This window comes from Acipenser ruthenus, chromosome 1, assembly GCF_902713425.1.
Source record: "Acipenser ruthenus chromosome 1, fAciRut3.2 maternal haplotype, whole genome shotgun sequence".
Lineage (NCBI taxonomy): Eukaryota > Metazoa > Chordata > Actinopteri > Acipenseriformes > Acipenseridae > Acipenser > Acipenser ruthenus.
In genome coordinates, this window is record NC_081189.1 from 25,105,029 (window position 1) to 25,249,207 (window position 144,179).

General features: G+C 38.4%; 1 protein-coding gene across 3 annotated transcripts; it reads right to left on the minus strand.

Annotated features, from left to right (window-relative positions):
* Nucleotides 1-13,410: 13,410 nt before the first annotated feature.
* LOC117426607 (protein Largen-like) lies at nucleotides 13,411-107,718 on the minus strand. Of its 3 annotated transcripts, XM_059022544.1 has the most exons (4): nucleotides 106,324-106,462; nucleotides 58,231-59,147; nucleotides 46,476-47,330; nucleotides 13,411-14,526 (listed from the first exon to the last, which is right to left on the minus strand). In XM_059022544.1, the coding sequence occupies exons 2-3, from the start codon at nucleotides 58,279-58,281 to the stop codon at nucleotides 46,605-46,607; spliced, it is 777 nt and encodes a 258-aa protein (XP_058878527.1). In that variant the 5' UTR covers nucleotides 58,282-59,147; nucleotides 106,324-106,462; the 3' UTR covers nucleotides 13,411-14,526; nucleotides 46,476-46,604. The 3 variants fall into 3 exon arrangements, with proteins under 3 accessions (XP_058878527.1, XP_034780605.2, XP_034780608.2); XM_034924714.2 differs by lacking the exon at nucleotides 58,231-59,147 and having other exon boundaries at nucleotides 106,324-107,718; XM_034924717.2 differs by lacking the exons at nucleotides 58,231-59,147; nucleotides 106,324-106,462 and adding an exon at nucleotides 58,141-58,229.
* Between the last annotated feature and the right edge of the window lie 36,461 nt (nucleotides 107,719-144,179).

A 144,179-nucleotide genomic window follows, 5' to 3' on the forward strand; every position in this document is an offset into this window, starting at 1 on the left:
CATGCTTCACTGTTGCCTGCAGACACTCATTCGTGTACCGCTCTCCAGCCCTTCGGCGAACAAACTGCCTTCTGCTACAGCCAAATATTTCAAATTTTGACTCATCAGTCCAGAGCACCTGCTGCCATTTTTCTGCACCCCAGTTCCTGTGTTTTCGTGCATAGTTGAGTCGCTTGGCCTTGTTTCCACGTCGGAGGTATGGCTTTTTGGCCGCAAGTCTTCCATGAAGGCCACTTCTGACCAGACTTCTCCGGACAGTAGATGGGTGTACCATGGGTCCCACTGTTTTCAGCCAATTCTGAGCTGATGGCACTGCTGGACATCTTCCGATGTCTTTCATCTGCTGCAGTAAGTTTCCTTGGCCGACCACTGCGTCTACAGTCCTCAACGTTGCCCGTTTCTTTGTGCTTCTTCAAAAGAGCTTGGACAGCACATCTGGAAACCTCTGTCTGCCTTGAAATTTCTGCCTGGGAGAGACCTTGCTGATGCAGTATAACTACCTTGTGTCTTGTTGCTGTGCTCGGTCTTGCCATGGTGTATGACTTTTGACAGTAAACTGTCTTCAGCAACCTCACCTTGTTAGCTGAGTTTGGCTGTTCCTCACCCAGTTTTATTCCTCCTACACAGCTGTTTCTGTTTCAGTTAATGATTGTGTTTCAACGTACATATTGAATTGATGATCATTAGCACCTGTTTGGTATAATGGTTTAATCATACACCTGACTATATGCCTACAAAATCCCTGACTTTGTGCAAGTGTACCTAGAAGAATTGATGCTGTTTTGAAGGCAAAGGGTGGTCACACCAAATATGGATTTGATTTAGATTTTTCTTCTGTTCACTCACTTTGCATTTAGTTAATTGATAAATATAATCTATTAACATGTCTATTTTTGAAAGCATTCTTACTTTACAGCATTTTTTCACACCTGCCTAAAACTTTTGCACAGTACTGATATATATATATATATATATATATATATATATATATATATATATATATATATATATATATATAATTTCAGCACTTAATTGTTATGTTGGAATTTATGTTACTAGCTTTCCATGTGAAGAAGTGAAGCCATCTCCTACACCAGCCCCACTGCACCCGTGGGCATGTTTGGACACATGTTTCTTGTTGTGGTGGATGCTCAATCAAAGTGGTCCCACGTCATTCCCATGAAAACAACTACTTCAACTAAGGCCATAGATGCTCTCCGTAATGTGTTCACAATATGTGGATTGCCAGAGCAGATTGTGTCTGACAATGGCACACAGTTCACATCTGATGAATTCAAGACCTTTTTGAAAAGCAATGGGATAAAGTAAATGCCCACTTCACCTTATCACCCCTCCTCTAATGGAGAAGCTGAACGCTTTGTCCAGACATTCAAGACAGCCATTTCGAAGGGGAGGAGGGATACAGATTGGCAAATGAAGCTGAAGAACTTTCTGTTAATGTATCGGAATACCCCACATTCTACTCCTGGCATATCACCTGCTGAGCTAATGCTTGGACGAAGACTGCGTACTAGAATTGACTTACTGCATCCTGACTTGAAAGGAAACATTGTCTCAAAACAACTGGATCAGAAAATGGCACATGACTCAAGTAAACCAGCTTGTGAGTTTGATATGGATCAGGCTGTCTGGGTCAGAAACTACAGTGGAAAACCAAAGTGGCTCCTGGGAAGGAGCATCAAGCGACGAGGACCACTGACTTATGAAGTTGAGACCTCCAGGGGAATCTGGAAGCGACACACTGACCAGATTAGAAAAGCAAAGAACGAAGAACCAAATTTCCAGGAATCTTCAAATATTCAGGAAGACTTCTTGGAGATGTCATCTACTCCAGTTGCAAGAGAGCCCCATTCTGATTCTACCCCAGAACCAGAAATGAAGCAACCTTCAAAAGCCAGCACTCCTTCAAAGGCCAAGACGAAACCACAAACCTCCTGACCGATTTGATCCTGACTAAAGGGGGAGGAGATATAATATATTGCTGTATCAAGTACTGAATTTAAATGGTTTGCTATAGTTTAGTTCTAATTCAGTAAGCAGAAACAATACCTAAATTTGGCCAGTAGGTGGTGCTAAACCAGATACTTACCTGTTTTGCAGTAAGTGAAAATAAAACAGTTGGACATTTCCAGTTGAATTGTGCAAGTCGGTGTGCTGCGTGGGTATTGTAAAATAATAGTAAATAAAGAATTAGAAGGTTTAAAGAAACACTTCAAGTTTAATTGACACTTCTAACCCTGGTGCTGAGACAAGATTATAACATTTAACTGCGGTGAATGCACCAACAGTTTTAACACAACCTTGTAAATGCTTACAGTTTTTTTTTACCTAAATATTTCAATTCCTTATAAAAAGCCTTTGAAAACATTTACCTTAGAGACGACATACAATATATAATAAAACATATTGCAAGCAAGCTTTCATTGTATCAAACCATAAGACTTATGTTTACATGTTATGGACTGTAACAGGCCACCTTGGAGCATTTAATGTGGGAGTTTGGAAGAAAGGTGGGCAGTGACAGCTATTTTTTTATCTAGATTCAAATCATATTTTTATAATACAGCTTATATATTCTGTTTTGTTTTTATTCTTTTTTTTTAATGCTTACTGTTGTTCAGTAATATGTATTGTTTTTGCCTTTGTAAAGCACTTTGTGGCGACCTGTTGCAAAAGGCGCTATATATAAAAATAAAATTGATTGATTGATTGATTTATGTTTGGGGTGCGGAAACAAACATATTGCTGACCACATTATTGTTTATAATGCAATGCTCTTTTTTAATACTTTTGACTTTGTAAATGATCTGCTCGTAGCGGCTGATCAGATAATACTGCGGACATCAGCACAGTCTTACCTCCTGACTAGACAGCTTTCCTTATAGCTGAATAGTAAGAAGTTCATCATTAAATAGTGAGTTTTGGCACAGAAAAAAAATATATATAGAAATGCAGCCTCAGTAAGCTGGCCTGTTGTGCAGTATATGACTATTACAAAAGGAAATGATGCATTTAAAAAACAATTACTCTCCAATTTCAGCGTGCCACATCTTTCTTGATATACTCAGCAAGATGCAACAACTGAGGCTTGACAAGGGGGGGGCAGCTGGAGTACAAGGATAGGTGACAACAGATAAATGGCTGTTCATTATTTTTTTTAAATGACAGCACTACTGCATGTTAACAAGCCCCGGGGAATCCTACCATCAAGACTCATTGTGAAATGGAAGACAAATGACCAGACACAGTAGCAAACTGCATAATGAAAGTATCAGATCTGGATGAAACTCCATCTCAAGAGAAAAAAATGTAAAAATCTTTTAGCTGGTTCCTTTTTGGACAATGCAATGCTTATGCACATTTCCATTTATTTAATGGTGGATCAATGGGACCGTTTCCATTATGTGTTCTAATTTTACTTGAGACATTGTGCTCGAGACAAATGAAAAATAGCCCTATACATTTCGGGTTTATTTTCGGCCACAAACCTGATCCTCTCCAGCTGTTCTCTCAAACATGCACGCGCATCGCCACTTCACATGTAAATAATCACACATGGAAACTCCCCCCCATGTAAATTAAATTAAATAAATACAGTGTTGTAATGTGTGAGGGTTTACATATTGGCGTAAATGTGACTTCTGTATTATGTGTGTGACTTCTGTATTAAGCCATCCTCAAACTGGACGTAGCGAGCACAAAATGCTACAATACATTAATATCAATGGGACACCAGTTGCCCCAATCTCTTTGGAACTGACCAGCCAGGAACCAGAAATGCACGTCTTTCATGTGGAAATGGAGGAGGAGTTCATTATTGTCGCACTTGACTCTTCAGGCAATGGAAATCTGCTTGCCTTGATTACTTTTCATCCATTGTAAGGAAAACTTTAGGAATATTTGTGAGCCCAATATGGTACAGTGGTTTAGGGCATTATCTCACCTGCTAATCACCAATTCACATATTAAATCAATTGATTGGTGTTACCCTAAATGAGGTCATGTTGGGTTACACACTAACACGTGGGGAGGTTATTTGGCTGGTGTAAAGCCTGGCAGGGCCCTGAGTTAAGACAATATTTTGGTTTCAACAAAGGGCAGGGATAAAAAAAAAAAATGTGGACAAGTTACACATGAAGAGTGTCTATTGACAGACCTGAAAGACAACACCATAGATGCTGAGAATACAGTGCAGTGTTATCTTATCTTGTAAGGATATTGTCTGCGTGTTCTGTTACAGGTTCTTGTAATTTTGTTTTGCACATGACAGGAACAAAATATTCCTCGTGTAGACAGTGGCTTTCTCAAAATACTACTGTTGAACAAAACACTGAACAAAAAAAAACACTCCTTCATGACATTTTTCAATTATGAAAACTGTACTGTGGTCCAAGCCTTTCTTGTACAAGGAACTGGTTTGACACTAACCCAGGCTGGTAGTGATCCAAAATAATTTCAATCTGGTAGTTTTTACTTTATGGTGTTCTGAGCTCCATAAAGACAGATGTTCACATAAAGAAAAACACTATCACAGCTGGCACTCTCTTAATTTCCTGGCACTCATTCTTAAAGTGTAGTCCCTTTTGGGCAGAGCTGAAGCATTTTGTTAATCTAGCTTGCAATGAAAAAGACTGGGCACAGACCAGAGACCAATAGGGCAATATTAAATTGATTAATTATGTGTATTTGTAACTATAGGACTGGGTGCAACTGCAAATAGAATATTAACCACTGCAAATAGAATATTAACCACTATGCAAAAAAGTCAGGCTCCTATGCATTTGTAGTTATAGAGTTGCTTTTTTATCTCCTCTTACTCACAGGGGACAGAATCCGTAAGGCCAGTGCTTCCCACAACACTGCCTATTTCACACTCCCCCCCTTTAACCTCAGCGATCGGCTGCAGTCAATCCATGAGATCTGGGTCACAGCACCAATGTTAGAAGGTTTGCATATATGAATATATTCTTCTAAAAATTCTGCACTGATATGCATATTTTTTTAAACACATGATGGCATTTTGATCTGTTGGCACGTAGTAGGCTGTGCCATGTAATCTGCTTTGACAGGTTATCACGCTGCAAATTAAATGAACTATGCAGCCAGCAAAGCTGCTGCAGTACTATTTCTGTGATGGCTTCTGAAATGAAGAATTGTATTTGAATTATTAAAATGTTTTAATCTTTTTGTAGTTATTAAATATGTATTCAGTGCTGACAGCACAGTGACGATGGACTAAATATAATCAATGTCTGTTATGGAGTGTTTGGAGTCTGCATTTCTAACTTTGAGAAAAAACAAAATGATACTAAACTGCACATTCGGGTTAATTATTACTTTTCCAGCAGCTTTACTAACGAGCTACATTTTAAAGATCAGAAGTAGATCATAGTTTCATCTACTTGACTCTGGTAAATTAATAACAATATATTTGGTATATCTAGAAGGCAAACATCTATAGTCTACCTATCTTCCGCCCACTGGAGCAGAGCACATGTGGTGTCTTTGATCCCCCCCTATGAATATTGTGAGTGAACCCCCGTTACGTATTACAAGTCTGTGCTACAGGCAATATGGTTTGAGTGTGGTTTGGTGACAGTTCCCCCGCATGTAAACTAATCAACATGGGCTGGGGGTAAGATGCCGCTGAGCTGCCTATTCCTCCTTAGGAAGTTATCTTTCCTCCATTGTAAATAGTGTGTGGTTATTGTTTAACTATTGTGTATTTAAAGTCGTGTGTGTATGCAGAGAAGCCTGTATGCACAAGGGTATTGGAAAGAAAACTTGTGCATACATCAGATGGGGGTGATTGACCAATTGGCCTCTAAACTCACAAATTAAGGACTGCTCCAATGTATACGCATGACTGACACTCATTCAAGGTAGTAAGCTGTAAGAAAATGTTGTGTTATAAGCTGTTTCAAGCTGATATAAGTACTACAAGATGGGATAATAAAAGTGTTGTGTGTAAACGCAATAGATACACTGGTGCTACACACAACGGGGTGTTCAAATATTCAGCATGAGATGAAGCCAAGGCCATTAAATAGCCTAGGCATGCAGATTTTGGACCATATTTGACACCCTGGCGTGGCAGCCACACCCTCCCCAACTCCTCCCAAACTGAATTGATTGTCAAGTGAATCAGGCAGAGTGGTCCCAATTTACAATACATTTCATGTGAAATACTGTGGCAATGACAGCCTGTATTATTAACAACATCTTAATACAGACTCGTTGAAACAAAGTCTTTGCGAGTACACTTGCAAGAAAAGGAACTTTTTTAAAATATATATATGGCTGTAACAGGGACAGAGTACTGTCACTGACTTCTCGGACACATGTGTCTGCAGGAACGAGACCAGGTGCTTCGTCTGTGACGTGCTACCAGCTGTGTTTTATTTATAGGGAATCGCAGCTAAGGATCGGACGATATTTTTACAAATGAGTCCCATTAATGTTCTCCATTAGCAAACCCCTTTGTGGGTCCCCTTTTCTGTGATATTTCTAATCTGTGCATTTCGAAGGCACTAATTGGTGCCGTGAACAATGTTACTAGACTTTCAATTGATTTAATTTTCATTCAGGCTAGTTTAAATGGATAACAAACCAGAAACAGTAGTCGCGATCATCATGTTTCATTAACAGCGACCACTGAGGAAGACCCAGACAGATTTACAGTAACTGATGAAGGGCAGAGATTGACTGAGTCACAGAGCAGCAAGGCCCTGGCAATCAAACCTCCAGATGATTTAGGCATGGAAATTCCAGCTCAGGTATGCCTGAGGAAGTTCTCATCTCGTGAGCTGGGAATTGTCAGATGATATCAGGGGAAACTTACTTCAATCCATCCATTTAAGAGAACTTTTTTCCTGTCTGGCAGGTCCAACTGCATGGGAAAGAGTTTGTCAACTGAACAGTCCAGATGAGCAGCAGACACATACCTGTAAATTGTTCAAAAGTACTTTGAATGATTTAGCTATAATTAATCACACAGAAACAGACGAAGGAAACAGGCACTAAATCAACAGAGATGTACTGCCCCTCTAATGTGTCTTTCTCTCACCTGTGGTGGAAAGAGAAATGTTAAGATAAACACAATTTATAATGCTATACATTGGAAAAAAAAACAATCCTGTCTAAAAGCATAACATCATGCATGTGTTACTTTCTCAGCATTATCACATCCCAGATTATAATCATCGGATATCTCAATAGTAAAAAGGAAGCTTTCAGATTGGAGGTCAACTATGCTGAGAAAATGATAGTAAAATAGCATGGTATTGAAGTGGGAACAATTCACAGCAAGTGTAACCCTTTCATTTTGATCTTACGTATGTCCCCAGTTCACAGCCTACCTTTGTGATGGTGGTCCACTATGAAAGGTGCTATATAAAAATAAATATATTATATTATTATTATATGTAAACTAGAGGTTTTTTTTATTTATCTGTCCCCATAAAGGTCACCATGCATGAATGGGTTACAAAGGCATCTTTGTACAATACATCCGGAATAGCTGAAATATTTAACATAATCAAAAAATGCTGAATAGAAATGTAATTACAGGCATCAAGGTCAGATTACCAATCTAAGAAAGTCAAACAGAAGAAACTAAATTGTGGGAGTTGAGGGTTGTACAATTGAAGGGGGTCTCTTTTTGTATTCAGGCTTGAGAGTGCAATGACAGTACAGCATACTCATAAGACTTTGTCTTCATTCTGGAAAAGCAATAATGTTATCTGAGTGTTTTTTTTTTTTTTTTTTAGATTTTAGTATGCACAGACTCTACTAATGGAAAACCATTAATAATTTGAATTAAAAAAAACAATCCGGTAAGTGGTTTGTCTGATAAAACTATACTCCAATGGGATAAGTCACTGCTGTTTTTTTTTTTTTTTTTTTTAAGCATTTCACAGTAACATGCTGTCCACCTGGATTGGATGAACCACCTATTTTTAGGGGTAAACCAGGATATCCAAATATAGGTGGTTGTTGATACGAACCAGAGCAATTCCTGCAGTGCTGCCAAATGCTTAGAAAATCAATCTGGCTTAAGCTGGCAGGGTATAGGATGATGTAAGCAGCCTCAAAGTATGTCCTGATATTTAATTTCATACCTGTTTAGCATATAATTATGTGTGTGCTGTACCTGTTTCTTGTTGTTTCAGTTTATTTAGTCTTTATTTTTTTGCAGTAATAGTTTGTATACATAGAAAATAATGATTAAATAAAAAAGAAAATAAAAAATCAAGGGAAAAAGTAATAAAAATAGATTTCCCTTTCAAGCTACATCTGAAGTCAGTAGTGCTGATGAAGATGAGCTGACACTGCACTAAGTAACATGCCTAGAGAGAACAGAGGCATGGATCATAATGGCAGCTATATCAAAGTCCCAGAAAGATTGAATCTTGGCAACGCTGTACAGGTGGTAAAAAGCAACTTTTTATCATATTACTTCTGGTAGTCCAGGGACCTAACAGAATTTAACAGAGCTCTCAGGTCTTTGACAAATGATCCGAGTTACAAAATAGCACAAGCGTAAGTGAAAAAAAAAAAAGACCTAACCTTTTCCCAGCAGTTTGAGCCAATCAAATGCAAATCACTTTTCTCATAATGGTTGGAGGACATTCAGTTCTGGATTTTCACAAAATGTTGCATGCAAAATTAATTTTATGCAAACTTGCAGACTCTCAAGACACACGATATCCCAATCCTAAATGTAATTCAAAACGCTGTATGAGAGGACAATCCCATTTCACAATTAAAATGCTTCTTTCAATTTTAATTTGCAATACCAAAAATTCTAGAGATTTGGCACACCAATGACACCATACAATTGTCCATTTTCTTCCTATATTTTTACAGCTTGTGGGGTTTTCACATGTTTGTGCTTAAAGGACCTTGAGGAAAATATTATTTTCATGAAAAAGATCCACTAGTGCTGCTCTTTTTTATTTCAACAAACTTTAAAGTTACACATTAGTAGGTGTCATTGTATGGTAATTAAGCAGGGACTATGCTAATATTTTGGATGTCACACATTTTAAGAACTGTACCATTAAATTAAATGTACATTGTAACATTTTTGAATGATATCACAGAAACATTCCAATTTTACTTACATAAATCGTGGCCATACAAATTTATAGCAGATTTAACTGGAGCGCTCTACTGGGATAAAGTTGTGCCATTAGGCTATTGTTACTAATTCAGCTGAAGTTTAATGTTTTAGCTAATCATTGTTTTGTGCCACTACATTTCCCCACTCAATAATGTGATCATCAGTATGAACAGCTTCACTGTAAAATGAATTTCAAGTTAAAACTAAACTATGTTTGGTGGCTTGGTGGTCCAGTGGTTAAAGAAAAGGGCTTAACACCAGGAGGTTCAAGGTTCAAATCCCAGCTCAGCCACTGACTTCACTGTGTGTGACCCAGAGCAAGTCACTTACTGTAAGTGACTGCAGCAAACAGTTGTAATGCATAGTTCACCCCCTAGTCTCCGTAAGTCGCTTTGGATGAAAGTGTCTACTAAATGACTAATTAATAATAATATGTCTGGTAAAAGATAGATGATTCTTAACTCTAAATCAATTCAGTTTTTAAAGAGCGGTTATAACTACTATATGTATAATACGAGAAGTACCTTTTTTGTAGTAAAATACTTCAACAGCGGGGTGCTATGATCTCAAGAACAGTGAGCAAAAGCAGTATTGATTGTGCTACACGGAGAATTCAGGTAGTTGGTGATATTTCAGTGTTTTTAACAACTACAAATAGAGGTTTGTATGTCTCAACTATTGTCATTTATATTAATAAAATAAGTATGTTATAAACATTATTTAGAAAAGTCTGTTGTAAAATTCCTCAGAAAATCCCATGGAATGATGTTAATTGTACTAAACTAGCACTGGCCTACCACCTCCAGGCGTTCCACACTAGGAACACGCATTTCCAAAATCTAAAATAGTACAATGACGGTATGATGACATCAACATTCTGGAACAAGAACGATCCATTCTGCATTTACAAGTCATTTTAAACATGGCCAATGTAGCCAAAGTCTGACAACACTTCATTCCTGCTTATGAGGGAATTGAAGCTACATTTACTGTAATACATCAAGCCAATGTCTTAAATCAAATAAAAAGTATTCATTTATAAAATCAGTATAGGAATAAGAAACCATTCAGAAAATCCGAAATTATAATGCTTTACCACTGTATCTAGCACACAACTTTAGACAACATTTCTACTCCTTTAAGTTTTCTTAAAATGTTTTCTTGTTGATTAATTATGTATAGTGGCTATTGTTTATTCCTCTGTGGTTTTTCTCTCCATTGTCCAGTAAAACAGATTTAGAATCTTTTCAAGGCAGGTAACCAGGCAACAGACAGTAAGCCAGAGTAGTATCAAAAGCAGAAGTAAGATTTAAATATTGAAACAGTAAATTAAGACCAAAGATCAGGCTATTCGGTTTGATTATTATTTAAAAATTAAACTGAAGTATATTTGTATGTGATGTGTTTTACATGATGTTGTGTGTGGTTGAATAACTTATTTGTTAGCATTGTGAGGTACAGTAATCTTCAGCACGTGTCAGTACACGTGACAGAGGCTCTTGAGAATGCCAGGAGAGGATACATAAAGAGCAGAACTAACTGCATCAAAAGCCAGCATGGTGCAGGTATTGGGAAATGGAGTTCAGTCTATGTAATAGAGAGTGAAGTGATCAGAATCCAGGAAAGGGAACTGGGCTATTAAAGAAGACCACTATACCTCCATACAGACTAGGCATTGCAAGTACTCTCAGATTTAAGGATGCAGAAACACTAAATTTGATTTATTATTTTGTTTTGTTCAAAGGAATGATGATTTACTCTTTATTTTCTACCATAAAATTCAGCTTGGTATGGGTATGAAACATCAGAATGTTCTTAAAGAGTACAGTAAGTAGCTTCACATGTCTTTTTCTTTTACATTTCTTACTATGTTATGGTATTTGCAATCATTCTGAGCGTTTCTGTTTTAAAATGTCACCAGGATGTGACTAATGAAACAGACAATAATTCACCTAAATAACAAGAAAGATACATTAGTAAAGACAACATTGCTATTTCACATCAATGCCACGCTGCTCTTGATGGTAGACACAATGATTCAGGAATACCCATTCTATTCTATAATTGTGCATTAAACTTAAACCATTACAGAATGGGTCAACCCATTTTAGGAATTCTCATTTGGTTAATTGAAGATATTGATTTTTTTTCAAATGAAAAAACCTGATGACAAAATACATGTTATCCTTTCCTGAACAAACCAGTGTGTATATGGGTTGTATATTATTAATAATGACACATTACATAAATACAAAGTCCAATGTTTTCCCGCATTTCTAAGTTAATGTTTGTTCTATGCCTGTGGCAGGATGGCTTGCAGTGGTGAGGTGTGGTGACGTCACAGACCAGGAAGTAACTGAACCAAAACAATGGATGGGCGGGTGAAGCTGAATGCTACGGCACTCAGCGTGTTTAATAAATCAAATAAACAAAACAAAAGATTTAAACCATAACAAAACACTAAACAAAAAGGCACAAGGGCCAAACAAACCAGACAGACAAACAAGTAAGTGTTGTGCTGGCTAATCCAGCACGTTTTAGCAATTGTTATTTTAAAGTCTGTCTCCTCTCTATCTCCCCGTACCTCCTCTCTGTACACCCAACCTTGCAGCACGGACAGCTGCAGGTTCTTATACTCTGGCCGAGGGGTTAACTAGCTGTTAATTATCTTATTACCCCTCGGCCACAGTCTGCACGCATTTGGCAAGGATGCGTGACTGTCAGCTAGTTAAATAATCAGTAGATGATCAGCCACTCATCCTCACAGGTTTTTAAATTATAAATAATAAGAAATACGCGGCACTGTTATCCGTGCCGCAAACAATAATACAAATAATAATACAAATAATAATAAATAGGGGTGGGACACTCCGCCACAATGCCTAAAATAGATTGATATTATTTAATAAAGCTGCCATAAACTTTTTTCCTTATGAACAATGTGTACAGCAATTCTGGCACTAGCATGAATAGATTATATACTATATAAAGTTGTGACTGCAATTCCAACCAAATCATTGAATGTTCTGTTAAAAGAGTAATTGAGAAAGGGTAATGAGTTTAACAGAATCCTGTTAATTCATTTTATTCAATTAAAAACATTGGAAACATTTGACTAAGGAAACACACAACATTTTTTTTTAATAGTCCACCATCATTTTATTACTTGCATGAAGAATGTAATTTCATTCTGTGACTTTGAATTGTTTTGATAACAGAAACAAAGATGAATGTTAATTTCACATTCGTGAAACAGAAAGCATTTCCTAGTAAATAAAATTATAATAATAAAAGGAATCAAATCCGAGACATCCCCTTCCAGATTAAAAAATAACAATGGGCCTTTAAATTGTAAAGAGCTCTGAACAGCATGAATTGTGCTAAAAAAAAATAAAAAAAAAGCTGTTTCATGATCATTTGTGCAACACCAATAATTTCTCAAATTTTCCAGATGCATGACAAGTTCATTCATTTTAGGATGAGTATGTTAAATAATCCACTGACTAAACTCTACATAAGTCCATATTTCAAGGTGCATGTTTTTAAAATATGATTAATTATTAGTAATCAGTTTACAAAACAATAATTCTGCTGCTCCCTGTTTAGGTTTTGTTTTGAACAATGTCTGCTGTGTCACATTCTTAAAGTTAAAGATTGTATACATGTAATACATTATTTTTACACATGGAATGTGTATGAACATTCAATCACAGAGTGACAAAACTGCAGAACACCAATTATTTCCCAAACCTTCCCTTTCATATGGAGTAATGGGATGCAGCATTATGTATATTCTTACCATTGGTATTCAGTAATAACATAACACAGATGGTATTACAGGTACTGTAATGAAAAATGCACGTGAAAAATGAAATCTATATGAATTCATTAATCAGAAGCAGGATTTGAAACGGTTGAAGATTCAGAATATGCTTTAATTGAACAGGGACTACACTTTTTGTAACCATCTTTCTAACATTGTATTCCAGCTCTGTAGTAACAAAATATCTGTTTATATTTGAAAATTCTATAATTATAAAAAAAAACTCTAAATATATAGTTGAACAAGTAGAAATATATTTTAATCATTCTAAAGTGTTTACATTGTTTAAAGCTTTAGTGCCAGACATATGCAAGTTATCAATATATGAATATAAATGAATACAGTTTAAGATTTACGTTTCTAATAATGAATTGAACATTCGTACAAACAACATACAAATTAAAAAAAAAAAATACAGATTAAAAAGTGCTTTTTTTTGCTATTTTGCTACAACTGACCCTGAATACTCAGGGTTCTCAATTCTAAAAGCTTTCAGAAACCTGTTACAGATGTTGAACAATATTGCCGTAACCTTGACAAGCAAATTGCAAGAGCAGTGGAACTCCAGCTTTGATTCCCCTTGGCAATAAACTGTTTGTACAGTAACATTTGAATGCCAGAATAAATATTTATTTTAGGTATTTGCATTGTATTTTTATTTTTTTAACTTATGCTACTTTTCTGATTTCTTGGTGGAGAAATAACAGTTTTCCTAGGGGCAAGAAGCCCTGCTGTGACAAAGAGAGCAACATATTTTTCTTCAGTTATTGGGCCCCTGCAAGATACAACTTGCAAAGCTTCATAGGGCTATCTGTGCAAATGACTGCACACCTCATTACCCTGAATGGAAGTGACAGTGCAAATATTAGATGCAATTCCCAGGCAGCTGTAACAGCTATGCTTCATTGATTTGTTTCCTACTGTATAGGCAAGAAAACCTCCAATAATAATGTCAATATTCATTGTTTTCATTTCTCTATGGCTTAAACAAATGATGAACACATTTTTTCCAAATGCTCTCTAAATGCCATTCCACAATGCTTGGTATGCCAAAGCTGTATGTTTTAGTAATAACTGGAAACGTTTTTATTTTTTCCCCTTTCCCGTCTGGGATTTTTGAGTGCTCCAAACTGTTGTTTCTACATTTATTTGATATTTTTTGTATGGGCAGCTTTAATACATTGTGAGATTAGGGAATCATGGTCTAATTGCTTTTCTCGAGCTCCTCAAGCTGTTGGTCTGACGTCAATTATTTTGAAGTGAAAACACAGGAGATTTAGTCCTCGTGTTGTTAGTAATTTCAGAGCAAACTGAACTTCTGATTTTAGTATTTGTCAGGGCTAAGCTTATGGCTGCAGGATCTAAAATGAATTGATGCAGATTACTCCAGTATTAGTTGTGCTCTGGCTCTGAGGGATTTCCGTTGCTTGGAAGAGGTCACAGGATTGGTTGCTAAATCAAAACAGGCTTGGTGAAGCAACAATACGATGGAGCATCAAGCTGATCAAAATGAACTGACATGTCTCCAAATGCTGATTTGCCTTCTAGCCAGAAGGAGCTGCAGGGAGACAAGAAAAGCACAGTAGAGTTAGAAATTTGAGTATGTGGAATGCATTCCATATGATCATAAAAACAATCTAGCGCAGCACTTCTGATTTTTTTGTTTTGAAACACCAATTTTCAACATATAGTACTGGCATGTGTAATAACTGTATATTTATATCTAAAGTATTAAATGTACCACAAGCTTTTTCTTTAGGTAGAACAATTTACTTACTAAGTGAAACACCTACAGTCACAGCTTTGCACAGTGCCGGAGGTAGGATTTACTGGGCCTTGGTGAAAGACTGTGAAGTGCCCCCCCCCCCCCCAAATGTTCAAACAAAACACATTCTCACGTTATTTTAAGATGACTGTGAACAAGACAGCAATCAATCAAGTAACAGTATATCCAAACATTTTCAAGTCAATTATGTAACAAGATTAATCAATTTGATTAATTACTCGATTTAGTTAATATTGAAACATATTAATAGCTTCAAATTAGTCACAACATGCATTAATCATAGGCATCAATTGGATTTTTGAAGTAATGTTATCCAGTACAAAACAAAAGTTAGTATGAAAACGTTTCTATACCGAGCATCAAAAGATCACTATTATAACACATTTATTAAAAAAAAATAATAATAAGGTTGTGGCAAAGTGCCCGCCCCTGTGTGCATTTGTGTGTTCTGTGTATGTATGTTGCGTGTGTATGTTAATGTTGGTGTATAGATTGGTACACGGGATATAAGCGGTCTGTGTTTCACGTGTGTGTAAATTGTATATTTGTATTTAGGCACGGGATTGCACATCACTTCACGTGCTGGTTAAATGTAATACGTGAGCACGGGGTTGCACAGAATTAATTCACGTGCTGGGATTCAAGTGAATAATTAATTAGTAATTGAATCCCAGCACAATAGTATATATAGACGCACATTTTCACTCAGTCGGGGTTGGTGTTCGGTGAGTGGAGAACGGGAGAGAGAGAGAAGGAGAAAATAAAACAAAGTAAGAACGTAAATTAGTTGTATCTGCTCACCGTGTTTTGTTCGTCTGTCTGTGCACTGTTTAGTTCGTTTCGTTTGTCTATTTATTTTGGCGTGTAGTGCCGTGTCCTGTTTTGTGTACCGTTTAAAACCTTTTTATTTGTTAATAAACGCTGAGTGCAGCCATTGCACTCAGCTCATCACAACCACTGTCTCTGTATTCCTTCCTGCTTCCGGTCTGACGCCACCCACTCTGGCCGTCTTTGTGACACGTGGTGTCATCGTGGGATAGCCGCGCCTCCAAGCGTCAGACCAGGAGGGGTCTGGAAAAAAAAAAAAAAAAAAAAAAAAAAGGTCAATGGCAGAAGACGCCATCAAACTGCGGGGCTGGTTCCTAGAAAATGCTGGGCTGGAGGCCCAGTCTCTGCCCATAATCGTCCGGGCCCTGTGGATGATGGACAGTGAGAGATGGGAGGCCTATCAGGAGGAACACACCCCAAACACCTTGGAGGAAGGTGTGGAGTTTCTCCTCAGCTACCTGGAGGCAACGATAAAAGGAACAGCAGCCCAGGTAGCAGGCCCACCAGCAGAGGGTGAATGCCTGCTGTCCCCATCTCCACCAGCAGAGGGTGAGTACCTGCTGTCCCCATCTCCACCAGCAGAGGGTGAATGCCTGCTGGTTTTGCCTCCACAGCCCAAATGGGAGGAGCCTGAGCGTCCACAGCCCAAATGGGAGGAGCCTGAGCGTCCACAGCCCAAGCGGGAGGAGCCTGAGCGTCCACAGCCCAAGCGGGAGGAGCCTGAACGTCCTACGCCTGAGTGGGAGGAGCCCGAACGTCCTACGCCTGAGTGGGAGGAGCCCGAACGTCCTACGCCTGAGTGGGAGGAGCCCGAACGTCCTACGCCTGAGTGGGGGGAGCCCGAACGTCCACAGCCCAACAGGGAGGAGTCGGGGCGTCCACAGCCCAACAGGGAGGAGTCGGGGCGTCCACAGCCCAACAGGGAGGAGTCGGGGCGTCCACAGCCCAACAGGGAGGAGTCGGGGCGTCCACAGCCCAAAGGGAGGCAAGTCGGGGCTTCCACAGCCCTGGGACCCAAGCCACCAGCAGAGGGAAAATGCCTGCTGGTTCAGCCCCAGGAGCCAGAAGGGGAGGAGTTACAGGCTCAACCCCCTGAAAATTTTTGGGGGGGAGAAGGGCAGGATGCTGGTGTCCCCCAGCAGCCTCTCGCTATGCTGCTGAAGGCAGCACGGCGTGCACATGCCCAGCCGCCACAGCAGAGGGAGCCAGCACCGCCAGGAGCAGAGGAGCTGGAGCTGCCTCTGCCTCCACCACCTCCAGGAGCAGAGGAGCAGGAGCTGCCTCTGCCTCCACCACCTCCAGGAGCAGAGGAGCAGGAGCTGCCTCTGCCTCCGCCACCACCACCGCAAGGAGCAGAGGAGCAGGAGCTGCCTCTGCCTCCACCACCTCCAGGAGCAGAGGAGCAGGAGCTGCCTCTGCCTCCGCCACCACCACCGCAAGGAGCAGAGGAGCAGGAGCTGCCTCTGCCTCCACCACCTCCAGGAGCAGAGGAGCAGGAGCTGCCTCTGCCTCCGCCACCACCACCGCCAGGAGCAGAGGAGCTGGAGCTGCCTCTGCCTCCGCCACCGCCCGGAGCAGAGGAGCAGGAGCTGCCTCTGCTGCCCGTACCTCCGCAGGGAGTACGGTGGCCGGAGCCCCAGAAAGGGGAGCTGCCGGCCACGAAGGGGGACGAGGTCTGGAGACCACTTTCCCCAGCAGCAGTTTCGCTGCAGGAGTTCTTGTGGCCGGAGCCCCACAGGAGGGAGCTGCCGGCTACGAAGAAGGGGGAGGTCGGGGGACCACCTGCCCCCGCAGCTTTTTCGCTGCAGGACAGGACCAACAGGCTGTCAGCCGTGCCACTACCGGCAGGGGTGCTGACAGCATGGCCAGCCATGGGCCCACTGGAGCCTCCCTTCCCAGCCCGAGACTTTGTCCTGGACTGCTGGATTTTTAAGGGGGGAGGTGGCCGTTGAGGCCATGTGTGCTGCGCACAAGGGGGGGTATATGTGGCAAAGTGCCCGCCCCTGTGTGCATTTGTGTGTTCTGTGTATGTATGTTGCGTGTGTATGTTAATGTTGGTGTATAGATTGGTACACGGGATATAAGCGGTCTGTGTTTCACGTGTGTGTAAATTGTATATTTGTATTTAGGCACGGGATTGCACATCACTTCACGTGCTGGTTAAATGTAATACGTGAGCACGGGGTTGCACAGAATTAATTCACGTGCTGGGATTCAAGTGAATAATTAATTAGTAATTGAATCCCAGCACAATAGTATATATAGACGCACATTTTCACTCAGTCGGGGTTGGTGTTCGGTGAGTGGAGAACGGGAGAGAGAGAGAAGGAGAAAATAAAACAAAGTAAGAACGTAAATTAGTTGTATCTGCTCACCGTGTTTTGTTCGTCTGTCTGTGCACTGTTTAGTTCGTTTCGTTTGTCTATTTATTTTGGCGTGTAGTGCCGTGTCCTGTTTTGTGTACCGTTTAAAACCTTTTTATTTGTTAATAAACGCTGAGTGCAGCCATTGCACTCAGCTCATCACAACCACTGTCTCTGTATTCCTTCCTGCTTCCGGTCTGACGCCACCCACTCTGGCCGTCTTTGTGACAAAGGTATATAAATGATAGACATTGACAAAATGTTTTTGGTTTATTTTTAATCACTTGATCATTCATCCTTGACCATGACACGCTTGAGTGACTATGACTGAAGCATATGCACTTAATCACCTAATTAGTGAGACAGTTGATTGGACACTGGCTATGGAGTGATTTCAGCTGTTTAATTGCTAGCTTGAATAAAAGCAATAAAGTAAATCACAGAAAAAAAAACAATATGCCACAATACATCTATCAATCAGCATGTTGGAGGCTGGACTAGGGCAGCGTGCTGTGGCTCGTCGTCTTGGGTGCTCACAGCCAGCAATTTCAAACCTGGCGAGATGGTATAACCAGACACATTCTGTCAATGACAGGTCACAAACTGGGAGACCAAGAGTCACAACATCTGCCCAAGATCGACAGATCATTTTGCAGCATCTTCATGATGTCAGTTGTTAATCAGCACAATAAAATGTCACTGCACCTGCTCTAAAACAGAGTTTTAATGTACATAGCAAAATACTTATTGTTTTACCAGTCAAATTAAAGTTTCAGTCAGCCGATCACAGAACTATTATGGGATGTAAATGCGTGTTCCACAGGCGACTACATCTAAGCGATCGGCAGATTGGAATCAGAGCTAATTATTAGTAAAATCCATAATCTGTAATCAGCATTTTACTGTAATTATCACCTATTATTATGATGATTATGATTATTATATCTTAGAAATTAATAGTACACCAGAGAGCTCAGCTTCCACATTATGGGAAAACCTTAAAGCTTACATACGAGGCCAGATAATTTCCTATACTGTTCAGGCAAATAAATCCCACACAGAAAAACTTGCAAAGCTTAGTGATCAAATTCTACAGGTTGACAAGCAATATGCCATCTCTCCCACACCAGAATTATACAAAGTACATCTTGTGTTAAATACTGAGTTCAATCTCCTCTCCGCAAGACAAGCAGAACAACTGCTGATTAAATTACAGCATGTTGTTTATGAACATGGTGACAAAATAAATGCCTTCTTTGAGAAATTAGATATCCTGTCTATTAATTTGCAAACTAAAGAACGCCTACAGCAGCTTCTCACAGCCGAAGAAATCACACAAGCAATTCAGGCTATGCAGAGTGGCAAGGCACCAGGCCCAGATGGGTTCCCTGTTGAATTCTATAAAAAGTTCAGTCTTTTCTGAATGCTTTTCCTATTGTTCCTTACCCCCACATTCTATCAAGTCTCTATATCACTATTACTTAAATAGGATAAAGACCCTCTCCACTGTGGATCATATTGCCCTATGTCTCTCTTAGATGTAGATGTTAAGATATTTGCTAAGGCTCTTGCTCACCACCTTGAATCCACTCTTCCATCTATCATTTCCCAAGACCAGACAGGTTTTATACAGGGCAGACATTCTTTTTTCAATCTTCTGGATTCAGCCTTTCAGATCTGGCATAATCAAGGAGTTCAGGGATTTATATATTGATGACACTTATGCATCCTTTGAACAGCTTTCAAGAAGCTTCAGTTGGCCTCACTCACATTTCTTTCGATACCTTTAGAGTTGTAATTTTGTTCAAAAAAGAATTGCTGGATTTCCTCAGCTGCCACCTACAGTAAGTCTCCTGTTGACCAATTTAATCCGGATTGCAGGGGCATTGTATCAGTCGTATAAAGTTCTACCCTTTCCCTTCATTGCCCCTCGATTACTATACTAAAAACCCTCTGGGAGCAAGATTTAGGTTCTAAATTCTCAAACAGTGTATGGGATTCTATTCTTTATCATGTACATTCCCAAAATTCTCCACCATCTCCACTTTTCCAAGACAAAATTGGCTAGAATCTATCTGGGTATGGACCCAGCCTGTGACAGATGCAAGCAAGAACCAGCCTCTAATCACATGTATTGGACCTGTCCCAGGCTGACCTCATTCTGGGCATACATCTTTTCCACCTTATCCCAAGTGCTTGAAGTCACTCTAGATGCTGACCCCCTTATGGCACTTCTCGGCATGTCCCCAGATAATGCCGCTTTAACCAAGTAGCAGTCAGACATTCTGTCTTTTTCAAATTTATTGGCAAGACGGCTAATCTTATTGAACTAGAAGAAGGCTGCCCCACCCTCCCTAATGCAATGGATTACAGATATGACATATTTCCTTAAACTGGAGAAGATTAAGTTCACACTTAGGGGTAGTACAGAGAAATGTAACAAAGTATGGCAACCTTTCCTTTCTTATATTAAACATCTCAGACGGACTCCTGTCCCTTAGTCTTTTCATGGCTCAGCAACCAACTTCCTCTTTTACTTTAATTAATTATTTTAATTAAAAAAGTGTCCTTTTCCTTTGTAAACCTTTTTTGTTCTGCTTTAACCCTTTGCAGTCCTATATCGCAATTTTTCCTTTCCTGTCATCAAAAAGACATGTTGGTTTCCTATGTTGGTTGAAGCTTTTCTGATTCATATTTTGTATAGAAAGCCTACATGGCTCATTCATAATATATTATATTAAAAACCACCAAGCCACAGGAAAAAAAGGCTTCCGTGTGTCATAAACAGATTGTTTATGGACACATTAAAACCAATCTCATTATGCAATATTGATTATACTTCCCAGTAAATCAAGCAGCATCAAATGGGATTAGACACACTGATAAACAGTGATGCATGTATCACTAAAGAACATTCAGAATAATACATTTTACATTTTAAAATACAGGTGTAGACAAACTACTATGAATTGCATTAATTGTTGTTTAAACATGTTCCTTATTCAACACAATCTAGTGAGCCATACAATTCTCTTGTGCAGCACAGCTGCATAAACGTCAGATTAAGTTATTCCAGTAATGCTGTTACAATTCACTCTGTTGGGTTTTGATGGATTAGTTCCAGTCATTAACCCTTTAAGCTTCAGAGTCACTTCCTACTGGTCTGGTGAATGCTGTATAGAAAGTGTATCCTGTTTCACTCCTGTGCCGGAACTCGATTAAATAGACCTAACAGGATTTTGAAACAGTTCACCTAAGGCTCTTCAAGTACAAGTGTGTAATACTCTGTCTATATATATATATATATATATATATATATATATATATATATATATATATATATTATTTGTGGCAGGAAGGTGGTACAGCAAGGGAAATACATCATTAGCAAAGGGCAACAGTGGGCGGAAGCGCATACTCCAGGATCGTGATATCCGTGCATTAATTCGAAGTGCAAGGCAAAACAGACAAGCAACTGCAGATCAATTGACTGCAAATTTCAACCTGGAGAGCGAGAAGCCAGTTTAATCAAAAACCGTCCGCCGAGAACTCCACAGAGCGGGATACCATAGTGGCCCAATGAGTGTCAGCTCATTGCTACCACCCCTGCGCCGCCCAATGGGAATTCCCGTTCACGGTCGGCAGACCCAACGGTATTTCGAAATACTGAAAGAAACTAAAATTCACTGCCAAATGTTTAGTCTTCAAAAATATTGAAAAATACTTCTGGTCGAAATGTCTGACAGAGTTTTAGTGTCTCTCAGTATTTCTACATTTAGCACTATTGAGTGTTTAATAGTTATGGATGAGACTATATGTAAAACATTTATATTTTGTTTAATGGGAGATATACAGTGTACACTGTGACTTTTTACACACCCCACTTTAGTTCTCCTTAGTTAAAGTACAACAAATGGTCAATATTTATTATCATAAGCCCCTGAAAGACTATACAGAAGCTAAGCCTGGTGAGAACATACTTTTAAATAGTTAAGAAATATCATATACATAATCTCAAACATTATACAAGTTTTTTTTAACATTGTGAACTAATGTTTTTTTTTTTTTAATGGCTTGGAAATTTCCTGCATCCGACTGGCAGCTGACATTCCAATCCTGTGTGGTTAAAAAACTACAACCCCTTTCTCGGATCTTGTTTTAAAATCTCAATCATAAGCACAATAACACACTTCACGACGTCGGTTGTACTGATACAACCTGCTTCTCAGGTGGTTAAAAGTATCGGTAGGCCCAACAACTTCTGTGTTATTGCTTACATAACCCATACGGAATTACTCCTAATTTGGAATGCAAAACATGAATCCCTATTTTAGTATTAGCCTGCACCTTCAAAACAAGTTAATTGGAGATCGCTAAGAGAATATGGACATGCCTAATACAACCCATTTGCCCAACACAGAAAGCTCTCATAAGAAAACATTAAGAATCTGTCAGTGTTTACAGATTATTCTCAAAGGCAAGTGTTATTAGACGTCAGACAGCCGTGTTTGGGTGATAACATTTGCTGTGAATATAGTACTGTGCCATTTTATCTAGATCCATACTTGAGCTCTGAAAAAGCTTGTCATAGGCACTACAGCTCTCTATGACAGATTAATTTTACAATGGCTGGGTCATTTATAACCTTAATCACAAAACCTCAAACTCTATAAATCATAAAAAGCAGCAATATTAAAAAGGAAAGATTTGTTTCAGGATTAAAACAAAACCACCTAACATATAAGGCATGTACATTGCAAACTGTTGCCATAGTGTATATGAAAGGTGATGCAATCCCACATTTTATTTTCGTATTAAGTGTTTTGATTTTAAGAAGGACTTTGTCTGAAAATCGCATGAGAAAAATATCAATATGAATATGTTTTAATCAGTATGAAAAATCATGTTTAAAAAAAATGTGCTTCCTCAGTAATTACAGAGCTTGATAATTTATAACATCCTACTGCTGCACTTACAGTTCATTTGCATTGGAGAATGTAAACAAATGTGACTTCCAATAAGGGAAGGAATTTAATTGAATTGTACAAATTCAAAATGATTGTGGGTCACTGCAGCTTTAAAGAATTAGCAATGAAATGACATTCATGTTCGCTCTATCTATGCATGCATGTATGTTTCTATTCACATATGTATGAATGGAGAATCAGACCCCCCGGTTTTTTTTCATTCGACCCTTAAGGCTGACTCACTTATTTTCACTGGGGCCATATCAATGTCCTGTTTGTTTGGTTTGCTTGCACCATCCTGATTACTATTTACCAATACATAAATCACCCAAAATAAGTAAAAACAAAAGGAACAGTTATGGCCTACAAATCAAATATCCAATTACAACATGGCCCCTTAAAACTTGAGTCTGACACCCCTGCATTAGTTCAAAAATATTCATATCTATGCATTAGAGGTATCTAGTTTGTTGGAATATAACAAAACACAACACACACTTTTGTTGCAAGGACTTAACTAAACTAAACATAAGCTTACATGTTATTATTTCTGTGTACTCATTAGCAGGAAATATGTGGCAACTGTAAATTAGGGAAGCTATTTCAGCCATATACTGTACCCAGGAACTGTTTCTTTAGGTTTGGAATTAAACAGGTCGATTTTGAATCAGACTTTCAAAGTTTAATTTCAAATAACATGTTTGTTGCATTCCTGAATTCCTATTACTGACATGCTCTACATTGCACCAGGTGTTTCTGCGGGCTGTCATATTTTATAATGACGGTTTCTGTCTGGACTGTCAGTCCTTTACACTCCATATCCCCCAAACTAATTAGGTCATAGAGGTCACGGACACACATAAAAACTAAGGGGTTCATTTGATCAAACATATGCCGGGATAAGGCCACGGCTGGATTTGAGTGCATTTCATTGTACCAGGGAATCGCCCTGGATTTCATTTTTTAGGGTAATTCTGGGATAACCACACATAGGTGTCTCATAGAATTCAGGGTACTCTAAAGAAAATCCATCTATGGTTTATGCATGTTGCAACCAGGGGTGTGCCCAAATATGAGCACACGTGAGTATTCGTAACGAGTATGGCCCTTTTTTTTCGAGTATCAGTAATACATGAGTAATTTTGCAAATGTTATTCAGAGAAAAAAATATATGTAAACAATGCATTGAATCCGTTCCTTGTTCTAATCAATCTCAAATCTAGAGATAGAGAGCCAATCCAGGGGGAAGGAGGGCCCAATAATACAGCAGTCTTTGAGCAGCACGTCCTCCATTAGGAGCCGTCTAAAATGACCTGCATTTTCTGAAAGCGTACAAAACGTGTGCTGGGAGGTACTTAGTGTACCTTTTTGTATATAACAAATTATGATACTTTTACAGAGCTTAAAATGTCCACATGCCTTCCTGAAACAGTTATACAGAGAACAGAGATGTCTCTTGTCAGAGTTCATGATATTTTACTTTTGGTTGAGAAAAAGGATCCTGTTGGATCATGTTTCATTCACACAGTGCACAGGGAGGAAAGAACTGAAAAGGCAATGGAGAGTCAACATGCTTTGTGTTTTTTTAGTGTACTGTATTTATTTAAAATATTTCTTACGCATATCAAGTTCCTTTCTGATAAAATGTGTTTATCAATAAAACATAAGTGTATATCATGGGTGATAATTTGAATGGCAAATGTTATACAGTACCACTTACCATTAACCCTTTGCGGTTCTATGTCGGACCAGGTCTGACATTACAATTATTCCTTTCCGGTCCGACATCATCAAAAAGATGTCAAGCACAGGTCTCTAGTCGTTTTTTCTCTGGAAAAAGCTGAGAAAACCTTTCAATGGCTGAGTGAGACCGATAGGAGCCGAGAGAAGCCAAAAAAATAAATAAATAAATAAGGTGCGGATCTGAGCAATACACATAGACCCTGCACCACAGAGATAACATGGACATAAACAAACAAGGTATCTGCTTCCGCATCCAGCCCTCAGAGAATATCACAGACATTTGCAGAGCTTTTTGAGATGTTACAGTAATAAAATAATGACTTGGATCGCATTATTGAGGAGTTTGGTGATAAAAAGAGTGATCAGGAGATGATTTATCAGTATGCACGACTATGAAGAGGTATGTGCAAATTACAGCGAACAAGAGGTGGGGCGGGACTGGAGATGCAGTACTGAGTGTCCTGTTGATATGCAGTGCCTTTTAAACCTGTTTTACTGTGAAAAAAATACTTTTAAATAGCGCATGTAAAATAAACAGCGTGTGTCTGATGCACCTGAGATGAGCTGAATAAATGGTTAAATGAAAATACTGTTAATTGTTTAATGACGGAATTTTTTTTGTATTTGTTATACTATATTATAATACTCAGATTCATTGCGGAATCAGATTATGAAACTTATATTTTAACTCTTTTTTTTTTTTTTTTTTGTAGTTGCAAAAATATAACCTCTTGTACTAACTAGCAGGCCCGCCACCAGTCCCCCAAAAAACATGCACAATATTCTTGTTTAACAGACAGACTCAACCTTTTTTTATTCAAAAACTTCCAGCTTCACCTTTTCACTTCATAAGATGCATTTTTAAGAGGTTTAGCGAATCAGCATTACCTGAATGCCTGTATGTTTGAGCACAGTATAGGGTACAATAAAACAGTCACACATTCACATTCAATATAAGTAGGCTTGCTACTATTCGACATCCTATATAATTTGATAGTAAAAAAAAGTTTTGCTCAACAAGTATTCAAATGAACCATTAGGACTTTGAAGCGATCAAAACCCTTTTTTTTATGAACATCACTGTCTGGTCACTTTCTGGATGGAAATCAGGGTCATTTTAAGCCCTTTCAGTTTTAGCACCACCCACTTCTAATGACGTCATCCGAGTAAAATCGGAAATCGAGTACGATTACGGGTATGAGTAATGGGTTCTCTGCACACCCCTAGTTGCAACCATTGTGCACACTTTTAGAGGAGAGCACACGATTGTGTTAACTTAAATACTTAAAGGTGCATTACTATCAAGTGCAATTCATTTTTATATTATATTTGTTACCAAAAAGAGTAAAGAAAAAAAAACACACATCTTTGGTGCATTAATAATTGAAACAATGAGGTCCTGTATTATAGCATTTTTCTCCAACAAAAATCGAAATCTGAGAAGCGCTTCTGGGCAAGACAGTAGAATGTATTAAATTAAACCAGAATGGCAAATGTGCATTAATACTTCAAAAGTAAAACTTCATTCTTATGGTTAGCTCATCTTCCTTTATCTACAACATAAATAAAGAAGCACCGATTGAATTCTCACCACAGACTCTGTTGAGATTGTCAGCACTAGTTTACTTTATTCTTCAAAAATGTCCATGAAAGCCTGGAGACATAAAGGTATCAAGCACATGAACCAATTTTACTGTGATAGATAATTATGAAAGAGAGCAACATCCATTGTTCTAAACCCCTGGGGAGCAGAAAAGGGCGTGTGAAACTTTCTAGGGGGGGCGTGGTGAGTGTTTAAAAATATAGTAATTGTAGCAATAATTTAAAAAAATAAATAAAATAAAAATAAAATTCGAACTTTAAATGTGAATTTTACATTCCGGTACTTATTTAGTCTGGAAAACCATGCTTAACAATACATAAAATGGATCGTTTTGTGGTGCATCATCGAGTAAAAAAGTAAAAGTTCAAAAATATGAAGAAAGTTACTTAAAATTGGATTTACCTTTGTTGTAACTGCAAAGGTCATTTGTTCTGTTATGTTTGGGGAAAGCTCTGTTATGCAGGTTGGTGCCATTCCATTGTCAAATAACACAGTGAGTCGCCAAATTTCACAACTCACCATTGACGTGAAAGATCAAGTGTTGAACTACATCAAGATGAGCTAATTCTATGCCATACAACTTGACCAGACAACCGATATCGCTGGAGCTGCACAGCTGCTTGAGGATGAGGGATGGATGTCTCTTGTGTTTGCTGCAGAGAGTTGTGTGTTATTATTATTTATTTCTTTGCAGACCCCTTATCCAGGGCGACTTACAATTTATACAGATATCACATTATTTTTACACACAATTACCCATTTATACAGTTGGGTTTTTACTGGAGCAATCTAGGTAAAGTACCTTGCTCAAGGGTACAACAGCAGTGTCCCCCACTGGGGATTGAACCCACAACCCTCCGGTCAAGAGTCCAGAGCCCTAACCATTACTCCACACTGCTGCCCTAACACTGCTGTGTTGTTTGTCTTTGCTGATGATGGCTGTCTGTGTTTGCTTGTGTTGCCTTTCCCCTTCCACTGCTTGTAAGGGGGTGGGAGGAAATGCAGAGTTAGGGTTAAAACCCCTAACATCGCATTTCCCTACTTTTGTCGTTTTAATATCAACCCTAACTGATGCATTAAAGTTTTTGCAAAGAATGTATAGCTAGAAAGCCTGTATATTCTATTATAGAGCACAAAAAGTAAAAATGGCTATATGTGTAAACTTGATTAAACACGTCACAGGTGTATATATGTTAAACACTGACACAAGTTTATATACAGTGCCGTGAAAAAGTATTTGCCCCCTGTCTGATTTTCTGCATTTTTGAATATTTTTGACACTGAATGTTATCAGATCTTCAACCAAAACCTAATATTAGATAAAAGGGACCCTGACAGAAATTTGATACATATTTCATTTATTTATTAAAGAAAGTTATGCAACACCCAATGCCCCCGTGTGAAAAAATAATTTCCCCCTTAGACTCAATAACTGGTTACGCCATCTTTAGCAGCAATAACTGCAACCAAACGCTTCCTGTAGTTATTGATTAGTCTCTCACAGCGCCGTGGAGGAATTTTGGCCCACTCCTCTGTGCAGAACTGCCTCAACTCAGTGACATTTGTCCATTTTCAAGCATGAACGACTCTTTTCAGGTCCTGCCACAACATCTTAATGGGGTTTAGGTCTGGATTTTGACTAGGCCATTCCAAAACTTTAAATTTCTTGTTCTTCAACCATTCTGATGTAGACTTGCTTGTGTGTTTCTGATCATTGTCTTGCTGTATGACCCAGCTGCACTTCAGCTTCAGCTCACGGACGGATGGCCTGACATTCTCCTGTAGAATTCTCTGATACAGAGCAGAATTCATGGTTCCTTCAGTGATGGCAAGGCGTTCAGGTCCTGATGCAGCAAAGCATCCCCAACTATGACACTACCACCACCATGCTTGACCATTGGTATGAGGTTCTTACTGTGGAATGCAGTGTTTGGTTTTTGCCAGACATAACAGGGCCCATGTCTGCCAAAAAGTTCCTCTTTTGACTCATCTGTCCATAGAACATTGTTGCAGAACTCTTGAGGATCATCCAGGTGCTTTTTGGCATACTTGAGATGAGCATGGGATAAGGATGGCCACTCCTGGGAAGATTCACTACTGTCCCAAACTTTCTCCAATTGGACAATGTGGCTCTGACTGTGGTTCGGTGGAGCCCCAGAGCTAGAAATGGCTTTGTAACCCTTTCCAGACTGATAGGCATCAACAACTTTTTTCTGGAGGTCTTCAGGAATTTCTTTTGTTCGTGGCATGATGTGCCTCTAGAACCTGTGTGCTGACAACTTCACTCTGATGGTAAGGGCCAAAGTTAGTCAGACTTATACTGGGCAGGGCTGGCCCAAATCAGGTCTGGTTGTTAACCAAAGTACTCAAACAGCTGACCCTAATTATCTCTTTAATTGTGTTGAGTTAACTAGGGGGGGGGAATAACATTTTCACACCTGAAGATTGCATGTTTGATTATCTTGCACACCAAACAAATGAAAGAAGCACCAAACTTTGGTGTCATTTTTTCTCTCAGACTCCCTCTATATACTACTACAACCCACAAAAAAATCTGACCAAATACAATGTGAAAAATGTGCAAAAATGCAGAAAATCAGACAGGGGGCAAATACTTTTTCATGGCACTGTATATACACATGATTCGTTTTTCTTCACCTATTCACACAAAGTGTTTAGCTTTTCAATACTTCAATTTGTTTAAATTATAATCACTATATAGTTTAATTTGTGCTTAGAAAATAAACATCAGTACGTGTTCATTATCTGTTGCCTGCAGGCATTTCATTTTTAATTTTTTTACAGTGTAAGTAGTTCTCTAGATACAGTTTAAACACATGTATTTGTGGTATTCATAAGAGTAGGTAAAGACGGACACTCCATACACTCCTACATTCTCATAACTCTTAATAAAGTATATTGTAACCATGTTTCATCACAATCAGAAAACTAGTTCTCTAGATACAGTTTAAACACATTATATTTGTGATATTCATAAGAGTAGGTAAAGACAGACAGACAGACTCCATGCACCACCATATTTTGATATTCTTAATAAAGTATATTGTAACCACGTTTCATCACACTCAGATAAGTAGTTCTCTAGATACAGTTCCCAGTGTTTCACAATCCAGTCCTGGGGATACACTAACGGTCCAGGTTTTTGATCCAACCAGCACATAATTTGTTTTAAAACCTGCACTGCTTTACATTCCATTTAAAACAATCACACGTTCGGGGACCTATATAGACTGTGAGAATTATTAATTGTGCTGCGTGCACTACCAGTCTACTATTTTCTTCCCTTTTTGAATATATTCAGCAAGTAAAGGTAGACAATCAGCTCAGTGTTTGAATCTGGAAATCTAATTCACGAAATGCGAGACATTAAAAAAAAAAAATATATATGTATAGTATCGATCCTCATTGAACAGAAATGAGAGCTACATACAGGTTGTTTTAAATTCACTGGGTGGCTTGCTCGCAGCTCTAGAAATGCTGACTCCACCCACTCATCACCCATTGGCCCATCTGGATCTACTCCATCGGTGACGTCACATGCATTCTCACACACACACACACAGAAACTGACAGGGAAGTTTCTGGAGATTAGCGTGAGACAGAGGTCGGCACTAGCCGGCGAAAGACACACTAACTCAAACGCAGCAGCGCACAAAACAGGTACACATTATGAGTAACATATAGAGTCCCAACCCCTTCCTTCATACTCGCAAAAAAAGATCGCGAAAAAAGAATTGGCCTCTCGAAAAAATAACTTAAAATCTATATTTTTAAACATTTTATAATGTTTAGTTTTTTTAAAGACAGATGGCAGACCATCGGGTGTCCAAACGAGTGCTACCGACCCACTGTTGTGTCTGTCTGCAGCTCAACTGCTGACTTGTAACATTTGAAAATAAAAGATGGTGGCCTTGCAAAAAAATAATTTTCCCTGATGACAAAAGAATAGGATCTGCCACATTCTTTTTTCATACCAGACGTCTATCCAAAAAACTGAAAATCCCATTGAAAACAATGTGGGATCAAAATGTGAATAACTTTTGAATGGATTGGAACGCTACTGTCCACATCAAGAGATCTACCACAGGGGACAGTGCACATCGAATTCAAAAGGTATTAAAGGCAAAAATTAACATAGAATCCACGGTGAAACCCTAATAGAATCTACATATATTCAAGGTTTCAAGGCACAAAGGGTCATTTTGTTTCGTACATAAAGAAGTTAAACATTTTTTTTTAATTTTTATTTTTCTTCAAAGTCTTGACTGGCTGCTCATTTTGGACATCACCCAAGCCATACAATTCCTCAAATGTCAATGTCACAATTATTTCCTTATTACGCTTATTATAAAACTGTTTCCTGTTCACTGAAGGCTATCAAAGAGATCTGAGATGCTATAATACCCAAGGAAAATCTGGTGAACTAAAACACTTAATTTGAATAGTGAAAGACTTATCTCTGAATAATAAGAGCAAACGCTTTTCCTACAGGACAGGGTACTAATTGAAATACATTTTTACTTGTTTAAAGTGGAAAATGTAAGTCAATGTCTGAAATCTAATTCCATGATAGTGCAGCTATATCTGCAGTAAAGACCTCTAGTATATTTAGTTCTTATCTTTATAAGTGGTGTCATTATGATTTTTTACAGATCTAAAGACTAGACTGAAGAGACTTGTTCTTTGTATGTCTGATATATACTAAAACTAGATATTAATGTTCTATAGAAAAAACATGTGCATGCTCAAATACATGGTATCTCATCTGTAAATTAAGACGTGTACATAACTATAAAATGCCAGCCATATTAGGTTACGGTTAATGGTTAAGGGCACATTCTTGTCTAAAGCGTAGCAATGCAAATAAGAATTCAATAAACTATTTTACATCTTTTTTGATCACGCTATCATAAAGTGGGAAAGGAAATGTATTCTTAGAACTTGAAATCAAATCATGTATGTAAAGCTGCTGCTAATTCTGTCCACGTCACTCTGTATTTATTCTTATGTTGAATATAACAACATAAGCACGTTATACAAGTGCCATGTTTTGCATGCTACATTTTTTAAATGTCTTTATGTGCAGAATAATGTTTAAATGATTGTATTTTTGACATTGTTTCTTTGAAATTGTTCAAAATGATGACTGTTACACCTATTCACAAAACAAAGACCAAAGCAAATTGTTAATTGATCAATTGTTCTTGAAAAGGCATAGTTAATGTGTTTAATTAATTTTCTTTTTGCCCATGTTGCTTGTTGATCAACAGTCTTTGAATACAATCTAATCTGAGCCATTCACAGTTGCTTGGTTTGCATGCATGAATAAAAACAAGTCTCATCTTTTTGCTATATATGAGGATATATTTAAATGTGTCTGGCAGCATGATTATGGTTCAGCTGAGGACATAACATCAGAAAAACTGCAAGCCTTTGTTATTCTGGGCAGTGTGTTACAACATAAAGAAACAAAAGAGCAATTAACTATCAAATCACCAAACTGTTTCTGAAATGAACAAAAACTGAAAAGTAACTGATAAAACATGAATTATTTCAATCTAAGTTTTACAGGGTATATGTTTTTGCAACTTTGGCTTTTATAGCTGCAGTATTTATTTGTTTTTTATGTTGCATATTGTCACAGAGATATTTAAGGTCCTCAAGCCTGGTCGGATGTGGAAAATATACAAAATAGGAACAGGTGTCCAGACAGGCTCTTTGTCTAATTTTGTGATAGAAATACCACCTGACTGGTGTGGCAGTCTGGAGACATGGAAGTATCAGGTTAAGAGCATTACAATGGCTCATGGGGTACCGAAAATGATATATTTGTGTGAACAGATTGAAATGGATAAGTACAGGACTTTTCATAACTATCCTGCGTGAGAGCCAGATAGGTTTGGGCTAAGGGTAATATATTCTAGCAAGATGCGGGCCTCTCCAAGATAAATAGATTGTGGTTGTGACAGATGTCAGAAAAGAAAAGGCAGTTAAGAAGGAAGATTACACAGCCTGTTTTCCTAAATGGTACCATGCTTACACCAGAATTAGCCCAGGAGAGCCAATCCATGACCCAGACGTAAAAGAAGTAGTGAGGGCAACTTGTTTCAAATGCAAAAATCACGTAGAGTGGGCAGCCACTGAAAGCCCAGAATGTATATAGAATGTAGAATGTGGAGAATACAGAGGAAGTGAATTACAGGGGCTAACCGGAAAGGATTCAGCATACTTGCAACTCGAAATACTGGATGCCCAGGACAGTTCTGCTACCTGCCGTGGAGAAGAAGGGATCTGAAGCAAGAGGTTCACCCTGACTGAACCCCAGTCAGAGAAGACAGAAAAATGATGGGGTCCCACTTAACCGAGAAGGGCCTGCTTGCTTTCAAAATATTATTTATTTATTTATTTATTTCTTAGCAGACACCCTTATCCAGGGCAACTTACAATTGTTACAAGATATCACATTATACATTATTTCACATTATACAGATATCACATTATCTTACATACAATTAGCCATTTATACAGTTGGGTTTTTACTGGAGCAATCTAGGTAAAGTACCTTGCTCAAGGGTACAACAGCAGTGTCCCCCACTGGGGATTGAACCCACAACCCTCCGGTCAAGAGTCCAGAGCCCTAACCACTACTCCACACTGCTGCCCTAAAATAACAGTTTTGTATGAGCCTGACCACACACTGAACTTTTTTTATAACTAAACAGGGGCCTTTGTGCTTTCAACTAACAGTTTTTTCTGAGAATAACAACACATTGAACTTTTTGTGAACTACTAAAATAAATTGTGTTCAGAGATTATCATCTAACAAACTTTCCGTTAACTGAAAACCATGGTGTTGCTTGAAACTGCAGTATCACAAGCTGACTGCTGCAGTCTGGTGATGTCCTTCTGAAGAATTATCAGAGTGTATTTCTGCTAAATGACCGAAGTTCAGGATCCAGTCAAAATGTTTAAATAAGAAGTTAGCTTGCTAAAATGATTATTCGTGTTAAAATATTAAAGAAAACCTCATATAAAAGCAAGCTAATGCATTATATTAATTTTTTACCTAATGTAGTATATGCATTTTAACTTAAAAGCAATATATATCTATATATATATATATTTTAAATGAACTCGCACCACTCACGGTTCTTTGCCCCTTTAAAGCACAGACCCAACACAGGAATGGAGTTTTGACGTGCTGACGCGCTATTTTTAATTAACAAACAAATCAAAAGCACAAAATAAACACCTAGCTCTATACGAGCACTAACTAGACACACAGGAACCTAACTAACACAGGACAGCTAGGCCGTTTACCTGTAACACAAAAAAAAAACTTCAAAGAAACCACACAGGTTTACACTGCACACACACTTTTCTGTCGAATGCTCAGAAGCAGAGCACCTCTTCTGCCTCCTTCTACTCATGCAGAAATAAATACTGGAGTCAGACTCTCCTACATTGTTCTTAATCTCCGATCTCAACCTGAGCTTGTGATTTGATGAGCCCAGCCTTTGCAGTTGAATCCTGAATTAGAAACTCTGCATGAAAACTCTCTCACCCTTTGACATCACCTGCCCGCTCGGAATTAATTATTAATCAAAAAAAGAGGCTAAGCAAAATTCTCTGGCTGAAAAATATATGTCTTATATATGTATCTACTAAGCAATCACTATTAGCTAGATGGGTGGATAAGATCATTTTTGTATGCATGAATAACACAGTAGTGTTTTAAAAAAGCTTTTTATAGAATTGAGTTCTCAAAGATAGGACTATTGTTTTAAATGTACCATTTTTAAATCGAGGGCCTGGACTTTTGATGAACATAATCTCTCTGAAGGAGTGTGGCAATGTGCCCCGCCCCTGTGTGTATTCTTCTGTTCTGTATTGTATGTTGCGTGTGGTGTGTTAATGTTGGTGAATAGAGATGGCTGCACGGGATATAAATGGGTGTGTGCAGCACGAGTTATTCAAAATGTATAATTGTATTTGGGCACGGGATTGCACATCACTTCACGTGCATTTAAAGTATATAATATGTGAGCACGAGGTTGCACATAATTAATTCACGTGCTGGGATTCAAGTGAATAATTAATTAGTAATTGAATCCCAGCACAACAGTATATATAGATGCACGTTTTACTCACTCGAGGTTGTGTGTTCGAGAGTGGAGAGCGGGAGAGAAAGAGGAGAAATGTAAATAACAAAAACAACAAATGCTACTCGTGCGAGAGGGCTCGCACGATACTTGTTTGGTTCGTCCACATCGTTTGTTTGTCTGTCTGTCTGTCTGTCTATCTATTTACTTTGGCCAACGCGCCGTTTTTGTTTGTGCAGTCAGTGTTCTCTGTTTTGTTAAACCGTTTTATTTTACAATACACCGGCACAAGCAAGCATCTCATTTCATCTTTCATTTCATCTGTCCTGTGTGTTATTCATTTCCTGGATCTGACGGCACCACTCAGCCAGCCGTGTGACAAGGAGGTATATATATATATATATATATATATATATATATATATATAGATATAGATATAGATATAGATATATATATAGATATAAAATTCACTTAACCCACCAGGATAATTGTCAGTCCTCTACCCTTATGAGGCACAAATGTGACAATATCAAACAATTAAAATATGAAGCACCTTGCCGCAAGTCATCTGGAAAGATTGTATACGTGATATTACATGGACAAAAAACCCAAGCTACATTTATGACTAGGACACTAAATTGCAACGAACTTTGCTTACTTGTTTTTCTATAGCCAGAGAAGCTTGCCAGAGCTAAAGTACTCTGAGCAGTTTCCAGGTGCTTCGAAAGACATGCTTGGGGCTGTACAGCTGGATTTTAAGTTTGAAAAGGTGATTTTCTCACCATATCGCTTGCCATATCTTATTGTCTTGACAGTGGGGAGTGAATCAGGAGTTTCTAAGATTCATGTAAACCGATCCAATGATAGCCTATTCAAGCACGTTTTTCCCATCAGATTTAAAGAGCAAATATAAACCAGTATCATTTCACAAGAGAAAACTGCCATCTTTCACGTAATTATCCAAAGCCATGTGGTTATAATCAGATGTTCAGCTCAGTGTCAGTATGCAGTAAGTGAGACAGACCTAATCAATAGCAGTATATTCTGATTTACATTATCCATTCATTGTGAATGATGTACTGCTTACTTATAGTGTTTTTTTCTGATGTCTGTGCTGGGAATAAAGGGGAAATACACTTTGATTACCTACTTGTATTGAGCTCACACAGGGTATTGTTTATGTACTGTGAGTAGGGCTATAACGAAAGGTACATTTTGACCTTCAAAGATTCTGAACACATTACCGAATGAAAGTTTGAACCTTCAATAGTACTAATTTGAATAATTTACTGGTGACCATTGCCACAGCTATTATTATTATTATTATTATTATTATTATTATTATTATTATTATTATTATTATTATTATTATTTATTTCTTAACAGATGCCCTTACCCAGGGTGATTTACAGTTGTAAACAAAAAATACATTTCAAGAATCACAGTACAAGTATTAATACAATTAAGAGCAAGATAAAATACAATGACTTCAATTCTAGTAAGTAAATTAATAGTTGATATTTCATTGAAAATCTTATTACCTTACAGGTAATCCATATACATGTAATAAAACGTTCACATGTAGTTCGAAAATATGTCATATAGAACAGTAATCATGTTTTTCTAATTTAAATAAAAATAAAAATACACACTGTTTATGTACATGTAATTGATGCTACTTGCCATACTCATACATATACAGTAGTGTCGGACAATAATGCAATCTCAGCTGTTGAACACAGATCGTATGTTACTGTAACCCCCGGCTGGGATCTTCATATACAGCTCTTGCTAATTTATTTAACCCAAAAAGTAGCGGCACAACCTTTATAAAATAATGATTAATTAATACTTACACTTTATTATCCTGATGTATCTTTATAACATTTATTCCCCTGGTCATACCCAAGTCTGTTGAAATGAAATGCTTATTTAATTTTCTCCAAAATGAAACATAACTCAATGAAATACTTCAGACTGGGTGAACATCTTTTTACAAACTAGATCAACTTCTACCTTCTAACTTATACTGTCTTCTACCTTTCCAAAACCTGTTTCTTGGACACTGTAGGGGTGACCTTTCAACTGTGTTTTTTTTTTTAAGGTGCAATGCTGTAGCCTACTCAGAAACAACCATTCACAATGTGAATATCTCAATATTATTATTGAGGGGAAAAAATGTTTTTTTTTAACATTTATTTGCCACATTGATGTGCATTTTTCATAAAGACACTGGTTAAAGAAGAACATTGACGCCGGACGCCCACAGAGAAATAGGGACATGATATATTTTAGACACCACCTGTTTTATATGACTGGTGTGAAAGACTCCAGAACCCAGTTATTCAAAAAGATTCATGTTAAACTCGCTTTGATGGGAAGTGCTTGCTGTAAAAGGACATGTACGCCTCACACAGACAGTTCAGTGCTGCTTACTCCATCAGTGCAGAGCTAATGTTACCCACAAACGTAGGCCTATCATATTGGGTCACGGATGATAATATGGTTCTCAATAATCATTTTTCAACGCAATAAAATAATCGGAGGGACGACTGTGCTCAGATTTCGAAATTAAAATGTGCGTTAAAAGTTAGTGTATATTTTATGTTTTATACTTATTCTACCACACCACTTTTCTTACAATGTCTTGTACACTAGGTATACAGTACATATTTTATTGAAGCGATACAGCCGCTACCCCCACAGTGCTTTAACATAATACCCTCCTCCAATGCACTGCAGTGGCGCCATAAAGAGGTGGTACATATAACGATCAGGTAGTGGATTTGAATTTTGTTTAAGTAATATTCATTATACAAATCAAAAGATAAAATTGTGCATGTCTGTGATATTTAATGTGTGATTTATACTATTCACACATTGCCAAATGGTATCTTTTAGCAGAGAAAAAAAAGAAAAGAAACATCTGACAGTGTGTGAATGCTGCCTGATCAACCTTCGAAGGTTTAGAACTACCTTCGAATTCCTGGCAAGCGAACAGACCTTCAAACCTCTGAACACAGCCCTATATGTGAGCATATGAACTTCTTCACTGTAACTCACGAACAGGGAAACCACACAGACCAAGAAAATGGGAAGGGTTGAATAATGATACTGGAACACAGTATTCTGTTCCTCACAGGAACAGATAATAAAAAATGGTGCCTCTGTCTCTTAATTCAAGAGACCCTTAATGAGCAGGTTTTTCCTTTATACTTAAGATTTCAGAGAAAAGGTACACAATGGGGGAGTTTCCATGTGTGTTCTCAAGACATTGTGCTAATACATTTCGGGTTTCCATGGTCTCAGTTTATTTCACTCGAGAAGACCCTCTTTTCACCCGATGTCATGCAAATGAAGGGGAAAGGAGGAGGTTGATATGCAAATTAGCTGTCTGTTTTCGCAGACAGCTTGGGAAAATGCCGTTTCCATGCACAGAGAACAGGTACAGGAGAGAATCTCACCTGGAAATCCATGGTTGTCAGGTGACATCTTGTTTGAGTGAAACTTTAAAGCACAGTGTTAAGCTCATGTACTAAAGCCGTGATTTGTAAATGCCTCGTGCCTGGTTGTTTACAATATCTTTTACTGCTCTTGCCCAAATTGTTTTTCAAATATTCATTGGTGGGGTGGCATATCGTTAGTAGTGAAAAATATTTCAACTGATTTATCACACGACTTATTAATTAAAGAAAAAAGAAAATAATTAACCCGAGGTATATAATGAAACTGTCCAACTCAGCTATTGCAGATCACCATGGCTGAAAACCAGCAGAGACGTAGGATTATAGAGATCTATGCCAGACACCTTCCACGTATACTCCCAAGGCTGTCTGGATTGGGAGCAGTGGTGCAGGTTTCCATGTGAAAATGGGTGTGTATTTCCTGTGTTTTACGTGATGCGTAAATGAGATTTACCCTATCCCTCTCTGTGGCCGCTATTTTCGGCCACAAACCTGATCCTCTCAAGCTGTTCTGCCAAACGTGCACATGCATCACCACTTCACGTTTAAATAACCCCCACTGTAGCTAAATTGTTAGGAACCAAATGAAGGAGCAAAAAAAAAAAAATGAAACATTTAAGGGCCTCAGTCACGTTCAAGTAGATTTTATAATGAATTACAAACTTACAGTCAATAAAATGTATATCAATATTGATAGCAAAACAAACTACCACATTGAAATCAGAAGATGTAAGAATGCAGCTGAGGACTACTGTATAAGGCAGTGTTGCTTTAAGATTACAAGGGTTAATGTGAATTATTTCAAAACATTGCATTATCTTGCCTGCCTCCTTCGAACAGGAATAGATTTACTGCATTATTGATGCTGGAAATGACCTGCTCCTTGGGGTGAAACTACAAATCAGTCTCCACATCTTAAATAGTCTTATACAGCATCATTTGGCCATGATTTTACCAGGCAGACACAGCCAATTGAATTTAATTATTTTTTGCCAAGACAGCACATAGAGTAAATATGCATTTCATTTCATGTTTTTGTCTCCGTTTTTTAATGTTTGCGATCATTCTGAGAGGCTCTTGTCTAATGCATCAATATGGAGTCTTAGTAATTCTTGTGGGGCAATATGCCACTTTTACTGAAATGATCTTACACACCAGAAGCGACACTGATCAAGAAATCTCAAATGTTACTATGTTATGTTTTATAAACCGCATTGTATGTATATGCATTAACATATTTACTCTGTATTAAAATGGATGTATACACTTTGTAACTGTTCATTGTAATTTTCAAGCACAAAGGTATAGAAACAAAGATATATAGAAAAATGAAGCAAACATTTTGTTTTATACAGGTTTCCATGTACCAGAAATGTTGTACAGAAATTGAAAATATTTAATGTTCATATACACAAGAATTATCAATGGCACAAACCACTGCCACGTCCCTTCGCAAATAAATATTAATAAACATGCAAATCACACACCACAAGTATATCCAGTTGCTTGGCAATGCACTCCATGATATTCATCATATTCATATTTTTGTAATTCATCAATTATACATTTAAACATTTAATGACAACTATAGTAAAAAGGCCTTCAAAATATAGCTCAGAGTAATGCAAATGTAAGTGAATTTTAAAAAGCCTAATAAAACAGAATTTTGAGGCTCTTATATATATATATTACAGGATAAACAAGTGGTTCTATCTGGAGGTTTCAGCTCAAGTCCCCTTTACAATTTCCTCTCTACTGAATGATACCACAGTTGCAATAAAAGGCAGAATAATCTGATTTACAAATATATTTTTTTCTGTTTATTTAATATAGCATTCATACCACAACAGTTTGGGAGTGACAAACTGCTGGTTAAGGACAGAATACCAAACAGTAATTCTTAAAATGCACAGAATCAAAAGACAGTATTTGGGAATCTCGTCAGAAACACACAAAATGTGTACAGGTGGATGATCATTTTGGAACTATAAGACTGTAACCTTTGAGCTGCTAAACAAACATTGTTTTATGCACAGTGGTCTAGAGATAATATATAAAACGGTTACAAAAATCAATTCCAGAGCATTATTTTCTTTTCTTTTCATTTTAATTTTTGCATTTCTGAGTTGTCCTGCCAGGGCCTGATTATGTTTGAAGGGGGCCCGGGGCTGTTATAGTTTTTGGGCCCCTCTTTGGATATTCAGTTCCTTCCCTTTACTGTTTTACCACTGCCCATGCCATGTCAATCACTCTATTGATCGGAGTAGCATGGCTGTAGGAGCAGGGACTGCCTGATCACATGACTTGACCCTTTGTTTGTTTTAACTTTGATTCAGCTTTACAATTGGTAAATGACATTTAAAAACCAGAACTGGAATAACCAAGGTAAAGGCAGTCGCTGCTCCTACAGCCACGTTATTCCGATCCATCCAGTCACACACTACTTATTTATTTTATATATTGCATTCTAAATGATATCTTTTTCAGGGGACCCATCAACATCCGAGGCCCCGGGCTGCAGCCCCTAAAGCTAAACCAATGTAATTGTATCTCACATTAAATACTGTAATGTAGAGAAGAAAGCAGTCAGTCTGCATATCATATTGTATGTTGAAAGCATATTTACTGATCAACTTACCATTCACAGCAATTTGAAACTGCACTAAAATGGTATAGGATGTGCATTTTCTTTTCTTTTTTTTTTTTTTTTTAAATATCAGTATAATTATTATATTATCAAAAGTATATATGACCTATAATAGACGTATAGATGGAAGTTAATTACTTATTAATTTGCAGGATAGATTATTAAAGGTTTAATAATCATGGGACAGAGCATTTATAGAATGCAATACATGAAAAATCTATTTTGAAGTTATTTAAACAAAGTTGTTGTTAAAAAAATTTAATGTAAAGGACGTATTTACTAATGCTAATGGCTATTCATTCATAGGATACATTTTAACTTACTTATTTCATAGCAGATGCCCTTACCAATATCAGCTGAGCTCTTATGGGAAATATTATCAAACTGGTGACAGATTCAGGAGTGCATTTGGTTTGTTTAATATGGTGGACAGTGAAAAAGATCAGTCTGGATTCTGAAGCGCTGAAATCAGTTTCCAAAGTAGCCAAACAGGGCTTAACCCTTCCACTCTTGGTGCTAGAAATTGTTCATATATGAACGATGATGTAATGGTGACGTTATACTCCCATTTTAAGCTGTTTTAAACAACCATTGGTTGTTTAAGAAATGACTGACATCTCCAAAGCCTCCAACAACCAATCAGGGATGGTTTTATATACTTTCAAAAAAAAGTAATGTTAGATAGACAGGAAGCTAGACGAGTGATGTTTTTTTTTTCTGTTGGGAGAGTTGGCGATCACAAGTACAAGCTTACCAGAAATCATACTAAATCGTCCAAAATGTTTATAAACCAAAAATAAATTAACAAAATATTAACTGTAGTGAAATACTCATAGGATAAACATCACAGATGCTATCCAATCAAAATGCACTTCACTAAAGCCAGGCCAATAGAGAGACCTTTTATTATGAGGTGCAGCATTTCACTATTTTGGGTTTGGGTTTCCATATATATACCATACTTTTAAAGCGCAGCATTACCGGAGATCATACTAAATATTTTTAGTACAGATTTTTTTTTTCAGAAGATGTTGATCAGTTGACAGATCTATCTGATGGCGAACTTCTTCACATTACACACCCGTCAAACAATTTGGAGTAAAATCAAAACCAGACACAGTATATAAATATATATATATTTAATTTAGAGTGACCACTAATACATTTTATTTATTTTACTCCCAGTTTGAAATGTCCAATTATGTTTTTTCTCCTCACCGTAGCAGGTCCTCACACAGCACAAGCCTGAAGCCAGAATCGCTTTTACGATGAGCAATCCAGAGCAGAGATGGGCGGGCTACTGATCTCGGAGAACAGAGACCGGCCCTGATTTTAACCACTCTGAATATGCTCGGTGTCTGGCCAGTAGGGTTTGCTGTTGTGCGATGAGGAGAAATGGTCCCTGCTGGTTTCCTATCCCCCCACCTCTGGAAACGTGTGCTAAATTTAAGAACACAAAGTTTTTTTTTTTTTTGTTTTTTTTTCTGGTAGTTTTTTTTTAATGGCATGTATTAAATGTGTATCCAGTTCATTTCCTTTTTTTTTTTTTTTTTTTAGTCAGTACTCACCAGATGGTAAAAGTGCATCAAGGACATTTACATTAAACAGGATATTTAGAGTATTTACGTATTTTTTTTACTTAAGCAGAAGGTTTAAAGTCAAAAAGGACTTTCCTCTAGTAAGGACTTTAGTGTTCAATTTGTACTTAAAGCACCACTTAATGACCAGCTGGGGCTTGACTGATAAGTTTAATGCCTATTGGTATGTATTTAAAATCAGTGTCCAAAATGGGTAAAACATGTGCTTCATGGTCTTTGTTTGCTGCCAGCATTTAGCTGTTTCTGTAAGGATGAATATATTCTTTGATGCAATCAGCGGAGGATTAAGTACAAAAACTATTTTATCCCTTCCATGAACGATTTAGATAAACAGTATAATAAAAAGGCTGCTTCACTGCTGACCAGCTATGGTCATTAATGCTATGATGGAAATTAATACCCCAGAGACAATGATTGATGATAGCCACTAATCATTGCAGGACAGGTTGTTTTACTGTGCAACCAACCTAAAACAACTTTATATATTTATCTGAGATAGGGATGGAGAGATTTAGCTGTAATTCTCATGAGCTACTTCTCTACTAAAAACCTAGACATAAAAACAAACAAGAAATAAAACCCTATTCACACTAATAGGCTCTACAGTAAATAGATTTTGAACAGTAATTTTAATAGCCAGAGTCTTATTAAAGACTTTTCCCTGCATTCATTTTCTCCAGAGGAGTTTTACATTTTTTTGTGACAATAATGCAAACGTTCACCACTGATGGTTGTATAAAACTAGAAATGTGAGCTTGTATGAACAAAAACATAGCATCCCCGTGCCAGAAATTCACTTAGGGGTAGGTGTACCAAGATGGGCCGGACGCAGCACAAACATAACGCAATTTGCATTTTTTGTTGCGACACTGAAAGTGAAAATGTTGTCGTATGCACTACCGTAAAAATAATTTTATCGGTCACACTGGTGTAAAAGTCGCGCCCCACTTTTTGAGACTTCAATTTTAAGAAGACACCTTTTTGTGTTTAAAATATTTTTTTTACAATTTATTTTATTCCTACATGCTCAACACCAATAAATAAAGAAAGATACACAGGTTTAGTTTCGAAATAACCCTTGTTTGCAACATTCTATACCATTACAATTTTACAGTGTTGATTTCATTTTTAGTTAAACTGCTAGAAACTATTTGTTTTTCAAAATTTAAAAAGTAATAATTAACAGAGCATGAATTCAAGTTATACATCGCACATCAAATTTGTATTAAACTACCGGTATTTTATTTTGGCTTATCAGGTTCAAAAACATATCTTCTTTACTTTACTGAACATTTCTTCCCAAAACCATACTTAGACAAAACTTCCCGCTACATTGGCTTTTACAGATGTGTTGTATTAATTCACATTTAAAAGAAAAGTATTAAACAGTGCTGCTTCATCAATTAAAATGCAAAAAAAAAAAACAATAAACTAAACAGTGCACCATCTAATAACCAGTAAACAAAACATTTTAGTGTTGCTTACGGTGCAGTACAATTGCGTTCATGTTTTATCAGCATTGCGATTAACATGTATTTTGGCAAATTCAACAAAGCGCAATTTCATTTTTTTTCTTACTGTCCTACCTTATTCAGTCTCAAAGTCCCCTGCATTATTATAGCATTGTAGTTACAACAAACATAATCCCAAAGGCGGGTTCAGTTTGAATGTTGACAAATCAATGGCTTGGGAGGGTTGGAATAAGGAAATTCATAGAGACTGACTGTGGCAATGTGCCCCGCCCCTGTGTGCATTTCTGTGTTGTATGTTGCGTGTGGTGTGTTAATGTTGGTGTATAGAGATGGCTGCACGGGATATAAATGGGTGTGTGTAGCACGAGTTATTTAAAATGTATAATTGTATTTAGGCACAGGGATTGCACTTCACGTGTATTTAATAATATGTGAGCATGGGGTTGCATAGAATTAGTTCACGTGCTGGGATTCAAGTGAATAATTAATTGGTAATTGAATCCCAGCACAATTGTATATATAGATGCACATTTCATTCACTCAGGGTTGTGTGTTCAGGGCGAAGGAACGGGAGAGAGTGAGGAAAGAAAAATCAATAATAATAATAATAAGCAATTGCTTCGTGGTGCTGGAGGACCAGCACGGTACGTGTTTGTTTAGTGTTCGTCCCTGTTTGTTAGTGTCTGTTCGTTGTGTTTGTCTATTTATTTTGGCCACAAGTGCCGTATTTTGTTTTTGTTCAGCATTTTATTTTCTGTGTATCATTAAACGCACTGAGCGTCGCAGCATCTCAGTTTCACTCACCAGAGTACTGCCTGTCTGCGTGTGTGGTTCTTTCTGGCCTGACGTCACCCCTACAGCCAGCATGTTCACACTGACTAACACAGCTATTGTGATAACACTAAGTCAAACCGTATAGCTGTGACGTTTTCAAGAGGAGGTCAGTCAAGAGTCTGGAAGCTTGTGTTTAATATTCAAAATGACTATAAGAAATTAAACTTTTAATTTGAACAGTGGTTTTGTGTTTCTACCTAGCAACATGACCTGAATGCCGTAGATCCTAAACAAATAAATCAGGTTTTTGACAATTAAGTTTGTGTGAGACATACCCGTGGCTTTAGTAATCCCATTGTGGCACTGGTACAGTAGTATTACACAGTAGTGTGTGTAATATTAATATTACACACACACCGGCGCATATGTCTCACCAGTGTATTAGTCGCTCCCCGATTTTAAGGGCCCTGCAAAAATGCTTTGAAAATCGGCTTATTCACTGTTTTTACGATAAGAGAAAATACGTTAATGAAGACAGCAGCAATGTAGTAATTTCAATATTTGTTGCGTCTTCTTAGTGAGATATCTAGCATTATACATTGCGAGAGTCGTGCAACATTGTTCAAATAATTAGCAGGAGCTGAGTTGTGGTTTGCTGCAACGTCATCTGTACAATGCATTCTGTTCCGTCTTCATTTTACCTCTTCTAATACTGTTTTATATATATATATATATATATAAACCTACCCCTTAATCTCTATGCTACATTATCTGATATGCTGTATTGATACATTGGCTTAATTGTGAGTGACAGAATTACTAGTAACTAACGGCTATTTTGCAGTGTAGTCAACTTGAAATCTAGTCTTACAGTGCAGCAGCGGTGCCAAATTGAAAAGTGTGAACCACTTCTACTAGAAATGTAGCTACTGACTAAATATTTACCAAGACTACAATACACTCAAAAACACTCCAACACATATCCATATAAACTTTAATTACATTTGGAGAGTGGTTATCCAGAGGTCGGGCACACTAATTATGCTGTATACCCCTGTCAAGAAGAATATACCTAGTTAGATAATTAGCATGGCTTCAAATACTGCAAACATTTTCTACAGTTTGAAGGAAATCAACTACCCCTTTTTCAGAAATTAAATTTACATCATTTTATATAAATATAAAAGGAAATATATGGCTACCAACTTTTAAATCAAATTAAATCAGATGTTGTATTATGTTTTTATCTACCCCGAAATCAATCAGCACACTTTTACATTTGAGGCAATAACATACTTCAGTTTGGAGGTAATCCATTCAGTTTTTTATAGAGATACAGTGTTATAACAAGCACAGCCAGCAAGTCAGCCATTTTGAATTGGATGTCAAGGACAAAGTCAACCAACGAATTCCCCAAGGATGTACAGTGTACCTGTATTTTTTTAAGTTTGTGATACAGAAAGTCCTACATTACTATAGTAGTAGGGATCAGTAAACAGTCAATTAGCCTGTGTGTCATTACTGAATGCTTGTATTTGTTTTTATGTTTGGGTTACTAAAAAAATGTTTTGCATTATTGTACATAAACCAAACCAAAATGCATAACCAATTATACTATTTATTTCAAAAGTTTCATACTTCCAATAAACTGCTCCAATGCTAAAACATATTGGATGGACAGTAGCAATTTACAAGGAATGTTACTAAGATGGAGTATATGATTAAAAATTACAATAAACAAATAACATGTTTCTTTTTTTTCTAATGGTGATTTATTTAAGTTTCAGCTTTGTAAGCTGTGTCTGCTCTGTGCCTAACAAGTGTGACAGCCATTCACTGTGCTGTGGTTCCTAAGCAATCATGGAATCTATACAGGCACTGTATATCATTCAGATATACTTAAAATCTAAATATTGGCATCCCATCCTCTATAACATGAGGATTGTACTTGTTTTTCAGCAATTTGCGGTCCATATTTACACTCACCTGTGGACCTTTTTTTTTTTTTTTTTTTTTTTTTTGTTTGTTATCCAAATCCCAAACTTATCAAATTGTAATTCTTAAATCAACTGTGAAGCAGCTGCTTGTATACAAAAAAAACAAACGACTAATACACAAGTAAAATAATTGTGCACTTACCATGTTTTTATCTTCTCACCATTTTTTTGTTTTAAGATCACTGGGAGTAAGTGTTTGCCTTTTATTCCTGGAGTAGAAAGTGCTCATTACATTTTTTTTAAATAGTAATCATTTTTCTAGTGGTATACATCAAACGGTTGTGGTTGTTGATTTTCTCAGGATTGTTTTTTGGGGTTTAGGGGCAGTCGGTGGAGGCACAGGGGGAAAGCTATGACTGGTACTGATACATGCCCCACCATTTTCTAAAGGGGATAAAGGAGGGGGCTGTAGGGGACAGTGATGAGGTGATTTTAATTTTGTGTGAATGGGTCCAGGGTGTAAGTGCACATCCCGGTTTTTGATATCATATCGCACATCGCAGTCTGGACAGTAACCGTGATATTGTACTTTTTCACTAAATCTGACCCGCTCTCTAGTCGCCTGCGGGCATCTGTCTTTGTCAGGTCTATGCAGAGGCGGTGATGTGGGCACTTTGTCTAGAATATTTTTGGAAATACAACAGACATCCCCATTCGGCACCTTTGTTTGTGTCCCTGGTAAAACTCCATTCCGAAGAAGGGTCCCGTTAAGTTTCAAAGGTATCCCCACGGGCAGAGTCTTACTGGAGTCACATCTGACAGGAGTCAACCGCGGTGGTGGAGGAGGTGGTTTTGGTTTCTTTAGCACTGTAAGGACAGCTGGAGGTGGCTTTATAATTTGTCCTTTTGAGTGCAATTTGACCTTTTCCAAGCTGGAGGCAGTGGTGGTGGTAGTGGTGCTGCTGGAGCTGCTGTTGAGCGTATCTGTCTTGGAGCTGTCAGTCATTTCTTCCTCCAGCTTCAGGTCACAGGTAAGTGAATCTATCTGGTCAACAACCTGAACAGAAAAGAGAAATGTCATCAGTGTCTGACAGGCAATGAGGAAGCTAGTACAGTACTCCACAGTGCTAAACAGCTGGAAAGCCATTACTCTGCCTGCAGGCATAGCTTAAGACCTTACTGCTACAGCTCTAAGTTCTAAGTTGGTACTTATTCAGGTTTCATTGTGATTCTCAGATGGAGGAATAAGTGATGAGGATCTAATGTCTCAGAGAAGTTTTATTGAAACCAGTGCTAAAAGCGATCATTTGGAACAAATACTGTCAAAAATAAATCCCACATAACATTTTTCTGTTTCCATAAAATAAGTGATCTGGTCCCATTCCTCCCCTGCATGTCCTGTAAAAGCTTTTCCATTTAGAACTGCAAAGTGCACTTTGGCATCATCATTATTATAGCTTGAAGATCTAAACTGCCCTGGGTGGCCATTTCTCCTGTGCTCCAGATATACAACACAAAATGCATTACATAAAAAACAGGCACCATTGGATTCATCTGTGATTTTAGTACAGCAAATTCCAACCAGTGACTATTCAGTCCCTTTATTACCTGTATTTCTCTGTGAAACATATAGCATTAGGAAATGGGTAAAATATGCCGAGAACCTACCAGTTTTTGAGTCCCTGGTGACCCAAATTATGTTTTTGTCATATTTTTTATCTTTCCACATTTTCTAGTACTTCATATATAACTAATGGGAGTTCTTCCCCATAACTTCAAAAACGTTCAATCAAAAAGGTAAATAAAAATGTCAAATAGATAAATGTTTCTGCTTGTGCCTTAGCAGTGTACAACTTGACTACTTTCTTAAATGTTTTACCTTAAAAATAACGACAGTCCATATGCTTTCAGTAAAAGGAAGCCATTATATCTTACGCATACACATACAGGTAGTGGACAAAAACATGGAAACACCAGTGTAAAGTCACTTAATAGGGCATTGGGCCACTATGGTATCCCGCTATGTGGAGTTATCGGTGGACCGTTTTTGATGAAACTGGCTGCTCGCGCCCCAGGTTGAAATTTGCAGTCAATTGATCTGCAGTTGCTCGCCTGTTTTGCCTTGCACTTCGAATTAATGCACAGATATCACAATCCTGGAGTATGCGCTTCCGCCCAGTGTTGCCCTTTGCTGATGATGTCTTTCCCTCGGCGATCCATGCCGACATCACCTTAGACACCGTTGCTCGTGAAACATCAGCAAATTGAGCTGTCTTGGTCACTGGAGCTCCTGCCAAAAGCGCCCCAACAATCACCCCTCTTTCAAAGTCACTGAGGTCTCCTCTTGCAGCCATAATTATAGGCAAACAGGCATGTAGAGCATTTGTATACATGACCCTAAGCATGCTGGGATGTTATCTGATTAATTAACGCATGAGCCACAACTGTGTGGAAGCCCTTGCTTTCAATACACTTGGTGTCCCTCATTTACCCAGGTGTTTCCATTCTTTTGTCCACTACTTGTATATGTATTGCCGTATGTGATTTATTGGTTGCTAATTAAAGTAGTTTACGCAGCCTTACTTAAAGATCACTAAAACATTTATTTTGTATTTATTTTTCTAAGTAGCTTTTCTCCTGAAACTATGCATAAGTATGCAATGCTTATATTGCTTAATACTGTACGTCTGCAAACATAGCTAAACAGATTTGGCAGAATCTGATTGATTCAAAGCTGCCATGGACTTGTCCTGGATGATATGATTTTTAAATGCTGAACACGTGTAAAAACAAATACATCTGGAATTACTGGCATGCTCCTTAATGTACATTTCGAAGACATCATGTTCCTTTATGTAAGAAGACTTCAAGCATTTTAAAACATTCAGTTTGTAGAACAAATAAATACAGTCTTCACAATTACAGGCCAGCAGGGAATCTATAAATGCCTACAGATGAAATACTGTACTAAACATTACTTAGAAGGTCTGTGCCATTCTTAATGATCTGTCAACAGTCACAGTGACCTTCTCCTTGAAGAATACACTTGCACTTGTAGGAGGAGTTGAAAAAAAACAGTTTGTCAAGGCCTTTTTTCTCTGCATCAAGAAATCTACTGAATTGAAAGTGCTGATTAAATTAAAATAGGGCATGACAGTGGATTAAACAATTGAAGTGCTCCCCTCACCCCTTCTCCACAAGACCACCTGAGATATTTTGATGTTATTTTGGTATAAAGGCTGCATCTATTTATCAGGTCAAGTCTCATCCTGTTTTCATACATACAAAATCCATTTATTCACTATTTTTTTTTTTAAATCTGGTATTCACTTCTGAACTAGTTAAAGCACCGCTGTGCTGCCTTCTCAAAAGGGAGAAAGTCTAGAACACGTGTGAATAGGTCAATTAATATTACATGTAGTTTAAACTATTTAACTTAAAGTTCTAACTGGTTAATAATTGCCTTTGTACATTATTGCTTATGTTTTACCATGCACTGATAATCTGATAGTTCAGGAAATTCTTTTACTATTGATGAATGACCTTGAAAGGGGGGAGGAGTATAAAAATGCTCAAGGCACCCGAGGCACATGCCTTGGTTAAAATCATACTAATCATTTTTATTTTGGCTCTTTTACACGTTGCTTTGTCGCAAAATAAAACGTATTTCATCCCTCATTATATACATACATTAAAAGTCCCGCTGATATCTATAGCCTCTGTGCTCTTCAGAATATTGTACTGTCATTGCAGGGTACAGCATCAAAATGGGGGGTGCATGGGCAAGTGCCTCTGTGTTTTTCCATGGCTGCCCACGGCCCTGACACTCTATGGCAATGTGTGCATTAGTTAAAAGTGTTTGCATTTGCTCATGACTATCACTCACGAATAACTCTTAATTAAACTGAAATGTGTATTTTGTCCTTGGATGAACTATTTGGTTTCATATTACCCCAGGCATACACAGAGCATGCAGCTGTGCTTGAGTTGTTATTTTAATGAGTTATATTATCTCATGTGTGTATTTGTACCTTTCTGTAAATGCTCATCAATAATATTAATCAGTATGCAGGAAAGAACAGTGAAGACGAGGGCAAGGATTGCCTGAACACACATTAAATGCAATCAAATGCAAACAGAAGTTATGTGGCTAGTCTGAATAACTAGTGAATTCCTGGTCAAATGAAAAAGAAAGTATCTTGAATCATTTTTAAAATGACAGAGTAAATGTTATCTTGTGTAAACATCCTCATTTCCACATAGCTGAAGAGAGAATTTTCTATTTAGGGATTCAAGATATTTAGAAGGCAAGAGGATGGAGCAGGTTAAAAGGGCAACAAATGCCCCCGACCTATCAGTTCAACATGTATGTCCCAATACATGTTTCAGGGTAGTATATAAATAGTAAATAAGGGTGATAAGTGTGTACTTTACAGCTAGAAGTACACTCTTAACTTGCAGTATCATAACAAACAAAATGTCCATGACATTTAACATGTAAAACTGCGTGCACAAAATGTAGGTTTGACCTAAAGACAGACAGACAGACAGTCAACTTTTATCCCCAGATACTGACACTGTCAATAACTTGTGATAATTGGCGTACAGCTCTCTCCAGATAGAAACAGTTACCAAGAATAAATAAGACATTTAACCAGGCCTATAGTACTCAACACATATAACTTCCATGAATTATTTTTTTTTTTAAATAATAATAATATTGTTGCATCACACACTTTTACTGTTCATCCCACACGTAAAGTAAATATGAATTAAATATACTGCATGCATATTTTATTATGCAGTATTTCAGATGTAGTCAGAATGCGTGTTTATGTTTCTGCTGTATTATTTGGTTTATCTGTAGTACAATAATATGATTTTTCAGTAAACTAGTTTATTATACTTGGACATCATTCCATTCAGTATTTGTGGAACACACACCTCTGCCACTTCCACAGAATGTTTTCAAAAGAGCATTATTACTTGGTATCATTTATCCCACAGGTTTTGCTCAAAGCTTTTGTCCTTGGATCAGAACCAGACAGAACACTTTGATTCCCATTTTAAAAGGGGTAGCATAGCAGTCGCATGATTCATTCGACCCAAGAGAAAAAGGAATAACTGTAAGCTCAGAACTGAAACACCACAGTTGTTTAGTTTAATAAAGACAGAATTCTCTGTTACGAGAACTCCCTGGCTATCTTTTACTGCTTTGTCTTGAAATCACCGGCCTCAGTCGGAAAGAAAATTAGCAGTACATTTTAATCACGTCTAACTAAAAACTCTTTGAGTTTTATAGACCACATTAAGATTTTTGGCTTTGGCTGACAACACTCTTCCCAAATCGCTTAGTCTGTAATATTGTGTACTCCTACACATCACCTCAGCGAAGTCTTTGGGGTCAATAGTGGAAGCAGACGGTTGGTTAATGGAAGTAAAGAAGGCATTGAAGACTTGAGATGTCACTTGACTCACATGCTTTGCAGTCAGTGACATGCTTTTTCATTTATTTTTTTATTTATTATTTATAATTTCCCCCCTATTCTCTCCCAATTTGGAATGCCCAATTGCTTTTCTCCTCACCACAACAATTCCCCACATTGCTCAGATGACCCGAAAATTTAGTGGGCGTCCACTGATCACACGACCAAGCTAGCTTCCTTTTTCACCCAGGAACTCGAGAGCGGATATCAGCGAGCTACCGACCTCTGGAGGACAAATGCCAGCTCTGCAGGTGTCTGCTCTGAGCTTACTGAGCGTCTGGCCAGCAGGGTTCGCTGTACAGCAATAAGGAGAAACAATCACGGAAGCGCCAAAGCCAATGCGACGCTCCCTTCGGAGTCCCCAGCAAAGACCGGCATTCTTCGCACAGCCAGGATGTAAACCTGCGCTCTATGACTCAGCCTGTGCACCACGCGGCTGCGCTTCTCCCAGTGAGCCACTCCGGGACCCCCCCAGTGACATGCTTTTTTGAAGCCCTTCCCCCATCCTGACCTTATCAAATATCAAGACATTGTTGAGGTTTAGAATAGTGGTTTCGAAGAGAAGCAAACATATTGGTTTATTTAACTTATTATTTCAATAGTTATCATTTTTTAAACAGGAAAATACTTGTTTGCAGTAATGTGTGCTCCTTTTAAAGCTGCACATGTGAAATCTACATAGTGAAAGTAAGTACACAACAAAAACTGCATTTCCTTAGCTACAGCCTCTTTAGAAAACCCTTTCAAACATTTGTATTCATTAGCTGCAGCATCAAATGATTGAGAATTATTTCAGCAGTTTTTTTTCTGGGTGACATTAAATTTCAGGACCATTAACTCCAAGAGCATGAGTGGCATGGAGAAATGCACCTTGGGTATGTGAATGTTAAATACATTAGGCACAAGATGACTAATAGGTACAGCACGCTTTGAGGAACAGGTGTTGTATAGGATACCGTCCTTCATACAGTTATTATTGGAATCACTCACTAATTCACTAAGGTGACAATGTCACAGAATTGTTTTGATTTGAGAGAAATTAGAAGCATCTGCTCTGGCAACGAGGGCAACAAGGATTTGTCGACAACGACTGAGGTGCTGCTGTTTCTCACAGAAGCACTATGATGCAGGGGCACGCAATTGAAAAGGTAACATTATTATTATTTTTATTATTATTATTATTATTATTATTATTATTATTACATATCTGTCAACTTTTGAAAATACAAAATCGGAAGTGTAGAGCGGCGACGGTGGTTGGGGGCAGGGTGCAGGTGCGTAGCTAAGTACTGTATGTGAACGTGCCTCGCGCACTGAATGCATGCCTGCCACAGGGCTCCCCTGGGTCCTAAACCCTGCTAGGTACAGACAGGGATTGCAGTAACCACACACCGGCCATGACTTTTGCAGACATTAAAGGTTTGCTGAAATAAGGGTGTTTTTGCTCGTGTATTAGTCAGCCCCCCCAATTTCAGGATTGTGTTTTGGGGTTAAATACGGTAGCTTGATTGTATTCTTCACTGAATTACAACAGTGACAGACATTCCAATGTTTTACATGAGTAAATGTCACGCTATTTAAATTCTTACTGATATGTATGAGGGTTGCTCCAAAAACAGCAAGGGAGTAAAGGGTCTTTTAAAACACAAAATGTAGCTTTTCAATCCTCCTGCGGAATCCCATTGGACGTGGAAGGAAAAAAAGGCCATGAGCTTCCATTAATTCATGATTTATTTAAATATATATACCTTATGGGTCTGAGATGGCTGGATTTGATAATGTTGTTTCAGTAAAGATTTTAGTCTACAATATACCTTAAGAAAGTTGAATTATTTCTACCCTGGCAGTCAAAATAGATTATAAGTAAAAACAATATGTACATTTTCAACTGATTTGATAGTGTAATCAATTGGCTGTTATACATTTTAACTATGTAATTAGCCAAAAACTAAATGGCTTAGGTACCAGGTTTGCTAGTTAACTATTAATGCAGTATAACAAATTATCCCTTATATGTGTGAGACAGAAAATAACATATGAACATCACCCTGGCTTTTGCATGTGCAAAGTCAATCACAAAACAAAGTTCCTTGCAGGGGTAGTTAGATCAGATACAGTACAACATAACAAACTGTTGATTATGAAATTATCATTTAAAAAAAAAAAAAAGTTTGAAAGTTCTGGACAAGCTCCCTATCGCGAAGGCAACAGCAGTAAAACAGTACTGTGTGTTAAAATGGTCAACTACTGTAGCAATCTACTGCACAGAGCATGCTAATGGCTGCATGCAAACATATAACAAAAAAAAATCGTTAACAGTTTTAATCGTTTAGAAAGAAAATCTTAAACTTTTCACCATTGTGCAAAATATGCAAATTTAGATAAAAAGTACATTTTGGTTGGTTGTTGAAGATAGAACAACATGGCTGCCAGGCTTTTCAAGCGTGTGCATTGTATCTGTGCAATGAAGTTTGTAAACAAACCTCCCAGAGACATGCAGCTCATTTTGACAAAGAAACACAAGTAACTCATATACTGGGAATACCAGTAGCAGCTCTGACATTAAGAAGTGGGGAGGCTAAATACATATATATATATATATATATACTTTTTATTACACGCAATAAAACGTTGCACGTTTCAAAAGGTACTTCATAGTTTAATAAGAAATGTAATACAGTAATATAGTATACGCAGCACATGTAATTTGTAGAAAAAATATTTGGAAGATGAAGAGCTGGTTTGAAAAACCAAACTACAAATACTGAACCTTTTCATTTTTTCATATCATGAGCAATTAAAAAGGCAATTCTGTTTTGGTCCTCCCTGTTCATGAATGTCTAATTTAGGCTTTGGATGACCTTTATTGTTATTTTTTATTCTTATTTTTTCCTCAGTTGAAAGTGATTTTTTTTTTTTTTTTTATGTATTTACCATTTGATTTATTTATTGTGTTATTTACTTATTTGACCTCAAGATGTCAAAGTTAATTTTGTTTATGGTCTTCATGATGAAGTCAATACATAGTTATTGAAATATGTCTGTAATTTTACTTTGTAACTTATTTGTAATTTCTGTAACCTTTTTATATTCCAGAATGTTCTGAATTATGTAAATCATTACTGGAAAAAAGGGTCTTCATTCGGAGACAGAATTCCACTGCATCTCCTGTGGGGGCATTCCTTTATCTGTCACACCAGCATTCAGGACCTGAAACACTGCAATGGGACAGTAGGAGTGTTATGGGGAAACACTCTACCAATTTTGTACCTTTTTACATTTTGCCAGGTTCTGAATTCTGTAAACAGTTCAAGTTCTAAGCTTTTAAATGATATGTGGCTCAGGATTCCAGCATAGCATTCTAAACCCGGCTTTGAAAGGGTTTAAACGTAAATGTAACTGTTGTTATTAAGCACTCTACAGTACAGTGCATAATCTGAAAAGTGGTAATGTGGGCATCTTGTTATGTCGACTGGCATATGAAGCATTAAGCATTATTCTCCTGATCTGTACTCATTTCAGAATATAAGTCAGTGTAATTCAACTGTCAGCTGTAACAGTCCAGACACAGTTTACCACACATCAGCCTGGGGGTATATGAAAATGGTTTTATTAGTGCTAGCAGCAACCTCACATTTGTTTCTGAATCTTGGATTCATTTTCTAGGAAGAAAAATGATACAAATGAGTTATGTGCAGTTTTACACAAGCTGCTGGTAATTATGGCAGGCTGTTTGTCCGATTGTAGCAGTAAGGATAATGAAAGTGAAATGTAATGGTTAGTTAGAGCCTATGTTATATGTAATTTCATTTTACAGTAATTTGACTCATTCAAGTCACGACTGGAGAAGTAAGAACTCAAATCTATTTTAATGGCGTTAGCGGCGGCAGAACTAAAGAGCCACCATGTAATCTTTCTGTTTCCCCTCTAGGTTGATCTATTGACTCTCTTTTTAACATCCCATTAGAGCCCTGCTATGGGGCAGATTTACAAGCTTGGAGTAACAACATTAAAACAGCTTAGTACATGCAGTATAACATGACGACTGCTTTTAACAAAGCACACATATTACTTTATTCAGGAACACGTCTCGGTTACTTTTGAGTACAATTACTATTTACCACAATAAGCACTACTTTCAGTATTAAAAATGTTCACATTTTGTAAATTATAAAAATCTGTCATCTATCATGGGGTTACAGGTACACCACTATTTATTTAACTGTATATAAAGTGTAAATATTTTGAAAATTAATTTAAGTTTTGTGTTTTTTAAATATTTTTTTTACATGTATCTATTTTGATTTATTATACTTTGTTTTGCACTAATGAATGCATATATTTTAAGCATTGGATTTGGGTTTATTATATGTTTTGTCTTTGTTGTTGGAGGAGCATGTTTTGAGGGTGCACATCATATTCCCCTGCTTGCCTTTTTAGGCAGTGAAGGCATGATGTGGGATGCCATGACTGGCAAACTAATTCCCCACCCCCTTAATTGAAGTGTTAAGTGTTTTTTAAATTACTTTGGATATTGTTTTATGGTGATTGGAAGAGTTAAGTACGCATGGTTGTCCCTAAAGTATAAATACTTTCCAAGTAAATGCACTTTACCCCTCCATTTTATAGCCCTAGTTTAGTGTGTGTTTAGTATTTTAGTGTATTGATTGTTTGTGTACTGTGTTTTAAGAAACTCCCCTCAATTGTACCCATGCTTCTCAGCTGTCTTTCTTTGAGTTTGTTTTTTTTTGTATTTTACTGCCAGTACATCTGCCTAACAGAACAAAATAATTAAGCAGCTCTGACTGCTACCCCACTGGCATGCTCCCGAAGTCTTGAGGACGTCACTGTGGAACGAGTGAGAGATACTTTTAAAGAGCGATTATTTTATCGTTTTATGTACTGTTTTTTACACTGGTTTTAGTATGTTTTGCTAGTGATTTTAGTTTGTGTTTATTTATTTAAAATATAGTGTTAAATACATACTTTAATGGGGGGGGGGGGGGGGGGTGGATTGGCCAATTTATACATTTCCCTCCTACGCATTCTTGCTCAGTTGCAGAGCAAATGTTTGCCACAAAAGACCCAGGTTTTCTCTGATGGTAAAGCTGTGTAATCTGTGGTTATTTTATTATATAATAAAACTAACAGTTTCCAACAACACTTAAGTACACATTGGCCATTCTAAATAAACAGACTGAAGGACGTTAGCTACTAACCAAAATTCCAGAGAAACCCTGCTGGCCGAACAGATTTTATAATTATGAAAAGTGAACTTTCATAGGCTCTAAATCATTTTTAATACTGATATGCGTATCTAGTTTGTCCTAGATATAAGTGTCAGAAAGTCTGAATTAATTACCTCTTCCATCTGTTGACATTGACTGAACCATTTAACAGAAAAAGGGAGTTTTTGTTCTTGTTCATTATTGGTAGACCAGCAAAAAATATGAGGGGCACTCTTCCCTTTGAGGCCAACATTCAACCTATTTCCCAGCAAAGTATTAAATGAGATGCTAAGTGGTGGGGGACACCATTTTACCTCCTCAGACCCCTCACTAAGTTTCCTGGCAATGCAAATACATTTCCACAACATTGTATTACTTTCAAGGTCATACAAGCTTTGGTAGTCACCATGACAGATAATTCAATGTATTTAATTGTCACATTAGTTTTAGCAAAAACCCATTACCACTGCACTTATGGAGTGGATTGCTAATTAAAAACATGTATTTAAAGATGGGGCAATTATCTATTCATGGATACCAAGAGTTATGTAGGGAGCAAATGAAATGGACCAAATGCCCCACCCCAGTCATCCTACATGATAGAAACATGATAGTTATTAGTGGGAATAAATCAAAAAGCCAATCCGACTCGCTCAATATGAATGCATTTTATAAAGCATAAACTTATTAGACAAATATCCATTTATTAGTAAAAGGTCAATATTAGGTATGTATTTTTTCTTTGCTAATAAAATAGAAAATTCAACTTTCTAACTCACTTAGCCAAAAGCATTAGTGTAGCATAAGTTCAAAGATGTCTCTATTTTTCTGAACCTGGTTCCCTGAAACATAAATGTAATCATTACCGAATGGGTATTTACCTCCTAAAGACCCGATACCTGAAAATTGTATACCAAAGCTGCTCAGCGAGCCTGTGATGCAGTCATGGCCCCACCACCGGGAGCACAAAAGGACTGCGCTCACTGTTCTCAGCATAATTTTTCCTTCAAGTCTGCTGTAATCATGGACGCAGCCACCTTGAAGGTTAATGGTTACGTTTCTATTTCAGGGAACCAGGGTTATGATAATAACCTAATGTTTTTTTTCATTTCAAGTTTGAAATATAACCATTACTGAATGCATGGGGGTGTACCAAAGCTGTCGCAAGGCCAAGATTGTGGAACGACCAGAATGCTACAAGGCTAAGCTTTGTAGGGCGCCAGTTTGCCTCTGGTTTACATACTGGAGGAAGTCGCTTGGGAAGTCGCATGGTTACAGCGCTGTAGCATCTCATCCATCGTGGGACCAAACGTATGCCCTGGAGTAATCAGGGGGGTCCCACAGTGGTGCTTTGTCCCCGTCAAGCATGCGTGTCTGGGAAAGCCAAACCTGCCTACGTGCAGCTACCAGCACAGCCAGGTTTCTACCTATAGCCTGTCAGTTGAGCCTGGACACACAGAGCAGGTGTGGTGAGGGCATGTGGTTCTCCGAGAGGGACCGCAGCAAATGCAGCTGGTAGTCTACCAGGATGCTGTTGTAGTTCCCTGGCTGTGCGGCGAATGCACTGGCTGAATAGGCTCTCTTGAGGATCACTTCAGAGACCGGGCACTGCTTGTAGGGAACGCAGTGTCCTTGGACAGGAGCGCTAAATTAGGAGCCTGGACCAAGGTGGCAATAGAAGTCTCAAACGGCAGAAAATGGGTCCGCCAAGTTTCTCCACATCATGCACCCTATATAGGATGTCCATTGACCGGAAAACAGCAGCATGTTGCTAGATGGTCCCAGGAAGAATGGATCTCAAAGAGAAAACCCGGTTGAACTGGGGTTGATATTGGAGAGGCGGTCGGCTCATTGTCAGAAATTGAGTGCCTTGTTTCCCCTACTGTAGGCTAGGGCACTTGCAAGACTGCAGTGGCTATTGTGATTAGCGGTATAAGCTCTGCCGACAGGGGCAAGTGGCACCGAACATTCCCACAGTAATTCAGCAAGAATGGTTCCTTGGTGGGAAACAGCTGTCCATAGCATTTCCAACTGCTCCGAATCTGCCGATCGCCTGGAACGGCAACTCTTCTATCTCTTCCGCAAGGGAGGTGAAGAAGAGGCAGAGCTCAAGGAAGATGAGAAAGATCGTGAGGCCGGTTCCCTGCCTGCACGTAGTATCTGTAAAAAACAGAAAACACACAAAGAGAAAATACTTTCGCAACCAAAAACAGTAATTAACACTTACATAAATTATACAAAACGTCTCGTATGGTGCTAAATAGTAAAAACAAGAAATAAAATAAACTCCAACCGGAGCTATGCAGCCTGGGGGCAGAGCACAAAGTCAGCCAACTTATGTTGCTGGGTCCCTGGGAAGGAGCGACTCAAGCCGCTGGCTTCATGAGGGGCACAAGGCCGCAGCGGGATGTAACAAGCAACAGGCTGTAGTGCACATAAATACGCATAACCAGAAAAAACTATTACAGCGATTAGTTAAAATATCACATATAATTTGTGTAAAAACACAATAAATGCAAAATATAAAATAGAGGCAACAATGTACTTATCTGAACAAGGCTCTCCGATTAGGTCAGTCTTGAAAGGAAAAATGGTGGGGGAGGGGTGGGGCCATGACTGTGTAACAGACTCGCTGAGCAGCTTTGGTATACAAGTTCCAGGTTTCGGGTCTTTAGGAGGTAAATACCCATTCGTTAATGGTTACATTTCGTCCTGAAAGGGAACCCTCTATTTCCAAAATGAGTGTGTTGTTTAAACTGTAATTAAATTCAAACCATAAAACAAATACCTCCTTCCTGTTGAAAACTGACCTTTTGTTTTGGGTCTGAAAAAAACCCCCATTAAATTCAAAATATATATTTTGTATTATTCTATCATAAAAAGCCAATCTCTTGTCTGGTATTATTATTAAATTCAATTATATATATATATATATATATATATATATATATATATATATATATATATATATATAGGGTATACAAATGCATTCTAAGTACATTTAAAATTATAAATGTGAGTTGAACAAAAAAAAACAACCCCAGTAGCATAATCCAAGGGAAATGTCATATCATATCAAACTGTTAAATGTTAAGTAAAATGGAAATGTGAAAAAGACCAGTATCATTTATATGTCAAAAATGAATATAATACAGCTGTGTATCAACTGTAAATTACTGGAGCACAATACTTATTTTTTCTTGGACTATACCACGATAAAACCCAGTATCACAGAATACTATTGTGTACTGAGTATGAAGCCCAATATCATCTGGAAACCAAAAAGTCACATGATCCTAATATGGCAACCATGTTAACTCACCGATTAAAGTAAAAGAAAATTTTAGATTTCAATGAAAATCTGAAGTCAGCATCAGACATGATTTATGAGATGCAGTAGACCTCAGAGTTACAAACACCATGGAAATGGAGGCTGTTCTTAAGTCTGAAATGTCTGTGACTCTAAAAAGGAGTTTTCAATGACTTTAATGCATGTGTACACCTACTATCTACAGCCTTAATCTGAATAATACCAGGATACAGCACAGAAATGCAATACTAATACTGCTATGATTTGACAGGTTTTAAAACCGTACAATAAATGGTACTATACAAATTTAACATACCATTGAAATCATAACTGAAGCAGAAAGACAGATGTAAACATCCAGGACAACCTGGGTTAACTTAGTGCTTGTTTTTATTTTATTTGAAACAAATTGCAGTCATTCAACCTCCTTTGGCTTGAAAAAGAAACTGCTTTGTTTAAAACTAAAATGTTCCTAGAAAAAAAGCCGGTACTTGCTTTGAAATCTGCCTCACCTTTGTCGGGATACATTTGTTGGTACGGTAATTTTTCCTTCTTCATGACCAGCACGCTACTTTTAAGAGTGCCTATCTGGTTCCATTGCATGCATGGTTGAGTGAAAGTGGGGTGTTCGTAACTCTGAGCTTCTACTGTAGTAGCAGTTGAAGAAGCACTTTGGATTTCCAAACTCATACAAGATCCCCTTACAGGGATGCTTAATGATATAGGGTTATTTTAATCTTGCAGTAACTTACACCATAAATCATTTTGTTGTACCACAATTCAAGAACAGAGACCAATTACAGAGATGGGTGAGGAGTTTTTTATAGCCTTGCTAACTAACCATTCTGACAGGACTAACCAGCTAGTAACCTTTATGGCGATTTTTGTTGGCCCTTGTACTTCCATAGTTGTAAATGAAAGACCTAAAATGATGTTGGGATGTCATCTCATCACAACTGTACTAGGACAATCAGTGAATATACCTTATTTGTTATCATAATTAAATGTGATCACAAAATACATAATTAAAACAAAAGCCCCCTATATAGCATGCCACAAATGCATACATCTTTTTCTCATTTCCTGAGACCAGCTAAAAAGACCAATTTACTTGCAATCTGAGCCCCCGTCATACATCATGAGTGGAAATCAATGCACACTTGTTATAATGGGGGAGGGTATTTGGCGGTGATTCTGGTCTTATCCAATCACTGATTCGCTCTGAGATGGACGACTGGTTTCAGTTACTTATTTAAGTAAATGTCTCATTGTAAATTCTGTAAACAAGTTCAGTAGGTGCAGCACTTCTCAGCACATTATTCTATTCAGTGCAGTGAATTGTGTCTTCAATAAAACATTAAAAAAAAAACCACTTTGCTTCGATTGCCTCTATGGAAACAGACAATACAAGAATACAAGCAATTAATAAACTGGTTAACTGAATCAAGAGCATATAAATAAAATACAGGATTTCTGGGCCCTTTGCTAATCGCTCAGTTCAGTCTAGCCCTTTATTGAATCAACAAAACTCCTGTCACTCTCCTTCTATTTCCTAAAATTACACAGTGTTAATTCTCAAAAAATGAATCACTGAGCAATAAGATGTGTCTACTTATGCAAAGGCATAAGCTGTCAAAAAATTAGAGGCAACTTATTTCCCTCACTGATTTAAAACTTCTGATGTTTCACTATTTAACCAACAAAATGTAAAAGTGAAGTTGAATCTTTTTTTTAATGCTGATTACAGTGTTTCTTAAGAAAAATGAACATTCTTGACTAGGCCTGTGTGGGTTTTGGACCCCGGGCCCATTAAAATGAATTGTGTTTTTTCAGGTTACCCTGGATATAAACACATTACAGATGTCAGTACCACGATGAACAGATATCAACTTTCCATGAAACCAATGCCAATGAAAACAGAAAAAAGTTGTTCTCAAATACTGCCTCCAATAGCTTAGTCAACCAGGTGTCAGTAAAGGTGATGGTACATGCTTGATGTGTGCTTTTCATTTCTGTGCTTTAAAACCAGATATAATGAATTATGGATAATTGACCAATATTTACATTTGTTAATTGCAATTACTTTTTTTCTGGACTAACACAATATTTTGCTCGGATATCAGTGTATCTAAAGAGATTGTAGCTAACAAACTCGTGACATAAACCTTACTCTACCTGTTTTGTGCTTCCTTTAGCTACATAGGTCCCAAATGTGTAGTTTTGAAAGAAACACAGTCGTAGCGTACATGTATTTTCATTTTAAAATATGATATGTGGTATTTTAAAGAAAGCTCTCTGTTTCCATGCCATATTCCCAGGAAATCTATTTGCACTTCCTGGGTTATTTCAGCATGTCAGTGAAAAGGTGGAAGCAGCTGGTTGGTTCATGACAGGTAAAAAGCTATTGTAGGAATTGGGGCATTTCCACCTTCTAAGCAGGGTTCTACCCAGGAATTCTGAATAGCTGGGTGGCACAGCATTATAGCTGGGGGCACTTTTAAAGGAAAAATAAAATGGTCTTTACTTTAAATGTATAATAAGACAAAGAATTGGAATAATAATAAGAAGCTGAATAATGAATAATAATCCACCCTAATTCATACCCAGGCTACACTGCTCCATTTACCCCCTGATTCTTTGTGATCATTTTTGTGTTTCTGGCAGAGCTTGCACATCATACCACCCAATTCCTTGCTGTAAAAAAGCAGTTTTTCTTTTTTACTCACTGGCCCCTCTTGCGGTTCTTCCAATTCGCTTTCTATAAATTGCCCTTAGTTGACTGTATCGAGTTGCTCTTTTTCATTTTCCACATATTGTTTTCTTTTTCATCATCCATTTCGGTTTTCCACATTCATTGTCACTATTTTTGCTTCAAAAATAATTGGTTATTTTTTTTTCGCAGTCATTTTAACGTTTCAGCCTCTCAAAGTGCTTAAAACGGAAAACCCACCACTTCAGCTGTCTGATTGGTTAAATGTAGTGTCAAGACGTAACACAGCAACACAGCTGTCATGTGGTTCCAAGATTTTTTTTTTCACCCGGCGTGTGCAAGTGATCTAGTCTGCTAACAGCGCAATCAATCTTTATTGTTAAGACACAGTAGCATCTGGGTTTTTCAGCTGGCTGGCGACCCGTCCGGCTGAAAAGCAAGTACAACACTAACTGAAATCACGGTTTGCAAACAGATATTTAGTTAACCAAGTGCTGTACAAGATATCACGTTTTAAAATACAAAAAATGACAAATATTGAGATGATATAACAAATAGCAGTGAAAAACAGTTCTATCTCTTTAAATAGGTGATCACTGACAGCATACTGTAAACCCATCAGTTCAGACTAGGGCTCTGAACTCTTGACTGGAGGGTTGTGGGTTCAGTCCCCAGTGGCGGACACTGCTGTTGTACCCTTGAGCAAGGTACTTTACCTAGATTGCTCCAGTAAAAACCCAACTGTATAAATGGGTAATTGTATGTAAAAAAAAAATAATGTAATTGTATGTAAAAATAATGTGATATCTTGTAACAATTGTAAGTCGCCCTGGATAAGGGCGCCTGCTAAGAAATAAATAATAATAATAATAATAATAATAATAATAATAATAATAATAATAATAATAATAATAGTTATAGCCTTCATTAGCTCAGCCATTCCCAGGCAAAAGTAGGTCACAATAACCTACAGTGCAATGCAGGGAATAATAATAATGGTCATGCTGTTCAGAAATCGTATTAAAAAATATTCCTACAAGATTTATAAACCACTAATATGACATTGATTAATTCCCAAGTCCCAGCTTCCATCCAAAGTAAATAAGTCAAGATCTATTTTTAATTATGTTTGCCCTCTCATTGCATTGCATTGCATATGTTAAACCAGCAATAATTATTTGAAATATTAGTTCCAGTGTTTCTCATCTGAAAATATTGACCTTTTATTCTTATTTGAAGAAAATGACCTTTCATTACATATCAAACAAATTTCATAGGCATTAAATGTAATATACAGTACTCCCATAATGTACAATATTATCAGGACAAAGAGTTTTATTTCACTTTTCTAAACAGCTGAACATCTTATTACTACAGGCCTAAAACTCATAAGCCCGATTTTTGCATTTTCATAATATTTATTATTATAAACCTGATGGAATGTTGGGCATTGACTTAGTCAATCAGGATGCAGGATAGCCAGTCTGTAACTCTCTGGTAAGGACTGCAACTTTAAATACCCCCCCCCCCCCCCCATTGCTTTTATTAAATTCAATGCATTACTTCACCATTACTGTAATTTGAAACTCAAGGATGTTGGAGTGCGGGGCACACAAATGGGTATCTGTGCTGCTTTTACATAGTTCATAGCATATCTGCAGTACAGCTCGAGACATTAGATGCAAAGATAACATTGTGAGAGAGCTATACACAAGCAGGCATACACAATCAGATGGGACTGATATCAGCAAAATCAAGTATCTTGAAAAATATACAGATAGTATACAACAAAACCCCATGGGCCCAGTTCTGAGGGAAAAGCAATGTGCAAACTCATGAGTGCTTGCATTGCATCTTGCCATATCTCCCATTGCTTCTGAACAGAGCAATCTCTGGACGTTGACGTCATTTGGTTAGCACTGGCCAATCCATGGACAGTAGGAGACCGAAAGGGTTAGCAGATCAAGAGAAACTGACTTCTCCTTTAATGTGGAATACTTCTCACTGTGCATGCGTTTCTTTGAACTTTCAACAATAATACAATTACTACGAGCCTGCAGATGCAGGGCAGGGGTTTATCAAAAGCTGTTTTGCAGACATGCCTGTGAACATGTAAGAAAAAGCAACAGTACTGGGTGACAGCACATGAAACGTGATGAAAAAGCACTGTTAGCCCTACCCTACCCCACGTAGTCTGATTACAGTTACAAGATGGTCAATGCTGGATAAAGTTATGTAAAAAGTACAAACAAAGCATAAAGAGGGAATCTTTATTTTTATGAAGTATTGGACCAAACCTAGTGGCAACATTCCCAGAAATCCAACAGGGGGGCACGTGTCATAATTTTAATGCAGTAGAAAAGACGCATCCAATTTATTTTTATTCCATTCTTTTTAGTAACATGATAAGGTGCCACCTTATCACATCTGTCCATTAGTTTCATTACCACAGCACACGAAATCCAGGATAGACAGACCAGTAAATTAAAATAATATTTCCTTTGGTTAAGCCAAATGGTTTATATCCACCAACAAACACAGTGCAGGTGAGAAACCCCCATTTTTATTTACTGTTGTACCTTTAAATTGACACACTCTTACCCAAAATAAAATGGAACAAGATTCCACAGTGCAGATCTTCTTTTAAAATGATTTATTTTGCTTTTACATAATACTGAAACAAACTCTGTTTATGATCTCTTTATTAAACTTTTACAAGAAATGCTTTTTTTATGTTGCAAATCGTGCAAGATAATACTGCACTTAAGGGTACATTGCCTAAACATAGTTATAATACAATCACATTATAATCATTATGAGCCTTTTTCCAAGATATAACAGAAAACGTGTTTGAAATCTGCTCGCACTGCACAAAGCAATATAAAAAGCCCTCCCCAGTACATCCATACCAAATAAAAAGGCAATATATGGATGTAGCAAATGAAACAGTTACAGTTCCCTTTCAGTTTGAAGACGACCACCAACCAATACTTTGGGGATATGCCTGCCACAGGTCAGGTATTTACTGAGTATTTTATGTCAGAGCTGCCGATAGGCTACTCCTCAGAGTGACGTCCTGAGTCCTGCCTCCCGAGGGGACAAACACACTCCACGGAGCTCACTTCCTCTTTTGCTTCTCACAATCAGGTAGGTAAGGTAGGTATTCTAACCTCTCCAGTTGCTGTGATTAAGTCTGTGCGAAATAGCTCTGACTCAAGTTTTTCTGGAGTTCCCATGCAATATTACACTGCTGGAAGTCGGCTTGCCATTTCCCGGAGTCAGAAACGCAACTAAATATTTTTCTCTCTTTTCAACAGCATGCATCACTTTGCGATTGCAGTTTGCTTTCTAACTCCACAACATTTGCTGTTGTATGTGTTTTTTTCCTGCTATTGTAGCTAAAAAAGAAAAAAGAGACGCGTGATTTCCTCCACGGGAACCCGGCTCTGCCGTGCCCCACTCTTGAGTAGACTCCACAGGACTGTCTCGGCCTGCCCACTCGGTGCGCTTCGCTAAAAAAAATTAAAAAATAATAAAAATAGAATTTTTCACAGTTCTCCCGTCTGGCATGGTGATAGTGCCCCCTACAGCTTGCTGTTGTTGTTGTGTGTGTGTGTATGTATGTGTGTTTTATTTACTGCTCTTGCAGTTAATAAAAACAAAAAAAAAACAGTACATTCTGTCTTCACCCTCAATGATGCCAAAAGCCAATTAATTCTGGTGCAAAGTACGGTTTACTTGGGACTCCGGCTGTACTCCCTCACAATGCGGGCATACCTGTCAGACGACAGAGTGGTTGCCATTCAGAAGTGTCTATCCCTGTTTCAACAGGGATCGAGTGTCTCTGGCATTGTGTCAGAAGTTGCCGGGTCTGACGGCCGCGGCTTAATCAGCCCTACAGCTGGGGTTACTCCATATGCGCCCAATTCAAGCCTGGCTCAATGCCTTCCGGCTACATCCCAAACACGTCAGACACTGTCAGCTGATTGTGTCTCGTGTATGCTGGGAAGCCATGTGCTGGTGGAGGCAGACCTCTCACATACGCGAAGGTGAAAGGATTGGGGTGATCCACAGCCATCAGGTGGTGACGACAGACGCATCCAACTTAGGTTGGGGTGCAGTCTGGGCAGGCAATGCGCTGGTGCTGCAAGCGGTTCACCTTGCTCTCCAGCATTTTTCTCCGGTGCTCCAAGGGAGACATGTCCTTGTCCGAATGGAAAACATGTCGGTAGTAGCGTATGTCAACTGCCAGGGAGGACTTCGGTCCCCGGGGGTTGCATCACATAGCCTTCAAATTGTTAACCTGGGCACAATGGAACCTGTTATCCCTCCGGGCTGTTCATCTTCCCGGAGTGGCAAACTGGGTGGTGGCCCAGAAGAATCTGGTTTTCAACCCTTTGCCAGCTACTGCAAGGCCAGCCCTGGGAGATCCGACCTGGATCTCCTCAGTCAGACGAGAGGCACTCTCTGGTATTCAGAACCGGGCAGACTCAACTTTATTTAATTAAGTTTGATTGTATCCGTATGAAGACACAGTTGTGTAGACTAATTGTTGTGACTATTTTGCAACTGAATAAAAATGGTCACATCACAGACCTGTAAAGTATATAAAAAAAAAGTTTAATACAGCTATTTAAATATTATGGGTTCCTGAATATTAGCAATAAGTAAGATGCAGTGCTTTGATTACATAACCTCATTTTTAATGGAAAATCCAATACACTGGGCGATCTTTAATACGCAAGGAATCATGATACAAAAATAACCTTGCACCCTATGAACATTACCGAAATCATTTGGAAAGACAGTTACATTTATGGTCATAAACTTATTATTCCTATTACTCATGTCTCTTCAATAAAAAAATTTTTTAAAAAAAGAATTCCTCTGAATTGCATCACTGTGAGCCTGATGAGTCATTTTGCATTTGAAGTCACCATCTGGCGTCATTCATAACTTTGAACATCTGAGGTAAAACTATATAAAAATGTTTTATAATGCCTTCTTCAACGTACTGATCATGTAATGACATGAGTAATCCCCCGTGACACTGGCACAGGCTGAGAAGTGCTGGTGCCAAGCCCCGTTGGGCCCAAAGACAGCTGGACTGATGGGTCCTCTATTCATTAACTTGACTTTTACAGGATAACACTGATAATGGAACTAATAAATCAAAGAATCAGATTCAATTAGAGAATAAACAATATATCAAAATGTCGTGCGACAAATATTGCAGTATTTTACATTTTATAGTAATGAAAATATGCTGTAGTAATGAAAGCTGTTTTTTCTTTCTTTGGGTTTATTAGAATTGTTTAGACACACTGCATCTGCAAACCAAAAAAAGTGCTAAACTTTAGACCCTGACTGATAAAAAAAAAATAACACTCCTCACCTCCTCAGGCAAATTCACGAATGCATACTGTATAACAAATACTGTATAACAAATTGGATTCATTTAAAGATAAGCAACATTTTCTGTCCCTTAATAGTACTGTCAGCTTTTATATAAAAAAAAAATATATATATATATATATAAATAAAACTAGAGAATAACAGCTTGTCCCCATCAGACAGTCTTGTGATTAATACAAAAAGTAGAGGACCAGATTATTGTGCATTCTAAATCACCTAAGCCTTTCGGTATTAAGGGGTTGTGACGACTAGGAGCACACTTGAAGTTCAGCATGAGCACATTTCATGTGTGTTCTTAACTACTAAATAATAAGTCCATAAATCTTACCCATTTTGTATATCCATTAGCTATATAGGTCTCACATGTGCAGGTTTATAAAGTTCCCAGTTTGCTTGCCTTCCCTCCCAGGAAGTCTGTTACTGCTTTACTTTATGAAACACAGATTTTATAAATATAGTGTCGTACAGTACTAGATATCATGTTTTAAAATGAAAATACATCTTTGCTAAAACATGCACATTTTAGACATGCACATGCAAAGGTACAGAACTAGTTAGCGATTCTCATCAAATACAGCAAGAGTACACACACATTCTTTTTCACAATTCAGAATAAAGCAATGGCTGCAGAAAACCATTATTTGCTGTAGAAATTGATCATTTTCTCACATAGAAAATTGTTTTCCCCTACTAGATTGCTAATTTGCTTTAGTTTATTTTTGGTATCTAGAAGCACCCATAAGAGCTGCCACCTAATCGCTGATCAATTATGCACAAAGAATATAAGTGCAAAAGACTGCTGAACAGTATCCCCAAACACTCCTGGAAGATAGTAGGAAGCTGGTTTGTGTTGACCCACTGCGTTAAGGCACCAGGAATGCAAGTCAGAGTTTGGCGTGTGATGTGGACCATGAAACTCAATTCACTGGTGACTCCAGCCAAATTCAGCACACTCTGACCATTAAACAGGTTTAGGATGAGATCATCACTGCAAATGTGTGCTGTGCTTCTCTCAATTTCTACCATAGCTACTGTATCTTATCAAACAGCAGCTGAAGCAGAAACTACCATGCAAACTCTTATATTATTTATTTAAAAGCATGTATTCATCTTTACCATTCTGATTTATGACTAACCTGTATTATTATTTAAATTTCTTTTAATTGATTTGAACAAATAGAAACAACCATGGTCGCAGCACGGAATTCTGCATTAAATAAGGTAGAATAGATTCATTTTAGGCTACCAGTTTTTGCAATAATTCTGATTTTACCACTATACTTTTTTTTTTTACTACTCTTTGTTAACAGTGGTTGTACTCACTAATCTCCCTGTATTTAAAAATCTCTTCTGAACAGAGCACTTTAGAGTATCACCTTTATAGCCCATAATGTGTAGCTCCCAGTGCATTTTCTAATTGAAACAGATGTTTAAGGTTTTTGTGATCTGTAGCATTATAGCTCGACTATTGGTTGTCACAGCATGTTGCACACGTCTGCAAGCTTGGTCCATCATGACCAGCAAAATAGAATTATTAACCGGAGTTGTTTCTGTCGAAAGTTCCGTTGCAGGAAAGGGTAGGCCACCTCTAATGTACTGTTTGGAAAAATGACGATGTAGTTGTATTCACTGAAGAGAATGCAAATCTAAGTAGCTATGCAAAGTCAAGTAAAGTTTTGATTAAAATATGACAGCAAAAACTCAAATGCATCTCTGCAGCCATGGCACACTGGAAGGGACTGCTGCTTTAGCTAGCAGAAGCTGGGCCGTTTAATTCATAAATTATAACCAACTGAATAAAAAAAAGAAGATCAAATTATTTCCATGTGAATAGGCCATAATGTTAATGTAGTTTTCAAATCTTGTTTTTTTTTTCTCCTTTGGACAGTGGGGTTGATTTTTTTTCTTTCTTTTTCTTAATTTACCATTACGTTTACACTGGAAATTTGTCAGATTTTACACAAAACAAAGGTTAGTGACAGCAGGAATATGAAAATTGGAGAGTGCTATAGTTAAATGCCAATGTATTTATCAAATGTGTCTTAAAACATCAAGTTTTTTATACCATACTCTATAAAAAGATGACTTATTGTTCCTTTAAACTGTTACTGTGAGGGAAGTTTTTTTTTTTTTTAAGCATTTTAAATCGATAATGATCAATAATCGTCTTTAGAATTTGCACGATAATCAATGTCAACGTCAGGGTTCAATTTACAACACTAGTTATTGTACATAAACCAAACCAAAACAAACACAAAAGGTTGCATCAATAACAGTAAATGTAAACACTATTTATTTCAAAAGCATCATACTTCCATTTGTTATCCAACATTTGTTGAAAAGTAACATTTCACAAGGGATGTGATAAAAGTGAGCATATACAATGCCTATAGAAAGTCTACACCCCCTTGAACCTTTTTGTTGTGTCAGTGCCTCAGAGTTTCATGCATTTAAATGAGGGTTTTTTCCCACTTAGCTACACACCATACTCCACACTGTTAAGGGGAAAAAAATTGTATTGAGAAAAAATATATATATTAAAAATACAAAACTGAAAGATCATAACTGGATAAGTCTCCATCCCCGAGTTAATACTTGGTGGAAACAACTTTGGCAGCAATTACAGCTGTGAGTCTGTTGGGATAGGTCTCTACCAACTTTGCACACCTAGATTTGGCAATATTTGACCATTCTTCTTTACAAAACTGTTCAAGCTCTGTCAAGTTCCTTGGGGAGCGTTGATGGACAGCAATCTTCAAGTCATGCCACAAATTTTCGATTGGATTTAGGTCGGGGCTCTGACTGGGCCACTCAAGGACATTTACCTTTTTGTTTTTGTTCCAGTGTAGCTTTGGCTGTGTGCTTTGGGTCGTTGTCATGCTGTAAGGTGAACTTCCGTCCCAGTTTCAGCTTTCTTGCAGAGGGCAGCAGGTTTTCCTCAAGGACTCTGTACTTTGCTCCATTCATTTTCCCTTCTATCCTGACAAGTGCCCCAGTCCCTGCCGATAAGAAACATCCCCATAACATGATGCTGCCACCACCATGCTTCACAGTAGGGATGGTGTTTTTTGGGTGATGCACTGTGTTGGGTTTGCGCCAAACATAACGCTTTGCATTTAGTCCAAAAAGTTCCATTTTAGTTTTGTCAGACCACAAAACTTTTTGCCACATGGCTACAGAATCTCCTGAGTGTTATTTTGCATACTTCAAATGGGATTCAAGGTGGGCTTTTCCACCCTACCATACAGGCCAGATTTGTGGAGTGCTTGGGATATTGTTGTCACATGCACACTTTGACCAGTCTTGGCCATAAAAGCCTGTAGCTCTTGCAAAGCTGCCATCGGCCTCTTGGTAGCCTCTCTGATCAGTCTCCTTCTTGCTCGGTCATCCAGTTTGGAGGGACGGCCTGATCTAGGCAGGGTCTTGGTGGTGCCATACACCTTCCACTTCTTAATAATCGTCTTGACTGTGCTCCAAGGGATATTCAAGGCCTTTGATATTTTTTTATATCCATCCCCTGATCTATGCCTTTCAACAACTTTGTCCCAGAGTTCTTTTGAAAGCGCCTTGGTGCTCATGGTTGAGTCTTTGCTTTGAAATGCACTGCCCAGCAGAGGGAACCTACAGGAACTGCTGAATTTATCCTGAAATCATGGGAATCACTACAAGTTAACACAGGTGGAGGCCACTTAACTTGGTGTGTGATTTTGAAGGCGATTGGTTACACATGAGCTAATTTAGGATTGCTATTATAAGGGGGGTGGACACTTATCCAACCAAGCTATTTCAGTTTTTATTTAATTAATTATCTACAAATTTCTAGAATATTTTTTTCACTTGGAAGTTGTAGGGTAGGATGTGTAGATAAATGAAAAAAAAAACTATTTTAATGCATTTAATTCCAGGCTATAAGGCAACAAAAGGTGAACATTTTGAAAGGGGGTGTAGACTTTCTATAGGCACTGTAATTGAACACAGTTCAGTAGTTACTAATGTGCACATTCCTGTTGCTTCATGTTTGTTTACCCAGGCGCATGTCTTGGGATGAATAAATAAATAACAAGCAATATAGTGCTGATGTAACAGAAGCAGTCGGAACACACGTGACTGTTATATGCATTTTTTTTTAAATAGAATCAATCTTTTTAGCGCAGACTGACAGCTAAATGAGTGATTGATTAATGAGAAGTGGATAAGTGGGTGCTGACTATAATTGACAAAACTTTTATGTAGGAATGAAATCAATATAGCACAGTATGTTAGAACATGAGCAAAGTCATTAAGGCTCTAACAGTGTTTTACTGTTTATGCTCCTTAATACAACACCTACTCCTTCATTAGGATCCTATCATTATTACTGCACTGCACATCTGCAGTTTTTCACACAACCGGCAGTTTTTTTCCTCAGTGAAACTCAAGGTGCAGCGTAATTCCCTGGTTTTGGAATATATAATAGCAGTTGTCTAAAATGCTGTTACTATACTACTCAGCTGCTAGGGATCAAGATTTTCAACTTGGACAAGGGCTTCCTGGTGCCCCTGCCCAGTGGCAATTCTTATGTGTAAGTCTAGGTTTAAGGTTTTTCATCAATCCCAAGGTTTTTCAGCAGGGGTCTCACCGATGTGAATCCTTAGGGGTTGACATATCTGATAGATGATTTAAAAAATGACAAAACAACACCTAGTTACCCATTACAATGTTTTTTGCTTTGGTATTTAAATGTAATTCTAGGAGCAAGGTTAAAAGTGCCTACATTCTCATGATATATTGTCTCCATACACAGTAATTACCGTAATAAATGTAACTCTCATTTTGTTTTTTTAAAGTTAAACAACTGAATGACACCTTTTCCCAGTTACATGACCCCAATGCATACGTATTGTTATAACTAAGTTTACTGTATGCCTGTGATTGAACCACAGCCTTTGTAAAATATTCTGTTTTAAAATATCTTAAGGAATATCTTATTTAATAATGAAAGTGCATGGTTTTGATGTCTCAATATTAAATCAAAGTCTTGATTATTTCACTACAAGCTGGTGTCATTCCATTTCTCAGCAGAAAAGTGCCATTGATTTATGGACTTCCAGTACAGAATGAATGGACTGATAGAATTAAAGAAATTGATTTCTCCAAGTACAGCACACCTCCAACATAGCATATTGCCAAGTATTCAAGATATCCAGAAGCCTAAAATAGGGATAATGCATATTACAATAAGAATCCCTGTGGGACAATTACAATAACTGGACTTGTGTTTTGTGATTTGAATCTATACATTTAAAACATGTAACCATTTCTAGGCTAATATATTGTATAACTTTCAATAATATTCTTTTGATTCCGTGTCCATAATTGAGTTCTCACTGTGTGTGCTTTGGATTTAAAATCAACACATTTTGTTTGCACTTATTTGCACATCAAAAAATTATTCACTGACATCAAGCCATATTTTGAGTAGCCATCAAAAACAGTAAAAGCTGGGAAACACAGTGTGTCTTTTTTTTTTCTCTCAGTCCTTTCACCCAGTCACATTAATCTTACACCATGCTATTACAAGATGGAAACTACAACAAAGACAAATACATGCAGTAAATGCTAAAGCCAGGGATGAACCCTGGGGTTAAAGATAAATGGTGCGGCATCCGTTTTTCTACAGATGGTTTGCAGTTAAAATGAATAACTGTTTCAGACCGTGCACAAGGTTTTGTCATTTTATATTACCTTTGAAATTACTTTCCAAGAGTGTATTGGCACCAAAGCTAATGGCTTGTCTTTCAATCATACACAAAGATGCTGGTTCAGATTACTAAGGGCTGCTGTGTCCATCAATTTTTCTACACCAACTGGATGAAACAATGGGAAAAAAAATATAGAGAATGCATGTTATTAAAAAAAATGCTGAGGCAAAAAGCTCAAAGTCTTGCAATAGGAAAACTATAGCCATGTTGGATGAGGTCCATAGGTGGCTTAGTCAATAGGCTTAGCATCCTTTGGACCAGAATGTCATAGTTGCAAAGCCATTCTGGAAAGCATTTGGAGATGATCCAATGGGAACTATTGTTTGGTGAGATAATATTTAAGTTATGAGTGGTAGATGTTGTAGACTCACTCACAAGTTAACAAAGGTGTGGAAATTTCAGCTCTGAGGGGGTAATTCAAATGGTTTTGTTGTAGAATCACAATCGTGGGTCATCAAGTAAGTCTTTAAAACTTTGATGAATATTATTTCTGCAGGGTACCTTTTTTAATATTAAAAGACTATTTAAAATTGATTTTTTTCCCTCAGAAAAATAGTCAGTAAGCTTCATATAACAGAAGAATAGAATAACCTAATAACTAAATAAATAAAGCAAAGCAATACATTAGCGTGGACAGGATGGCTTGGTGATGACATCAGACCAGGAAGACACAGGCACAACTACTGCGGGGGTGAGTGGCAACTGTACTTATATAACAAAAGGGCTTGATGGCCAAACAAACAAACAGTTTAAACAAAACAAACACTGAACAAAACAAAAGGCATGCTGGCCAAAACAAATAATACACAGAGACAAACAAACAAGTATCGTGCTGGTTTTGTCCCAGCACACGTAGCAATTGTTTTTAAAGTTTTATCTTACTGTCACTTTCTCTCTGCTCTCTCATTCCTACTCTCCACTCTCATCAACCTTCTATGAACGGCTGCTTTGCTTTTATATACATGGCCATCTCCCAGTTGGTAAATACTTAATTTGGGAGATGGCCACGTTACACACGTGTTTTAGCTGGATGGGGGATTTTAACCCCATCCATGCTGTAAAACAATAATAAAACACATCGTGTTTTTAGACACTAAACAATATATTAAAATCATAATAATACAACAAAACAACAAATAAACACAAGGGCGGGGTTTACCCCGTCACAATCAGTTTACAATTTCCTTCAAGACACAAAGGGATGTATTTTCAAAGCATTTACTTAAAGAGTAAGTAGGTTTTAATGTCATTTTAATATATGTATTTTTTTTTTTTTACATTTTCCTCACTGTTTTACGACGTTTCCAATGGTTCTATGCTTTGCTGCTACAACATTGAATTATTATAATTTTTCTCTAAATCTTCCTTTACCTGGCTTGGAGCTTGCTTTGAGCTTCTAGTTGTTGAAAGATCATAATAACATATGACTGAATAGAATCAGCACCTGCAGTTCAGTACAGGTGCTTAGGCTCTCTAGTGCAGCTCAAAGCAAGCTCCGAGTCAGGTAAATGATTGCAATCATCATACAATGGTAAAGGGAATGAAATCCATTAAAAACGCAATTGAAGCTACTTGGATTGGAATACATGCTTAGAAAAAATGCCATACAGTTTATTTTCTATTTCTTTCAACATTATGAGATAAATATCATTCAGAACATGTCAATGAAAAGGTTAAAAGTAATTTAAAAAAAAGTATTATTTTTAACAGGGCAAGAACGCACAATATTGAACAACATCTTGCACCTTTATTATAAAAGACAGCCTTTGTTTGCTGTGATGAAGTCTATACAAATACAGCACACCAGAATAGTGTTTTTAATGAAGATAATGGATTTGTTTAATACTAAAGTGCTTCTCTATATTTTAGTAACATAAATAAACACAAGCTATTTCTTCCCTAAATTGAGTCTTTTCTGCCGATGTAATCTACACTAATGCACTGTTTTCAGTATAAGCTTCAAATGTTCTGTTGTCTCTCTTTCCCTAATGGCACATGTGGTGCATGTAGCACAAGGTGCTACTGAACAATCGTTGTTTTGTAGATATGTAACCTTCAGCATCTCATTAACCCTTTGCGGTCCTATGTCGGACCTGGTCCAAAATTGCAATTTTCCCTTTCCGGTCCAATGTCGGATCCTGTCCGACATCATCAAAAAGAGGTAAAAAATAGGTCTCTAGTCGTTTTTTCTCCGGAAAAACCAGAGAAAACCATTCAATGGCCGAGTGAGACTGTAGGAGCCGAGAGAAGCCGAAACCAAAAAAAAAGAGGCGAATCTCATGAATACTGTAATAGAAATGTTACAGAAAATAGAACTGACTCGACATAATGTACTGGCATTTTGTACTCCCATAACCTTGGTCACATAACCTTGTATGCTATGCTAAAGATAAGGAACTGCAAGATGCCTACACTGCAGCTGCGGCTGTGAGAAAAAAGGGATGAGCCAGACGTGTCTTTTTGCACGTATACCCAAACCACCCATCCTTTTTATCTGCTTGCTTAGTTTTATGCCAAGTATGCATAGTTATAAGTTTTCTCTTATATGCTAATACCTGAATCATCATTGGCTAACCCTCTGCCTTGCTGACAGTTTTAAGGTATATAAGAAACTGATCTAACTCTGTATGTTGAAACACTGCTCGATAATTTTCTAGCACCCTGTGTGTTGAGAGTGTTTTCAGTTTGCAAACTTAAGAAATAAAGGCCTGTGTGTTTGGAACTCGCAGTCTCTCTTCCTTTTATTAGGATTTCCACGACAGTTTCTTGGCGACCCAGGTGGGACGGCTAGCTCCGTTTGCTGATTGTTCCCGGGGACTTCGAGGTTAACCGTCGACGGGGGCTGCTTAGGAGTGGCTCAGGGAACCACACTCTGAAATAGTTTCGGAGGAGAAGGACCCGCCTTGAACCCGGCTGGGAGCATCGGTGGACGGATACGCCGTACCGAACAAAGACAAAGGGTGAGACTGGTTTTCCTCATACATAAAATAGACCAATTGGTTCAGGTTCTGGGAACCTGATAAAACCCGTTCTGGGAACGGGCTGCGCAGAAAGAGTTCTGGGAACTCTATTGTCTAGAGGACAAAAAAAAGAGACCACGTGGTTCAGGTTCTGGGAACCTGATAAAACCCGTTCTGGGAACGGGCTGCGCAGGAAGAGTTCTGGGAACTCTATTGTCTAGAGGACAAAAAAAAAAAAGAGACCACGTGGTTCAGGTTCTGGGAACCTGATAAAACCCGTTCTGGGAACGGGCTGCGCAGAAAAGTTCTGGGAACTTTGTTGTCTAATAGACATAGAAATCCTGATCCGGAAACAGGTAAATTAAGTGATTCGACTGATCTATGAATAATACTAATAAGTAATTACAAATGAAACTAGTTAAAAAGATATCGTATGAAATACCAAATATTGAACCAAAAATAACAATTGAAAAAATTAAATGCACAGTTGTAAAAAGTCATACTACTAGTGTAGTTGATCAATATACCAAGCGCACTGTCGGATGGTCAATTAAGAAAAGTCATTTTTCTGTGCAGGTGGTGCAAATAAAAATAGGCAGTGATATAGTGTGGACGACAGATAACCGTGTGAATGAGTGAGTGAATGAGTGTTATCTGATAATTGTGTGTGTGCGCGTGTGGGTTTGATTACAATGGGGTCAAGTAATAGTAAAAAGGAGGTCTGTCTCCCGGACCCGCTGGTTGGACCGGGACGAACGATGGCTGATAAATGGGGTCGCGGTGTTGTAGACCAGGTTGTTCTGTGGCATGAAATAGCTGATTTCCCATTAAAAGGGACCCTGAGTGAAAGAAAATTACAAGAATGTAGGGGAAAGTTAGAAGAGTTTGAGAAGACAAAGAAAGGGAAAAAGAAAAATAAAGTTGACTGGAATAATTATAGAAAATGGGAACGAGAAGCTGAACGACAAATAGCATTGCAGGCTAAAGGCATAATGGTAAAAGCAAGTCAGAAAGATAGTTCTGAGGAAGAAAAAAAAAAAAAACAGAGAAATAGAGATTACGATGAGGACAGAGACTGCCCCCCCCCGTATTGTGTTCCTGTTTCCACAGCCCCTGCTCCTGCTCCTCGGCCCGACCGGCCCGTCCAGGTCCATCAACAGCCTCCGCCCACAGCTGAGAGTCCGCTGCCCGCACCTCCGCCTCTGACATCCACCCCAAGCAACCCGACAGGTTTCCAAGGCGGTTCCCGGTGGACTTGGTCCCCTTGGTCGCCCCCTGGACTGAGCTTCTTATCATCGCTAGAATCCCCTGAGACATCAGGATCTTCCAGCACGCTCACTACACGGTCGGGACCAAAAGGCAATCCGAACAACGCCATTATCATGGCCCCCCTGACAGCGTACCCAAATCCACAGCCAAGACCGGCAGAAGGACAACCGGGACATGAGGACTGGCTGCCAGAGGTCCTGATTCAGCGCACCTGGAGACAAGATGAGATTAAAGACATTGCTAAAGACCTGCCCGACCCAACTAAGGATGCAGTTCAGTTCAGCGAGCAGATGACCCGTCTTGTGCGTCAATACAAACCCTCTGCCGCTGAAATAGGGCACATTATGCGATGCAAATTAAAGCTTCGCTGGGAGGACATCGAAGATACTTTTGACGAAAATCTGACGTGGAAACCGGCAGGGGATGGAGAATATCAACCGCAGTTTGAACAGTTGCTGGACAGATTGAAACGGCAATACCCTGCTAAGACCGATTGGGATGCTATACATAGCTGCACACAGCACTCCAAAGAGTCTCTAGAGGAATATAGACAAAGATTGGAGACGTGCTTCCGCAAACACAGCGGACTCCGACTAGGCACCGATGAATACAACAGTCTTTTAAAAGCAGCCATAATAAACGGACTCGTACCTGCCCTGAATAAACAGGTACGGATGACATGCATTGGATGGGAGACGGCTCCCCTCATTCAGGTTATCGAACATTGCAAGCACGCTGAAAGACAACAACAGAAGCAAGAGAGCAATCAAAAGACAAATGCTGAAAAAGAAGGAGTCAAATTGCAAGCGGCTCAGCTGGCTTATTATCAGGGCAAAGGACCAACCCGAGGCGGATACCAACGCGGACGGGGCGGACGTGGGACGAGGGGTCGGGGAGGGGGAAGCGGAGGCGGTGGCAACAGAAACTTCCACAAACAGGATAAAGACACTAGTTGCTATAATTGTGGCCAGGAAGGACATTTTGCTAGAGAGTGTCAGAGACAGCAGCAGCAACAACAACAAACCAACGAGAGTAACTGGCAGAGCGCCCCCCCACCGCAAGTATCACTATACAAACCGAAACCAGAATGAAACGAGGCAGGGACAGCTGACACCAAAACAGCGAACAAGCAGTACGTGCTAACTTTTTCTAAACCACAAGAAGCCCCCACCGTTGATCTCTTCGTGAATGGTGAGTCATTTGAATTCTTAATTGATACTGGTGCTGCAATGTCTGTCATAAATGCTAGAACTATGCCCAACCCAATGATATCAAATGAATCAGTAAAAACAGTGGGAGCCTCGGGAGTAGTATTGAGGGAGAAAATTATGATGCCTTTACCCGTACAATATGAAGGGAAAACGTTTATGCATCGGTTTATTTTCTCAGAATGCTGCCCTTGCAACCTAGCGGGACGAGATCTACTATGTAAATTCAATTGTGAAATTAAATGTGAGCAAAACGGAGTTACCGTCTCGTGTCCCTTGATGATGGCCCAAATGATTGAGACCCGTAGTTGGTTCTATTCGTGGGATATACAAAACGGAGGTGAACAAATTGAGGAATTATTTAAATTGGCTCGACAACATTGGGGTCATGAAACTGGGTTTATATCACCTTATGCCTTACATTGCACTGCCCTGTACTCACCTTTATCAAGGGATTATGAATTTGAGAGAAAGTGGTTAGCACAACCTCCATGTAACGAAACAATTACATGCACAGCCTTGTATATAGGTTTACGCTTTTGTGTTGCAGCCATTAAACTAAATAGCGATCAGTTTTTACTTTACCACACAACTGACTCTGTGCCACATATAAGCGTAGCAAAAACCGATGATGTAGAGTGGAAAGATACTGGTGTCTGGCTTAAGTCTGTGTTGCAGGTGACTGACTGGCAAAGTGAAGACGGGTTCAAATTTTCCCCCAGTGCTCGCGCTGTTTGCGCTCCTTTCTTTTGGGTCGCGCCTGTCCAACGGGGAATCCATGGGGCAGAGAACCGAGATGCGCCCCCTGAGGAGGCACTGGGAGGCACGTTTTCACCCTTGCTGATCGGCCTCCCCGATTCTCTATGGGCAAAAGATAAGTATGATATTGGCCTTATGAAAGGGGCAGAGCCCCTAACAGTCACACCAAAAAGCACACACCGGCCTAGCCGCGCCCAGTATCCTCTCAGCAAGGAAGCACAGGAAGGCATTGCTCCTGTGCATGCGTCTTTGGTCTCTAGAGGAGCTATCGTGCCCTGCCCAGACTCGCCTTGCAACACCCCGATTCTCCCGGTCCGCAAAGCCTCGGGAGAATGGCGATTTGTCCAAGACCTCAGGTTAGTAAATGACGCGATACATGCAAGGGCCCCTATTGTGCCAAACCCAGTTACTGTTTTGTCAGCTGTTCCCCCAAGTGCAAAGTGGTTTACTGTTATTGATTTAGCAAATGCATTTTTTAGCATCCCTGTTGCAAGGGACTCACAGTTTTGGTTTGCTTTCACCTTTATGGGGAAACGGTGGACCTGGGCAGTTATTCCGCAGGGGTTCACCGAGTCACCAGCTGTCTTTTCTGCCGCTTTGGCGCAGAATCTGGAGGGTTTTGTTCCCCCTGGTGGAAGCAAACTCATACAGTATGTGGATGATTTGCTTTTATGTTCTGAAACTCAGCACGCGTGCGAAACTGATACAAGAGCTCTTTTAGAGTACCTAGCTCGTAATGGCCATAAGGTGTCAAAAAAAAAGCTGCAGCTCGTGTCACCATCTGTAAAATACTTGGGACACGATATTACACCGGAAGGCAGGAAATTGGGCCTGGAGCGTGTCACTGCAATTCTGACACTGCCCCAGCCTGCCACAAAAAAACACATGATGACGTTGCTAGGTATGGCTGGCTACTGTAGAGCTTGGATTCCAGATTACGCTGCAGTAACTCAGCCCCTAGCTGACTTGATACATGGCCATAAGATGACTATGAAAGACACAATTGACTGGACTCCTGACGGACTAACTGCCCTCAAAAAACTTAAACAACTCTTGTCCTCTCCGCCCTGTCTTGGGTTACCTGATCACTCTAAACCTTTTAACCTGTTTGTTTGTGAAAAGGAAGGATTCATGTCCGCAGTACTGACACAAGAGCATGGGGGAAAACAACGTCCTGTGGCTTTTTACTCTAAGCGCCTTGATAACGTAGCCCGAGGGCTAGTCTGTTGCTTGAGAGCGGTGGCCGCTGCCACTGAAGCTGTGCTGGCTAGTGCTGACCTAGTTGCAATGTGCCCTCTAACTGTACATGTTCCTCATGCAGTACATGCTCTCATTTCACAGGCCAAGACAGCACATCTGACTCCAGCTCGTCTACTACATTACCAGAATGTATTAATGACCATGTCACATGTTGTGCTAAAACGCTGTACTGTGCTTAACCCTGCTACACTTCTTCCCACAGAAGCCGATGGAGAGCCTCACGATTGCACCGCCTTAGTAGAACAGGTCTGCAAGCCACGACCCGATCTGACTGATGTGCCCCTATTGAATGCTGATTTAGAATTGTTTGTTGATGGCTCAGCACAGCGCTCTCCAGCGGGTGACCCTCTAGTTGCATATGCAGTAACTACTGCAACTGCTGTACTAGAAAGCGCTAGACTACCTGGCAACCTTTCTGCTCAGGCCGCAGAACTGTTCGCCCTAACCCGTGGTTGTATTTTGGCTCAAAGTCAAACTGTTACCATCTATACTGATAGTCGCTATGCCTTCGGGGTCGTACATGACTTTGGCACCCTCTGGCAACAGCGGGGTTTTCTCACTTCTACGGGGAAGCCCATATGTCACTCTAAACTGGTGGCCAACTTGTTGGAAGCTATTCTGCTGCCAAAAGTCATTTCTGTATGTAAATGCCAGGCACACACTAACGCTTCTGATCCTGTCTCTCAAGGGAATGCTGTTGCAGATGCTGCTGCTAAAGCAGCAGCCGCATCAACTCAGGCCCCTGTGCTCCAAATGGTGTCATTACCTGCCTTAACTGAATCTGTATTTTCTTTACAGGATGTAGCTGACTTACAACACAGTGTGGGACCTGCCGAGATAGCTCTGTGGAAAAACAAATGCTCTTATGATTCTACTCATAAGATTTGGCGAGGACCCACTGGGTTGCCTGCCCTTCCCCGTTCATGTTTCCCTTATGTAGCTAAGTTGGCACACGGCCAAGACCATGTGTCAAAGGGAGGGGTGGTAAATGTTGTTAACAATTTTTGGTTTGCTCCAGGTTTTTCTACATATGCTAACCAATTTTGTGCTAAATGTGTGATTTGTATGACCAACAATGTAGGCCGCAGCACGCCCATGTCCGTATCAGCTCATCCGAGGCCGGAGGGCCCCTTCGAACATGTCATGATGGATTTTATTGAATTAACACCTTGCCAAGGTTACAAGTACTGCCTTGTGATAATTGATGCTTTTTCTAAATGGATTGAAGCATTCCCCTGCAGACATGCCACAGCTATGGCAGTAGCAAAAAGCCTGATGAGAGAGATTATACCCCGATGGGGTCTGCCATCTAAATTGACATCTGACAATGGTTCTCATTTTGTGAACAGTGTGGTACAGAACATTTCTGAAAGCCTACAAATTGATTTACGCACACACTGTAGCTACCACCCCGCAAGCGGAGGCTTGGTGGAAAGAGCGAACCAAACAATAAAAACTAAACTAACTAAGCTCATGGCTGAAACAGGGCTCTCCTGGGTTACAGTATTGCCATTGGCCCTGATGTACATGCGTGGACGCACGCACAGTACTACAGGGCTAGCACCTCATGAAGTGTTAACGGGACGCCCAATGCGGATGCTGAACACACCTTTTCCTCAAAATAGGCTCACCCTAATGGGATGTGAGGATGAAATGGTAAAATATTGTGCTTCTCTCAACAATGTTCTGAAGTCTATTTTTCCCAGGGTAAAAGCTGCCCTACCCGAACCGAAGGAGGGGGCGCTCCACAAGCTCCTGCCAGGGGACTGGGTGATCATCAAAGACCTCCGCCGGAAGCATTGGCATCAGCAACGCTGGACAGGTCCGTTCCAGGTGCTCCTGACAACGCAGACAGCGGTGAAAGTCGCTGAACGATCAACGTGGGTCCACGCCAGCCATTGCAGAAAAGTGCCCTATAGCCCGAAGGGAGATGTATCGCCCCCTGGAACAACGTAGACGGCTCGGATGGCCTTGGGACAGTCAGCTTTGGACCCCCAGAGTTCTGACTGTTATTTTTCTTGGCAGCATATTAACTGTGTTTCTCATCTGGCTCTTAACTGAACTAGAAGATATTAAAAAAGAGCCAGATATTACAAACCACAGCTACGCTGAAAATCGCACAGAACTCAGAACAAAAAGAACATTGCACACATGGAGTGCAGAACATGCTCGAAAACATGCGGACAACGGTTGGTGGGCAATGCTCAACCATACTGTACGGAACACTTTGAACATTACTGAACCTTGTTATGTATGCTCCCTTATGACTCACTCAGCAGAGGAACCTTTTCCCTTGTACCCAGTAGAAGTACCTACTAACACTCTTGGGCCAGCCATGGCCGTAGTCACAGTTACCCGAGGGGGCAGTTTTGGGCAAATAGAATGCATAAAACATATGGAACGTATAGGGAGTTTAAGTAACCAGCTGAAAATGAACCTGTTCAGAGGGGCATTAAACATATACACTGGCACTGACAGAGGACGTAACTGCTCAAAGGAGCATGTTGATTGCTATGATAATAGTACCCTGCCGTTATACACTAGCTGGTGTGAGAAACTAGTAGAAAGTCAACAAAAAACATCGTTGGCCCAAGTTGTTCCCCGAACCGTTCCTTTTACGAATAAAACTCTCTGTTGGTGCAGGGGTAACTTGACTGAGGGGAAATATATGGGTTTATCCTGCTGTAGAACATATGTGTACTATGTGAACCAGTCAACCACTGACCTCTTAACCAGACGGGGGTCAGCGGATTCGACCACCGGGCAGGATCCCCCAATGCCCTTAGACACCCTCTCATTTGGGGAAACCTCTGTACAAGCAGGGCCCATTAATCTAGGACCTGGCGAAAATGGAGCAGGGACATTTACGAATCATTATTGGGTATGTGGGCAGGCAGTATATGTCAGCCTGCCTAAACATTGGTTTGGTTGTTGTGTTTTTGTTACTCTTAATACTACTATGAAAGTCTTCAAGGTTAATGAATCCCACAAAGTACATAAACGAAGAGATAAACGTAGCCAGTTTTTCTCTCCTAATGATGTTCCTTTAGACTCACGCAGGTCCTCCAAATGGGATAAGCTGGGAGGTGCGCTCTTTCCTTGGTTTGGGGTTTCTCAAAATGCACACGAGATTGACAAAGTGGCATATGAATTGGAAACATTGACCAACCTAACCACTGAGGGGTTTCAAATGATGCAACCTGAAATGAGGGCTATCAGAATCATGGTAATGCAGAATCGAATGGTATTGGACATGTTATTAGCTGAGCAAGGAGGTGTTTGCCATATGGTAGGTGAACATTGCTGCACATACATACCTGATGGAGACACAAATCTAACTGAAGTGGTACAGCATTTATCCACACTCCGGGAGAGACTGGTTAGTGAGCATGCCCAGGATACTGATTGGGATCCTTTTTCCTGGATCCAGTCTCTACTGGGAGTTTGGGGAACAAGGTTGTTTCACTGGTTTATATATGGCGTAGTGATATTGTTGTTGTTTTTGCTTATCATAACCTGCGTGAAAAAGTTATGTACTAAAACTGTTGACACTGTTTTAAACATGCCCCTGCTTACTAATGATGACCAGTGTAGTGATTCAAATGATGACCCTTTCAACAAAATGGCAGATGACCTGATGAGTTAAGATAGTGGGGAAAAACTGCAAGTGGGATACGTTGGGTCGTCACTTTGTTCATATTACACTACATGTTAAACTTTGTAAATCTCGCTTTAACTTGTACTATTGTGTGTGTTTTTGAATCCATTTTCTGAATAAGGTTGAGACAAAGTCTCAAAAGGGAGGATATGTAATAGAAATGTTACAGAAAATAGAACTGACTCGACATAATGTACTGGCATTTTGTACTCCCATAACCTTGGTCACATAACCTTGTATGCTATGCTAAAGATAAGGAACTGCAAGATGCCTACACTGCAGCTGCGGCTGTGAGAAAAAAGGGATGAGCCAGACGTGTCTTTTTGCACGTATACCCAAACCACCCATCCTTTTTATCTGCTTGCTTAGTTTTATGCCAAGTATGCATAGTTATAAGTTTTCTCTTATATGCTAATACCTGAATCATCATTGGCTAACCCTCTGCCTTGCTGACAGTTTTAAGGTATATAAGAAACTGATCTAACTCTGTATGTTGAAACACTGCTCGATAATTTTCTAGCACCCTGTGTGTTGAGAGTGTTTTCAGTTTGCAAACTTAAGAAATAAAGGCCTGTGTGTTTGGAACTCGCAGTCTCTCTTCCTTTTATTAGGATTTCCACGACAATACAGATAGCCCCGGCACCACATAGATAACACGGACATAAACAAACAAGATAGCTGCTTCTGCGCTCAAAGAATATCACAGACATTTGCAGAGCTTTTTTTAGATGTTAGAGTAATAAAATAATGACTTGGATAGCATAATTGAGGAGTTTGGTGATAAAACGAGTGATCAGGAGATGATTTATCGGTATGCACTACTATGAAGAGGTATGTGAAAAATACAGCGAACAAGGGGTGAGGCGGAGCTGAAGATGCAGTACTGAGTGTCCTGTTGATATGCAGTGCCTTTTAAACCTGTTTTACTGTGAAAAAAATACTTTTAAACAGCACGTCTAAAATAAACTGTGCGTGTGAAAATAAATTGGACCTGACGCGCCTGAGACGCGCTGAATAAATGGACCGCTAAGGGTTAATAGTTATCATCTTGCTATTCCTCAGCCCATGCTATTAATGAATATCAAACTGTCTATTACTTATAAAAACTTTTAAAATACATTCCTTCAAAAACTCCAGAAGTAGATAGATACCAATAGATTTTTTTTATAATGGCAAAATGTAAACAAATAAAATATATATATTTTTCAACAATTACTTTTCAATATATTTTATATATATATATATATATATATATATATATATATATATAGAGAGAGAGAGAGAGAGAGAGAGAGAGATATTCAACATTATAATAAAACAGCAAATTATTACATGACATGCATAAAATGAAAAATAACATGCAAAAACTAATGTCATACTTTGACAAAATTAATTGTGCACCCTTACATTAGTATTTTGTGTGCCCACCCTTTGCTTCCTTTACAGCTTGCAGTCTTTTTTGTATTTTGAAACCATTTCCTGGAATTTTTGCCCATTCTTCAACACATACAGCTTTGAGTTCTGCAATCGACTTTGGTTTCCTTTTTGCAATAGCAGCCTTCAATCCACAACATCTCAATGGGATTCAAGTCTGGGGACTGAGATGGCCAATCCATAAATGTAATCTTCCTTTTTTTCATTAATTCCTTTGTAGACTTTGCAGAATGCTTAGGGTCATTATCCTGCTGGAATACAAACTTTCGTCCAATAAGCCTTCTAGCACTATATAACAAATGAGAGTGCAAAATGTACTGATATTTTGCAGCATTCACTGATCCTTCTACAATACAAAGGTCACCAGTGCCTGAGGAATAAAAACAGGCCCATACCATCAAATCTCCACCATGTTCAACACTGGGCACAATGAACTTTTCTTTAAATTCTTATCCTCTCTTCCCCCCAAACATATTGTTGCTTTCTTGGTGGAAAATGTGTGGTTACAAGCCCTGTACCACACTGTCTCCTTAAGGTTAAGGTATCGTTGAATGTTTGCTCGTAAATGTCTTGATCATGTTAATAATAGACCACACAGTGCTTTTCAATAAACAAAATCTTTCTGCTATTTTTCTGGTAGTTTCTCCTTTTCATTTAGTTGTATCACTGCCACTTTAAGATCGTTGCTGTACTCTTTAGTTTTAACCATTTTTGCTGCTTTTTTTAATCACACATTTTCAATTTATTTTTCAGGACTTGATGATTGTGTATTTATTTATTCTATAATTCTCATCAGGTGTAGGTTTTGAATCATGATAATGGTCAATAATTAGCAATAAATGGGTTTCATTGATTGCCCAAATACTGTTGTCAAAGTATGGAATTCGTTTTTGCATGTTATTTTTCATTTTATGCATGTTATGTAATAATGTGTTGTTTTATTATAAAGCTAAATCTCTAATTTATATCTTCCAATAAAACAACTGGAAATCACAGAAATCACTTTCTTTGTGCTTTTTCTTTTTTTTTTTTTTTTAACTGCCCAAATACTTTTGTCTGTGACTGGGTGTATATTCAGCCTGCAATACAGTATGTAGACACTCTGCAATAGGGGACAATATAAATATATATTGTTTCTGTGCAATATTATCTTCCTAAACCACGGCTCCAAGCCCTAACCCTAACAGGGCCTTATGAAATCCGTGCTAATGAGAACACAGACGGTTTCACAGAATCAAAAGAATAATGAGGAATCCTGTGCTGTACGAATAATAATAATAATAAAAATAATAATAATAATAATAATAAATAATAATAATAATAAACAGGAAAAAAAATAACGAAAAAAATAAATTTGTCAGTAGAGCATTAACCTTGAAATTACATATTTGAAAGGAAAATGTGAAACTTTTGAAATGTACATTTTGTACAGTAAAGGGCAGGCAGTCACAGCTACCGTGCTGCGGGGCGGGCATTAACGACGTTGCTAAGAAACGCACAGACACAGCGTAGAGCCGGGTTATTTTCACTACACTGCATGCGAAGTTACCTCACTAGTACCCGCCTTTCAGAATGTCAAAAAGGCTTTTTACAATGGGAAAATCATCAACTAAAAACCTTAGAAATGAAACAAGCACACCAACGTTGCCTAATGATTTCTATGAATTGGGTGGTATGATGTTCTGCAAATGCTTTCAACATTCAAATGACTGGACCTGAAAAGATATAATGTAAAAAAAATCCATCAAGTATGAAGAGAATCAGCGAGGCTCCCAAGCACTACAAACCACGGTCACAGCCAATATGAAATCTGTACGTTTTGTTGAAATTGTTGGTATCTTTTCTGTCAAATCATAATTTTTGCACTGCAATCCAATTCTAAATAAAGATTTTGCACATAATTATTAGGCTACATAATTATTATCACTGTATTAAACAATTTGGATTTACAACAAAGAAACACAGAATTACATTTTTAATTACAAAAAAATAAAACGGATTTCACAGGGCCCTACTAACTGGTGTATGCTACTGTTGAAAGCCTTTTAACTTTACAGTTGGTAGAAGCTCTAGCATCCTTGCAACGCCACTATCAAAATCCAACCAGTATTTTGCTTGTTTTTTCCACTCACCATCTCTCTGTACTTATCATAGGCTTTCTATAAAACCGAAACAACTCTTTTTTTCCCTGAACACTTCTACAAGCAGTAATAAATTAAATCCAAGACATTCTTGCACTTTCAATTTCCCCACGGAGAACCTCTCACTTCATCTCCTTGATAAGCTTTTCATAAATCAATCTTGCAAGAATAGAAATCTAATTTCAACTTTTTTTCTGAAAAGAAAGTTACACTTTCCATTCCACTGCACTGGACCTGTCTATTTGTATTTGAGATACCTTTTTGGTCTCTGTATTTGAGCTACCTTGTTGGTCTTTTGCAGAACTGCTGTCTTTACTTCTTTCATTAGCACTGGTTTCATTACTTTGGGAGCAGTTTACTATCATTTCAATGGTAATGAATCTTTCTGTATAAAAAGGCCACTTTAAGGGGGCATGTTTGTTGCCTCCTCATTAGCATATTTACCACTAGTTATTCCCAATGTTATACCTATTTACAGTCGAGACCATAGTGCTCCATTTTGTTCAGTTTCTGTTACCCACCCAAACATCATCCTTGAACACTCTCACAGCTGTTCCAGTAATATTCTTCCTTGCTTCATTTAACAAACGCATTATCTTTAAGGTCTGTTCTTGAAAGGAATTCAGCTTTTTATTTAACCATGAATTGTCATTTTGCCAACAAAACTGCATACATCTTAAATCACTGTTGTTGCTGAGAAGACAGATAATTCAATGAAGGGATACTTTATAACACTATATACATTTTGTAATGATTTAATTTTTACCTGTTTAATATGCTATGTGTGTTTTCTATCATTCTCAGATCAGAGAGAAAATTAGCTGGATAGCTGAATTTCTGAATTAAGGTTGTTTTAGATATGACCTCAATGGTTGTGCACCTGTTCTGTCCCACTGCTACTTTGGCAGTTGTAAGTTAGAACATGGTAAATCTCTATACAAAATCAGTTTTGATTGTTAACAAACTCCAAATTTAAAAACAAAAACACCCCAGTTATAGGTATGGGACTATCCTTCTCTTTTTGACTGATTTAAGTATTGGTTTATCTTTTCCCCAAATTATTTTTATATATTCATTATTTAGTTTGTTCTTGCTGTTTATTTGAGTACATGCTACATTAAGGAAATTCTTATTTTAAATAAATTACATGTTATATTTATTTTTTTCCACAGGAGGGCTGCAACTAGCAAACATTATGAATCACATTAGCTGAAGCACGACTAAAATAGTACTGTAGATGGTAAATAGATATCTTTGCAAATAATTGGTAATTGTGAGTTTAGTTTAGCTGAATGTGTTCACTTGTTATTCCCTTTGAAGAAACAGACTATTTTCTCTAGAGATGTGTTAGAACACATTTCAGATTAAAGATGCGGTATCTAAAACACATAGTTTACACCAGAAGTTTTCAAACTGCGGGGCGGTGACAAGGTTATCAGGGGGTGCATCGTACCAAAGCTTCACTGAACAATAATCAGACGTCATCGGCCCTTAGCGCCCAAACCGACGTGTGAACAGAAACGTGGACGTGACCTTCGACTCAGATGTTCTCTGTTCTAGCTAGCGATCAGCTGTGTTAACGTTTGCATGTTACACCGGAGAAGAAATATGTATTGTACAAAACATAAAGTAATAACAACTATATACTAAACAATAAGCAAACCTGCAACTCTCCCCTACAACAAGAGCGATCTTCACTTCGGTGCTTGGAAACCAGGCTCTCTGTTGCCATACCCGGCACGCCCTGCTCAGCCCTCAGCTTGTCTCCAGCATTTAGTACCTTGGTAACATCTGTTGCTATGGTTCTTGCGGGTCAGGTGAGGTGACTGACTTGACAGCGGGAACGGATGTTGCCCGTTGATATTCAGTCCTCCTGCTGGTAAATGTTGTGATGGAATATTTGAATTTGACATTGTAAATTGGGGAAAAAAGGTAAAATTGAATTTACTTTTTTTTTTTTTTTAATGTGACTTGCTGTTCCTGGTTTGCCAAAATGCGCAAACAATTTTGCAAAAATGGCAATTTGAAACTATAAACTTAAAACACCCGTTAGTGATATACTTCCCCCGCAACAGCTGTAAAAATCTAGTTTTCAAATACGCAGGAACTATTAAATAAAACACCTGAATTCCAAATATGAAGTAAAATACGAATGTGAAAATGTAAATGTAAAAAAAATAAATCGGTTTATATTTATAAACAATAAAATAAGTCAGAAAATAAAATAATATAGTTTACAACAATTACAAAAAATTGAAACTTCAAATGCAGAAGTCTTACAGAATAGTTTCAAATTGAAAACTAAAAGCGTTGATAAGAAATTTGACTTATTGGGGGCTCCCGAGTGGCGCATCCAGTAAAGGCTTTCCGTGTGGAGTGCAGGACGTGCCCTATACTCTGGACGTCGCGAGTTCGAGTCCACGCTATTCCTTTGCCGACCGAGGACGGGAGCTTACAGGGGGCGGCACTCAATAGGCCGAGCGCCGCCCGGGGGGAGGGAAAGGCTTAGGTCGGCCAGGGTGTCCTCAGCTCACCACGCACCAGCGACCCCTGTAGTCTGGCCTTAAATTAGAGAAGTTTACATTGAAAACATGAGGTTTTTACGTTTTCAAAACTTTTGGGCGCCACTGATGTGTCAAGGGTATTATCTTCTCGGTTTGCCATCTGCTGCATCCCTGAGCTACAGAAAACAAAAACTACATGAAAAACATGTAATATCAAACTTGCCATTTAAAGCTTCACAAAAGCTGAAAAATGTCACAACAGAAATAAGTATCCACTGGCTGGTCTTCAATTAAGTAGTTAACTTCTCTGAGATTTGAGACTTGTGTATTGCATATTGCATCTGGTATCTGGCAAGTAGAGTTTCCTGTAAATAATTGTGATTAAAACATTCCAGTTGAGTGGCATGAAAGCAAAAATGCTGCTGCAACAACATTAATGATCCAAGTGGAGCCGTCTTTCTGCCTGTCCCTAAATTAACCTTTTGTTTTTTGCATTGCAGACAGATTCCAACTTTATATTTTGTCTAACGTTCAACTCCTTTGCTTACACGTTGAGCATAACAGATGATACAAATACAATGTAAATAATTTACATTGGAAAAATTACAAAACAACAACTTTCTGGACAGGATGAGTCACACAGCTTGGACGGTGCCAGTTTGCATCCGGGCTGTGCAAAGAGGCCGAACTTTGCTGGGGAATCCAAAGAGGGCGTCACATTGGCTCTGACGCTCCCAGGGTGGGGATGGGAAACCAGCAGGGATTGCTTCTCCTCATCGCGCAACAGCGAACCCTACTGGCCAGACACTGAGCACATTCAGAGTGGATAAGAGGCAGGGCTGATCTCTTTTCTCCAGGATCGGTAGCCCGCCCACCTCTGTACTGGATTGCTCGGTGTAAAAGCGATTCTGACTTTAGTCTTGCGAGATCGGAGGACGCTCACGCGCCCTTAGAAAGTCTGTGCTGTGTGGGGACTCGCTACAGTGAGGAGAAAAAACATAACCACAGGGGAGCCTCACCCTGCCACACTGTCTCTGGTTTAAGCTTGTGTCGTTTTCATCGGTTTTCCTTTTCCACTTGTTAACAGAATAGAATATTTCTCAATTGCTTTTTGTGTTGCGTGGTTTGGGGCTGTTTTTACTGTTTTTAGTGAATTTCACTGGGTTAGGTTGTGATCTAGATGGTGTTGATTGAGGGAAATTTCAATATTCATAAACATAAAAAGTGATAATATTCTCTGAAGTTTTCTCTGAAAGTATAGTTGATCGACTGGATAAATCTTTTTTTGAAGGACAATTTCAAGAGGAATAAAAATATAAGCAAGAAACGACTCACAACATTTGAACTACTCTTTCTTGCAACTAAAATATTTATGAGTTTCCTACTGCTACAATTATAATTTATTCCTCAACATGCCTTTGCCTTTCCAATTCATTCAAAAGGACCCACTAGGGTCATGTATAAAAATGCTGGACAGGCCTGGTTGCCTATAATTATGGCTAGCATGGCTGCAAGAGGAGACCTCAGTGACTTTGAAAGAGGGGTGATTGTTGGGTCGCGTTTGGCAGGAGCTTCAGTGACCAAGACAGCTCAACCTGCTGATGTTTCACGAGCAACGGTGTCTGGTTTGATGTTGGCGTGGAACTCCGAGGGAAAGACATCATCAGCAAAGGGCAACAGTGGGCGGAAGCGCATACTCCAGGATCGTGATATCCATGCATTAATTCGAAGTGTAAGGCAAAACAGGCGAGCAACTGCAGATCAATTGACTGCAAATTTCAACCTGGGGTGCGAGCAGCCAGTTTCATCAGAAACAGTCCGCTGAGACCTCCACAGAGTAGGATATCATAGTGGCCCAACGGCCTATTAAGTGACTTTACATTGGTGTTTCCATTTTTTTGTCCACTACCTGTATATACAACTGCCTCCACTATATATAAAAATGTTCTTGTGTTGTCTTGTTTGATGTATGTTTTGTTTAGATTTGGTTACAGAGCTCTGCTTTTAACCAAGTGGAGTTGCACACAATATCAGGATAGCAAAAAGGAAGTCCTACAGCAGCGATATTAACAGTTCAGTTCAGAGTAGGGCAAGCTGTAGAAGTACAGAAATCGGAGCTTGAGGCCAAGTTTACTGCACTTGCCCTAGGGATGACATGTCCATGGCACAGATTACTAATTGAAAATAAAAAGTGTTTTTTTCTGGAAGGAAACTCAGTATCTTCCAGCCAAATAAAACAGAACGCATGCTATTGGCGGCTATGCCGTAGGCTCAGAAAAGCAAGACCATTGGGATAAACATCTGTGTATTGACATTGAAACTGTTATATATAAATATATATATATATATATATATATATATATATATATATATATGTGTGGAGTAGTGGTTAGGGCTCTGGACTCTTGACTGGAGGGTTGTGGGTTCAATCCCAGGTGGGGGACACTGCTGCTGTACCCTTGAGTAAGGTACTTTACCTAGTTTGCTCCAGTAAAAACCCAACTGTATAAATGGGTAATTGTATGTAAAAATAATGTGGTATCTTGTAACAATTGTAAGTCGCTCTGGTTAAGGGCATCTGCTAAGAAATAAATAATAAGTAATAATTATAAATTATATATATATATATATATATATATATATAATTATATAATTATAATTATATATATATATATTAGTGCTTGGAAATTCTGGCCTGTGATTGGTTAAAGTCTCATCATAGGCGCAAACACAGATTTAACTATTGCTTTCACATCCTTACACCACCGGGCAATAGTCTCCATCTCTGTCATGTGATTGGTTCACATCAATGTTAGTCCCGCCCCTTTTCAAAGGAACGCCCTCCAAAAACTGCTGAACGGGTCGATTTTGTGACCGAACAGAAAATTAATTCCAAAACATACTACAAAAGAAAGAAAAAAACTTGCGGTAGGAATTTCAAAAACATTTTCTGTTATTTATTTATGTTATTTTGTTATTTACTTATGCTGTATCAGCTATAGTTAAACAAAATACTGTAAAGCCATAAATATTTGCAAGCAAAATATTTGGCGAATCACACCCATGAAACCTGTTTTTCTCCAGAAATGTTGGCGCCCTGTTGCACTGGTAGTGTAAAGTACTTCATTATATTTACAGCACTAAAATAATGTTACATTTTTTTAATACGCGAAACACGCATAATAAAAGACTTGCAAATATATATGGCTTTAAAGTATATAAAATCATATTTACTATCCAACCTTGCCTCTCATTATTATGAGTCACTGACTCATATATTAAATATGTACGACAGACTTAGTGGCTTCGGGCATTATAGCCCCATCCCATCGGTAACAACAGTCTTCCCTCAGGTCAATAATTTTCCACTATAGCACTCCTCTCCAGTCCATATGTACTATATAATACAGTCTCACTTCATTATAACATTATAATATTATTATTATTATTATTTATTTATTTCTTAGCAGACGCCCTTATCCAGGGCGACTTACAATTGTTACAAGATATCACATTATTTTTACATACAATTACCCATTTGCAGTGTGGAGTAGTGGTTAGGGCTCTGGACTCTTGACCGGAGGGTTGTGGGTTCAATCCCCAGTGGGGGACACTGCTGTTGTACCCTTGAGCAAGGTACTTTACCTAGATTGCTCCAGTAAAAACCCAACTGTATAAATGGGTAATTGTATGTAAAATAATGTGATATCTGTATAATGTGAAATAATGTATAATGTGATATCTTGTAACAATTGGTTGAACCCACAACCATCCGGTCAAGAGTCCAGAGCCCTAACCAGTACTCCACACTGCTGCCCACTTCACACTGATCCACATTTAAATTAAGAAATTAAAAAAATATAAAGCACACTTACATGCTGAATACAGTAATTACGTGCCCTTTCTCTTGAAAAACATATCCAGCATAGATTGCTTTTTTGAAATCCCACTAACATAGACCAAAAGTATCTGTTGTAACTTAAGATAGTAGCAAGGACTATGAAAGTGGCTGTAACAGGGGTGGGCCTGTCACTGGCTTCTCGGCGCATCCGTGTCACTGCAGGATTTGCTCGGACACTCTGTGGGAAAAGCGTTGCCAGGCAGCAGATTGAGAGGGAGGCTCAGTCAGGGGTTTGGTTGACTGGGAGTCCCTGATTGGCTGGAGGGGCGTATCCGTGTCACTGTAGGATTAGCTTGGACGCTCTGTGGGAGAAGCGTTGCCAGGCACCAGATTGAGAGGGAGCCTCGGTCAGGGGTTTGGTTGACTGGGAGTTCCTGATTGGCTGGAGGGGCGTATCCCAGAGAGCGGCTGACCAGTTAAAAAGAGGCTGCGCTACACACCCGGGTTCTTCCAGGTCCAGCCGAATGGTGGATTGGCTGCTTGATAGACAGAAAGTGAGAGAAGGGAGCAACTAGCTGAAAAGCAATAAAAATAAATACTGGCACTCAGGAGAGCGTACCTACAAATGCAAGTAAACCCAGTTACTCTGATAATCTACACATCCGGGACACCCAGTAAAATTCACTGTTGCTGTAGCAACAGGGCTGGTTTATGGGATGGACCCACGATCCCCAATCAGAGAGGTGTGTAGCGCATATACTCTGTCAGCGGGAACTCCTTTTAGAGATTCGTAGTATTAATCAAATCCAAAAAAGGTGGTGGGGGGGGGGGGGGGGGGAACGCCACAGAAATGCTTTAAGGATGGAAAGCTTGTCTTTTCAGAGGTGGGTGTGCTTTAAAACTAAATGCAATGTAAAGATCTGTAATGTACCGCAATACGTATGTGTCAGTATCCAAGGTCACATATAGGGCAATGACATGTTAGTGCTTATTCCAAAAACTGGAAAATGTACTCCATGCAATTTGTGCTCCATGCAATTTATAATTGTTCAGGTTAGGGACCGCATAATAGAATAAGCGTGGATCTCAGACACATTAAGCAGGTAGTACTTTAATCCAAACTCAACCTTCATCTTGCAATCAATGCAGATCATGGAGGGATTTACTGAGCAGTGTTTACAGATCTGTGTAAAACACATGCACAAAGGTTTTTTTTCCGTGGTTCTTCTTTTTTTTCCCCTGATGGGCCCTTGGTGGTGAATTCCACTTGAACTTTTACAATTACATTTTCACAGCCTTGGCTTAACTGACGCAATCTAGTATGTATTTTTTGCAAGGAGAAGAGGGAAAACAGTCATTACCTTTCTGATTTTTTTTTTTTTTTTTTTACATTTGGAGCTACAGAAATTGCAATAAAATGATTGGTCCTCAAAAACCTTGGTTACTGTGCTTGGAAGGTATATAGAGACTGAATGAATTTCTCAGACAATACAGAAAAACAGTAGTGAAACAGAATCATAATCTTAAATTAATCTGTGTATTCTAGTGGACAGCATGAGCTGAACAAAATCCCTTGACTATTCTCTGTTTAATAAGCCAATGCTAACAACTTTGCTAACAACTTTGCATTACTTATCGTGCACCAGGGCCCAGTAAATCCCAGCACCGGCCCAGCTTGGTTCCCAAGAAACCTTTAAGTATAGTATTTAATTTATGTGAGCCAGTATTGCACTTAATCAATTCAATCAGGTATATTCAATTGTACTGTGTGAAATGAATACAGGCTTATACTGAAGATACCCTTGGGTAGTCATACTAGAAGATGACATAAAGCACCTTATTTTTCCAATATTTATTATTAATGGGAAAAAGGGCAGCAACTAATATATTTTTCTTAATCCAGTTTGCAAAGCAAATAGATAGCTTAATAACAACTGCAGAAGATAGACAGATATACAGGCAGGCAGACAGAATTTGGTTATGTATAGCACCATAGCATCTATAATATAGTCGAATACAAGGGGGGAAAAAAAATTGGTGGCAGAAAAATATTTGTTAGCCTTTTAATACCACTTAAAGGAATATCCAAATGCTGTAGTTTAGCCTACAATTCTACATGCTTTTCACTGATGACGGTATTATAGGCAAACTTATGTATACTGTACACTTAATAAATATGGTGAAAATCTCATACTTCAAGATATAAAGTCATTCCAAACACATTTCTTTCTTTTATCAAAATAAATAATCTAGTGCTCTCGTGATTTATGTCACCAGAGACCCTTGATAGAATTACAGCCTTATTGTGCACAGTTGGGTGTACATTATTCTTCAGATTATTACAGACCTCTGTGGGGTGTTCGATGGCCAAAGTACTGTTAAATGTCCATTGAAGTCACTGAATCTGAGATAGAAGGCATCGACACTGTCGTGGCATTGACACAAAAGTGTTCATTTTTCTTGTACGATACCCACGATCAAACATGACCAACAGAATCACAGAACAGAGCTGTATATTGGGTACAAAGCCAACATCTGGAAGCTTTGTGTCTTAATAATCTGTAGAGCAAAATGACTCCAGCCATCTTAGTTCACAGGCCAGTGAAGGGTGTCATTAGATTTTGCCTGTGGGGTTTCCATTAGACTGAAAATGTGAAGTTGCAAGCTGAAGTAGTTTATGATATAAGTATTATCAGTTCCAGTACCGGCAGCGGTGGAAAAATTAAAAATAATACAAGATCCCCTCACAGGGATGATTAATAATGAATACATTCAATTTCTATTCTATTTTGGTTAACCACAAACAACAAGAGTAAGTTCCTTCAAGACAAGTTGAAGATACATATATAAACAAAAAAAAACTGTTTTATGGGCTTTCTTGTATTTATTAAACAGAACTATTATTATCAATGTGTTAAAACAAGCTTTACATTAGTTTAGTTAACATAAATAAATAAATGAATATTGAAGTAGTATTCTTCTGGCTACAGATTGGGAGGATCATTGGAAATGATGAGTCATAGCAGGGCTGAGTAAAGCAAGTGGAACAGAAAATACCCTTAAGGGGCCTTAAAGATCAGCATTCATCTTACACAGACCTACATCATACCTTATAACTGTAATTTTAGTAACTGAACTAAATACCAGCAATTTTCCTCAGACACATAATTTAGTTATCAAGCTTAAATGCCTGGTTTCTGTCTTGGATTGTATTTCTTTTTACATTATTGTGGTTAGTTTTATTCAGCAGATAATATACATCCTAGTATCCTTAATCATATTTCCGGTCTGAAGAAAATCAAAAACAGAGGTTAAACCATCAAGACAAACAAAAGAGATTTAGATTTGCCAAAAATATACGTGATACGTGCTGCCCTGTTTAAGGAGTGAGTGTGGATATTTAAATACTGTAGAAGAGGGCCTTCTTACTATAGGATAAATGTTCCAAGTTGTAAACTGCTTGACCAACTGTAACACATACCTGGGAGTAAGTAACAAGAATACCTGAAACACCTCAGCTGTGCTCATAAGTACTGACACATTGCTATGTTATTCCCCTGAGGATGCAAACCATGTTGAAAGGTGGGTGGAAACATCAAGGTTCCTGGCCCATAGCCCAGACTATCTACAGTTCGGAATCCAATCAAGCATTGGAGAGGTTATTTATTTATTTATTTATTTATTTATTTATTTCTTTCTTAGCAGACACCCTTACCCAGGGCGACTTACAGTTGTATACAAAACAATACCTATCAAGAATTACAGTACAATTAAGAGCAAGATACAAAATACAATGATTGGTGACTGGTGAAAAAGAGTATTGTATTGAGCAGCTGTAACTGATTTCATGTCAAAAGGAGCTGTGATGAATCCACATGTTATATTGAAAGGATGTCAATATATATATATATATATATATATATATATATATATATATATATATATATATATATATATATATTTCAACATTAATTAATTAAAGTAGTATATATGCATTTGTATGTTTTCAATCGATGTATGTTTATTTGGTAAAAAAAAAAAATAGCCTAATAAATATGACGGCATATAAAACAACATGAATGTGTTCTCTGTACACATTACATTATGTAAAAATATACATATGTACAATAGGCTAAAACAGTACAGTAGTAAAATGAAATGAATACCTGGCAGGCTTTTTTTTTTTTAGTCCATTCTACGTGTAATACAAAACAAACCATGCTGGTGCGTTGTAGGCTTCATATTGTAGTAGGACACGTAGATTTGTATGCTAATTAGAATTTTTCCGACCGGTATCTTTGTTTCTAATTCGTTAGTAAATCGGGCGTGACACTTTGGGAAATACCATGCGTAGTCATCTCAATTTTCCTCCTACAATTCTGGCCAAATTACCACCGCTTAGTAAATGAGGCCTCAGTGTCTGGAATTAGAACGTTGGTTACACCGCAGTCCTATACAAACAAAACACTATACCAGCCCCCTGACCACAACATCAAATAACAATCATTGTGTTTAAAAAAGCACTTATTTTTGTTGTAAAACCATAATACCTCCAAACATTGCATTGCACTGTAAAGGAGACAACCTCAGCAACCTTAACATGCAATATTTTACCAGGAAACTGTCTACCCACTGCAAACTTCAAACAGGAAAAAGGTGATACAGTAAAATAACTAATAACGGTTTGGGTTCAGTTTCAGGCATACACAAACACTCAACCTCCATACATTAACTTAAACATTTGTTTAAAAAATGCATCCTAAGAAAAGTTATTGAGTTTTAAAAAATATATTTTAGTCTGTTGCATATGTTAAATTACTCTGGGTACAACTAATTTAGTCCTAATAAAAAACAAATAATGATGCTAAACTGACTAAAACAGCCAAATGAAAAAGTATTGAAAGAAAATGGCGAACCAATGAGAAACCAGAATACGTGGGCGAAGCTGAAAAACAATCAAACGGTATGCTGCATGGACAAACCCGGTAGTCGTTTGAGGCTTAAAGCACCTGGATTCAAAGGGGTGTTGTAGTCTACTGTTTGGAGTCTTATTGAAAACATCTGATTCTGTGACCAGGTTATTTTACTCTTATTAAGGTAGCTTCATTTACTGTGTATGTAATGAAATTAGTTTTGTTTGTCTGATTACTTTGTTGCTGCATTCTATCTGTGTATTAATTGTATTCAAGTTTAAAGTCCTTATCCATAATCAGTTTTATTACAGTAAAGGGCTATAATAAGCCATCTTACTAAACGATAAGTTGCGTATTTTCCTTTGGGAGGCAGTATGTTGATAAAATAATTTTGAAAACCACTCAGACGTGATTAGCCACTTACAACCGACCGAGGCAACAATAGGTGTACAAGGAAAATAATACATAAAAAAGCTGAATGTCTCTTAATACATTATTTTATTCTTTCTACATTGTGTCTAATTGTATATTACAGAAGTATGATTAAGGCCCTGTGAAAATCGAAGAAATTTTCTTTAAAATTCACGGCATTGTCACGGACAAAGTATCTATTTCACAGAATGTGCACAGAAATATAAAATAAATGTACAGATTTTCTAAAACAGCAAATATAAAGATAAATGCACTGACATTAAAATTAACATAAAAGTTACTCAAGCACTTTACAATGGCTTGTGAAACGGTGTTGTAATTAACAGCCTGTAGGTAAAGTGTATCTGCAGGACAGCTTTCAGTCAGGTGCATGCTCACCATTTAGGTCTTTAAAAACAAATACAATGTGTAACCCATACTGATCTTGGGCATCAGTAGACGCATCAGTGTGACCACTGACAAGCAACCAGACTGTTTTACCAATTCCATAATTTCCTGCTTGTGATACTCAGCAACTTTAGGTAAGTATCCACGTCTCAGCTGGGCTGATGAAGGAATCACTCCACCATTTGCTACACTGTCTGAAGAATTTCCGTAACTTTTGCTTGTCCAATTTTTCAAAAGGGATATTTGCGCAAACAAACACCTCTATCAGGTCAAAATTTAATAAGTGGACTTTCGGAACATGGAAGTCGCTGTTTTTTGTTTCTTTGCAAGTAAAGCAGTTGCAGTACTGCTCTGGATTTCCGCCTTTCTCTTTTCAGTGAATCTAAATGCCTGTCAACAGACGAGTTTCGGTAGTGATCTACAGTAACGTTGCAGGACATACAGAACAAGAGTTTACCTCCATCACTGTGTAAAACTCCTGCTGGATACTGCTTTGCGTGATCTGCTGCAGACACATTTTCAGCCTTTTTAGAGACATCCATTTTCTTGTTTACAGTGTGTAGTATTTTAATTTCCCGCTTAGATTGCATATAGTGACATGACACAATCACTGCACATGGCGAATATTACATGCAGGCACATAGCAAAGCTGTACAGTATCGTTAATGTGATTTTTTTACATTTTTTGTATGAAATATAAATAATTATGAAATTATTTTTATTTTTATTTCTATTGGGCCAATTTCACGATATCCGTGCAGCCCATGACATCGCGATTTTGAAAGGGCCTTAAGTATGATTGACGCAATAACACCGTATTGATCTTATTAGTCACAGTTAAAAAAAACGACACGTGTGTAATAACGGTATGTCCTGCTCCATTGGCTGCACAAATGCAGTTCAGTTTTTCTGTTTTAAACTTTTATTTCAGTTATACTGCAAACCAATTGGACTTCAAAAACAACTGAAGGAGTTGATAAAAAAACAAACTGATCGTAACCGACTTGCATAACTACTCCAGCTGCTACACTTTCAAATACGTCATTTGGCATTTGGAAAGCATTAAAGTATGAATCTGCTCCTATTATGAATCGTGTAATATAAAAGGATTTTCAAGGAGCATTCCTATAGGGATTATGTTACATTAAAGAGGAGTTTCTTCAAATAAATAGGGTCATAATCTGTATCTTAATCAGCTCATGGATTTCCAAAGTGGAAACACCTTATTAATTTTCTGTGTGTGTAAAATAAAAAAATTAATTGCAACAAATATGTTGCGTTTTCTAATCTGATTTCACAATGAAACCATTGAAAACAGGCAGGATTTTTCAATCAAGCTGTGTTTATTTTTTTAGTTTAAAATATGCTTTTTTATATGGTACAGCTATGAGAAACAGATATTTGACATATTATTATGTATTGTATTTGAATATATTGTGCACATATTTACAAACGATACATGAGCGGTGGAAAGACCAGGATGAATACAGACTTCACTGCCAGCATATCAGTTTCCCTAACAGGATCAATGTGACTCCTCACCTGCAGAGGTTCTCAGTCACACAACACAAGTCCGCCCATGCAGACGGCTACAGGTTCAGCATGAAAGCAATGAAAAGTACTTGCAGTTTATTATGGTAAGTATAGTGGTCGTCTTTTGTCTAATTTACTTTCTTTGCAAGATTTTTAACAACCAAACGAGCATGCTGGGCCGAGTGGCCTCCTCTCGCTAGTAAAATGTCTTATTTAACGTGCACTGGAGCTTTGTTTTGATGGAGACATTTGGCTTGGAACAGAATTATGTTCTAATAGCACTTAAGAGGATGGCATCTACATTAGTGGTCCATTTGTTTTAACTTTAAATTGTTCACTACTGAATTGCGTATGTTAGCAGTGTTTATAGTAATGCAGTTCGCCAGAATTTTTTTTTTATCCTACTGAACTAATTTTATTAAATTATTTGTAAGAGGTGATTTTCAAAATATCTAACGCTATAAAACTGAAAAACGAACGTGGTGTTTAAAATGAATACAACGTTTGTGTGTGTATTCCCTAATGCAACACATTACTGTGTCGTTCAAATGTGGCCGGAGCATTGCACAAACCGAACAGCATGACGTTGAATTGCCAGAGGCCCTGTCAGGTGGAGAAGGCGGTCTTGGGTTTGGCGTAGGGGGTGAGTTCCACTTGCCAGTAGCCACCAGGAGGACCTGCCGATGAGGTCCAGTGACTTATCGATGCGGGCCAGCAGGCATGAGTCTCTCCTCGTGACGGTGTTTAGGTGGCAGAACCGAAGACCCCCAACTTTCTTGCAGACCAGTACCACCGGTGCAGCCCATGGATTACTGGACGGTTTGATCACCCCGCTTCCCACATCTCTTAAATGATTTTCTCTGCTGACTCGCGTCTAAATAGGGGTAGTCGGCATGGCGGTTCACAGCTGGGGGTCCAGGCCGGTCTGTCCTCCATCCTCCGGCTTGACTGCAAAGAGGTGCTCAAACTCTCACAGTAGCATGCAGAGTTGGCCGCTCTCCTGTTCATCCAGCCCCTCACTGCTGCGCTGGTGCATGCTCTCCACCGCCTCGCTGAGAGTGGCTCTCGTCCACACCAGGTATGGAACTGCTGCCACTGTCCTCATCTTCCTCCTGTGCCTCACTCCCGGCCGGCACCATTTGCAGGAGCCCTTGAAATGGCTGGCACTTGTCGTTGTTCCAGCAGAGGCGAGTGCAGTGACTGGCATGTCCAGGAGTTGCAGCGGCCCCACGCCGAACTTCACCGTTCCTCTCTCCAGGTCCAGCTGTCCTCTCACCTGCTGCAGGAAATCGATCCTGATGATGCACTGGTCTTGAATGTCTACAATCCAGACCTTGTAATCAAATGAGGTCTCACCCAGGTGCAGCTGCAGTAGCCCGCTCCCTCGCATCAGTGACAGCTGCCTGGTCACCGTCCGCAGTAGCACCGCGGTGGGTTCCACCTTGGCCAGGCTAGTCTCGCTGGCCCGCTGGAAGATGTCTGGCCGACAAGGGTGACGGTGGACCTGGTGTCTATAAGCGCGGTGCAGGACACGCCCTCCACTTGGCAGTTTAAGTGGAGGTGTGTCCCGATACTGGTTCTCCTGACAATGGCTGGTGCAGTGTGTGCTGCATTCAGGTTGGGGCTTGAGGAGTGGGTCGATGGTTCCCGTTACATCGGCCCGAATTGTTTTCCCGTTGGTGGATGGTTGGGTCTGGGTCGCGGCTCCTGCCGAGAGCAGTTAGCACCAGTTTTACTGCATGGCAGTGGGTGGTTGATGGTGGTGGTGGTGGGGCCGACCGCCCCAACATGGCCTGCTGGACAGCCACGATCTCCCACAGGATCTCAGCCAGCTGCGTGGTGCCCTGTTCGGCTTCGCCTCACTCTCGTTCGACTCCCCAGACTACGGGCCGCTGAGTGGCGTTGTTCTCTTCCTGGGTCACATCCTCCCACTCCTGAGCGATTAGAAGAGCGGATTGAAGGGACTTGGGCTTAGCAAGATGCAAGTACTTGCGGAGCTCACCCTGTCCCATGGCTTCAACAAACTGGAACCGCGCTTGCTCCTCCTGTTCTCAGGCTGCAGCATCAGCGTAAGCTTGCCGGGCTTCCCTCTCCAGATACGTCTCCAGCTGGGCCAGGCTCTCTCCCGCTGCCCACTCTCGCCTCCAGAATCAGGCTTGCAGTAGGTCTGGTTTTCCAGTACTGCCGAACCAGCGTTGGAGGGTGGCAACCAAGATGCAGTAACTGCTTATCTCTTCCTCGGCCAGGTTCAGCAGATCCATTTGGGCATTCCCTCTCAGCGCCGCTGTCAGCTGCTGGGTCTTCTCCTCTTCGCTCCAGCTGCACACTTTGCCCAGCACCACCAGCTGGGCATGAAATGCCTCCCAGCTAGTGGTGCCGTCAAAACTTGGCAGCTTCGCTGTCCACTGTCCCGTCACGACAGCACTGCTTGCCCGATGCTCCGCTCGTCCCTCTCTGTTCTGGTTGTCCATCGCGGCGCTCTTTGGGACCCAGCCAGACCCCGTGCGCTCTGCCATTGGTAGGCGCCACTCTCCGGCGCTGGCTAACAGTCGCTCTGCCTCCCCCGCTCGTCACAATGGCCCTGAATATCAAAGCTTTTCCGACCGTTGGGGAGGTCATTTGTGGTGGTGTTTTAACTTTCCGACTGTTTTTTTTTGTGTTCCGAGCAAAAATCAAAAATGGCCAGGAAGGATGAGAACAGTCGCAAAACCCCATTCTGACACTATGAAGAATGTTATGCAAAGGTACCTAATTAATATACCCCCATGCACAAATCAAAAGGGTTGATGTGGTCGGACTGAGTATTTTCCGTCTTTCGTGGTTCCACCTGTTTCGAAGTCCTAATGGAGGTGACAACCTATTTCTAACAGGCTTCGTGCTAAAATAAAAAAGGTCTCTTTGACTATACCAATGGCGATGGTGTCCATTGATTGAAATCCCGAAATGACGTAAAAACTGTCATTTGCGTCATTAACATATAGGTTTCTCTTAAACACTGAATAATTATTCCGCAACCTTTATGTAAATTGCACCCATTCCACCTGTCGGAAAAAAATGCAGAATAGTATTTAATTTTATGATGGAACAACGTTCTGGAAGTCGGGTTAAAACAGACGGAGACAGAGAGTTTCGGACTGTCGGAAGACACTATTGATATTCAGGACCAGAATGTCTAACATTTCCATTGCAATTATACTCATTTCTCAATACAGTTAACTGGAACAACACAGAAACACTGTGATTCATAATATGGGACTGGTGAAAAAGGACCAGACTAACACCATTAAAAACAGCTGGATGAACTGTTTTTTAACTTAAAGGGGGCGGGGGGTTGATTTTGAAATGCTGTTATAGAATAGCTTTGGTAATGCTGTAATTCAATTAAATGCTTAATGCAATCGTTATTTTTATTTATATAATCATGATAGCATGGGCTACAGTGAGATTTGAAGTGATGTATAGCATTGGTTCTTAATATCCACAGCATAATGTAAATTACATTGCTTCTACCCAAGTCACTCGGTTCAAGAGAACCTGGTCACGTCCTAATGCTAGCAACACGGTATATTGTTATGCACTTTACCAATGCATCAGGAAAGCTAAACATACATTGGAAGGTTATACATTAAACATGAGAGAAACAGCAACTAAAACAAATACACAATTAAAAACAACGCAGTTGTATTAAATTAACAAGTTATCCGCAGTAAAATTACACTTTGACATTTTCTACATTTGTTAGGACTTAAAAAATTATAAAATAAATAAATAAATACATAAATAAATAAATATGTGAAACGATTTCTAATCGGGTCGGTAACATTACAAAAGTTTAACCAGGTTATAAAAAACACCACTTACCTCTTTGAGTTCTTTAGCCACATCCTTCAAATCACCCAGGACAGTTTCCAGATCCTCCACAATTGTCTTGATCTGTTCTTTTACCTTGGTTTTGGAGCCTGCTCCCTCTGACGTTTCTGCCTTTGGTTTCCCTGACATTCTTGGGCACAAGTCAGGGGGTCTTTATGATCACGAATAAATCCGTTTACCGCAGTCAGAAAAGTGTGTCCCCCGCATTTTTAGGGTCTATGTTCTGTACTTTCCTTTCTTTAGAGAACTGCGCTGAGCCAGGACTGCAGAATTCCACCCAACACGCCTGCGCGAGAGTGCATTGCAAAATTAGAAAAAAATAATAATAAATAAAAAAAATATGAGTAAAATAATAGAAAACGAAGGTCTTCCATCACATATTTGTCCTAAAAGGTATAAATCCACGTTCTTTCCAAAAAGGGAATACTGCATTTCTTTTCCCAAAGTCTATCCGAAGTCCTGTTTTAATACCCATCACATTTAGCAATTTAATTTCTCTAATTTTGTTTGTTTATTTCAAAATGAAAACCAAAAGTATGAAACACTGCTAATGGAGGACCAGGGGACCAAAGATTAGAATAGACATTTTAAATGTCGCAATCGCCCTTCTAAAATTCTGCAAACTGCAAGCAATCTCTGTGCGTTTTCTGAGTCATATGCATATCACAAATCCGCAGCAAATAACTAAACGGTAGTCTATACTCTCATTCCATCAACAGTGGATTGTATTATTTGTATTTCCTTCTTATGTTAAGAACAAAAATAAGCAGTATTTGTAAATACTGGTACAGGATGTTTATCAAGTGGAGCCTACTCAAGTACTAACGCAGGTTTCAGATATAATAAATGCTCAAAAAGCAACACGAAAGACACACTTTACAGCACTGGAAGGGGATAGAGATCATCTAGTGGTTACTCCAAAAACTGCAAGGAATACAACTGAATTCATTCCAGTCTTCTGTTTTTTCTTTCTTTTTTTATAAAAAAAAAATCGTAAAGAAAACTACTTTGGATAGATAATAATGATTTAATAACGCCAATGATTGCTTCCGATCACCCCCATACCTGGAACTTCAAGAAAAAAATTAGTCTGTTTCCAAATCGTACCAGATATCCCTGCTAGTTCTGGCAGCTGTATATCCAATGCACAATGATACTACACTCTGATACAGACTGCGTTGTAAGTCTTTAAATTCGTGTTTATTTTCAGAACAGTGTAAATTAATAATCAAATCACGCAGATCCACTACGGGTATAGAAACGCAAATGGTGAGAGTAAAACTGAAAATACTCAGACGGAATGGACGAACGAAAATAACGCAGAAAACATTTTAATACCTTCTTCCACAAGTCCCCAAGCAACGGCGGTACATTTCTGCAAACACATAGTTGTAAAATATGACGGGCGCCATCAAAAAAAAAAAAAAAAAAAGCATCTGGCTTTTATCAAGCATGTCCCTTGTTACTACCTTACTCACATAAAAGCTGAGCACTTACAGTTCACATCACAGAGGCAACTCGGAGGGGGTGGTGCCACAGCCCGAGAAAAACGATATTTTAAAAGCAGTTACTGTATTTCAAAATAATTAATCGCCCTTGACATTATGTCACAATGTAGTTGGATTAAAAATCAAAATCAATTCTTGATCGTATCTCTAGTAATTCGTTACTCTGAATGATTTTTTTTCATCAAATCAATTCTCATTCGCCCATGTGGTTATTATACACAGTACCTTCAAAAACCGAGTAAGTGATGTAATTTTAAAACTGTTTCCTGTTAGAAAGATCACTTACCGCACGTTTTAACAACTCTTTCAAGTTATTGAAAACATATGACGATTTTTTAATGTTTATTTATTTATTTAAGTACTGTATGATAAATTTCATAATGGCTAGACAAAGCTGAAAACGTTGATACAAAACTGCTAAGGTACAGTAACAGAAACATAATGTTTAATTCTTCTTATACTTTACAAATTATATTCCAAATATGATAATGCCAATGTGTGGGAAATATATATTAGGTCTGTTCCGATTAACAGATTAAAGAGTTGATCGCTGATAAAAAAAAAAAAGAAAGTAACAAAAAAAAAAAAAAACATTTTTACAATTTAATCGTGCAACAGATTACATTAATCTTAAATATGAATACTCCATTGTCTCTATTTTTAAACTTTGCCGGATAAAATATACTTCTTCTATAATACATTTAATACAAATAAGGGGTCACCAAATTAAAAAGAGATTTATCCTGCCTCTAAGGCAGCTTATTTAGATATTTTGTAAAGAAAGGTAAAATGAAACGATGATGTGATTCTTTTTTTGTAATTGTTTTAAACTACTTGTATCATATACAGTACTCTACTGTTATTATTATTATTATCTTAGCAGACGCCCTTATCCAGAGTGACTTATAATTATTACAAGATATCACATCATTTTTACATACAATTACCCATTTATACAGTTGGGTTTTTACTGGAGCAATCTAGGTAAAGTACCTTGCTCAAGGGTACAACAGCAGTGTCCCCCAACTGGGATTGAACCCACAACCCTCCAATCAAGAGTCCAGAGCCCTAACCACTGCTCCACACTGCTGCCCTATCAATGTAAATAATGTTTCTAATGAAATTAAATGGGCACCTGGAGACCTGAAACTTGTATTTCATTATTGCTAAAACAACATAAAATGTATACTTAAAGAAATAAAAAATAAAAAATCTGAAACTTGTAAAATATTTTTACAACATGAATTTTCCAAATGTGAAAATAACTATTTTGTATTATTTACTAACCTGTGGTGAATTGAAATTGAATATAGACTTATTTCAATAGAAAATATGTTTCCAAATACTTTTGTCATATTTTACAAACCCCTCCTATTGTTGTGATGGGCTATTTTAATGCACAAAGTGTTCAAACCACAACAAGCTTCAGTGCACTTCATTGTAAACATGGCACAGTGATGTGACATGACAGCGTTGATATCCACAATTGTCGCCTATAGCTACATACAAAGCAAAGTCGTTTGCATGCAAATATACAAATATCATGGATGAAGAGAATAATTCCAACACAATACAATGGTACCTGTATGCAGTTTTGCCAACTCTTACTCTTACATCTGCATTGCTGTTGGTAGAGTAATAACAGTAAGCGCCAGATGACACAGCTCTTGAATGGATTCTCACCTGCAGCATCTTTGTAGGATTCCACTTCACACCAGAACTTTTCAGTGTCATCAACATTTTCCCACTGGATGTAGTGTATGTTGCGCCACTGAAGCTCAATTCTGTTGATTTCCTTTGGGGATGTCACAAACAATTCTGCCAGCTCCATTACTGATTTCCTTGTATGTCGAAGAGCTTCACCAACACATAACATAGACATTTGCCGTAAGATTTTTATATTGTCTTGCCTCTTTTGCTGCTTCTGGTTTAGGATCCAGATGCTGGCGGATGTCATCTGTGAGAAAATCAACCTGTGCCGTAGGAAGTGTTACACTGCATCCAAGTGATATGGCAAGCCTGACAAGTCCATCAATTAACTTTGTTGGATCAACGTTATTTCCCTGGAATCTTTTGTTGACAGCCTGCACCTCTGATAGCACATTTTTTATAAATATTAAAAACGGCCAACTTTGTGGATCACAAAACAGGTGGTAGAGCTGGTCTGCCATGTAACAGCGGTCATTCTCACATGCAACAGCAAACAGTGTTTTCAGGTCAAGCCACTGTTGGAGGATTCTCCTTACCGCTTGCTCAACAGAAATCCACCTGGTCGAGCATGCCCGCAATATCTTCTGTGGCTCTGCCCCATCGTTTATTGCAGCGAATACCTTCTTGTATGTTATTTGCCTTCCAGCGCTGTGGGAGAACCAATTGTAAGTCTCCTTAACTAAAAAATCTAAAAACAGGAAGCGACTGTTCATAAGTACGGGAGACTGCCAGTACTAAACTGTGACGAACACACTGCACCAGAACTAGGTTGGGAATTTCAGATTTTAGCTTTGCATAAACACCGTTATTTATCCCTGTCATTACTGAGGCAATGTCTGTCCCGATTCCAGTAAGATTTTTTAGGTCTAGTCCCAACACTGAAATGCAGTTCTTCAGAGTTGAAACTATTCCATTTGCTGTGAATTCTTCAAGTTCCACTGCACTTAGAAATCTTGAAACAATCTCTTTTTGTTTCACACTAAAATATCTTATGACAACGCCAAGAATCTTGGCCACAGAAATGTCATTAGATTCATCTGTAAGTAAGCTGAATGGACCGCCACCAACGTCTGACACTAGCTCATTGAAATGAGGCCCTAATGAATTATTAATGATAGCCGAACATTTAGACCTGTGCAGCCTCAGACGAGATGCATGGGAATCCTACACTGCGCTGTGTTTAGCAATACAGAGGGCCAAAGCTGCTTCAGTTTCTCCAACTTCTAAATTCCCAGCTGAATGAACCAATACGCTCCTGTCTGGCATCCGAATGTTGTTTTTGACATTCAATGTGCTTTGCCGTATTTGCATGTTTAGTCAGGTCTGACTTTTTTGCATTTAAAGAGGATTTACAAAGCTTGCAATAAGCTTTGCTTGTAGTGCCAGCAACACACTTAAGCCAGTTCTTAAAAGCATCCTCCTTTAACCAGGCTTCCCAGAAATGTTGGTTGTGGTTTTTAGATTACTTTTCTGCCATTTTCTTCAAAAAGACAACCGTTACGCATGTCCGTCCCCCGCCAGCGTCGACGCAGGGTAGCTGATGTACCGTGTCAGTCATAAAGATCTCACCTCTGAATGGTGGAGCTGTGGGGAAAGGTGGGCAGGCAAAAGCGCATCTGCTGTCAAAACGACAGTAGCCTATAGGAACAGCAGTGGGGCTCGCGCTGGGAGAATATAGGCAAATCATAGTATGGGGGGCGGGCTTTAATTTGAAGGATTATTTATAAGTGTATTTTTTCTTTAGACTAGAAATTTGCTAGAATGTCACTAGATTTAATTCAGAGTAGCTAAATTAGAGACGTGTCGCATTCACATGTATAAAATCTTCAGTGTGTTTAAAAAGTCGCCAAATCAAATTCACCAAAAGATACGGTTTCCCTTGGGGGCACTGTTTTTCACAGCTTCTATCCAGCTGTGAGATACATTTTCCCTGTTTTTCTTAATATAAGAGGTGCATGGCTAAGTATGTGAACTTGCCTTGTGCACTGAATGCATGCCTGCCACAGGACTCCCCTGGATCCTAAAACCTGCTATGTACAGACAGGGATTGCAGTAATCACACGCCAGCCATGAATTTTGTACAGTAAAAGTTTGCTGACATAAGGGGGTTTAACAGTAGAATACGGGAGAAAATCTGTCCCGGGGGATGTCCGGGAGAAGGGTCCAAAATACGGGAGACTCCTGGTGAATACGGGAGAGTTGACAGGTCTACCTTCCCTTTAGTCACATCAAGTGTCATTGTACTGTAATAAGTTAGATATGGTAGTAACACAGCAGCCTGCGTGAAAATACAATATTCTGTTACCGACGTGATGATGCTCTGGGAAAAAAAAAACGGACGACATGAGCGTCCCAAGAAAGGTTCTGGGGACACTGGAACCAGTGTTTCAAAAGTGGGACTGTCCCGTCCAAAGCGAGATGTATGGTCTCCTTATGTATATGTATTTGGAACTGGCATGTTTATCTACGTTGATTTAAATGATTGCCAACATGTGTCTGTAAAGTTACTCATGTGCATTGCAGAGTTGTAATGACTAGAGTCAATGACTCGGCTCGACTCGGAATCAAGTCGCAATTTTTCGTGACTCGACTTGAGTCAGTATTATTGTCATTGCTTGCGCCACGGCACCTCTTTCTTTACAAATTAAGCACTGGTCAGAACAAATGACTCAAAGTGACAGGAGCCAGACTGGTGATTCGACTCGACTCGCGCAGTTTAGTGACTCGACTCGACTCGAGCTTGGCATGTCAAAGACTCGACTTGACTTTACTCCCCAATGGCTCGACTCGACTCTAGTCCAAATTTTGGTGACTCGTTACAACTCTGGTGCATTGTAATCAATATTGGTGCCCATCACTACTTATAAGTATTCAGAACTAATCAATGTGATTTCCTGTGTTTATTAGATATACACCGATTTCAATATTTTTTGTATCGGGGGTGTTTTATCGACTTTTATTGGTTAAAACCGAAAATCAGAAGCTCTGTTATTAATTCATCACATTAAATAATTTTACTTCAATGTGAGTACCCAGTTAAGGCACTAATAATTATTGTTCCTTAAACCTTTCCTTGGGAATTTTTTGGGAGTGGTACAATAACCTTTGATTTTACAGGTCGTTGGAGACTTGATGGGCTTGGAAGAAATGACTACCCACCTGAAACATGGACAGTGTGTCTATTTAAACCCTAGGGTGTGCTTCTCCCTTTTCATCCACTCAGCCAGCTCCCCTCCATCTGGACTTGTGGGCTACAACGGGACAGAGGGGGACCCAAGGACAGAATAAAAAACAACTTCCCACATCTGTTCACAGACAGAGCTGTGCCTGGTAAATGTCTTTCTTACTATGCCCGGTTAAAATTTTGTTGACTAGTATGAGACATCCAAATAGAAACAGATTGCAAAATGATTTAGCAGAATATGTTTATTCACATCCAAAGACTTAATTGTTGATTCATTATATTTACATCGGACAGGAAACAGGCCTCAACAGTGTGTGTATATCAATGTCCCTTCAATCAGCTGGATAGACAAAACAAAGACAAACAACCCCTAGACAGAAGCATATACCCCCTCTACAGACATTTGTTACAAGCACACAGCAGCAGAAATCTGGCAGTTAATCTTACCTAATTTTCACACAGCTGTGATGGTGCTGATGCTAGGAATAGTAGAAATGATTGATGGGAATGGTAAACTATATTCTTTAAGGGTAATATACAATTATATATCAACCCACAGTGGCTGGTTAAACAGTTTAATACTGTTTTCTTTTTGGTTTTTTTTTCTCGATCATTTATTAAACATTTAAAGAGTCCTGCATCATTTAGAAAACTATTTTATTGCGTTTTACTTTCCTGCTCAAGACTCTACAGCCTTTTGTTCCCTTCTGTGTTCATTTAAGTTACTCGATACAAAATCATGTGACTTCATGCATTTAGCACTTAGGCACACTTTCTGAAGCACATAACATCTACAGAGAATAAGTGTACCACATTGCATGTTTTATCTATGATTCAAAGAAAAATGCAGACACATTCTACTCCATTGCAGAACAAAATAAGATGTTTTTGCTCTTACCTGAAATTAATATTATCTCCAAGCTGTAGTGAATGCATTAGTAAGATACTGTGTAAATACTGTGATCCAAGAGAAAGTAATTGGCATACAAATGTCATCCCTAGTAAAACATATTTGTAACAGTTTTTCTTTCTGAGAAATGTATTTGCTTCATTTCAATGAACCGAAGATCACTTAGGAAATTGCAGCTGGTTCAAATTCTCAGGTCACGTTACACTATATATTCCATTCTGATGTATTAGGCATTACAAGGTGACATCAAGGACGTCAAGTTTGCTATTATTTTTAAATGCACAGTGAAGGCCTTTCTTTTTAATCAATCATTTTGTGAGAGGGTATTGATGCCACTGCAAGGAACTGACTAGGAAGGTACCTGAGTAGAGGTTATAGTTGATAGGTGGTCTAACAGGATATCCTCAACTGGTAAATCCTACTTAGCACCAATTATTCCAATTAGGAGCAGCCACATTCTCACATGGTTTTGGCAGGGATAGGAATTAACCCTGTCCATGCCAACCACCACCAAAACACCCAGACAATTCACAGGCAGGGCAGACTGTGCGTATATATAGTGTATACCGTGGCTTGCATACTAATGAGCCGCTTCACACTGAATAAATCACTACGCACCACTACATTCTAAATTCCATGACAAACTGCCATTTTATTTGTTATTAGTTATAAAACCACTGCCAAAAATGAGTGACATGAGTGTCCGGTAATGGTTTTAGATGTGACTTTCCGATCGTTACGGAGATATTTTAGGTAACCAATTGTCAGAGGTATACAAATGAGCCATGTCCCCTGCTTAAGACGTCAATGACATACACCGTCTGTTTACACCGTCACGATATGGCTAGGGAACATGTCTGGAGACAGGCAGGTTGTCCGAAATATCAACATGTCAGTTTTATAAATAATAATAATTGCACACCCAGGTGCTGGATGCGAGTGAGAGGTTAGGGTAGGTTCAGTATATGCTTTTTATAAGTATAGTTATATGCACATGCCTTCCTGAAAAATAACTGTAACCACCAAAATGTAATGTGTTGTCACTCATGATATTTTACTTTTGGTTGTGAAAAAAGGATCCTCTCATGTTTGCACACGTTTACTTTTCAACGCAAAAGAAAGTATAGGAGGCACAAGAGCGTCAGCAAGCTCCGGTTATTTTTCTCATAATATTATGTTTAAAACTTTTGTTTGAATGACAAATGGCACAGAAAGACAGCACAGTTACATTAACAGGGAAGTAATTGTTAAATCGCCTATTGTTTGTTACTGTATTCCCTCAGTTTGCAAATACCTGCACAATTCAAATATGATACATACAATAACACCTCAAATCTGTTTCTCATACAGTACACCTTACCACACAAAAAGCTTATTTTAAACTAAAATAAATAAATACAGCTAGATTGAAAAATCCTGTCACACAACACTACTCGGTTTCACAGTGAAATTGGATTAGAAAACGCTATATATTTCTTGCAAATTAATTGTATTTGGGCATAGCTGTAAATAGTAAACTCACGTACGTGTTGCGGGTCATAATCAAATATAATCTACTTTAAAATGACCTGAGCTGCCTCTATCAATAGATACGTAAAGCTAAGTACCTACTAGCTTTCTGCACACGGCAGTGATGAATATACTGTAGGGATGAAAAATAAAATTGATCGATGAAAAATCAAACTCGCCAACATCAGAATCCTAATCATGCACTTAGTGAATACCATAGTTCTCAATACCTGCCACAAATCACATCATCAGAGTAATAAAGAGCAAGAAGCAGCTCAAATCTGCAGGGTCTTCTCACACTTCTGGGAGGATCATGTTCCAAGATATAGTCCACACAAGCACACCGAAGTCTGGAATTTTTCTAAGAGCAAGTAGGCTACAAACGTATGTTTTCCAACCAGTAAGCACCCTATCCTGTTCAGATGAGTTAACAATACAATTTAATGTATGTGTTGCAAATAACAAAATACTTCAATTATGTCATTATTGGATTTTATTATTATTACTATTGGCTTAAATACATGTTCCTAAGTGCAGAAATTATTCTAGGAAATGATACCGTTAAGACACATCTCATTCTTCGCCTGGTCCGAGGCACGTGTTAATTATGACACCGGTAAGGGTCAATTAGCAGCACAATACAGATTTATGAATCAGACGAATAATATGCTGAGAAAATTGGTCTCTAAGGGCATGTTATTCTAATGTCACGGTGATTTCTGACGGTAAATGCCATTTATGCATCACGTAAAATACTGCCATGTTAAACACCATTACTGGAACGATAAAGGAGGGTAAGTTTTGTGAATATGGGCCTATATGTGTTAATGCTAATATTGCTGTTCATTCAGTAATTGGTTCACTGTGTGTTCATAAAGTTTATTCAAAGCCTCCTGGCTTTGTCAGAGAAGAGAGCACTATGCCTGTGCTGTTACTATGATATGCTGAAATAAAGTTACTGATGATTTAATCCGTCTGCATCCAGCTGTTTGAATTCTACAATTTGTCATTCAAACCAGAGACTGCAGTAGAACCTCAGAGATACGAGCACCTTGGGAATAGAGGTTGTTCTACGTCACGTTTACATGACCATAAGAATTCTGATATTTTTCGGAAAACTACATTTTCCAAAAACTAATTCCGATATCAAAAGTCATGTAAACACAGTTTTCAGAAAATGTATCGGAATATTCCTTATGTCAGTTTTCGGAAAACATCACCTAGACATTTCCTATTCAATTCCGAAAACGAACCAAATGTATATCATGTAAACGCACTTTTCGGAAAACTTATTCTGATAGCGTACTGCACATGTGCAAACTTTGACCTTCATTCCTGCACGTGGTTTTAGAAAACAGAGAAAATAATAATAATATGTAGTCAGTCTGCATGGATCCATTTGCTCTGTTGAATCGTATTTTGTCATATACTTGTACTTGCTAGAACCAAAGTCATTGTATTTTATCTTGCTCTTAATTGTATTAATACTTGTACTGGTGATTCTTGAAATGTATTTTTGTTTACGACTAAGTCGCCCTGGATAAGGGTGTCTGCTAAGAAATAAATAAATAAATAAATAAATAAATAATAATAATAATAATAATAATAATAATAATAATGTTAGGGATGAAGTAATATTTGTCCGTATGTATTTTTTTAATAGCCCATACTGAAGCAGCACATGTTTTCCAGCTTTAAAATTACGTTATAATTTAAAATAATGTCTGCAAAAGAAATATAGAACAGGATGAGCTGTTTGAAAGGCTGATTGCACATGGTGGGGAATCTGAATAGAGGTTTAGGATAGTAATCTTTGAATTTAAGACCTGACACTTCGATAAACCACTTGAGTTATTGGATTGGTCTCCGTTCTATCGCAGAAATGTCCGGTCTGTTCAAATCGTACTTAGGCTACTACAGTACTTTGCATGCGAAAATATCCTGCGTTTTCCGAAAACTTCAATCCATGTATACAGCTGAATTCTAATTAGACTTTCTATCGTTAATCATGTAAACACAGAAAAGTGACGTTTTAAGAAAATCAGTTTTCTGATTCAGAAAACGTACTGAATGTTTTAAAATATGTACACCTGCTATCTACAGCCTTAATCTGGTGAATACTACAAGGATACTGCACAGTAAAGCAATACTCATATTGTTCAGGCTTTAAAAGCATACTATACATGGGAGAATGCTAAATTGAACTTACTACTGAACTGTAGCAAAAACACAGATTTCAACGTCCAGGAAAACCTGGGTTAACGCAGTGCTTGTTTTTATTTTATTTTAAACAAAATGCATTCGCATAGCTTGCTCAGTCATTCAGGCTCATTTGGTTTTAATCAAAAAAGAAAAAGAACCAAGAGCGCTCTTTGGTTTAAACTGTTAATGATATAACAAATCTTCATATTATGAAAAACGGTGCTCTTTGGAGTCAAGGGTTTCTTCAAATGTTTAGTAAAAAAATATAGGTGAAAAAATACCTGTATCCATTGTTTTCATGCAGATTTAAATTAATCCATCAGGCAAATCACTAAAAACCAAGGCACTCTTACAAACTTATAGGTAAAAAAAACCTTTATTAACATATCCAAAAACAAAATGTTAAAAATAGAACACAAAAAACCAGCATGTTCTAAAAGACAAACAGAGACTACCGACGCGTAGCAGCAAAACTAGCCTTCATCAGGGTATAGTCTCAATTGGCAACACAGCAATACATAAGCAATCACATTCAATCAATTAACATTGACATGAATTACATTAATTACACACGTTAATTAATTAAACACAGCTTAACCAAAGAATTAATGGAACAGCAATCAAAAGAATAAATATCAAAAAAGAATATACCAAAAAATTCAAAAAGAGCCTATAAGAAAATAACATTCAATTCATAGGTAGGGTCTATAATCTAACTCTTCATTCAGTCCTGGAAATTCAGTAGCCTTTAATTGAAATATCCAAAATGTTTCCCGTTGTAAAAGAGATTTGAGCCTGTCACCTCCCCTTATTGATTTATTAACCATTTCAATCCCTAACACTAAGGTTATCAGAGTTACTTCCATGAGCAGCTTTATAGTGTCTGGCCATGGGATATTCTAAGTTACCAGTTCTAATCGTGTATTTATGTTCCGCAACCCATTTTTTTTGTTTGCTTTGTTTAAAACTAAAATGTTCCTGTACTTGCTTTGAAATATGTCTCACCTCTGTCTGGATACATCTGTTGGTCATTTTTTCTTCTCCATGACCGGCATGCCACTTTGGAATGCTTTACCAAAACAATCAGCAGCAGCTGTGCGTATGATACATCTATCTTTACTGCTCTGCTGTCTTTCGTCTTGTTAAAAGTAAAATGTCACGTTTGGTACTTTTTTCATATTTAAATTGTGGTGATATTTAGATCCACCGCTGTTTAGATAAATTGAGTATAGACCAAAATCTCTTTTTAGGACATTTTTGATTGTCTGAAAATGACAATCCGATTCAAGCTATAAAATATGAGGTGGTCCTTCCACTTTTCAATAAGCTTCCCAGCTGTTTGTTTTGAGAAGAGGAAAACATTTTGCAACTATAGGTATCAGTATAAAATCAACAACGCATGCTGGCAATTGACAATGGAAGCAATTTTTCATTTACCAACTCATACAAGGGCCATTGTTTACATACAATGCAATCCATACTGTATCCTCTATTGAAAGGGGCAAAAGGATATTTGCCAATTTGCTGTTAAAAACACAGGGAGCCTCTCTGCAGAGATGTTGTTCATGTTGCTCATGGTAAGCTCTCCAGCTAAAGCTGATTGGGTGTGATGGTGTGAAAATAAGCTGCACACAGTAAGTGCCAATAAAACACCTTGGAGGTGGTATTTATTTTTAGACAGCCATTACTATTAAACACAAAAATATATATTTTACTTGACGGTAAGAGTTGATGAACAGAGGATCAGAGGGGTTGGAGAGGTTGTGACAGGAAAGATAGCGGGACAGGGAGAAATAAGGTTAAAGAGTTAAGTTTACAGAGCTGCACAAATGGACCCTGGTGGAGCTGGTCTGTTTTGGGGTAGAGTCAGGGACTAGAGAGAGGTCGCAGGAACGGAAGCCCAGGGAGGGAAAACTGGAAGGATAGGGGACAGTGAATTTAGAACGGAGAAAACCAAAAAAGGCAGAAATGCAGAGAGATTCCATGATAAATCATTGAAAGCCTTGGAGGTGAATTGTAATGAGGTGAAAGAGAACATCAGTAGTGATGGGGAGATGGGAGAAGGAGGAAGAGCACTTTGCCATCTCCCTAAAGAGAAGGCAAACAGCAGGGATAGATGGGAGAGGAGGGGAAGAAATATATAAAAGACGATAGTGGTATTAAATCTCTAGATAAGATCTGAAAGTTCTCAAGAGAGGGGCAGTTTGTCTTTTGTACAAACAAGGAAAGAGAGAATTCAATCCTGGTTGCAGGTCATGAAGGCGGACCAGCCTGTTTTCTAAGAGGAGCGGGTGGATGGATTGAGGGCAGCGGCCATATAATCTTGTGCGGACTCGAGGAGATGGTGAAGGGAAGAATTTAGTTGAATGTCAGATCGCTGAGGAGGAACAGGCAAGCGGAAAAGATGAGCTGAGGGAACCAGACGTCTGAACCAGGAGATTATTAGTGATACCTGGCAGATGTCAGGCTTGCAAGATGAAGTCATTGGTGACAAAAATCAGACGAGCTGGCAGAGTAGTTGCATGATGAGGGGAGAAGAATGGCCTTTATTAATAATATGTACAGTGGATTGCTTGTCACAGAAGAATACAATTATTTTTTTCTGCCAGAATTGGGCCCAAAGATAGGCTGCGATGACGATAGAAAATAATAGCTTGAGAAGAGCTGTGGATTTACGCTGTGAGGAAAGAAATTGGATTTCCAGAGGCCCAGCACTGGAGAATCATAAGTAAAGAGAACGCAGCCGAAACCAATGAAGCAAGTGCCAGTATGAAGTGAAAGGTCATGGGGGCAGAAATAAAGAGATCGTAAAACAGAGAAAAGACGTTCCAGAGCTGATGTCTTTTCGAGCTTCTGATGACATATTGATGTGGGCATTGAGATTTTTTTTCTGTCATAAACAGAGCAAGGAGACGGGATAGGTACTGCGGTGAAATTGAAATGCCCCAGAAGCGAAAGGAAGTCCCATTTTGAAATGGTGCGGTTGATCTGCTTGGACTGTCCCCGTTTGGATAATTTAATGCAGTGGATAGCATCAGAAATGGTGATATAGTGAAGAAAGAGCTGGTACAAATTAATGAGTGAATTGATGCTGCTGATGGAAGAACTGTGAGGGGCAGAGAGATCAATCACGAGGCGTTTCTTGCCTGAAACTTTCTTGTGGCAACTGATTGGGAATTGAGGGAAGGGAGGGGTGGGAAAGGGGCCCTCCATGAAGCACACTCACAGTACTTTTCTCACTGGGTCTCTCACAGGTCTTTACAGTTTAAAAATTCAAACCAAATGAAGGAACAGATTGCGATTCTCCATCCCCTTTTATGCCGTCACACATGACCCTTTGGTAAACGAGTGCAACTGCCTCTCCAATCTGCGGCTGCCACGTCATTTCCTTTCCGGGTCAGTGCATTCTTGCAACAGAGTCTCGCCTTCATCCAGATTAGCTGACTTCCCGACCCTGGGAAAGAACTGTCAGACCAGCCCGTCCAAAGAACTTTGTTCTCACTGCTTAGCGCCCTCACAGGTTTACAACCAAGACTCATTGTATTTCTGTCACAGGTCTACAGATTGAAAAGAAAGTTTAGTGGATTTGTACTGCAGCCTAAGTGCTAACCAGTTATCTGCTGAAACAGACCAAACTGTGAAAGGATATCTCATGTCAAATCAAATAAATCCAAGGTACAGGTAGTCACTATTCCATCAACAAAAGACCATACATTTTCATACATGAGCAGAAGGATTTTAGACTATATTATTAGTTGAATAATTGATTTAGATTATTATTTTTTTAGTATTCCAAGTAATCCAATTTGAATACAAAGGATTACATTTACTGAAGGCTTAACTGTGTTTATAGATACACATACTGTATATGCTGTCCTATATTTGATTGTGTCATTCTTTTTTTTAAACAATTTAATATTTATATCCTATGTCATTATACAGTAAGTACAACTTTCCCTTGAATTCTCTCACAGACATTAACTGGCCAATACAGGTAAATTGTACCGATTCACAAAGAAAGGCCGTTGACGCATTTCAAACAAACATACAGTAAATTAGCACAAAAAAAGCAATACATACTAATTAGTAAAGTGGGTCATGTATGTATATGCCTTTCTCAATTTTCAAAATATATTGAAGCAATAATATTTCTATTAAAATTGAACATAACGCCTTGATAAGCACAACAGTCTCTGTAAAAACTACATTGGGTCTTGATTTAATATTAACACAGTGGAAAGCCCCACAATGAGCCTGTTGGTAGTTCCTCTCAACATCCAAATAGCATACTTTCTGATCTGGATGAATGCCAATGATTATTACAGGGCTAGGGAATGCTGAGGGAGCTAAACATGTATGTTATGCATTGGGATTACTTCAACACCCTAAGCTTTAGACCTCAAGACAACTTGGTGTGACAGAGAGCGAATTAATCCTAGTCAACAATCTCCCTCCTGACCTGTGAGGGCGCTGTATAACAGGAACAGTGTGCCTCATACTGGATGGTCTGGCAGTTCATTCCAGGGTCAGTCGGAAGCCAGCCATCCAGGAAGGGGTTGGAGTCACAATGCCCGAAGTTATCTCCCTAATGCAGTACGCGATGTGTCAGTCATGGATTGGAGGAGACGTGGAGGGCGTGACTAAGGGTATAACAGGGGATGTAATCTGTTCCTTCGTTATGGTTACTGAAAGGACCCGTTTGGGAAACGGAAGTAATTAATTACCGTGAGTGTTAAGTGTTTTGTTTGTTTGTGCTTGTCATTATAGAAGGCTAAGCTCTGGGAGCTGTAGCTAAACAGCCAGCAATTAAACCCAGACTACACTTTACCATTGTACACGAATAAACCGGGAAATCACCACTAAGAGCACTGGACTTGTGACCATGATGTGTTTGTGTGTGTCTTGTTTAGTGTATTATTATTTCGGGACACAACCCTGAGGTTTGCCTGAGCAATACACATCGTTGTGTAGAGCCAGGTATTATTATTTGTCAGCAAATAAAGAGCTGCTTTTTCACCGTTAACTGTCTTGTGTCTTTCATTCCTGAGCACCGCATCGCCACTGCACCTGTGCACTACAAACCACTTTGCCACACTTGGATACTAAAAATTAGACATATATTTGCATCTTCTATAAGCTATTTATGCACAGTGTTAAAAATGAATGTATTCCACATTTCTAGAAGCAGTTATCAATGCCTTATAGTTTTATCTGTCCTATGGGTGCATCCTTACCATTCTGTCATTCTAACCTACTTGTATTTTTTACAAACCTTACATAAACAATTTACAGTATTAAGCTTTTGCAAAAGTACAACATTTACGTGAATCAAGCTGTAGTATTATAAATGATGCTTTCCGTGTGTCCTTGTTTCATGCTCTGTATCTGACAAACTACATACTTCCTCACCAACTATGCTACCCAGCTCCTGGTCCAGGCCCTGGTACTCTCCCGCCTAGACTACTGCAACTCCCTCCTGGCTGGCCTCCCTGCGTCCGCCACCCGTCCGCTCCAGCTCATCCAGAACTCTGCTGCCCGCCTGGTGTTCTCTCTGCCTCGCTTCGCCCACGCTACTCCACTACTCCGCTCGCTCCACTGGCTCCCGATCACCGCTCGCATCCAGTTCAAGACTCTTGTACTAGCCTACAGATGCCTTGACCAGACTGCACCCAGCTACCTCCAGACCCTCATCTCTCCCTACACCCCCACTCGACCTCTCCGCTCCGCCTGCACTAGAAGACTAGCTCTACCTCCGCTACGCTCCCCTGCCTCCAGAGCCCACTCCTTCTCCACCCTTGCTCCGCAGTGGTGGAATGAGCTTCCTACAGATGTCAGGACTGCCCAGTCCCTGACCACATTCCGGCACCTCCTCAAGACTCACCTCTTCAAAGAGCACCTGTAGAACTCCTCTGTTTGTATCCTGGGACACTATCACCCTTCATGTAAATGTGCTTTATTTTGCTCTTATCTGCCCCCTATTTTACTGCATTTAATCCTGTACTTCAGAATACTGTAATCTGCCAAGTGTTTAACCTGTAGTACTTTGTATTTAATCACATCCTGATGTAACTATCACTATTTAATCATATCCTGATGTAACTATCACTATTATCTGCTGTATTATTGAATTGTGGTTTGTCACACTTGTACTTTGCTTGAACAAAAGTTATTGTATTTCTTGCTCTTATTGTATTACTTGTATTGTAACACTTGAAATGTATTTGCTTACGATTGTAAGTCGCCCTGGATAAGGGCGTCTGCTAAGAAATAAATAATAATAATAATAATAATAATAATACATATTGTATGTCAAGCAGGCCATTGTCACACAGGTACTGTAAATTAAGTGATATACAAACATGAAGGCAAACCTTTGAACACTGGAAAACATTTTTTGACATTCTTAAAATAGCAGAACCAATGATTCAATATGAATAAACTTTTGTACAGCTATTGAGTTGTGTACCTCCTTGGTATTTAACATGTTTAAAGAAAATATGAGAAATGGAAATAGTTCCTGACAGTTTCTGTTTTCAAATTTAGGACAGAACCAATGATTCTATTTGGATTTGTAAAATAGACAATACATGACAAACCAGGATCCTAATACTTTTCAAGGAAATCTGTTAAAATTAAGAAGTAAATACTTGCCATCATTCACAGGGCCCAGTATTGATGCTTTGGTAGTGTTGTTGACAGCAATCAGGCCCCCAGGGCGAGTTGGCAAGAGTCTGCAGACCCTCAAGGGAGAACACTGTTGCAGTGGTGATGGAGGGGTGGTTGAAAGAACAAGGAATTTCATACAAAACGGACCAGAAAAAAAAATAATTCTAAAAGGAACTGAAAACTAAAATTGTAAACTTGGTTGCTTTTCTGCAAGGAGAATCCGCCCCTAACCAACACATCATCAGCAAGCGCATAAAGGCTCTGTGTGATATTCTCCCATGTCGCTTCTTTTGTTTCGGCCTCTCAGACACGTGCGGTCAGGCTGGAGAGGCTGGGCTCTATCCCCAAGTGCAGTCATGCTCTGAGGGAAGGGCTGTATCTCAGCTGTTCATTTTCATAAATTTTTCAATATTGGGGGGGGGGGGGGGGGGGGGGGGTAGGTGGCAGTGCGCCACTGTGGGGTGCGTTAATCATTTATTATTATTTTCCATTCATGGTTTGGCAGCCTCGTCTTTTGGGGTAAGTGGCCCATAGCCACTTCCTATCTGCGGCACTGGCATGCATGTAACTGTTCATGTTTTTCCAGACGGCCTCGAGCACCCACGGACGAGGCCTCTGGCCAAATTTATCATTCACTCAGGCCCTAAGCGCCCGTCACAGTCATCGGGCCTGAGCGCCCATCACAGTTCATTAAATCATCTGCAATTGCAATCAATAAATCATTCATTCATTGCGGATTCTCCGTGTTGAAAACTAAAATCTGGTTTTTTTTCAGGGGCTTTGCACTACTTTGCAATTAGAATAAAATGTTTCATAAAAGGTTGTTTTTTGTATGATCTCTAAAGCTTTAACCCAGAAATGGTGGCAAACTCTATCCCAATAAAATATATACTGTATTTTTTTTTTTTTTTTTGCTGCTACAAGGTGCTTATCATATGGGGTTTGTTCACCGAAAATTACCACAGGACTTGCACCAAATTATGTCTGGAACATTCTTAATTCAGTTGCTTTTACAAATGTCTCATGGGTCTTGATTAAATGCTGTAATTAGATTTGGGAAGGTAATTAATTTTCCCTGTACGACTAGACACTGAGATTGTGCTATGACGTTATCCACCCAATTGAGCCAAACCTTTTCATTAACAACAGCATGGGCTAGATTCTCAAAGCTATTTAGTTAACTCCAAGTCTTGATTTGCACATTTTCTTTAGAAAGTACTAAACTCATCCAATAATATTACAGTACCAGAATTTTAAAAAAAAATAAAGGAAATGGTTCCTTTTTAACAACTGTTCAAAATAAGTTTTGTTGCCATATTTAATGTAGGTAAACTGTGTTGTAGATATAACTAGGCTTGATCCTATGATATTTTTTAATGTAGGTAAACTGTGTTGTAGATATAACTAGGCTTGATCCTATGATATTTTTAATGTAGGCTAACTGTGTTGTAGATATAACTAGGCTTGATCCTATGATATTTTTTTATACTCTCACAAAATAGTTTAGCAAATTGCTCGCCTTTTAAAGAAACTTTTTTTTTATAGCTCTCAGGTTCTTTATTGATTGTTAGATAAAACAAAAGACACAGTGAAGTTTGTGAATTGCTATTTCTGAAATTACCATGCTCCTCATCACATGCACAGTGCTTTTGAAATAAGCAATTCATTGCCAGTGATTTATATGTTTTTATGTACTTAAACACAACAAATTATAGTATAGAAATATCAGACTACCAGGGAAACTTATGTACATAACACAATCATTTATTTTTGAATCACAGTAATAAATCTTCCTACATAATACATGTACAGGCTGGTAAAAAAAGTAACTTGACTAATTCCCAAATATACTGGGGAAAACTGGTTGGCATTGAGCATTATGGAGGTGCTGTCATAACATGTGGATAAGTGCTCAATGTCACCACCATCTGCACTGACTTGATGACTTTACCCATAGCAGAGTGCAGCAAATACACAGGAATTGCCATACTTCATGGCAAATAGCATCATTCAAATCAGCCTAAGTCTGTGACTATTGTCAAAAGATATATACCACAAACCACAAGATCCCTGAAGGCTGACAGTATCTTCACAGGCTTACTAATGTGTGGCAGTACTCTGCCTTCCATCAACACTGTTGGCTTCAGGACACTTGTCTAACGAAGACTTAGGATTTAAAAAATGGATAAACAGTATGATGTTGTTATCATGTCGCCATTATTGTACAGGATGCATTGTAATATAATCCTTCAGTGAAATATGGCAAACCAAAGAAACTGTAACCTTAACAGCATGTCAGGTCTGCTTCACAAATGCTCATGTTTTTTTTTTCTTAATCCAGATGACACAGCTGCAGGTGTTCACATGTCATGTATGAAAACTGCAGATGTTATCCAATCACCCCTTTAGACCTCAATATAATCTCCTTAAAACATAATGTATTGCTTGGGCAAAATGTGCGTATTCATACAATGTGTATTGAATGTGCACTACTAACTGCCCGCCTCCCCCCAATAATAATAATGTAACGACCCGAACAATTGTATTGTTGCAGGACTTGTTGTCTGTCCCGTTTGTCTTGTCTATCTTTTATGTTATGTGTATTGTAAGGGGAACGGGTCACGCCGTTAGTTGGCAGTGGGAAAAGGGGGACTGCAGACCATGGGTCGGTTGGTTGAGCCGGACAGTGGCGGGAGATGAGGGGAGGTTATATAAGGTGGTGGATGAGTGACAGAGGGGAAGAGACGGAGAGTGAGAGAGAGTGACAGCGACTTGAGAGAAAGCGAGAGAGATAGCAATAGAGGGTAAAAGGGGTTGTTGTTTTAGTGGCGTGAATTCCGGCCCGACAGGAATTCTCTGTTTATTCAAATAAAAATTCGAGACCGAGAATTCCACACTGTCTCCGTGAGTCCTGCTTCATAAACCTGACGAAAACGCTACAATAATAATAATAATAATAATAATAATAATAATAATAATAATAATAAACAATATTATTCAAGTCAAATATATGTTTATTTGTAGAGCTCAGAAAAGAATAACTTTAAATAGACAGAGTTATAGGCTCCAGGCTACAGCATAAAATGAAGCCATTTGATTTTTTGGGGCTTTCTTAAGTCCTAGCTATTATTATTATTATTATTATTATTATTATTATTATTATTATTATTATTATTATTATTATTATTATTATTGTTATTACCCAGAAATCGCCCGGCAGGTTGTATGGACATTGCTTTAAACCTACACCTAATTTTAATTTGTATCTATTATTTTTTTGGTCACATAGGTTGTCAACATAATTAGCCATGTCCATCAGTCGTATGTTACACAGCTTGACAACGGTTTGTTTTCAGCGGCTACAGGTTGCTATGCGGAAGTCACTTGACTCCACGCAAACCTATAGGGGAAAGTAAAGTGGAATTGTGCTTACATTTGTTTCACTGTGTCAAGAAAAAAGACTTGTGTTGTCATAATTTAAATAAAATTTTTAAAAAAATTGGAGGGGGTAGGAATTTTGAAGTTTTTTTAAACGTTGTGAAAATACAATTTAATATTTTTGTAAACAGCTTAGCAAGACGATTGTCTCAGTGTATCGTGCACGATTGCAGCACTAGGCTCCAGTTAGGAGCTGCACTGCAGGCTGTGTGAAAGAGGAAAAACACTGTCTCACTGAGGGTTGGGATTTTAGAAAAGTGTTTATTCAATTTAATTTTGTTTGTTTATTTATTTGTTTATGCAGTTATGGCGGCTTCATGACTGCCTGTGTTTAGAGCCTGCAGTCACTCCATGTGGTATTTCTTTAGCACAGTGTAGCTCGCAGTGCTGTTTTTTCCACCCCACAATCACAATTATTTGTAGTTATTAAAAAGGCAGCATTTCTCTGCTTTGCCTACGCTTGCCTCAGTAAATTCATTGCATTTTTTTTAGTAAATCGTTGTGATTGCTATGTTTTAATTGCTATGTTTCACTTACTGTCTGATTGTGAGATATTGTAAATAATAAGTTAAACTAATAATTTCTTACAATGTTCTAATACTGTAGTTCTTTTAGTGGTGTATAATAAATAGTCTTGATTGCATCTTCTGTTTGATATTGGTGCTGCTTTCTCTGCATTGCATTGTAATCGTTTGACAAAAAAAAAATTGCATTATCGTTCATTCCACTTTGTTGTTGTTAATGGTTACTGTAAATAGTTCCATTGTTTTTCGTAGATCTTTGTAGAAAAGTTGACTAAAACTGTAACTTGACTAAAACTCTCATTCTGTTTCACTGCTAACAATGCTTTTTTTTTTTTAAAGGCAACTCTTTTTTTAAAATCAAACTGAACCCAAAAAGCGAGCAAAGTTAAATTGCTTTAATCCCCATTTTGAAATCCTAGTGACTTGTTGCAAAAATGATTTCACCTGTTATGTTTTCTCTTAATTGTGTTTTGTGAATCTCTGATTATCAGTGAATCAAACAGAGCGTGTATTTCAAGTTACAGGAAGAAAAAAAAAAACCACAACAAAAGCGATCTTGTTTTACAATCAACACTTCTACGAGAGTTTAACTAAGAAACGATGTCGGCTCAAAACAAACTTAAAAAGGAAAAACGAAAATGAAGAGCCCTACTTATAGTAGAACTTTGTTACAAAATACAGCACAGGACTGCACAGTATATATTATACACAGTGTAAGTGAATTTTGCATGTGTGTTGCATAGAAAACTGCACATTGTTGCATTGTTTTGTCACTCAGGACATTTTTACAGTGTAAATAAGTGTAAAAAAAATGAGTTCTAAACAACTTCCGGGTTTGCACCCATCCACTTCCAGTTTGACGAATACATACCCGAATTCATAAATTAATACAAATATGAATACTAATAGCATGGGCATGAATACAGATACAGATAATGTCTCTATGTACCACCTCTAATAAGGAGGTACAGAGCCCTTCTTCAGAACCACGACCAATCCCTCCTGATATTGTAGGACAGAGAATAAGCCATTTGTGTTAGGTACACTATGTTTAACGTGTGGTGTCTACACCTTTTAATTACGCTTGACTTAATGAACATTTGCATTGGCACTTTTAGGGTTCCTGAGAGAGACACGTGAGCAAGTAAATAGCTTCAATATCCATTTTGCTCTGTACATCTAATACTGTATGCTCTCTTAATAAAGCCTTTTGAAACCACTTCTTGTGTATCGACATGTATTACACAAGGCTTGCAATATAAACATCTCAATTAATATGCTTAGTTCATGTTCATAACCATTATGAAGCACACCTCCATGTGATGGATAACTGAATTGGATATGTATGGGTTAATCAAGTAGCAGCACCCAAAGGGAATATTTATACACACATCATTAGTAAACACAGGCCAGAACTATTTAGGCTGGACAAGTGTTAGCATTCCTAATGTTATCAGGCACTGCTTCATGGTTATTTAATTTATGCAATGCTATAGAATAAAACGCAAAAAAATTGCACTACATGTAAATTGTTTACAATAAAATTGTTTCCAGTTTCTTCTAGTAGATATAATATTCAGGTTGAAGGTTATATTCTTGTTATTAAATTATCCTAATGGTTGTTCATTAGTGCAGTGTGGAGTAGTGGTTAGGGCTCTGGACTCTTGACCGGAGGGTCGTGGGTTCAATCCCCGGTGGAGGACACTGCTGCTGTACCCTTGAGCAAGGTACTTTACCTAGATTGCTCCAGTAAAAACCCAGCTGTATAAATGGATAATTGTATGTAAAAAATAATGTGTAAAAAATAATGTAATTGAATGTACAAAATAATGTGATATCTTGTAACAATTGTAAGTCGCCCTGGATAAGGGCGTCTGCTAAGAAATAAATAATAATAATAATAATAATTAGTACTGGGATTTCAGTAACAAAACTGAGGTGCTGTTTGAACTGAACATGTCTATTACATCTAAGTCAATTGTGAAGCAAGATTATACAGGACCTTGAACTGGGTTAATCACCTTAGGAAGGTAGTTTTAACCACAGCTTAAACAGAGCAGGTGGAAAATCTAGCCCATTGTCCCAATACAATATTTACTTTATGTATTTTGTCTGTACAAGGATATCCCCAAATATTGTAGGTAACTAAACCTCGTTTTTATGTGGGTTCAAGAATTACTTCAGCAATTAAAGAAAAATGTCTGGGGAGTGCATTATCCATATACAACAGATATGCTTTCAAATTAAATGTAGTTAATTAATTTAACTGGTATATTATAGAATGTGTGCCAGATACTGCACTTCATTAATCAACAGATCTGTTGTATAAAATGCTGCCAGAAACCATAATTGTAAACATTCCAGTCAAGTCACATATCCCCCTCTGACTCAGAGAAAAAAAAATGCTGCAGAGGAACTGTAACCTACAGATTTTCATGTGGCACAATAATTATATATCTCCCAATGCTCCCCCTTATTTGTTTTTTCAGATACTGTATTTCAGTTTTCAATCAGCTGCATTGTTTATTTGACTTTTTTTTAATTAATAAACCATTTTGTTGAACAAAACTCCAAATTGATGTACATTTCATTGCTGTTTGTTTTATTATTTTTAATAGAAGTTGTATGCTAACTGTATTAAAGCTGACGCAGTAACTGACTAGGGTGGTTAGCTGCACAGAATGGGGGTTTGTGGCAGGGTGAAAGCCCTGCCGGTTCACTGGTGTGGGTGTGCGTGGAGAATATTGGGTTGGCAGGGAGGGGGTTAAATTCCTCTCTGCAGATGCACGTGGGAATGTGGCTGGAGTCGTAAATTGAATAAGTGATTATTAATTAGGCTCCAGTCACAGGGTATAAAGAGGGTGTTAATGGTGTTGGGTAGAGTGTTAATGTTGGTGAAGGTACATGTCGCTGTGTTGCTGTGTTTATGTTCGTAAGTTTTTGTAGACCTTTTATTTGGCCCTTGTACCGTTTGTTTTGTTAAATGTGTTTTTGTCTGTACTGTCTTTGTTATTAAACGCGCACGATATCACTTCACTGCAGCTTCCTTGTCTCTCCGAGTCTCTCTTCCTGCTGGTAACAGCTTGGCTGTGATGCTGCCCTGTCACAGTTTTTTTCAAAAAGTTATATTTTCATTGTGTAAGTGGGCCTTTCCATACATGAAAGAATCCATTACCCAGCTACATATACATTTTCAAAACATGGAACTTTAAGTAAGTCGTTTTGCCTTGCCATAAAACTGTCTTACTGGGCTAGATTCTCAAAGCTGTTTACTCTAAACAGCTTTGAGAACGTAGTAAACGTCTAAAACAAATAGGGAACTTCATTAAGTACCGGAACGATGCTACACCCCTGAAGAGCATTTTTTTTTCTTTTTACACTTACAAAGAAGCCAAGTGTCTCGAAGCTCTCTATGTCCATAAATGCAAAAAAAGCTCTGTTGCTGTATGAATAATTCATGGCATGGGTAGCTTTATAAAATGTTGGTAATTACATTTTCTGCATTCTAGATGATTTGCACACAAATGGAATCAAACTTTGTCCTATTTCATTACATAACTTAAACATTAGTTTGGATGAAAGGCCATATGAGTGCAGTCAATTGCACCAATGGTTTTTGGCATATCAGCTTCTTGGAAAATCGGTGTTGCATGACTTCTGTCAGTGCGAGAATCGACATCCGGTTAAAGAAGCTCCCAAAAGTCAAACATTGTTTCTTTGTCAAACCGGTAGTGTTGTACAACACTTTCTCTCACGCTCTACCATGTGAGAGGGCAGCAACAAGCCACTAGTACAACTAACCTTCTGTATACGTTAATACACTAAAAAAAGTGCACTACACTGTCACAGACTGGTTTTTAGAAAAAAAATAAAAAAGATATATTGTCTGCAGATCAGTTCAGTGCCCATTTTTTGCTGACTCACAATGGGATCGAGCCATTTCTTCAGTTAACAATAATCTTCTACTGATGCATACTTCTGAATACAAAGAAATCAAGTTGGAGTGTGGTAACATTTCCTAGGGTTAATGCAGGTCTGACCTTTACTAAAATGCTAGCCTTTAAATAGAAAATTATCAAGTGTAATAAAATCCCATTAAGAAGCTCATGATGAGAACTAATTGGTTCTGAGATTACAAAGTGATGATCAATCATGCAATGTACCAATGCTTGCAATTACTTTAGAAAGTTAGTTACAAACTGAATTGTACTTTGAAGTCTTCAGTATATCCAGGGGTAGCGTGATAAGGCCTGTTACTTTTAACTCACTATCAATTTAATCAGTTACTATACAGTGTATGTGTAATGTTGACAGTAGGTGACCTACTGAAGTGTAATTGTATTTTATGTAAATGATACAATTATGTGATTTTAATAAATAATATGTCTGTGTATTACTGCTGTGACTGCTGCCACTGCTGATGTTTTATTTATAAAACCTGACATGTTATCTCAATGCCTTACGTCCTGGGGAAATATTTAAATTAGTAAAAAAGAAAGTCTCCTGCTTTTTATTTTGATACTACTTGTGATATTTCTGTGCATCTTAATCTTTCATGTTTTAACATTACATTTTTTTGGCCCTGTTCATATTCTTTTGTAGATCTCAGGCTGTTGTGTTTTGTTTATAAAAGTGTTATTTAAAATAATCATATTCAGGTACCCAGTGGCTCACCTAGTAAAAGCTGTTTGGAGTGCAGAGCCTTACAAGCATGGTTGAAATCCCACAGTCTTGGCTGGGGACCCACAGGGAGTACTGCATTGATCATTATGCTCCACAGGGTTTGAGATCAAAGTTTGTTTGTGCTGCTTAGCAACTTCCCACTTCAGAGCCCACTACTGTTAAGGTGCTCCACGAGCCCAGGTGGACATTTTCCAGGCACTGGGAACCGATCTTCAGTTTGTTGGGTGAACTAATTAAAATCATTGTATCGATATGTTACTCAGCTTTTCAACGCACAGGAAGTGCCTTTAACATTTTTTTTCACAAAACTTTGTTTGAAAGTGTGGTTCTTTCAGTTGTTATCTGTCTAATTAATTCTTCTTTTTGTTATGCACAATTTTCCACATGTTAAACTGTGTATTATAATCAGCCATTCCATAAATAGCACAGTACGAAAGTTGATTAGTATATTTACACAAGACAACCAAGCCCCATTTCTTTCTTTTTTTAAAATTTTAGAGTGACCAATTATTATTTTTATTTATTTTCCCCCAATTTGGAATGTCCAATGATGTTTTTTCTCCTCACTGCAGTGAGTCCCCACACAGCACAGACGTTCTAAGGGCATGTGAGCGTCCTCCGATCTCACAAGCCTAAAGCCAGAATCACTTTTACGCCGAACAATCCAGAGCAGAGGTGGGCGGGCTCTGAGAACAGAGATCAGCCCTGCTTTTTATCCACTCTGAATGTGCTCGGTGTCTGGCCAGTAGGGTTTGCTGTTGCGCGATGAGGGGAAGCAATCTCTGCCAGTTTCCCATCCCCCATCAGAGCCAATGTGACACCCCCCTCGGGGTCCCCAGCAAAGCTCAGCCTCTTTGCACAGCCCAGATGCGAACTGGCGCAGTCCAAGCTGTGCGGCAGTGCTTTAACTGCATGAGCCACTAGGGGACCCCTCAAGCTCCATTTATACAGCACATGTTCACTGTGCTGCTTCAAACCTTCACTAAATTAGATTTACATTTTTAAAATAAGTCTGTTGAGGGGCACAATACATGGAAAGGAAAACCCCTGTTTTTTATTTTTACATGAAATGAAAAATAATTAAACCACAGGAGACTCCAGCTCCTTCAAGAGTTCAACGTGGTTTACACAATTTACACAAGTCACAGTGTAATCACGTACTCACTGCACTGCGCTATGCAAACCTGTGTTGCTCTTCATGTATGAAAAGCGATCTCCGGTCATCATTTGAAAATACTGTATCCCAAATAAACAAAGTGACATAATTAAATTAAATGACATAAATAGCATTGGGAAGAACCGTCTCTCAGAGTTGTATACCATTTAAGCAGAAATTCTGATTATTAGTATCCCGATTCGGAAATGCCGACTGTATTTACTCTTTTTCAGATGGAGTTACACAAGCATCAATTATACAAATCATTTTCATTCCTGTACAACTGAAATATGTTCCTTGTCCTGTCATACAAAGGGAATGCTCCTCACGTAAAATAAATAAATAAAATTGCTGCCAGCATACCAAGTTGCAGATGCAACAAAAATGACCATTTAAAAGTAACCGAGATAAATGAAATATTTTCTGGTTTGGTTGCTGATATATATATATATATATATATATATATATATATATATATATATATATATATATATATATATAAGCCAATTTCTGTGAAAGGTTGCTAGGTTCAGGTTTGTGTTCAGTTCAGCTGTGTAAAGCTGAATAAAAGTTCAATACATTTATTCAGAAATCTCTTGGGTACAGAAGTGGTTCTGTTATCTTATGAGGCTGTGCTGTGAATCCTCTTGAGTGAAACATTACAAATTATCAGGAACATACGAATAACCTTCAACAACAACAACAACAACAAAAACATCTTGCAAAAACATCATTATGCCTTCAGCTTTTAAATAAAGAGAGTAAATAAATAAAGTTAAACCAGAGAGTAACATTGAAATCAAAACAGAAGCATTATAGTATTCTTAACTCGTAACTACTATCCACCAAAAAAGTAAATTAAGTACTATCCACATCATGTATTTGGTAATAAATAGACAAATTAAATCATTTCTTTAAATGTCTCTTTAGCAAAAGAAAACAACACTATGCACATATTTCAGAGCAGTTTCATTGCTTAGATGCAATTGGGCACATGTGACTGGTGCATCTTTTCCTTTTGAACTTTGGTGTTGGTCATTCTGTGCTCAATAATGGGACATGCTATGGCTTTCCCAAGTGCCTTGAGTTATGCAGATCGTGTTAGACTGATTTGGGGCTGCAGATATGTAGAGAATGTGAATTTATCCCACCAATGTTTACAATGGCATGAAACAGTGACACTGGCCAAAATAAGTACAAAATAAGTAAGAATAAATATTTTTTATGACAAATGCATCTGCAAACAATGGAAAAGTTTTGTTCTTTCCTTTTGCAACATATGAATTTCATATGATCCTGGAACTAACTCCTAGTAGCTCCAATATGAATTCTAAATTGCATGATTGATCAAGAAATGCCACGCAAGTACTATCCACGAATCCCCTGGACCCAAATACCCACCTGTGCATAAACAGCCCAGCAAGAACATCACCATACAACTGGGCATTTTAATAGTGCTCTGGTTAGTACTTACAGGTTAAATTAATCATACCATGTAACGGGGGGGGGGGGGGGGGGGGGGATCTGTGCTGACTATCTGGTGCATGCGTGGTACTGGAGGAAGGGTGCAGTGTCATGGCAGTGACACGGAGAGGTGGGGAAGAGGGTGTGTTGGCTTTCCCTCGCTCTGAATGGCTGAGAGGCGGGCCTTGGGGGATTGCTCGGCCCATAAGTACTACGCTAGCTTATGCATTCGGGAGGCTGTAATTGGAAAACACACAGAGATGCCAGCTGAGAGGGCCAATGGTTAGAGCGAGCGACCAAAACAGGCAAGCACGGCTAAGGAAAACAGCCAGAAAAAAATAAACAATTTTATTAAAATCTATTGTTACATACCCAAGGGGACATGTGTAGTGATAGGGGAACCTTAGCCACCCCAGTGTATAGTGCATAAGAGCGTAGGACGGAGATCCCGAGCTGACCTGCTTAGCGGAAGTGGGGGCACTGCGTAAGCTGCACCTTTATTTTGTAGTTTTATTACTATGTTTTATTTTCCCTTTTCATTTCTCCTTTTGTTTTCATTATTATTTTGAGCATCTGTGAGTGTGCCAGGTTTTAACTGTTTTACCAGTATTGCTATTCCTGTGGTCCTGTTTACCATTGCTGGTACTCAGGCCATGGACAGCAGCGCCCTCTGCGTGCAATAAGACAAACGTCTAAAATAATAAAACTGGGCACCAGTGTGGTGCTTGCAAATAAAACTTCTGTCTCCAGTGTCAGTGAATTACCAACCACCCTTCCACACACAGTAAATGTTTTATTGCAAAATCTGTTTCTAGCACCAGCACCAGATAAAGTTGAACAGCCTTACTTTTTAATCACACTGTATATGTATTAATAGAGTGGACCTGAGTTGAGGTTGATAAAAAAAAATAGCTCTATACAGGCCCCTGTGTGCTATTTTGAACAAAAATACTACTACTATCTTTTAATCCCAGAAATTTCTACAGCTCAGCATTTTCACTATCCTGTGGCTAAACACAAAATGCACATTTTGAACAGTAAAGAGGGTGGATGTTTTAGAGCTTTAAGAATAGGTAGAGTAAGGCATGGAGAACATTATCCTCTAAATAAAGACAACTTGCAGAGAGAGAAATACATACAACGTACCATTGTTTTTTTTTATTTAAAAGCATGATCTCTTAAAGATGAACTATGGTAAATAAATTGAGAGTATAAGATATTGACCACTGGTCCATTTAACATGGAAGAACTATCCTGCAATTAACACTTAATCATATTTGTGCATTGTAGATTTACTAGAAGCAAGCAATAAAACTGGAACTTAGCAATCAATATCTATTATTAAAGTCTACATTTAGTATAGTAAATGGCACAACACAGTATTGGCGTCTGACTGGTTGAAATTTAAAGATGTGGGACGTTTTTTACTTGACCATGGTTTGGAATAAAGCTTGACACGTTAAAGTAGAGAAACTTTATTAACTTTGCACAAACCCAAGATTTGTCAAGTCGGTATATGTAACTTAAGTTATGAATATAAAGACTAATCTATGGCCAAAAGTTTTGCATCACCCTATTTAATGAACACATTTTGCTTCATAAAGTCAAATGAAACCTGCTGCATAATATTATTATGGGCAGCAGTGTGGAGTAGTGGTTAGGGCTCTGGACTCTTGACCGGAGGGTCGTGAGTTCAATCCCTGGTGAGGGGACACTGCTGCTGTACCCTTGGGCAAGGTACTTTACCTAGATTGCTCCAGTAAAAACCCAACTGTATAAATGGGTAATTGTATGTAAAAAAATAATGTGATATCTTGTAACAATTGTATGTCGCCCTGGATAAGGGCGTCTGCTAAGAAATAAATAATATTATATTTAACATATTGAATTACATATTGTAGTTTTCCATATACTGTGCTGCTTCAAACTTTGACTTTTTAAAATCTAATATGAAATACTGTACCACTATTATGACTTCCAGTAGACTGTGCAATATAATTTTGTAGTTCATTTGATTACAAATAAAATATTTAAATTATATATATATATATATATATATATATATATATATATATTGTATCTCAATCCTAAAATTCTAGGTGATGCAAAACTTTTGGCCATAGCTGTAGCTGTTACTGTTTGTTTTGCAGCATTTGGAGAACCAGATGTCAGTTGTGCTTCGAATTAAAAAATTAACATTTCACTGTCAAACACTTGATCAAAGACATAATTCATTTCACAAACATATGCCTAATTTACTAGGGCAACTACTGGCATCCACCCAAAGCATTGCATCCTACTGTCTTTGATGCTGAATCCAGCTGAACAAATCTAAAAAATATATGTACAAACAATACATCTGTTTACTGTTTAATTGCTTTCTTTTCTTTACCAGTGCCTACTGTATATAAGTGGCAGGAAAAAACAAAACAAAAACATGGCTGACCTTTCTAAGAATTCCATAAATACATTCTGAAGACAAATTAAGTTGAAACTGATTTGGGTGATTAAAAATTGACCTGCATGAAAATTACCATTTTGAGCTAGCTCTACTACTCACTTATTACTTAAACTCAGTTATTCATTTTAAAAGATAGCCCCACATCAAACAGTGTAAGAGAACCTTCCAATTGCCTTTTTACATATGGATTGCATTGCAATATTTGAAATATTTTACTACCGATTTCCCCAGTGTGTATTTTTATTTTTATTTTTTATTTGTAATTCTGTACATGTATAATAAGAAATGTGAGCTTTATAAAAATTGGGTTATTATTAAGTAATAAAATGTTTTAGATAAATGATAAATTACTGCACAGCTTGGGGCTGATTACCTCTTAAGATCAAAGCACATCTGGGTAAAAAAACAACTTATTGGCCTTACTGGCAGTTAAGGACTTCAGGCCACTTAGATAATCCACCCTTTTATTTGTTTTATTGTCAAAACTAACAGCAATTAAACAAAATGAAAAGATAGTATAATTATCCAATTTTGTTGTAATTGGTGGGTAGTGGTTGCATGAATGAGTTTTCCCAGCCTGTTTGAGTCGCTGTCGACAAACCATTGCTTCTGGAAAAAAAATGTAAGCACTGCATTATTCTTGTACTTATGGAAAAAGAAGTCACGTTAATCAACATCCAGTGTGTATAAAACACGTACAGCAAGTTTATTTAAAATAAAAAAATATAAACATTAAACTGCAGTATTTCTTCAAGACGACTGTTTATAACCAAATACAGTGGGACTGGTTTGAACTGGCAAAAGGATACATTAAATAAAACATGTATTTAAAGTTGAATATGTTTTGTTTTCTTTTGAAAACACTGAGTCATTCAATAACACTCTTTAGGGCTGAAGGCTCCTGAACCGTGATGTTATTCCAGAACGACTGGGAGGTAATGCTGGACAATTTCTCCATAGCGTTCTCCTGAAAAATGCCAGAATCAGTCATGGGAGTTTCACAAACTGTTTGGTAACAGCTGTTTCATGAGCTAAATATTTACATTTAAATCAGTGTGCCATGACCTCCACTGTTATTTGTAAAGAGGCACAGGAGAGTTGATTGTTTAGTATATTCATTTTTAGAAGTTAATGTTTCTAGCTGGACAACTAATGCAGACTAGACAGACGGCAGAACAAGAGATAATTTCTCAAGAGCTAAATTCCAGGAAAAAAGAAAATACCTTCAAAGTTGTAATCAGCTGTGAGATACATGTCCGTACCTATGAGATGGCATAGCTTTAATGAATCTTGATACTACAGATATTTAACATTCACTGCCTACAGTGAATCCAGGGCTTCCAACTGGTGGTGCCACTCGAGGGGTAATGTTAGTAAGGAAGTCCTTATAAAAGATGATATACTGCTTGGCTAAAGTGTTCCAGTAATTCTCTACTTAGGGTAGTGGCAGACCATCAACCTAATTCAGGCTTAAGGCCAAATTCTATTCATATTTAGCCTGTGGGAAAAAATGCAATAAATGGAGCGTGATTTATTTGAATCCAGTTCAACTCATGATCAATGATGGTAATGAATGTATACTTGATTCTTAAATATAATGTTTACGTAAACAATTACACAGGGTGATTCAGAAGTCACTGGACAAGGGAGATGGACACATGGATAAAGACACAAGTTACAGACACTTCATAGATTACCAATTGTCCAGTCACTTTTGTGGAAATTTGCTTACAATAAATTGGCATTCTGTGACCATGGGTGTATTCTGTATCTCTTTTTGTGAATGTGCTGCCTGTTTAGATCTGTGGCACACATGATCTGACTTGCAGCAGCATCTAAAATGCCTTTCAAGAGCTCCATGCTCTAGCATTATTGTAAACATGGATACTGTGCTGTTTGTGTTTGTAATTGCTGAAGAAATTGGTGCAATAGAATTAGCACTAGTATCCTTCACCTTCAACAGGGTCAACGATGTAGAAGAGTGGAAAAAAAAAAATTCTGCATGTTTATGCAATATGAAATATAATTGTATACACATGCAGACTAAATAAAATATACATTTTCACGAAAGAAAATGACAGCAATCTTTTCAATTGTATGCCATCTTGTGATAATATTAAAGGTTGAGTCTATTTGTAAAAATATTAGACATTTAGCATGTTTAACAAAAAAGGGAACTTAATGCAATGTTTTGTATGCCACTGTACAGTGTGTTAAGGGTGTAGTGCCCCATGCAATTTTTTTTTTATTTACATATTTAATTTAGTTGTTACCTGAGCTGATGTTGAAAATATCAGCTCTGTAGTTGTGTCCTGTAAAATATTATCATTGCAACAAAATCATTGGTACTTGAAATTTCTGTTTAGCTATTTATACCAAAGTTGAATGTCTTCTATAATTTGTTTTTTTTAGAAATGTTCCCAAAATCAGTGACAAAGTCATTTTTGGCTAAATGCGGGATAAGTTGAGGTTTGCGTTTATATTTGATATGTTGTACATATTTATGAATACTAAAAATATGATTGCACTTATTTAACCAGAGTCAGAGGCAGATAGGTAAGTGATCCTGCTTCAAGTAATTAACATTAGCTGAATTTAAGTAACATTATAAAAGGTGGTGGTGTTTTAATTAGGTGATTTACTGTTTGTGATTAGTACCAGGTGAGTGTGGTTAAATTGAATAGAGGTTGATTTTCAATTTGATTGGTTTACACATAGCAGTTATCCATCTAGTTAGTATAATAGACAGCTAGCCTATTTGTGCACCAGCGCAAAGCACCAACCAACCGAAGAGCCTCTCTACAAAAGAGCCGGGAGTCTAGCTGTAGGAGTCCAGCGAGGAGAGACCTGCGAGGAGAGGCTGTTGGAGTAAATCCGAACCTAGCAGCACTCTGGAAGACGCCAACTACTAGACAAGTCTGTACCCTCCCCCCACCGCTCCTGCCCCCACTACTACTGTACCTATCTGTCTCACCTGTCCAGTTATAAGAACATAAGAAAGTTTACAAATGAGAGGAGGCCATTCAGCCCATCTTGCTCGTTTGGTTGTTAGTAGCTTAATGATCCCAGAATCTCATCAAGCAGCTTCTTGAAGGATCCTAGGGTGTCAGCTTCAACAACATTACTGGGGAGTTGGTTCCAGACCCTCACAATTCTCTGTGTAAAAAAGTGCCTCCTATTTTCTGTTCTGAATGCCCCTTTATCTAATCTCCATTTGTGACCCCTGGTCCTTGTTTCTTTTTTCAGGTCAAAGAAGTCCCCTGGGTTGACATTGTCTATACCTTTTAGGATTTTGAATGTTTGAATCAGATCGCCGCGTAGTCTTCTTTGTTCAAGACTGAATAGATTCAATTCTTTTAGCCTGTCTGCATACGACATGCCTTTTAAACCCGGGATAATTCTGGTTATGACTGTCTCTCACATCCCTGTTATTCTGTCCTCTCACTCCCGTCCTCAGTCCTCTCTCCGCCGCTGCTCCCCTAACCCCTCTAACCTCATCCCTCTGCCTCTCCCCCCTCCCACTCTCTCCCCTCCCGCACTCTTTCTGGTGCCCTCTGTAATTGTCACTCCTCTGCTAACAAAGCTGATTTCATCTCTGCCTTTGCCTCCCGCCTCTCTCTCGATTTCCTTGGTCTCACTGACTCTCTCCTGATAACACTGCAACTCAAAACAAATAGTTAGGATAGATTTGACCGTGGGTCCCGTCTGGCTCGCAGAGAACCTTCCTGGCGGAGGACGAGGCCAACACGGCTGAGCCTGTAAGTTAGGGAAGTGAGCTTCACTTGCCCCCAAAAGAGGACCCCCAGCTCACCGCGATTGCAAAGAAGAAGTTAGTAAAGAAATTAGATGTTAATTAGTAACACTTAATAATGCAATGCTTGTTTATATATATATATATATATATATATATATATATATATATATATATATATATATATATATATATATATATACATATATATATATATATATATAAATTTAAACCAATCTCACACCTCAGTTGAAAGGAAAACCTCCCTGTTCCTGGGGGAGCATCCGTCTGCTTGGTCCTTAAAGGGTTAAAGGATTTGTTTTGTTTCTATAACTTTGTGAGTTGTAATAATAGTGTGGAAGAAAAGATAAACTGCAGTTTCTGAGTCTGGGTACGTTCAAGGGCGCAGACCAGCCTTGATCTGGGGGGCTACACCCCCTTCCCCCATTAGAAGCGGTTGTTCTCTCGCAGCCACTTTTTATACTCTGCATGACCAGACTTTGTCTCAGATCTGCAAGAATCTGCATGACTAGACCACACTCCATATAAAGAGCAAGTAGCTTCAGATAGATTTTAATATAATTTTGACATTTAATGATATTTTCAGTGGTTCCATTTTCCGTTTATTTTATTATTAATATTTCTCCAATAATGGCGGCTGTAGGGATACACACATTGAATCCTGGATACTTGCATTGAATCATGGGATTGATTGTCCTATCATAGCTTTCGCTGCACTCGCCGGCACTGCAGCTCCCAATATTTTCCACAGCTGCCAATATTTTGCGTTAATGTCATCCCGTTTCATATTAGAATGCTCATTCTGCTGCCCTCGACCAGGAATTCATTCAGCAATATTTTTGTCTCTTTCAGTAGTAGCCATAAACTCTCAACTGAAGCTACAAGCTCTCTGTAAGTTGCCGGTTCCAAGAGTGAAACTCTTCAGTTCTCTAGTCAGCTCATTCACAGCATTTCACAGTCTTAAAATATCAATTTTAAAAAAAGATTTCATGATTTAAACATAATATTTATTTCTTCCATATAGATGCAGCAGTCAATGTCAACAGGTCTTCCATTGCAGTGGAATCTTGTGTTCATTCTCCTCCCAGATGTATCTTTGCTCAAGATATATCTTATGCCGAACATAGTTTGTTAGTATGCCCGGACAGAGTGGAGGCCATCTCTCAAGTGGGACCACCAGAGGTTTCCTCTCCACTGAACGGTGAGATCAGTCTTTAATTGCCCTATCAAATAAAAGCGGTCTCTTCCTCTTCGAAGCCCTCGGTCGTGCCCAATGAAATAGTTTTACTTCAAAATGCGTTTTGCTGACTACTCTTACCAAGCCCTAAAGTCCCTGTGCAGCACACAAAAGGTGATTATAAAATCAAGAGTTACTATTTTGGAGTAAGAAAATCAGTTTGAGTCAGTGGGGTCTATTGATTTGATCTAAACAATGGTGACTCTAAATACCAAAATCACTTCTAATTGGGACGCTCTGCATTTTTTTTTTTTTACTGACAGAAATGCATTACAGAGAATTACAGGCACGGTTAGATTTTCATAACCTCTGTTCAGAAACTTGAATAAATGATGTATTTAGTTCAACCACTATTTATATCAATTGAATCGACTTCAGTGAATTTTCGGCAAACATAACAAGTGAAAAATGTCACCCCCCATAAAACAATTTACCTGTATAGTATGAATGAAACAATTTAAATCTTAATCTTATATGGCAAAAGAAAAAGGACATAGGGGACATTTGCGAAATAGGGAAAGAAAGGTTACATGTTAAAAACAGTTCAGAGAAGCTAATATGAAGAATTCAAACCCAAGATTCAGAAACTGGATACAAAGGGTGACAGAACTTATTGCAAAAAGGGAATTGAATGTGGGCTAGCAATGATGAAGTCAAAGGTGGTACAGTCAATCTTAGATGCCGACAGCAGTCAAAACATGCCTTATAGGGTGCAAGATTAGCTGAAAGAATTGAACATTGACTGATTGACGGGAATTCAGACAGTTGACAGGAGAAAGATTTAGCAACTTCTGGAAATTAGGAGTGAAAGGTCAAATGCAGCCCAGGATTTCAAAACACAGAAGCTGCAGGCAGCACAAGACTCACCAGTCACAGGGATGAAAAGGTCAATGTCATTGCAAGCCATGGGGATGGGGATGTAAGACAGTTCAGGCAATGGGAATAACAAAATCACAGGTGAGTCATGGGCAGCTTTGGCGATATGAATACAATTTCAGCAGAAAAGAGGCAGTTGTAATCAGCAACAGAGGTTTGTATCTTCAAAACAGTGAAACTCAAACTGACATGTAGGAGGCCCTTAGGAAAATGACAAAAAAGAATATTAAATAAGATTTACAGGAGTCTTTTGTAGATGTCATTTAAGGGACATGAAGCTAATGCATTAATTAATTAATTAATTAATTAATTAATTAATTAAGTCTTACTCTGACAGCAATGCTATTCCTTGTTCTTGTTTAAAGCTGCCTGTGAAATAACCACATCTAGTAAATAGGTCTATTTAGTAACATGTCCCTTTCTACCAGTAGCCTTTAAAAAATAATGTTATTTGATTATGTGATGCCCATGATTTGAAACAGGAAATCCCCTGCTTGATTAACATTGAATCAAAGATAATTAAATTAAAATAAACCCCCATAACATA

Excerpts from the sequence above, each read along its gene's own strand:
- LOC117426607 (XM_034924714.2), bottom strand. The coding sequence starts at position 106,461 with ATGTCAGGGAAACCAAAGGCAGAAACGTCAGAGGGAGCAGGCTCCAAA. Across the intron at positions 47,331-106,323 it reads TGGCTAAAGAACTCAAAGAG|GTTGTTGACCAGATAGATTC; the intron begins GTAAGTGGTGTT and ends TTTTCTGTTCAG.